Source organism: Notechis scutatus, chromosome 5 (assembly GCF_049901735.1).
Source record: "Notechis scutatus isolate UNSWTSFEM ecotype Mainland chromosome 5, rNotScu1.2, whole genome shotgun sequence".
In the NCBI taxonomy this organism is placed as follows: domain Eukaryota; kingdom Metazoa; phylum Chordata; class Lepidosauria; order Squamata; family Elapidae; genus Notechis; species Notechis scutatus.
Window position 1 is genome coordinate 34564692 of NC_142013.1, and position 133386 is coordinate 34698077.

Consider the following 133386-nt stretch of genomic DNA (forward strand, 5'->3'; position numbering starts at 1 on the left):
TTAAATTATTCTGTTCTAGTTTTCTCCTCTTGCCTTTTGTTGGTTGATATGATAGGAGATGAAGTTATTTCAATTTCATTAACCTTTACATACAATTTTCTTTTTGATTGTGATCTATCTTTGAAACATCTAAATTTTATAGGCTTTGACTAGGAATATATACACACTATGCATTTGTGCATTCATTATGGATTTGTTTTGTTTGTTCTTTGCCTATCCATATTATGAATCATGAATCTTTAAAATTAATCCAACATGTTAATCCTCCACTAGGTGTGCCTTCTGTCACTTCATCTCCCAAATATCTTCTGTAAGATTTGTAAGGAAAGATAGGCCAGTTACAAATAGTTCCTTCTAATCGCCTCATGATTTGCAAATTCAGAGGGAGGAAGTGGGGGGAGGGGGAGAGAAAGAACTTTATAATCTGATCATGCCATAAAAATTTTAATCATTAATTTGCCTAAATAAACTAAGTGGAAATAAAATATGCATTCCTTTTAAAATGTCTAATAATAATTTTCATATTTATATTATACATAATATATTGTTATTATATACAATTATTAGAATTAGTATTCTTTTTTTAGAATTCTTTTATTGGCCAAGTGTGATTGGACACATAAGGAATTTGTCTTGGTGCAAATGCTCTCAATATACATAAAAAAAAGATACATTCATCAAGAGTCAAGAATCATAAGGTACAACACTTAATAATAGTCATAGGGTACAATAAGCAATCAAATCATACTAGGAAACAGTCCATATAGATCGTAAGGATACAAGCAGCAAAGTTACAGTCATACAGTCACAAGTGGGAGGGGAAGGGCGATAAGGAGTGATAAGAAGATTAATAGTAATAGTAGTGCAGACTTTGTAAATAGTTGGACAGTGTTGAGGGAATTATTTATTTAGCAGAGTGATGGCATTCGGGGAAAAACTGTTCTTGTGTCTAGTTGTTCTGGTGTGCAGTGCTCTATAGCGTTGTTTTGAGGGAAGGAGTTGAAACAGTTTATGTGAGGGGTCTGTAAATATTTTCACAGCCCTCTTTTTGATTCGTGCAGTATACAGGTCCTCGATGGAAGGCAGGTGGGTAGTAATTGTTTTTCCTGCAGTCCTAATTATCCTCTGAAGTCTGTGTCTGTCCTGTTGGGTTGCCGAACCAAACCAGACAGTTATAGATGTGTAGATGATAGACTCAATAATTCCTCTGTAGAACTGTATCAGCAGCTCCTTGGGCAGTTTGAGCTTTCTGAGTTGGCACAGAAAGAACATTCTTTGTTGGGCTTTTTTTATGTTAGGTGTCCATTTTAGGCCATGTGATATAATAGAACCTAGAAATTTGAACCTACTGTTGATACTGTGTTGTACATAAATGTACAATAATTGTATATAATATTATATGTATTTAATACAATTAATGTATTATACAATTTGTGGTATAAACATATGCTAATGAAGATATTTTTCCAAGAATAATTATTTCCAGAGAATGTATGCAATAAACCAAACCATTTTTTACACATCTCCATAGAAACCTTATTACAAATGGCACTGACTTCTTTCAAAACATTATAGCAGAGCTGTGTTAGCCTATAGTGGCAAAAAGCAGGCATGTCATATTAAGCTGTGGGTGATAATATTAATTATTTAGGTTTCAAACCTTCAAAATGTCTGAAATATTATTATAATAAATATATCTTGCTTCGTGGATTTTTCTAAAACAGACAAATTACTTCAGGTCAATTGATGCTACAAACAGAAACTAGATTAAATTTATTCAGAAAGCTGCATGATTTTGGTGTTAAATTATCTAAGCTTTTCTCTAGTAAAATGAAATCTAAAATATGTAAAAATGCTGTTCATAATCTACCAAATTCAGCTAGCCTTAAAATTTCAGATCTGAACCTAACATGAAATTATAAAGAAATATTATGACACAGTATACTTTAGTATATTCTGTATATGTATGAGTATCTCCATATTCACATACACAATGATTAAGGGGTTAATGTTGCTAAAACCTTTAAATATATCTATATATATAAAAGTGAAATACCACTCACGCATCATCACAAAATCTCCAGAACCGTAAAGCCTACAAACTTGAAATTTGGCACATATGTTCCTCTTGGCTTCTAGGTGCTCACTAAGAAAGGATTTTTTTCAAAATGACCATCAGAGCATTAATATTTTATATATTATTATTAACACGCTCTGATGCTAAGGAGTTGTTCTTCTCCCCACCTGAAAAGAAATCTGTTTCAAATGCAAAACACAAGCAGAAGAGAGGAGTTTCTATTTCAGTTTCAGTTTAACAGCAACAACCAGCTTTAGTACAGAACAGTTGAGCTCAAGCCACGCCCAGGCTCCTTGCTGTCTCCTTCTTGCTCACACAGCAAATATTGTTTCAGTTTCCATGTTTCAGTTTCCAAACAGCCCTCAACTCTCTCACACACTGATAGGATGCCAGTCAGATGAATACCGATGGATGCTGGTAGGCAGAGGCACAATTTCCCCCCTTAGTTTCCCCCAAAACTAAGCTTGATCACATAGTTTCATAGTGAAGCAAGGGTATAGAGCTAGTTTTATATAATTATAAATCACTGTGATATTCAATTTAAAGCCTCTTATTGAGATGGCAGAAAACTGACTTACTAAAACTTGATTCTTGTTTGAAAATGTTAGTTTATTCAAAGAAGGTTAAAACATCAAAATATTTTTTTAGAAACAAAAAATAAATACAACAAAAATGACATTAACATGAAAAATGTGTCTTTAAAAAAATCTGACATATATACACATAATATCGTATCTAGTTGAATGCTGATTAGTATAATACAACAACATTGGTTTCCCACTCCTTGCGAAGCAGGTCAAAAGACTTTAAAATGATTAAACTACTAAATCTACTTGGAATTGTTAGCTTGTCATCTATAAACTATATTTATAACAAAATGATTAACAGAAAAAACATAATAATGGATATATTATATAAAAGTATAAATGTAATAAAAATTGTGAAGAGTAATAAGACAAAAACAAGATTGAAATTCAAAAGCTCTCTGTAAACAAACTGTTATTGTAATAAATTCATAGAAAATTTACCATAGCTACAATCCCCAATCACCCCAAATATTAACCTTAATTGGTCTTGGATCAAATATCCATATTTTTCTTTTATACCATTTCTTATCAATTGCAGATTGATTGAGCACAATAAGTCCAGTCTCCAAAGCCAAGCTACCTTTCCCCCAAAAAACAGATCAAATTTTTCCTCAATTAGATATATTAAGTCCATTTCCCGTTCTCCTTAAAACCCCTTACAAAAAACTATTTGGACTTCCAGCTGACATCGCAGCAAGATCAGACGTGAGGAGTGGGTCTCTGCACTCCTGCACCATGTTCTCCCTGTTCTCTCTGAAAGGAGCTAAAGCCATCCTGTAGGGGTGGTGAAGAAAAGGGGGGGTGCCCTGTAGGTTGCAGAGAGCCGCAACTCTTCCACTCAACCCAAGGCTTCTTCCCTCTCATCCATGACAAGGAGAAGAGGAAGCCATCATGGCTACCAGGAAGCTCAGACAGCCGAGGCGACAAAAAACGTGCAGGAGCAGTGTAGATGAACAGTGAACTGGAACTCGGTGAGATTATTCCTTTTTTACATAGAACCTAACCCTAAAAGATAAAAAAAGAAAATCCAGGAAAAGAGATTCTTATAACTATTTGTTGAAGCGGCGAATAATTATACAGAGAAAAATTCTAGACCCAAAAGAAAGGAACTAAGGGGAGAAAAGTTTTTAAAAGTTTAAAACATAGAAAATTGAACTTTCAAACTGGGTAGGCATTGTTTTGGAAATGCATTTTAAAATGCTGGAACTATCTAATTGAATAACTGACTTTGCCTCCATAAATTGAATTAAAATTGGATGAAATAACTTTCAAATTTGAAACAATCCTGAAACCTAAGCTAAGAGTGCCACCTACTGATAAATGGAAAATGTATCATACCCCTACAAGCCTGGAAATGTTTCTGATAAGAGAAATAAACAACATTCATCTGGAAGACTGTGGTGATACCTACTGTTCCATAATTATCTACTTTATGATTACTGGAGACTCAATTGTAAGAATAAGGAAGACTCTTAAGTAAAGTAAAGTGACTTTTGACATTTGGAAAGCTTCCTGGACTACCTAAATGGAACTGATTGAATAATCCTGGGATATAAAGAACTATGATTACTGTACTTTCTGAGGAGCAGCATTTGGCTTGAATATATTGTTTTTGGAATATTGAGTAAGAGCGTGACTTACTAAAATAAGACAAGATGCTCCACCAAGGGGAAATGAGTGAAATTTCAAAAGAAATGGTGTTGATCTTCCAAATCATTAAGGATACTATGACAAAGAATCACAGGGAGATAAAGAACCTACCGCAAGGCATAAATGGGAAAATAGAAAATACCCTACAGCTGATAATGAATGAAGGTCAAAAAGTCCAGGAAAGAGAGGGAACAACAGAAAGAATGGAGAAAAGAAAACAGACAAATCAACAAATAAAGCAAGAAGATGGAAAGGAGAAGACAATAAAGATAATGACTGATGAAATAAACCAAGGGGAAAGTACTTTAAGAGATTTAAAAATGGAATCAGATAAACAGGAAGGTACTTTTGAAAGGAAGATAGGGCTTGGGCAGACACTCTGGAAACCTAGCATATGAGGATAGAGATGGAAGAAATATTTAGACTGAATAGTGAAGACACATTTGTAGATAGAGGCAAAGATCCAAGAGAGAAGTATGGGACGCAAGCTAAAAAAATGAATAAGAATTGAAGTATTAAAATGAACAAGAGATGATGGATAGAAAGGAATTTTTTTTTCTAATATAATGATGACCTGATTAAAAATTAGAATAGAGGAAGAAATAAGAATACATACTTTTATATAAAACAATAGCTGGATGAAAAGATTAGAGGTTGAAAGATGGTATTATTATGTATGTTTAAACAATATGGTGATTGGCACCAGAATGGTGCATTGAAACATTTAATAACTAAATAATGAAGGACTATATCTTAATATAAACATGTGTATTAACACTAGGATTAGTAATGATGGCCTGACTAGAAGCTAGACTAGAGGTAGAAATGACAAATAGGGGGGAACTTCCGGTTTGTCGGCTTCGCGAGCGGCAGGGATTTGCGAAGCTGCGCGATCCCTGCCGCGCTAGCCGTTTTTGGGGCTCCGATCCGGACGGGTGCGAGCTAGGCCTGCCTGCAGGGGCAGCTGAAGGTAGGGGGATCCGGAGAGGGGTTTGGGGTGTTGCAGACCCCTCCCGGCCGGCAGAACCCCTTTTCCCAAGACGGTGCAGCGGCGGTCCGTAATGGCCGCCACAAAGAAGCTGGCAGCCGGGTAAGAATGCGCAGGAGGAAGTGGAGAAAGTTTTTTAAAGGAGAAAGTTTTTCTTGGTTCCTAGGACTCTAAGGCATATTTAACAAAATTCCTGAAAAGTATGATTTTCTGAATGATACCTTCTAGAAGAGGAAAAAAGCGGCAGTTTGGTGGTGCTGAAAGGAAAGCTTACCCTCTTTTCCTACGGAATAAATAAGTGGATATTAAGAAACCTATTTCTTTTGGGTGAAAACTGGCTTTAAGCGATGAGTGGGAAGAGAGAGGACTAAAAAAAAATATTTGTATGCTAAGACTTTGTTGGAGGAGATGCCTTAAGGATTTGAAGACTAAAATATATTGCAATAAGATTTTAGGAAACAGATTTGGACTTTCTTTTTCTTTGATTGATACTACCCCAGGAGGAGAAAGTGAGAACTCTGCCTTGGTTTGGACTGATTGATAACTTTGGGACTGTTTTATTTTTTCTTTGGAATATTCCGGTTGTTGTAAGAAGAAAGAAGGGGAAAAGAAAAGATTTATAATGGCTCTTTCTATTGAGGAACTGAGAAAAGATTATGAACAAGCAAAAAAAAATGGTAAAGCTGGTTTGAAAGAAGCCTTCCTTTTTTTAGAAATGGCGCTTATTAACTATCAACAAACATTACAACAGATGAAGACAGTGGAACAAGAAGAAGGAGAGGAAGCCATTTTTAATAAATTTCAGAACTCGACTAAGAAAGAAGGAAGAGTGAAAGGAAGAGAAATAAAGGACTTAAGATTTAAAAAAACACTTAAGAAAGGGAAAAATAAGGTGCAAAATCAATATAATGATAGTAAACAAAAGGGAAAAGGAACACGACAGAGAAGGGAAGCCAGTAAGGCAGAAGCTAGAAGAAGGGGGGGTAGAAAGGTTTGTTGGGAGAAGAAAGAAAGGGAAAAAGTGGAGAAAAGCTACAAAGTTTTGAAATTAAATGGGAAAAAAGGAATCTTTTTTAGGGATAAAGGATAAAGTATAATTTCTTCAAAAAGATTTTGCAAGATACATAAGATGATATTGTAGTATTGTATTAGAAATAGAAAACTTAAATGGTTTAAGAGTTGATAAGAGATTAAAATGTTGAAATGTTTAATAATGATTGGTTTTAAAATTTAATAATATGAGGGGAGGTTTAGAATATTGAGTTTTAATTAAAGAGTTTAATAAGACTATGGTATTGATGTTATTATAAAATTTCTATTATAGTATTTGTTTTTAATATTTAGATTTATTGTTTAACTATGTATTTAATTACTCTGGATGTACTATTTAGATAGAATGTACCAAGCAAAATCGGATTGGGTATTGGGCGTTATTTTAAAGGTTAATTTGATTAATTTAGGGGGGAGATAGAAAGGCATCATACTCTGATTAGTGATTTCAGGAGAAACTTTTTTTATAAGGAACAAGACAAAGGGACAATAAAGAATGGACAAAAGATACAAATATAATGACTCAAATTAAGATGATTAATTAAGATAGAATTAAGAAGAGTGAAATATGTGGAGAAGTTAATATAGAAGGCTTAGAATGGTAAATAAAATAAGCAATGATATGTAAGATGAGCATGAATATAATTGAAGTCCATGAAGAGAGAGATACCTGGGTCCAAGTTACTTTCCAAAAAGATTTTTTTTTATGTTTTATGTGTTGTGTGTATATGTTTTTTTTTGGGGGGGGGGGGGAGAGAATTAATAAAACCTTGCAGAAGTATAGAATGAGAATAATGGTAACTAAGTCAGAAAGAAATAGATGAAATAATAATAATGAAATTGAATAAGAGTAAAGAGAAGTAAAGAGAAATTGGATAAGAGGTTTTTGTATGTTTATATGGAAATGGTTTAAAACAGAATTATAGTTTATCTGACTTGTTAAATGTATAATGGAAAAAGGTTTAAACATGTAATGGATAATGATGATTTGTGTGTTTTGAAAATTAATAGAACTTGTTTTTTAAAAAAAGAAAAAAAAAAGAAATGAGAAATAGGGGGAATATTAGCATACATATTTTTATATAATAGAATAAAAGCAATAACTAGATAGAAAGATTAGAAGTTGAAAGATGCCATTACTATATATGCTAAAATAATATTGTGATTGGCATTAAAATGAAACATTGAAATATTGAATAATTACTTTAAAACAAACACGTATATTAATACTAGGATTAAATAAGTTTGACTAATGTAACAAATATTATTAATATTATTATTGCTACTTGAATCAAAATGAATGATACCCAGGTGCCACACTGTTCATGTATTGATGTTGACATATATTTAAAAATAAAAATAAAAATAAATGGCGGGGGGGAACTATTTGCTATTTATCCACCCAGAGCTCTCTGCTGTTATATAAAAGCACAATGTTAAGCTTCCTGACGGTGTATGGAGTCGACTCTATGATTTCTGAGTCTATATTTCTTCCTGGCCAATTCACAACTGGGAAATCACATTTCTTCTCAATGTTCTCCACCATCTGTGATATTTCTGTATCTATGTCTCTTCCCAACAAATCTGCTGCTTGAAAAATCAGCCAAATATTGAGACTAGTTTGGCATTTTTGGCTACCTATCAAGTCCTTTCCGAAGACCTGGGATAAGCAGATCTTGATTATTGTTGTTATTGTTGTTGTTGTTTGTTGTTGTTGTTTGTCACACAGATGTTTACACTAGATTTTGCTTTTTTTACCCACTTATCATATAATATGTATTACACTAGATTTTGCTTTTTTTATCCACTTATCAACTCCTCCCCAAGGACCTGGGATAGACAGATGTTATTGTTTGATGATATCATTGCAGAATGTAAGCTGTCCAAGTAAAGCTGTCTTTTGCAGTTAACTGATAGTGATTTTGTCAGTGCTGAAAGTGTTCAAGTGGTACTCCAGTTGTTTTGGGATTGCACCCAAGTTGCCTATTACTATTGGTACCATTGTTGCTTTCTTTTGCCCCAGCTGTTCTGTTTCTATTTGCACTCATTGTATTTTGTGAATAATAATAATAATAATAATAATAATAATAATAATAATAATAATAATAATAATAATAATAATAATAATAATAATAATAATAATAATTATTATTATTATTATTATTATTATTATTATTATTATATTACAATAATTAAACTTTAGACAATGTAATATGAAAAACAAATAGAAGAACCTCTCATTGGTGTTTATAATACATATATAGAAGGTTTTTTTTTTTAGAGATATCTGGGAGCTGGAATGCCAAATCAAAATTGAAATAAAAACTTGGCTTTCCATTTTGGTAACTGTTTTCATTTATATCTGTCTCCTGCAATGTTAAACAAATTGCTTTAAAAAGGTTCATTGGAAGGATAATGTGACAAATAAACTGTTATATGTTCACAAATTGTTTATGAATTATTTCAGTATATGAATTATGACAGTTGTTGGAGAAGCTGTCAAGGGCATGAACATTCATGTGGAGTGGTTTTATAAAGAAGTGTCCCTTTGGGGGAATAACTTTTTTTCAGATTTTAAATATTAGTAATTAACATTCCCAACACTGATTGTCTGGATTTCTACAAATATATGATCAGACAAATAAGAATTTGGACAAGATATTTAAAACCACCAATTTATAGTTGCTCGTGTGGTTATTTCTAGACTGTATAGGAAAACAGAGATAAAGTTAGTGAAAGTAAGCAAGAATTTCTGCTTAGTATTTACAAACTATAGAATAATTTTTCCTTTATGTGAATTGTGATAAATAGTATTACAGATACTTTCTTTTTAAATATTCTAAGCAGAACTATTCCTGACAACACATTCATGCTGGTTCTCACATTTTCAGAACATTTTGCTGCCGAGATATTTTTTCACGTGGCATTTGTCACAGGATCAAGAATCCATCTTAACGCTGTTTTCTCTTAACTAGTTTGTGGAATGCAGATATTGGTGTGGTCATAAGTAAAAAGAGATTACTTACCAAAATATTATTCTCAACTACAGTTCTAGATGCTTTAAGAAATGCAATAAGAATTCAGTATGGACTTTCTTTGATCCAGCAACAGTTTTTGATGTCAGTTTTGGGGAACCTTTCCTTGAAGCAGAAGAAAACCAAACCTTTCAGTCAGTAATCTTTCAATACCATAACCAGAAGAATTAGTTTGTTTTCTCTCTTCATTATCATCCTCTGCTTACAGATAACAATATTAGCATTGGCTGATTCTTACAGTCTTTAAATTCCCCTAAGTCTTTATCGCACAAAACAAAAATAAAGCACTGTGCCATGGCCATTGAAAATTCTAGCCCTTGAGATTCTTGAGATGGAGTTGACAGAATCAGGTAATACAGTTGTAAGTCACAAATTGCACTGCTCTCTTGAAATGTAATCAAACCTGCTTTTTTGTTGTCTTGGTTTGGTTTGTTTCCAGAAAGTTGCTTTAAAATAACAGCTGGGATATAAATATAGTGATTGAGTTTTAAAATGATAGTTATTTTTCATTTGCCCACTATACATGGACCTGTAAGATCTCCTCTTGGCACAAACTCTGTTCAAAAGCTGCAAATCTGAGGATATGTTCTTTTTCAACAGAGTCCTCAATCTTTTTGTCAACTAGATCTTTCCTCCTCCTCTCTTTCCTCCTCTGTCTCTGCATGCTAGTGTGATAATGTCCAAATATAGATGAACTCTACCCAAAGAAAAAGCCTTTCACAAACATTTTGAGCATTCAGAGTGTAGCTGGGCCACAGCAAAAATATGAAAGAAAATAGTTTTTGTTTTATAAATTTTAAAATGCTTAATACAAAAGCATAGGTAATGCACATTTTAAAAAGTATTTGGTAAAATAATAGATTATGAGACACATCCAAAAACTACCTTTTATTTTATTTATTTATTTTATTTATTTTATTTATTTGATTTGCCAATTGTTTACAAGATAATAAGTATAAGTGTATACATACATAGTTGTGAATACATGAAATGGGTACATATAAGAAAAATAAAAGAAGAATAAGAGAAACAATAGGACAGGGATGGTAGGCACGTTGGTGCGCTTATGCACGCCCCCTACAGACCTCTTAGGAAAGGGGTGAGGTCAATAGTAGACAGTCTAAGGTTAAAGTTTTTGGGGTTTGAGGAAGAAACTACAGAGTCGGGTAGAGTATTCCAGACATTGACCACTCTATTGCTGAAGTCGTATTTCCTGCAATCAAGTTTGGTGCGGTTAACTTTGAGTTTGTATCTATTGTGTGCTCTTGTGTTGTTATGGTTGAAGCTGAAGTATTCATTGACAGGTAGGACATTGCAATGTATGGTTTTATATACCATGCTTAAATCAGACTGAAGAAGGCGTAATTCAAGGTTTTCTAGTTCTAGAATTTCAAGTCTGGTGGCATAAGGTATTCTACAACGAGTAGAGGAGTGGAGAACTCTTCTTGTGAAATATTTCTGGACTTTCTCAATTGTGCTAATATCAGATACGTAATGTGGGTTCCAGACTGATGAACTGTATTCGAGTATTGGTCTAGCAAATGTTTTGTATGCTCTGGTTAGTAGTGTGATATTACCAGAGAAAAAGCTACGTAGGATTAGGTTAACAACTCTTAATGCCTTTTTGGCTATGTAGTTGCAGTGGGCTCTAGCACTTAGATCATTAGAGGTGAGTATTCCAAGGTCCTTTACAGAGCTTGGGTCATCAACAAGATCTTGACTATTCAGCTTGTATTTTATTTTCTGATTTTTTTTGCCAATATGTAAGACAGAGCATTTATTTGTTGAGATTTGAAGTTGCCATTTGTTTGACCATTCTGATACATAGTCAAGATCTTTTTGTAGGGTAGCAGTATTGTCTGTGGTATTGAACAGCTTTACATCATCAGCGAAAAGAACGCAATTGCTCTTAATATGATCACAGAGGTCATTTATGTAGAGTATGAAGAGAGTTGGTCCTAGAACACTGCCTTGGGGGACACCACTATTGACAGGTACAGAATTTGATAGGACGCTCTCAATTTTGACCATTTGTTGTCTGTTTGCCAGGAATGCTTCTATCCAGTTATTCAGTTGTCCAGAGATACCATAGGATTTTATTTTTAGGAGTAGTTTGTCATGTACCACTGAATCAAAGGCTTTACAGAAGTCTATGTAGATTGCGTCTATTGCTTTGCCCTGGTCGAGTTGTGTCGTCCATATGTTTTTGCAGTGTAAGAGTTGCAGATTACAGGATAGTTTTTTTCTGAAACCAAATTGTTTATTGGAGAGTAGGTTGTTTGTCTCTAAGTGGAGGATGATGGATTGGTTAATAATTCATTCCATGACTTTACAGGTGACGCAGCATAAGGAGATTGGTCTGTAATTTTCAACTAGGCTTGGGTCTCCCTTTTTGAAGATGGGGATGACTGTGGCTTGTGACCATAGGTTAGGCAAGGAGCTGGTCCTGAAAGATTTTTCAAAGATTATGCTTAGAGGTTTGGCTATGGCAGTGGATAGCTTTTTTAAGAAGTAGGCACATATTCCATCAGGTCCAATAGATAGAGAGAGTTTTAGATTGCGTAGTGCTTTTTCAACATTGTCTTCTGTAAAATCGATATGTATTAGATCATTGTTGTTATCTGTGGTACGGCTAGGAAATACTGGGCATGATCCATTGCTGTTTACAAATACTGAGCTGAAGAATGTGTTAAAGATGTTGGCTTTAGTGGTGTCATCGTTGCAGTCTTTACCATCAGGTCCTATCAAGGGTGGGATAGACCTTGAGTCTTTTAGTTTGTTGTTTACAAAATTGTAAAAAGCACAGGTGGAATTGGTGCTTAGAAGGTTTTACTCTTGCTTAATGTGATAATTGATGCATTCGGTCTTTATCTGGTGGCATAAATTTTTGTATCGGCTTTTGAAATTGGCAACGTGACCAGATTTGTTTTTCCGCCAGAGTGATCTCTTTTTGGATTGAAGTTTCCTTATTGTTATGGGTAATCTGCTTTTTTGTTTTGTTTTGGGAGTTGTTGTTGGTACATATAGTTTGATGACTCTTTTGACTTCAAGTAAAAATATGTTGTAATGGTCTTCAACAGTATTGCATCCAGTGAATAGAGATTGCCAATCAAGGGATGAGAGATCGTTGTCTATAAGATCATAGTTGCCTTTTTTGAAGTTACAATTGGGGATTACATCATTGTGGTGATTTTTGTGTGGGCGTATGTTGAGACAAAAGTCAATCATATTGTGGTCACTGCTGGAAAAGGGTTCTTTAGTTTGTATTCCTTAAATTAAATTCAAACTATTGCAGAAGATGAGATCGAGGCAGTTGTTTAGTCTAGTGTTGTTGGTTACTAGTTGTTCCAGTCCCAGATTTGTAATAGCATTGTAGAAGGTTGTGTGTATGATTTCAGTTGTACATTCATTTAAGGTCCAGTCAATATGAGGTAGATTGAAATCACCAAGAAAGATAAAAGGGTATGGGCAGGATGCAGCCCATGTTAGTAATGTATTTAGCTTGTTTACATGTTCGATGTCATAATCAGGTGCTCTGTAACATAGTATTTGGTGACATTAGACTTTTATTTGGGGTATGGCTGGGCGTTAATTGGAAATGCTGTAGTAATGAATTCTGATAGATAACTGGCTGACTTTTGATGTAAATTTAGTGGATGGCTAACCCATGATCTTATAGCCAACAAGAGGTTCCAAATCTCTTTTTGCAGGTGCCATACCTCTTGAAATTCTTGTGATACAGCAGCAAATTGCCAAACCCTTCCCAAAAGTCCATTTATACTTATTTTCAGTGGGAAAAAAACAGGTGTGAAAACAGTAGGAAAAAGTTTAATACACTCACAAGAGAAAATATAATTACAAAAAAAAAAAAAACCAACATCTCTAAGAAGGCCTGGTCAGTCCCATTGTAATCCTCAGGTACAAAATTTTCCCACCATGGAAATTTTGTCTGCCATGTTGAAAAAGCTCAAAGCACTCTTATGCAGCATTATGAGGCATCTCTACTGTTGATTTCAAGGTGACATAAAGAAATAAATTAGCTGGATATCAAGGTTGTCCAACACAAGAGGAGCTAGAAAAGAATACCATCTGCCCTAATTAAGTGCTTAATTCATGCGGTAGAGATTCATGAATTAGCCAACATTTTATTTGAATTTCAATTGCAATGCAACAAGATTTAATTCAAAGTGATCAGATATAACAGAGTCAAGCGTAAGCCGTAATGTGATAGCATTAAAATGTTTCTAAGCGCTTTAAATTTGGGCAGAATGGTATAAAAACAGCTTTTACATGACCTTTTGATGACATTAAGAATAATCGAATCTGGAAATATGGAAATGGAAGGAGTCATTTAGACATAAAATCCAACTTTTTTTAAAAAAAAAATTTTTATTGGTTTTTAAAAACAAACATAAACAAACAAAACATAAAAACATCAAGCTATCTTCCATAGGTGTACATATAGTGTGCCGGTTGGTTTACAAATTGTTTTGTGCTTCCATTTTGTAGTCTTCAATTACAATTACATTGCATATAATCTCATATTGTCAATGAAAAATTAAATACCTTAGTATCATTATTAATCAATCATTTGACTATACTTTTATTCATTCATGTTTTACAAGATAATCATAATTCACTTAGTTTATTATATAACAGTTCATATTATCATCCCAAATCTATCCTAAAATCATTTTGTAGATATAATAAGAAAGAAGTACATCTTTATATATTTATTAGTTTCTAAAAGTCTACATATTTCATTACTGTATTTTATTGTCTAACCATTGATAGAAAAGATCCCAAATTTTATAAAATTGTTTATCCTCTTGTTCTCTAATTTCAAATGTCAATCTACTCATTTCAGCACGACTTCCGGTTGCAAGGCTTCGGCGGCGGCAGGAATCTGCTCTTCTGCAGGTCCCTGCTGCGCTCGCCGCTGAGGTACGCCCGATCCAACTGGATTTGGGGGTTGTCGCTACCCCAGAGGGGCAGCAGAAGATAGAGGAGATCCGGGCAGGGGTCTGGGGATATCGCACCCCCTTTCCCCAGCCGGCTAGACTCCTTTTTCCTGAGGCGGTGGAGCGGCTGTCAAAAATGGCAGCCACAAAGGAATCTTCAACCGGATAAGATTTGTGCAGGAGGAAGAATCAGAAGGAGAAGTTTTCTTGGCTGAACCGGGACATTAAGATACTTTTAAACACCCTGGAAACCTGACTTTTGGATTGATACATTTGTTTCCAAAAGAAGTTGTTAAAATGGCGAAAGTGCTGAAAGGAAAGCTCACTCCCCTTCCCTACGGAGAAAGCAAATGAGCACTGAGAAACCTGCTTCTTTAAGGTAAAAATAAGCTCTTTGTTATAAGTGGGAAGGAGAGGACTAAAAAAACCTTTAAAAATTTGTTGGAGGAGACGCCTTGAAGATTATAAGATCAGCAATTAACTGTAATACGGCTTTAAAATATATTTTGGGATTTTGCCCCAGGAGGAAAAGCTGCAAAGAGAAGAAGAGGAAATATTTTGTGTCTGTTTGGATTGTTTGATAACCTTGACACTTGGAAATTACACTTGGAAAGATTAAAAACATCTGGGTTGTTCTTAAAAATTTACAATGGCACTATCTGTGGATGAATTAAAAATGGAATATGAAAAATTAAAGGAAAGAGAACAAGATGGCAAGGATTCTTTGGGAGCTGTCTTCCACTTTTTAGAAATGGTGGTTTCTACATATCAGCAAATACGTGAGGAAGAAGGAGAAGAAGAAGAAGAACAAGAAGAAGCCATTTTTAATGGACAAAAAAGTTCAATTAAGAAAGAAAATAGGAAGAGATGAAGGAAAAATGAGAATTTAAGATTTAATAAAACAACCAAGAAAAAGAAAAATAAGGTGAAAAAAGGTACAATGTTAGAAAGCAACAGAAAAGAGAAATACAACAGAGAGGGGAAAGGGGAAAAAAAGCCACAAAGGTCTGAAACAAGATGCAAAAAAGCAGATTTTTTTCAGAGATAAAGGATAGATATAATTAAAGAAAGATTCTGCAAGAGTACATAAGATAGTATTGTAGTATTTGCATTTGAAATAGCCTATTGGAATATTATAAGATTTAACAAAATATTAAAATATTAAAATGTTTAATAATGATTGATCTCAATATTTAATAAAATATTAAAGAGAATGTGTAAAATGATTAATGTTTAGTTATAGCTTAATTCGTTATTGTTTTAATGTTATTATAAATTTACTATTTCATTTTCTTACTTTAAAATAATGTATTAAGTAGAATTAGAATTAGAATGGAAATTATATATTTAACTATATTATAAATTTATTATTATTTTTATTTTAAAATGCAACATGTAGAATGTACTAAGCAGAATCAGAACAGAAATTATGTATTACTTTAAGTGTTACTTTAGGGGAAAGATAGAAAGGCGTCACACTTTAAAAGCGATTACAGGGGAAATTTTTTTTGTTAAAGAGAAGAGATAAATAGATAATTGGAAAAGAACGGACAAAAGATACAAGTATAATGATTTTAAAATAAGATGAAATAAACGAAATATAATTAAGAGAGTGAAAAGAAGAGAGAAGCTATATAGAAAATATAGAATGGTAAATAAGATAAGAATGGTATATAAGGTGAGCATGAATTTGATGTAGGTCTGTAAAAAAAGATGTAACCCGGGGCTAAGCCACTTTTCAAAAGAAGTTTTATGTTTTGTGTTTTGGTTAGCTATGTTTGATTGAGAATTAATAAAACCTTGGAGGAATAAAACTAAAGGGAGAAATAATGAGAAATTTGGAAAAGACATGTACAAATGATAATTAAGAAGGTTTTATGTTTTTATGTCTTGTTTTATGTTTTGTATTTTGTGTGTTCATGTCTGATTGAGAATTAATAAAACCTTGATAGAAAGAAATATAATTGAATAAAAGTGAACGGAGAAACAATGAGAAATTCGGAAAAGATATATAGGTGTTTAAATGGAAATGTGATAATTTGGAACTATGCTGTATAAATGTTTATATTTGATTGAGAATTAATAAAACCTTGATAGAAACAAATATAAATGAATAAAAGTGAAGGGAGAAATAATGAGAAATTTGGAAAAGATATATATGTGCTTAAATGGAAATGTGATAATGTGGAACTATGCTTTAAAAAATAATGTTTTATTTGCCTTGTTAAAACTTATAAGTAATTTTTTTAGAAAGGAGGTTTTATGCCTTTATGTCTTATGTTTTGTTTGTCTTTAAAAAATCAATAAAATTTGTTTATAAAAAAAAATCTACTCATTTCAGCACATTCCAATATTTTCTTAATGATTTCTTCCTGTGATGGTATTTTCTCATTTTTCCAGTTTTTAGCAAATACAATCCTAGCCGCTGTTAATACATTTACTATCAGGTATTTCAAGTCTTTACTATATATTTCAGGTAAAATTCCCAATAAAAATATCTCTGATTTCAAGTCTATATGTTTTTTGTCATTTTTTCCAACCACATGTGGATTTTAGTCCAGTATTTTTTAGCATCCGCACAAGTCCACCACATATGGTAATATAAGCCAGGTGTCTGATGACATTTCCAACATTTTTCAGATTTATTCTTGAACATTCTTGCTATTCTTGTCAGGGGAAAATGCCACCTGTAAAACATCTTATACAAATTTTCTTTATATGCTGTTGACATTGTCATTTTATAATTTTGAGACCACAATTTTTGCCATTTCTCTAAATCGATCCCATATCCAAAATTCTTCCCCCAAGCAATCATAGTTTCTTTAACTTGTTCTTCTTCTAGTTTAATTTCTAATAAATATCCATACAATTTTTTAATCACCTTTTCATCAGTACCTGTCAAAATCTTATCTAAGTCAGTCAGTTTATCATAGAAACCTTCTGTTTTAGAATCTTTATCATACCTTGAGTTATTTGCGCATATGAAAACCAATTCATCTTTATACCTTGTTCCTCTAGTTTTTGCATAGATTTAAGTTCACCCTCTTCATTCAATATTTCACCATATCTAACTGTTTGTTCCTTTTTGTATATTATAGGATACGAAAATGATTCAATAGTCGATAGCCAGACTGGAATTTTCAAATAACATTGTCTTTTAATCTTCTCCCAGTTTAACCACAGAGACTCCCGTATATAATGTCTTCTAAAATACCCCTGTGTTTTAGTTCCTTTATACTATAAAAAAGCATGCCACCCCAACAACAAATCATGTTCTTCTAATGTCAACAATCTAGTATTTCTTAGTGTTATCCATTCCTTAACCCACATCAGATTTGTAGCTTGGTAGTACAACTCCCAATTAGGCAAACCAAATCCTCCTCTAATTCTAGCATCTTGCAAAAGTTTTAACTTTATTCTCGCTTTCTTACCTTGCCATATATATTTCAACAGTTTTATTTAAATCTTCAAAGTAGTCTTTTCCAAGCCTAATTGGAATTGTTTAAACAAGTATAAAATTCAGGGTAATATATTCATCTTGATTGTTGAAATTCTCCCTATTAGTGACAGTTGTAAATTTTCCCATTTTGCCAAATCTAGCGCTATCTGCTGTTTAAGTTTAATATAATTATTCTCTTTTAATGTACTACATCTTGCTGTCAAATATATCCCCAAGTACTTAATCTTATTCGTGACCTGAATTTTCAATAGGTCTGCCAGTTCTTCCTTTTGTCTTAATAGTATATTCTTTGTCAAAATCTTTGTCTTATCTTTATTTATTTTCAAACCAGCCACCTTTCCATATGTCTCTATCTTTTCTATCAATTTAGATGCTGTTTCTGAAGGGTCTTCTAAGATAAAAACCAGATCATCCACAAAGGCTTGCAGCTTAAATTTTTCCTTTTTGATTTTCATTCCTTTTATATTCTTTTCATCTCTAATATTTCTGTTTAGCACTTCCAAAGTTAACACAAACAACAAAGGTGATAGTGGGCACCCTTGTCTTGTTCCTTTTCTTATATTGATAGAGTCTGTCACTTCTCCCTCTATCATTACCTTTGCCGTTTGCTTATAGTATATAGCTTCTATTGCTTGAATAAATTTTCTAGCAAAACCCATCTGTTCCAACAATAATAACATGAATCGCCAATTCACATTATCACATGCCTTCTGTGCATCTAGAAATATCAGAGCCATTTGTTTTTCAGGATGTGCTTCGTAGTATTCCAAGGTCTCCAAGATTACTCTCATATTGTCTTTAATTTGTCTCTTTGGAAGAAATCCATTTTGATCAGGATGGATAAAATTATTTAAATATTTTTTAAGTCTTTCTGCCAATATTGAAGCAAAGATTTTATAATCTGCATTTAGTAGAGAAATGGGTCTATAGTTCTTAATTTGTAATGGGCCGGCTTCCTCTTTTGGAATAAGTGTAATATAGGCTTCTGACCATGATTTAGGTATCTTCTTCTTTAACATAACTTCATTCATAACTTCTGGAAGATTCAACGATTCTTGTAATGTTTTGTAAAATTCTGCCGGAAGTCCATCTGGGCCAGGTGCCTTTCCATTATTTTGCTTCTTAAGTGCTTTAGTTAACTCCATCATCGTTATATTGCGGAGCTGGCGTCGCGACAATACGGCATGCGATCTTGGAGGTCTGAGGTAGCTGCCAATATCTTTGCTCCTGGATGGTCCTATCGGATCTAAACCGTCCCGAAGAAATGGTGAAAGTGAAGAGCGCATCCTGTCGATCCCAGGGATACCGCAAAGTCCCTGGTAGATCTAGGAGAAGCTCTTCTTGCCAGCGGCAAAGAGGCAGCCATTAAAGCTGCTGAAGTTGGGACAACTCCGAAACGGAAGAGAGCAGAAAGAGTGAGTGTGCCGGTTTGGTGAGAACTTTTTTTTTTAATTCTAAGATCTGAAAGGACACCCTAAGGAAAAGAAAGAATCTGTAAAAGTTTTGACAGAAGTGATTAAGCGGCGATTTTAAACAGGAATGTCAAAGTAATGTTTTTCCTCATTGCTGGATTTTCTATATATGACCTTGTATTTTGAAACTGGACTGGTTTTTTCGTTTATATCTTTTTTTTTTCTTCTCCTTTTTGATTTTGTAATATTTTAGGCTAGAGGCTCCCTTTAGTTATTTCATCTTTTAAAAATATCTTTTTCTTTTTTTTATTAATTCTTATTATATCCTGCTCGGAAAAGGAGGGGGAAAGTGAGAGCAAAGAAACTTTGTAACACTGCCAACTAGAGGCTTGAAAATATTCTATTTCCCTGTGACCAGACAAAGCTGAGAAAGAAAGAACTGGGACTCTTTTTCAAGGACATTGCTATTTGATAAGATAGAGGGAAGAGCATGGGAGAGTATTATTGCAGGTGCTCTTCTGGGTTTCTATCAACAGCTGGAGTCTGGTGTTGAAACGTAGGGGGGAAAAGTTGATAAGTTTTTGGAGAAGAGAGCTATAATAAGAGCCTTGGATAATTAAACAAAGTGCAGTGTGCCTTTTTTACTTTTTCTAAGTTGTGCTATCCCTCCTCACCAGCTTTATTGTATTTCTTTTTATCTTTTTCTTTTTTGTAATAACTATATGGGTTTTTGGCTTTGTTGGAGCTTGTCTTTGTTTTTCTTTTTTTCTTTGGAAGTCCAATCTCTACGTTTGCTTTTTATTTTAAAGGGAAAGCCTTAAACCCCCCCTTTTTTTCTTCCTTTCCTGGTACTTTTGTTTTTTCATCTACCTTTCTGGTTTATTCTTATGCACTTTTTTCTATTTGAGACCTTTCATTTGGATTAAGGTGTTGAAGAACCTGAAGAATTTTTCCTTTTCCTTTTTTTTCTTTTTCTTTTTTCTTAAGTCTTTTTCTTCATCGAACTATTGATTGGATTAAGGTATACAAGAACCGGAAGAAATTTTGTCCTCCCCTTTTTTTTCTTTTTTTTAATTATTATTAAAACTCTTCCCACAACTACTACTAACAGCCAAAAAAACACTACTGTCTCTCACATTGATAATGTTATCGGTAGGCCTCAACTTATGACTGTAATGGAGACTCTCTCTTATGGTCATAAGTTGTGACAGTTGCAAAATATGTCATGTGATTGATTTGATTTTGCAATTTTTTGGTGGCCATTGTTGAGCAAATCGCCATGATTGTTAAGTGAATCTGCAGTTGTTAAGTGAACACAGTGGTCATTAAGCAAACCTGCTGTTCTCTATGAGGTTGTTTTTGTCAAAGAAACAGAAGTAAATGCCATTTTTCAGCAAAAAAGGGTTGCAAATTGCAGTCATGTGACCATAGAACACTGCAAATTGCCATAAATGCAGACCAGTTACTAAGTGCCCATAATGTGGTCACATGTCTGTCAGAACTTCAAAACTAGATTTTAAGTATCTTTTAGGCAGTTTGTTGTAATTTTGAATAATTGGTCACTAAGTGATTGGTCATTTTTTTGAGGATTTGGCTCTAAAGCAGTTCACCATAGACTGAACTATTACATGACAAAAACTAAAGTACCACAGAGATTGCCTAAGGTACTATAAATGGGCACCAGTCAATAATGATATCAGTTTTAGATAAAAAGTCATAAAAAGTTTACAGCAATAAATTAAAGTAGAATAAAATTGATAGACGATGAAGAGTCGCAAAAGTAAAAGTAAGGAATTTGTATTGAGTATGGAATAAAGAATGGGAATTATGGACACAATTGACTAATGAAAAAGGTGGCTATCTTTTCTGTTACACTTCTGGATGAAGAACTGGGAAGGGGAGAAATGAATGAAATTAGCAGCAGCACCAAAAATAAGTTGTAGCAGTGAAGATCATAGTTGTCTATAGGATAAACAGGAATTTCAGTCAAAAGATGAAGAAGTAAGGGATTGTTTCTTGCAATCCTGAATAATAAAAAAACTATTTGATTGTAATAATAAAATTTAGATTTTCATAATTACTATTTATTATTGAAATTATTTCATGCATTACCCAGGCATTATTTTGCATTGAGCACAGTGGTTAAGTGCAGTATTGCAGGCTGACTCTGCCCACTGCCAGGAGTTCAATTCTGAGCAGCTCAAGGTTAATTCAGCCTTCCATCCTTCCAAAATCTGTAAAATGAGGATCCAGATTGTTGCGTTTAATATACTGACTCTGTAAACTGCTTAGAGCCATGATGGCAAACCTATGGCATGATTGCCACAGGTGACATGCAGAACCCTCTCTGCGGGTATACGAGCCGTTGCCCCAGCTCAGCTTCACTGCGCATGCGTGCGTTCCTCCTGCCGGCCAGCTGATTTTTGGGTCTCTGCTGTGCATGTGTGGGGGCAGGAGGCATGCGGAAGATGCATGCACATGTGTGGAGGCGGGAGAGCATGGGGGTTTGCATGTGCATGATCCCCCCACAGCCCATTTTTGTTCCCAGGAGGTTGGAAGAAGGCCCACTAGGCCCAAAACGGGGAGTAGGGGGATCGCTCACATATGCGTGGGGCATGGAGGGAGCACAGGGGGCTCGTGTCCATATACGCGGGAGGTGGGAGATGCATTCACATTACATTATGGGTCTGGGCACGTGCGCACACTGTCGCATGCGCGCACATGCACTTTCGGCACACTATGACACAAAGATTAGCCATCACTGGCTTAGAGAGCGCTTTAAAGCTCTATGAAGCAGTATAAGTCTAAGTGCTATTACTATTATTTCACCAATTTGATTTACAAATTAAGCAAATAAAGGAAAAGGAAGTATCTGAAATAGGTAAGGATAAGAGCATACGAGCAGATCCAAAAACTTTAGAAGAGGAAAAACGTTTGGAAGGTAGGAAAGAAGCATTACAAATTTGGCATAATTTATGGTGTGACATGCAGTCGAAATATAATTTTAGGGTTATTCAGTTAAAATATCTCGTATACACTTCCTGAAGACTTTCAATTATCTCCCACTTCCAACCCCTGTCAGCACTTGGAAATAATTGCACAATCTGATGAAATTTAATTGAATTTAACTGGAGCAGCTTTCATGAAAGTATCTATAGGGTTACAGTTCAATGTGGTGTACACTATAGATATGGTAAGGTATAAGTGGAAAAGGGAGGCAGATTGGCAGAATAAAAATATAGATTTGAACTGCAGATCTTGATCTAAGTGTTAGAGCTTTCAGCAAAGCTGTGGGCTAAGGTCACCATCTCCAGAGAAAAGTTGACACCTGTGATACACAGTAATAGCTGTTATTTTGCAATACATGAAAGGATGAAACCTTTGGTCATGCAGAGGCAAAGATGTTTTTAAAACCTAAGTGACAGAGAGAAATCTAAGCTTTCCTCCAACAAGGTCTATCTATCTTGATACTAGAAAATGTTCTTGAATATTAGCTGGTTTTGTAGTCATTGAAGTACACTTACACTGAGATCCTCGAAGAAGAGTTTTTTAAACAGGAGGTTTTGTTCAGAATTTAATGCAGGTTTTTCTGTGTCAGGTTAGAACAGAGGGAAGAGTGTAATTCACAGGAAGATTTCCCCCACTCCCTGTTTTCACAGTGAATATTTTAACATTTTTCTAGCTGTCGCTTTTATAGTAACGTACTTTGGCTAGCAATTCACATCATCTTTAATGTATGTACTTCAATATGAGTTTTACACAAATGGGGTTCTCAGTTTGACATGAAAACTTGTCATGAAGGCAACATTATGACTGAACTTGAAGAAATACTTTCTAAAGTAAGAGGCCTCAAAAATTGATTCATAGATAAACATTTCAAATTAAATGTAGCCAAGTTTACTTCTAGAGCAGAGAGTTTGAATAGTTTTTCTCATATAATAAGGCCGGGTCTTATTTTTTTTTGAGCCCCGAAAAAATGGCTAGGCTGTCTTTTCGGGGGTGACTTAATTCCCCCCCCCCTTGCATCTTTGGGCGGGCGGGCAGCGATGGCTTGGATGTTGACCTCGGCGTTGGTGGGGCACTTCATATTGGGTCAATGCAGGCAGCACAATATCCAGGTGTGCAACAAAAGTACTTCCTGACGGCAAGCCCCCCCACCATTCCCCCCCATTTCGCATGTTTTAATATAGGCCTTAATTTGGGGGAGGGGCTTAATTTCATTTCATGCCTATAAAACATGCTGGGACTTCCTATTGGGGGAGGCCATATTGTTGGAGAAACGGTATATTTTGATAAGGAGAGAGCTAGTCCTAGAATGGAATGGAATGGAATGGAATAGAATAGAATAGAATAGAATAGAATAGAATAGAATAGAATAGAATAGAATAGAAGGGAAGGGACCTTGGAGGTCTTCTAGTCCAACCCCTTGCTTAGGCAGGAAACTCTACACCACTTCAGACAAATGGTTATCCAATCTCTTCTTTAAAAACTTCCAGTGTTGGAGCATTCACAACTTGTGGAGGCAAGTGGTTCCACTGATTAATTGTTCTGTCAGGAAATTTCTCCTTAGTTCTAAGTTGCTTCTCTCCTTGATTAGTTTCCATCCATTGCTTCTTGTCCTGTCCTCAGGTGCTTTAGAGAATAGCTTGACTCCCTCTTCTTTGTGGAAACCCCTGAGATATTGGAACACTGCTATCATCTCTCCCCTATTCCTTCTTTTCATTAAACTAGACATACCCAGTTCCTGCAACCGTTCTTCATATATTTTAGCCTCCAGTGCCCTGCTTTATGAATGTCACAGTTTAAGATTAAGGCTGCATTAGAATCCTGTATCAAAAACTACCTGTGTCCAATACCTCCAGGAGGTCCTCCTAAGACGCCTTATCTTAGTTGACCTCCTCCAGTTTCTCACTATCCTTTGTAAAATGCTAGGGACAGAACTAGATTATACTATATGTTATAAGTACAGTATGAACAACCCTGAACCAAAAGAACTAGTCCTTCCTTCTCTTGAGTTTGATACAGGTAATCCTGAACTCCGTTGAGGCCAGCATTTTTGTTGCTAAATGAGACATCTCAAGTCAGTTTTGCCCCATGTTATGTTGTTTCTTGCCACCGTTGTTAAGTGAATCATTGTAGTTGTTAAGTTAGTAACATGGTTCTTAAGTGAATCCAGCTTCCCCATTGACTTTCCTTGTCAGAAGGTTGTGAGGGAAGACCCCCTCTCCTATAAGAATGAAATATTTTGAGAAATATTAAAAAGGCAGAATATTTCCTGGATGAGAAATGGAAAGTAGCCCCCACCTTTCTTAATAGCCCTTGGTAGATGTCAGCACTTAAGAGATAACAGATAACAGATAATCAGAGTTGGAAGGGACCTTATAGGTCATCTAGCCCAACCCCCCGCCCAAGCGGGACACCGTACACCATTTCTGATAAATGGCAGTCCAATCTCTTCTTGAAAGTCTCAAGTGGCACTCCCACAACTTCCAAGGGCAAGCTGTTCCATTGGTTGATTGTTCTCACTGTCAGAAAGTTTCTCCTTATTTCCAGGTTGAATCTCTCCTTGTTCAGTTTCCATCCATTATTCCTTGTCTGGCCTACAGGCTCTTTAGAAAATAGCTTGACCCCTCAAATATTGGAAGACTGCTATCATGTCTCCCTTGGTCCTTCTCTTCACTAGACTAGCCATGCCCAGTTCCTGTAACCGTTCTTCATATGTTTTAGTCTCCAGTCCCCTAATCATCCTGGTTGCTCTTCTCTGTATTTTTTCTAGAGTCTCAACATCTTTTTTACAATATGGTGTCCAAAACTGGATGCAGTACTCTAGGTGTGGTCTTACTAAGGCTTTATAGAATGGTATTAGTACCTCACTTGATCTTGATTGTATCCCTCTGTTAATGCAACTTAGAATTGCATTCGATTTTTTTTGGCTGCTGCTGCACACTGCTGGCTCATATTTAGCTGGTTGTCCACTGAGACTACAAGATCCCTCTCACAGTTACTGCTATTAAGCCTGGTTTCACCCAGTCTATATGTGCACTTTTGTATTTTCTTGCCTAAGTGTAGGACTTTACTTTTCTCTACATTGAATTTCATTTTGTTAGATACGGCCCAGTGTTCTAGTCTGTCAAGATCCATCTGGATCTTGAGCCTATCTTCTTGGGTCTTAGCTATTCCTGCCAGCTTAGTATCATCTGCAAATTTGGTAAGTTCCCCTTCTATTCCCTCATCTAAATTGTTAATGAAGATATTGAAGAGTACTGGGCCTAAGACGGAACCTTGTGGCACCCCACTGCTTACTTCCCTCCATGTAGACTTAGACCTATTAAGGACTACTCGTTGAGTACGGTTTGTCAGCCAGTTGCGAGTCCATCTAATGGTGGTGCTATCTATTCTACTTTTTTCTAGATTACTAAGAAGTAGGTTGTGATCTACTTTGTTAAATGCCTTGCTGAAATCTAAATATACTATGTCCACAGTATTTCGCTGGTCTACTAATTTAGTCACTATGTTGAAGAATGAAATAAGATTGGTTTGGCATGATATGTTTTTAACAAACCCGTGCTGACTGTTAGTTATTACTTTACTTGTTTCTAGATGCTGGCAGATCTGGTTTTTTATTATCTTTTCCAATATCTTCCTGGGTATTGATGTTAGGCTGATTGGCCTATAGTTTCCTGGGTCTGTTTTTTTTCCCCTTTTTTGAAGATGGGAACCACATCAGCTCTTTTCCAATTCTCTGTTAGTTTCCCGGTGCTCCAGGATTTTTGAGAGATATGGTGCAGTGGTTCTGAGATGACCTCTGCAAGCTCCTTTAAAACTCTGGGATGTAATGCATCAGGCTCCGGTGATTTGTATTCATCAAGATCAGACAGGTGTTAGGGTTAGGGTTAGGGTTAGGGTTAATCTCAGTAGCTTCTTGCTCAGTCTTAGTGATTAATGCTATGTCATCAGTGAACAATAGCAACAATGAAATTACACCATCACTTTCCTTTTTGGTCACTCAGTGTTAGTCCAATTATACAAAGAGCTCATTCGTTGTTCCGTTTAAAGTCAGCTAACTTTTTGGCATCGTCCTCATTATCTGGATCCCAAGCATTTACATCCAGTGGATCCTGAACTGCAGCCCATAACCCTTCCTTATGCAGAAGCATAAGACTTAGTAGAAACAAATATTAAAAAGTAGCTTCCTATTTGCATCCAAAATACAAACTTAATAACTCACCATCCCATGTAATATTACATGCAAGTATGTTTTCTTCCCATAACCCATCCCTTATCCATATGCAAATCCACAAATCATTAACATTGCAGTCCTAGTTTCAGCAAAAAGTCATTATAGGGACCCCAGATTTATACAAACATATCATTTGAATCTTCATCAAACAAGCCAATGTTGTACTTTGCAAATGTTGCAGGGTTTTATTTCCCTTCCATTTTTCTTTTCTTTTTTTTCTATCTTGAAGCTTTCTTCAAGACTTTAGCCAACTTCTTTTCTAAATCTTGTAAAAAAATCCTTATCCAGGTAAAAAAATAGTTCTATCTCTTATCCAGGTCATTTTCTTGACTCGTCATTTGTACCTCCACTTTAGTTATTTTGTCTGTCTTCTAGTGCTTTTTATACAAAAAATGCAGTATGTTCCATTAATGTTCTGGTATTTCTGCATCAGGAGAAATTTGCTTCATCTCTTCATATTCTATATCTTCCAAGATGTTCTCTTTCACATCAGTAATTTCTTCCTTAATGTTTTTAGGGCATAGTATATCCACAGAAGCATGAGAATACTATTTTTTGACCCCACTCTTCAAAAATCTCATGAAGTATTTCAAATGTAAAAGCATTTCTGATATTTTACAAATTCCAATGCTGATCAAAAACATAAGACAGACTCTTATTTTCTCTTTATGCCTGGAATCATCTCTAGTTCTGTTTCTATAATATCAACTCTCAAAATACTGTTTTGACTGAAGATAATAAATCAGTTGGTTTCACAGATCTACTGTTCATTTATGTAATTATTTCCAAAATTTTGTAGAAAAAGTTCTAATGTTTCATTATTCAAAGTTTGTCTGATCCCTTAATTTATTTATAACTTTTCTTAAATCAGATTCTTATTTAGCTTTTTCCCACTTATTTCTAATTCTCTACATTCTTAAGCATATAGTTGATTTTTATTTTATTCAGGAACAAAGGAAAACTTACCAGATAGTGCTTGAAACAAATTGTTTTGAAGATCTCTGATGTCCTTATGGTAGTTGAATAGGTAATTTTCAAAAATGATCATAAAAGGGGTGAGCTCAGTGTTCTTTTAAACAGCAGTACCCAACCTTGGTTATGGGTTGGTGGCCTAGCAGTGGAGGAAGAGGAGGACTGGCCTGTATAAGTCGAGCTGCACAGGCATGTGCACCAATCTCCAATCATACAAGTTGAACTGCAAGCATATGCACACCGGCCCACCAATCATGCAAGTTGAGCTGTGCATGCATGCATGCCAGCCCACTGATCACACAAGTCAAGCTGTGTACATGTGCACCAGCCCCCCACTTGCACATCAAGGTGCGTGCATGTGTGCTGGCCCCCCACTCACACAAGTTGAGCTGCATACACACATGCAAGTCAAGCTATGCGTATGCGTACACTAGCCCACCACTCACATAATTTGAGCTGTGCGCACGCAGGCACTGGCCAATCTTAGTTCCAAACAGATAGTGGGCCGTGGGCTGGGAGTTGGGGGGGCTGATTTTAAAAGGCTTTGATGTACTTGAAAGCATGATGGTTCCTTTCATCTTAGGGTTCTCAAACCTACAGGAAACTGCTATCCTAGTGTCCTGAGAAGAAGCCATCTGGAATACAACTGGGTGACTTCCCTTCCTCTCCTTATTTGGAGATTTTTCATAAGACCAGTCTGGTCACTGGTCCTTCGGTCTTAGTCATGGTCATCATCTCTGCTCATTCAGAGATGTTTCAGCTCAATATTCCTTACCCTGAAACTCACTACTTCTTGCACGTATATACTTCTTTTCCTGATGTCTCTGGCATCCAGGCAAAAGTCAAAAACCTGAATTTGCGCAGACAAATAATATGTATTTCTAGTCTGTGCAAGCTAACAGATACTCTTTGAAGTTTCAGACAGGATTGCTTTCAATATCTGTATAATCAGAAATTATACTCAATGCTTTTTACATACAGATATTTGAGCTGCAACTGAATTATGACTTTCCTCATTGTTGATTCTTGCAGATCCCTGTTGTTACATCTTCATTTGTTCTCTCTTAGTAAGGAGAAAGAAAAGAATAACATAACTACTAGTTTTGTCCTCCTTTTCTGACAATAGAGCTACAATGTCTTAATGAGACGGAAAACAAATGTGCAAAATTGATAATATCGATAATAAGATCACTCAGTGAAATGTGTAATAGCCAGTAGTTCCACATCAAAATATGCATACTATCCATTCAGTACAGGTCATTTGTATATTTTTTTATAACAATAAGGGGGAAATGCTTGTTTCTCATAGGAGCAGCAGGGTGGAGGAGAGGAGAGGAGGTCCAAGTAAAATTATACACAAAAGTTCTAAAGCCATGCATTAAATACTATATTAAACATTTGTTGAGCTCTATACCAATGTTCATTCTATCTCTAAAAAGTTAAGTAAAGCAATGAAGAAACTTGGTATTTTTCAATACCAGAAGATATTTTAATTGCAACATGTGTGTGGCTTTTTTTTTTTTTTTTGCTTGTAGGATATTTAGGATATCTAGTTATTCTGGGGATGTTATTTTAGTTGTTTTGGCAGCTGCAAAATATTATCCAAAACTAGCCTGTTTTTCCTCCCTTTCTAACACTAAAGCTGCAATGTTACTGCATATTCAGTATCTGATGAGGATGATAGGTTTTAAATTCAAAAAGGTTGATACCTAAGTGGGACCATTTCCCAGTACAGTCCATTGATAAAGAAAGAGATAATTATTAAATCTCCCTGATTTAGATGATTTTAAAAACTTCTTGTTGCCTAATCAGTACAAATTCATGTCCCACCCCATAGATTAATATAGTATAGTTTAGGCTATACGTATGTTACAAGCAATAACAAATGACATATCCACAGAGCAAAAAAGTTCAGATAATGGAAGCAGATGGTGAAAGCCACAGGCTATAGAGTAAGTCAAACACCTGATGCACACATATGTGGTATCATACTTATGCCCTTTAGAAAACATTCATCCCTTGACAGCTGGGAAATACCAAACTTGAGACAAAGTCCTGGGCAGTTGGTGAATCTGTGACACAAAATTAAGCATAAAAAGAAATAACCACCCCCTGGGCAGTAAAACTGCTGCCAAACTAAAGTGAAGTTAACAGCTTCTTTGCACCAAAGTTATTTTAAAAATGCCAATAGTATCAGCTGGAAAGAAGTGTTTGATAAATATCAGGAATTCAGCAGGAATGGGGAGGAAATGTAGTTCTTTTACTTTCACAAGAAAAAAAATTAATCCCCTGGCCAGAAAAGTGCCAGAAGAGTGATCTTGGGAAAAGATAGGCCCTTTGGACACACGACTTGGGCTCTTTAATCTTATTTGCCATTCTTTATCCTAGAATGAAAGCTATAATCTGGGGATCCAGGACTATATGCAGCCCCAAACCTCACAGCTCAATCAAAAGCTGCTAGTGAATCATAATTCTTGATGCAACAAAACTGTCCAGTGATGATACTAATTTTAGGTTGATTTTTTTTCTATAGCGGGATGACAACCAGTAGGCTTCCAAAATTCACTAAATAATACATCCAAGAAAAACCAGCATGGCCAATGATGAGAAATGCTAGCAACTGTAGTTTCATTTAGAAAATTGTAGATTCCCTGCCCATGTTTTGACAGGATGTATTAAAACTTTACCTGTTGATTTTCAATTAAAAATGATGTTGCATTGCATTTTCTCCAAGATATTCCAAATAGTATTTTAGCTTTGTAATAAACCTGTGATACAGTTAAGTTGACATGGTCTGTCCACTACTCTAAGTATTGTATTAGGTCACCAGTCCTGGATGTCTTTTTGGAAGCAGTTTAGCCATTTGCTAAACAAAGAGCATATCTTCTCCATATATTTTAATTTAACCATTTCTTCTTATTATAATTTAGAAAAATGGCAACAAACCCTCCCAAATGTTTGGACAAGGTTGGAACAAATGAAACGTTATATGTTAGAAACACCTGTTAAACGATCTCATGTGGAAAGACGAAAGAAACTCTTATTTTTTTCATTGCAATTTCATTCTCTTTTCTATTTTTGTTCATCATGACAACCAGAATTTTCAGGGAAGCAAAGCAAAGTCAAGTGCTTATTTCTTATTTTCAGACAAGTTAGTTGGGGCAAAGATAAAGAATAGAGACATTTTCTGAAGCTATCCAGTACCCAGTTCAACCTCTGGTTAAATGGTCCAAGACTGGATGATTTCAGCAAAGATTCTGGAAGCAATCTAGTCCGGAAATGCTTTGTCCAATACTGGGTTGAGGATTCTTCTCTTTTCTCCCCCAGCACTGGCTGAAATGCTTCTAGGCTGGCTAGTATCAGGAATTCTCAATAATGGCTGGGAAGGATGAAAGAAGACCAGGACCACTGATAGTCTAAGTGGGAAAGAGGTGATAGGGTATGCAGTATCAACTTCTTTCCCTCATGACTGGTCAGGAATATTGATCTGCTGGAAGAAGGTATAGGGCATGCCCAATCAACTCACCTACATGAGCTGGTGAGAACTATTGATGATTCTGAAGGAGACTACATTGTTGCCTTCTTCCAAATGCCAATACTTCCATGTTCTGTCCCACCTGTATCCACAGATGAAACTTCAAGTTATATAGTTCAAATACTTTACAAAACCAGAGACAGAAGATTCAATTGCTCTGTTATCACAGTCCTTTGGCAATCCTCCTAGAATCTCTCTGGCAATTCTGTATAGTTCGTAAATCACCACACAGTAATCAGACGCAAAACTTTCCAAGGCAAAACTCACTTTGTTTCCAGCAAATATTACAAAGTCATGCGCTCTCTTATATCCTCTAAGAGAGGGCGTGTCAGTCTCATTAATTAATCCTTTGCTGGACGTCTCTTTTCTAATTGAGATTGACGTCTCAATCTTCTCCTAGTTCTGGCATCCAGCCAGCATCCGGCAGTTTCATCTCCGCTTGAAACCTCCGACACACTTTCCTGATTAACAGTTAACACCTGAGGTTTAATTAGGGAAGTAGGTTCAGGGGAGAGAGTGGCCTCTGAATCTTCCAATAAATCAGGTTCATCTCTCAAATCCAACTCCTCTTCCTCTACTTGACTCCCCTCTAAGTCACTTAATAATGCAGGCTCGAATCTCAGTGCCAGATCTTCTTCCTCGCTCGAACCCACATCTGCTGATTGATCAGGTTCAAGTCTCGGAGTCACAACACTTCCAGCTTGCCTAAGGGAGGGAAAGCAGTTGTGGAGCATGCATTGCCTTCTTCTTGCTCAGGCCATTAGCGCATAAACCCAAACACAACATAACTCCTCTTAGGGTCATTCCTGTACCTTCTACAGGGATGGTTTCTGTACTTTCTACTTTTTTGGCTTGGATGCCAGAACTGCAGCATAAAACTGGAAATCAACTTAGACATATGGGAACACTAAAGGAAATGAAGGTAGACAGGTGGACCAAGCATTTTAAGTATTAACATGCACATAGTTTCTTCCACAGAAGTGAATGGAAAACTGCTTTCTTGTTTCTGGTTGGAAACTTGCCTTTAAATTTTGATCAGAGAACAGCAGTTGCTATTGCAGGATATGAATAATCTACATAGCAGTTCAATGACTTCAGCTTCTTTATCACTGCCTGAAAGTTATATTGGAATATGGTGGCTGCACTCCAGTACATTAGACTCAGTTCTACAGGCAGACAGAACGTCTTCCCTGTGCTGCTGCCATTTTCCCTTCAGTCCGCCTATTTTCATGTCATTATTTCTGCTAGCTCTAAAGAAATACGTTTTGAAATGTGTCTAATAGTCATTATAATTCTTGGCCAGTTCAAACATTAAAACAGAGACATCTTTTCTACAGTATGAGTTGGCATCTAAATGCAGATTAACCAAAAAAATGCAAATGAACATATTTAACGAGCATCACTCATTCTCAGAAAAGGAAAATTGCCTAAACAGATGTAAAAAAAATGATGTGGGAGGAGACGGTAAATTACAGCTGGCAGAAAATATCGGAAAATAGATTATTTTAATTGTACCATGTAACTAACCAATACAAAGCAGCAAAAGTTAATTTGGGTGGGTGGGTGTTGTGTTTTATTAATACAGAGCATTGGGTATTCAGAGGAAGACAGTAAAACAATAAAGCTGCCTGCCAGATAGATTTTTCTATACAATCTGTGGGATGCTGGTGGGTATTTAGAATTTATCATGTTTAGTCTCCCTTTATTTCTACATGAAATGTATAGTTACCTTTTGCTTTTGTAATACAGATGTTGAAGTTTCAATATTAGATATATGTTGTTAGCATCTACCAAGCATACAATCATGTTGATGATAACCTCACTTAGGTTGGCTGGAAGCAGAAGGATTCTGGTAAAAATACAGAATAATTGTGAAATATATGAAGATACAGGCAGAGCAATTGATATGTTATTTCCCCCATATCTTTACTTACATGGGGTATTCTCCATTTTTCCCAACCTGTATGAATAATTATCTAGGAACAATGGAGATTGAAAGATAGGGGAAAGCTAGTTAAGACTGGAAGGCTGGAAAATCAATCTTCCTGTAAGCCTTTTTGCTAAAGTGGTTATTGGGGGTGTGGGGAGAGGATCCATTTCTGAACATTACAAAGAATGTACATTATAAAATTACAAATTATTATACATTACAAAAAAAGTTTTGGAGTTACAAGTTTTTAAAAAATCCTCCTCTTTTTAAATTAAAAACCAAATCTTTACATACTTTCCACTAGCTGTAATTGAAATAGGAAGGGGAAAACTTGAGGGGTTTGAGTTTCCCTCAAAAGAGCAATTATTTATTTATTTATACGCCACTTTTATTATTTTTAAAAACAACTCAAGGCCGCAAACAGATTCAGTTCACCTTCCCCCTCCTATTTTCCCGACATCAACAACTCTGTGTGGTGAGTTGGTCTTTCATCTACCTTCCTTTTATGGCTAAGAAATACTACAACTCTCAGTCTCCTGCTTTCTAAGCTGATGCCTTAACCAGATCTAGCATTTTCTTTTCCAATTAATCTCTGAGCTTAGCTTTTCTCTACAAACCCTCCTCATTTCTGGCTCATTTGAAATATTACTGAAATCTCAGCAACCTCAGCCAACATGATCAATGGTGAAGGATTCTGGGATTTGTGGTGGAAAAAAATGGAGGGGTACAAGGTCTTTATATATACTTCAACAACAAAATCCAGTGGTACATAATCATCTTTGGAAGACTGAAATTATGCCCCAAAACTGACTGGAATATATTATGGAAGGAAACTCGTTGGTTTCTGTTTATTGTGCTTTTGCAGTGCTCTTTTAGCAAAATGTGACCTGGAGATACTTGGCTGAAACAGTAAACATGAACCATTAGAAATAAATATAAGAATATTATGACCTGTTCTTTTGAGGTCATTTGGGGTCATTTCTTATTTCTCATGAATGTTAGAAGAGGAGGGAATAAGAAGTAACAAATAAAGAATATCAATTACTAGAATATGAAAGAATAGAAGGGGAATATAATTACAACAATTCTGATTTTGACCTCTCTGATAGTTAGCTAATAATATCTGTAAATTCTTAGAATACAACGATTCATATAAGCAGCAAAAACATTTCAGGTAAAAAAAAAAGATAATTTTCATGAACATTCTTTCAGAAAAGCAACAGAAGCCACTAAGGCAGGGCTGTCAAATTCACAGCCCGTAGGCCGGATGTGTCATGCACTGGCCACACTGATGCCCAGTTTAGCGAAGACGATGCTGTGACATGATGATGCTGTGACAAAAACATTTTACTAGCCTACCTCAGATTAGTCTGTAGCCACAATAGTGTTGAATGCTTTTTCAAATGCTGTTAGAAAGTATTCATTTCTTGATATAATGCTGTGAACTCAGTAATAGTAGTCAATATTAAGTTAGTGATTCTCAGCTTTTCCTTTCCACTTTTTCTTTTTCTTTTTTTATAAAGTTTTATTGTTTTTTAAGACAAACATAGACAAACAAAACATAAAAACATCAAGCCATCTTCCATATATATATATACATACAGTGTGTCGGTTGGTTTACAAATTGTTTTGTGCTTCCACTTCATAGTCTTCAATTACAATTACATTGTATATATTCTTACATACATATTGTCAATCAAATATTCCTAAATACATTAATATCATTATTAATCAATCATTTGACTATACTATTATTCATTCATGTTTTACAAGATAATCCATATTTTATTTAATTTGTTTTGTGACAGTTCATATTATCATCTCAGATCTATCCTACAATCATTTTGTAGATATAATAAAAAGTACATTTTTATATATTCATTATGTTCTAAAAATCTACATATTTCATTACCATGTTTTATTGTCTAACCATTGATAGAATAGATCCCAAATTTTATAAAATTGCGTATCATCTTGTTCTCTGATTTCAAATGTCAATCTACTCATTTCAGCACATTCCAATATTTTCTTAATAATTTCCTCCTGTGATGGTATTTTCTCATTTTTCCAGTTTTTGGCAAATACAATCCTGGCCGCTGTTAATACATTTACAATCAGGTATTTCAATTCTTTGCTATATATTTCAGGTAAAATTCCCAGTAAAAATATCTCTGGTTTCAAGTCTATATGCTTTTTTGTCATTTTTTCCAACCATGTGTGGATTTTAGTCCAATATTTTTTGGCATCTGCACAAGTCCACCACATATGGTAATATGAGCCAGGTACCTGATGACATTTCCAACATTTTTTGGATTTATTCTTGAACATTCTTGCTATTCTTGTTTGGGGGAAATGCCACCTGTAAAACATCTTACACAAATTTTCTTTATATGCTGTTGACAATGTCATTTTATAATTTTGAGACCACAATTTTTGCCATTTCTCTAAATCAATCCCATATCCAAAATTCTTCCCCTAAGCAATCATTGTTTCTTTAACTTGTTCTTCTTCTAGTTTAATTTCTAATAGATATCCATACAATTTTTAAATCACCTTTTCATCAGTACCTGTTAAAATCTTATCTAAATCAGCCAATTTATCATAGAAACCTTCTGTTTTAGCATCTTTATCATACCTTGAATGTATTTGCGCATATGAAAACCAATTCATCTTTATACCTTGTTCTTCTAATTTTTGCATAGATTTAAGATCACCCTTTTCATTCAGTATTTCACCATATCTAACTGTTTGTTCCTTTTTGTATATTATAGGATAAGAAAAAGCTTCAATAGTCGATAGCCAGACTGGAATTTTCAAATAACATTGCCTTTTAGTCTTCTCCCAATTTAACCACAGACTCCCGTATATAATATCTTCTAAAGTACCCCTTTTCACTTTTTTCTAGCTTAAAATTAATTCAAATATATTTCATTGTGCATTTGTAACATTTCAGAACTTAATGGTCCTTATAATTATAAATATATTTTTTTATATTTTATAAAAAATATTATAAAAATATTTCAATCAAAATAATATTAAAAATATAATTATTTCTGTAATAACGTTGTCAAAGTCTGGAACGCTCTGCTCTATCTGATTCAGTGGTTTCAGCTGCAAATTTTCAGTTTCAGTCACAAATGGACTTTTGTGGACCTTACATCATACTTAAATGGTTAGTAGAGGAAGCATGCATAAGTGCACTAACATGCCTATCGTCCCTGTCATTGTATTTTTATTCTTTTATTTTTGTTCTCATTTTTGTTTGACAAACTCTAATAAATAAATAAATAAATAAATCAAAGTATTATTATAACAATAGAATAGTACATTGCAAAACTACAATTAAGTATTTCTATTGCTTGTTCAAATGAAATATGATTTAATTTGCAATTTGTTTTCCTATCACCAATTCCTTCTGGTGCCAATTCAAGACTCATGTAATATTTTTTCCAGGGCATTCTGCTATTTCATTTTTTTAAAGAAGTTAGTATATTCAAGGATATATGGTTAAATTCAGGAAATCTGCAGCTAGTCATTGCTAATTCTTTCAACCCTACATCTGAGCACAAAGTACTGTCAATGTCAGTGATCAGTTGCTGCTTAGATACAGGCTGCGTTGTCCTGTTTCCCCTCTTGAAAGAAATAAAAGGGAAAATGAAGAAAATTGGAGCATTGCTTCTTGTTATCTTGTGTTCTTCTATAATAGGACTCTTGACCAGTCAGAGAAAGTAGTCAGTTCCATTGGACTTACCTCAGACAATATTTGATCAATTGAGAAACATATTTCAATCACTTGAGGCTAAATTTATATCTTTTGAAAAGAAAATAATTGGCACATTTGGAAAAAAATTAAGGCAAATATCTGGATATGTAAAACAAGTTAATTACAAGAGGGCAAACTTGGAAGAGTAAAACAGGTCATTGGTACACACAATTGGAAAGAGAATTGGATAATTTGGCTCTACTGGAATTGAGAAAGAAAGAATTTTGTTTGAGATTTAGAATTATTTCAGAAAGCTCTGATGAAAGTATTAGAGAATTAATTATACAAGCTTGATTCGTGTTTTGACTAGTGTTTTAGATTTGAAGGAAAATGATACTGAGGCAGATAATTGATAAATTACACAATAAATTCACACTATGCAAGAACAAAGAATGTTCCTAGAGATGTTTTGGTGCATTTCGTGAAGACAAGAGATCGAGTTCTGCAGTACCATTTTAATGCAAGATTGAAAGTGCAGATATAGTTAATCTAAAATAAATTCTTATCAGACCTCAGCTTAGAAGGGAATACAGGTAGTTCTCGACTTGCAACCACAACTAGGATCAGAATTTCCATTGTTAAGCAAGGTGGCTGGTAAATAATTCATGTCCAATTTTATGACCTTTTTGTCACAGCTGTTAAGTGAATCACTGAAGCTGTTGACTGAATCATGTAGTCATTAAGCAAACTTGGCTTTTTCCATTGATTTTGCTTGTCAAATGCCAGTTAGGGAGGTTGCAAATGGGTGATCAGATGACCTTGGGATTCTGCAACCATTGTAAATACTTGTCACTTGCCAAATGTCTGAATTTTGATCATGTGACTGTGAGGGGAAGGATACTGTGATGGTTGTAAGTGCAAAGACCAGCTGAAAGTCACTTTTACAACATCATTGTAACTTTGAATACTTGCTAAATTATTAGTTGTAAGTCAAGGACTACCATTTTTGATTGAAAAATTAAATCAGAGAGAGATTGTTTTGCTGGGATACATTAGAAGTGATGATATTTACTTTTAAACAGTAGAATTTTGCCCTTTCAAAGGGCAATTTTTTTGAAAAAATATAAAAGAGAATTGGAAGAAGAGCAAACACAGCTTTCAGTGGAGATTTCAGAATAATTACAGCAGATGTGAAAGGACACACAAAAAGATGGCATTGAATGGAACAACTAATACTGATTTTCTAAACTCTTGGTTTGACTATAGATTATAAATATCTTATATGGAATATAAATAGAGCAAATACTCCCCCAAAAAGAAAAAAAATCCTATTACTTAAAAAAATTGAAACAAGATATAAAATTTTTGCCTACAGGAGACTCATATTAGGAAGAAAGATATAAAATATTTGATTCATAAATATTTAGATGAATAATTTATTTCAACAGGATCTAAAAAATGAATGTTTTGTTTGGCTATTAATTCTCACCTAAAGTCAAAACATTTATTGACCGATAAAATGGTAGATTAGTTGTATGAAACCTGTGAGAAAAATATTTAAACCACTCAAGGTAAGCTGTCAAATGTCATCATTTTTATTTGACATATTAGGCTTATGGAGAGACTTTTCTTTTGGGACTGATCCTTGCTTATAAGAATTTATCCAGAATAAAGGATTGGATGTCAGGATGATTGAGATGGCTAAGTTGATGGCTTTAATTAAAAGACAAAAATTGACTAAGTTTAATGCTGATTGGAAAGTCTTTATTGATTTTTTGTATGAAATTGAAAAAAAATGGTATATGGTTTTGATTAGAGAAAAATAGGTTGTAAAAAAATATAAACAATCCTGTAACTATAAGAGATTAATTTACATTTATAATAAATAAAAATGTTAATTAACTTCTTACTTTAGTGCAGGAAAAGAAAATTGGAAGTTATTCTTTATATTTCCTTTATAAGGAAATATAAAATATAAAAATATAATTACTTTTACTGTTTTTCTCTTTTCTTCTTCCTTTTCTCTTCTTTTTTTATTATAAATAGTAATTCTGGTTAGTTTTAACCTTTCATCTTAAAATTTTAATAAATGCACATAAAAGAGAAAGAGGTGTTGTAATTTTAGAGAAGGGGGTAAATTTACAATTGTACTTCATGTACAATTATAAAGAAGATTGGAAGCCATTTCTTTATATCTTCTTTTGTTTCTATTTTTTCTTTTTCTTCTAGCTTTTTCTTTTATTTCCACTTTTTCTTTTTCCCTTTTTTAATTTCAGTTTGTATTACTTTACTATTGTTTTTAAAACTTTAAATAAAATTATATTGCACTGAGATATAAGTTCCAAAGTTATAATATAGACATCTTCCCTTTTAGGCATTTCAGCAATTAGGTCATCTTGGATCAATTTCAGTAGCAACAATAAATATCCTTTGGTTAAGTGTGTTAGTTCATGAGATACCTGGATTTTCTCACCTTTATCCAGCCTCAGCCAAAATAGCATGTTTTCATAAACTCTTAATTCAATTTCTTCATAACTAAATAAAAAGTACCCTAATTACTTCTAGTAGAGTGAACTTTTAGAAGACAGAAAGACCATAAATATAAGATTCTGCATTACCTCCTTTAAAAATGGAATATAAGCCTGTTTATACCAGCCTGGAAGTTCATGGTTCTGCTATTGTTAATGGATTCTCTGCTTTATGTCCTGCTGAACAGCACAGAATACCAAAACATCAATATACATACATTCTGACTTTGACTTGAATCTCAGGTCATTCCATTATCATCAGTACAATATTGTTGTCCTAATGGAAAAGACAAAGAAAGCAGGGTACATTGGCAGCTGAATTTCTCTAAAGAACTGATTTATTGTTACTGATGCAGCATGTGACACTGAAATATACCAGACTTTTGTTGTGATTATAACTAATAACTTCTTCATTCTTTATCCAAGGAAAGCTATGCCACTGACTCAAAAAAGAAGAAAAGTGAAAACTCAGCAGGCTTTCTTGAATACAAACAAATATCCAGTTTAACACAGAGAAATAAAACTTCATTCATTTTAGGTTGAGCTTAAGGAACACATCTATTGACTGAGTTCTCTGTATTCTCTATTCTACAGAACTATTTTCTGTACAGTATTTGTTCTTAGTTGAATATCTAGAGACAGATATCAATAGATAGAGACAGATACTATATTGTCTCATAGTAATATTGGGCGAAATTAATAGGGATTATATCCAAAACCAAAACAAATTAAAAACATGCAGCTCTTGAATATAACATTTTAAAGGTCTTACTGCTTTTGGCATTAGTTTCAAACATTTTTTTATTTTATTTAGAGAACTGCTGAAGTCAGTTTGGATTTGTCCTACTAAAATCAATTACCCAAACCAAACATATGTTTAGATTTAGGAAATTCTTACCACCTTGATAAAACCCTTCGTTAGGATTCAGTTCCCCAAAATGTGCCCCTAATGCAGTTTTAAGACGAAGCAAATGTTCCAAGCATTTTATCTCAGGCTTGACTCGGGGTCAGAACTCAGAATCAGGGACTGTTACCTCTGCTACTATCAGATAACTACAAGTGTCATTGACACCAAACTTGTATGAATGAATTATATAGTCTTGGCTTTTCTAATTTAGGACAATTAATTCTTGTGGAGGAGAAATTAATGGCAAAGGAATGAATTAGGATAATTTATTATCAGAATTACTTGAATATTAATCACTTGAATATTATCTGCAAATGTTAGACTGTCACAAGTCCTCTACTCTATATTTATACATTCTAATCTTCAGGGGTCCTAGTGGTTCAAGAGCGGTTGAAACTTCAGTATCCCTTATATCAGGGATCCCCAACCTTTTCGACGCGCGACCCGGTTCCGACATCAGCTGGGCGCCGCTGCCCGGCAGCGTCAACTGGGCGCCGCCATCTTTTATGACGAAACAGCGCTTCGGTGGCGTCACGGAGCGCTGTTCGTCATAAAAAGATGGCGGCGCCAGCTTCTGGTGAGCTTTTCGGGTAGAAATGGCTTTCTACCGGAAAAGCTCACCGAAGCGCAGCGCCGCCATCTTTTATGACGAAACAGCGCTTCCGGTGAGCTTTCAAAAAAGATGGCGGCGCCCAGCAACCAGCGGCCCGGTAAGGCTTGTTCCGCGGCCCGGTACCGGTCAGCGGACCGGCGGTTGGGGACCCCTGCCTTATATGATGTCTATTCTGCTCTATTCAATTACTTCCAAAGTTGAGAACCATATAGTTAAATGTTACACTCATTACTTTTTAAAAAATCTTAAGTCTTCATTCAGTCTTGGTTACCAAATACCTTTGCTGAGTCATACAACTGCACAAGGTATGTTCTTCAACTGTTTTGTGATTTTTTAAAAAAAAATAATGGGTTTGCTGTGGCCATTTTTTCTTTATTCGTAATATTGGTTAAAGAATATAATAAATACATTAAATTTTATACATATATTATAATAGTTTTATAATGAAAGACTAAAAGAAAAAAAATCTTTTCATATATAGATTCCCTTTTAACTAAGTGGCATTTCTTGATAATGAAAGGCTAGAAAATTTGAAGACATGTGGAAAAATAGCTTGAGTGTAAATGGTGAAATTATAAGTGTTTAGAAAATTTTTTTCATTTAACTTCCTCACATTTCTAATTTTGATGGTACATAGATCATGAAAATAATTTAAATTAAAAGACACCAGATGCAAGCTTAAAATTACTGGCCAGAGCCCTTAGTTAGAATTTCATGTATAATAGTTTTGTCCAGTGGTGGGATTCAAATTTTTTTTACTACCGGTTCTGTGGACGTGGCTTGGTGGGCATGGCAGGGGAAGGGTACTGTAAAATCTCCAATGAGAGGTGGTATTTGCTGGTTCTCTGAACTACTCAAAATTTCCACTACCAGTTCTCCAGGACTGGTCAGAACCTGCTGAATACCACCTCTGGTTTTGTCCCCAGACTGACATTGAATTGATTAGGTATATAGTAGGTGCATACTATATGTATACAATTTAGTTACGATTTATTCAACCATAAACTGCAATTGCACACATCTAGTTTTATTAAGAAGAAATCAATAAAAGTTAAATTATTCATTATATGCTTAAGTCCTTTTATTTTCAAACTAAACTATAAATACCTATTTTTTTATGCTCTGCCTGGGCAAACTATCTAAAAAGTCACGCATATGTTCCTGTTAAGCCTGGGCCTTTACATGTGTAAGCCCAATTATTATTAGATACACTTTAGGCTTTCCTTCCCTGGCAGGCAGAGCAGAAAAATATGAAAGTTTGGTTTAGCCATAATATATACAAAAATTTAACATCCAGTTCTCATGAATCAGACTGAATTAGACAACACTCCTTTTTTATTATTTACACACACACACATTTTTTCCAGTTTGGGTTGTTTTTAGCGTCCCTTATTAGTTTAAGTTCGTTTTGAGCTTTAGTTATTATAGCTGATTAAACCCATTTTTCATTTCCTGCACATATGTTCTACCCTGTTTCTCCAACAATACAGCCTCCCCCAATAGGAAGTCCCAGCATGTTTTATAGGCATGAAATGAAATTAAGCCCCTCCCCCAAATTAAGGCCTATATTAAAACATGCAAAATGGGGGGGAAATGGTGGGGGGGGCTTGCTGTTAGGAAGTACTTTTGTTGCACACCCGGATATGGTGCTGCCTGCGTTGACCCTGATACAAAGTGCCCCACCAACGCCGAGGTCAACATCCAAGGCGTCGCTGCCCGCCCTAAAATGCAAGGGGGGGGGGGGAATTAAGTCACCCCCGAAAAGACAGCCTAGCCGTTTTTTCAGGGCTCAAAAAAAAAATAAGACCCGGCCTTATTATATGAGAAACATGGTATTTTATAAGTAACAGTTTCCAAACTGCTTTCCATTCTTCATTTCCGAGTGTATGAAGACGTATCTTTGGTATCCTATTTAAAAATACTGCCAACAGTACTGCACATCTTATTCCTGAGAATTTCTATCCATGGGATTCTCTCTAGTGTTTCTCTATGCTTGTTGGAATGACCTTTTTTGAAATCTAGTGTGCATACACATCAATTCTCTAATTTCTCTTTCAGTAGTATTTTGAATTCCAAAATTACAGGGTTACTCCTTCCAAAGCTTCTTCTACTTTTTCCTCTTGAATCAGCTCTTCTCTACTATTTAGATCAAATGTAGGAAAACCAATCCTTCCTGTTTCACCTTTCTGAAAACGAAACAGTAAGGCCATTACAGAACTTTAGGAAAGTTGGCTGAATTGGTCTGAGGAGTTGAAGTCCCACATTATCACCATATTTCTCCACTCTGCATTTATAATTTGATTGATGGGAAACCTATCCATCTCTTATGATTAGGTTGGTTATCTCTAGCATATTAAATTGGTCTACCTCTGGTGACTAACAGACCCAAATGGGATCCAGAGGGAGCTGGAAGATTTTTTTTAAAGAATCTGCTGCATGGTCCAATAGAGGCTTTGGTTGTTGTTTGGAATGCAGATGAGGCTTGGATTGGATTGCACCTTGCATCCTCACCCTTCCCATGGACCCCATCATTCTCTGTTTTATGGAAGAACTGAAGGAAATGAAATGGGAGATGTCTAGAGTGTTGCTTATGTTGATGAAGGATAAACTCAACCAAAAATAAATATGAACTATTAGGACCTACTTGTGGTGGTAAGAGTGGCAAAGTGACATTATCTCTCCATCCTTATTGCATCCAGCCAGCCATTCAATGGCCGTGTTTCAAACCCTTCTAGGCAGGGGGACCTTCTAGATTGAGCAACATAGCTGTGCAACGTATGAATGTTCAAATTCATTTCCAGTTATATGACAGGCTTGATTCAGGTTCTGTGTAGTTGCCTGAGGCAGTCTTACTCTGTTATCTGGGAATGGTTTGAGCCTGTTGGGCCTGAGGAAGTGGATAGGTTTTTATGATTGTGAGATCAGCCCCCCGCCCATTAGATCCAGGCCTGTCCTGGTTGGCTGAGACTTTGTGCATGTATGTGTCTGTGTAACATATAGTTGGGCTTTAATTCTCCTCCTCTTAAGGAGGCGTCGGTTCACTCTTCCTCAAGAAGCCATTTCTGGATCTCACCATACTGAGCAATTTTTATCCAGACCCAACCCTTTTAGGGATGGTTGTGGAGAAATTAATTCCACAAGCTATTTCAATGGACTCTGGGTTATGTGGATGACTTTCAGTTGGTATTCTGGCTTGGACATGGGACAGAAAAGGCACTGGTCATGGGGGTAGTGCATCACTCCTGGCTCTGGCTGATTTCTTCCAAATGTATGTTTCAAATACATTCATCCTAGCACATCACATTTTGTGCAGCACATCTCAACTTGGAAATACACACACCATTATCCAAAAATCCAATGTGATTTCTTTGATATGATCTGTGTAATCAATTGTTTATTTCCAGTAGTTTTTCTTTCAACAGAAAGGGATGGGGAAAAAAATCACCTGTGATCCAGCATCTTCACCCTTCTTCCCATCACTTCACATCCCCTTGCAGTTTTTTTAAGGTTAAGTGTTCTTGTTTTCTTGTTCATGTAAAACAGTATTTTTGATGATTTTGGAATGCCAAGACTGGTGCATTATTTTCAATGCCATGTTAAAATGTTTCTGTTTGCAGTCAAATTGTAAGAATTTGAAAATGAAAATGAATGTATAATCATCCTTGATTTTAGTTGCTTTGGAATATAATTTTTTAATGGTGATTGTGTGAGATTTCATTTTACAGATGTTCTGTTTTGTAGTTTTCATCTGGACTATTAGGGGACAATTTGAAGAACATATATACAAATTGTAATGCAAAATAATCCTATGCGCTTTCTGTAAACATGAAGAATACCAAAGTAATACTTTTTGATTCCTTGAAAACTGAAACTAGTCAGTAATCAAAGATCGGCACAACACTGTTCGTAAATCTTCACAAAGTTCCTTTTTGTGGCTTCAAGCACTTCCTCTGAGTAAGTAGTTTCATTGCATTACAAAAGGATTTGTCTATTCACAATATGAATATTTTGTTTTTTGTTTTTGATTTTTAAAAAAACCACCACAGACATTTGATGAGAAGGAACTCCTCCTTTCCAGCATGTAGATTTTCCAATTTAATATGGTTAATAGAAAAATTAAAAATGAAATCAGCCAAACAGAGAAGGGAGATGATAGCATAAAGGTCCTGGACACAACATGACAAAGTTATACAGACTGTTGTACAAATAAGTTATCACATCCTTAGTGACTGATGGGTGTTTTTTTTATGTCCATTTGCTTATGTAATTCTACATTTAAAAGCTGTTGTAAAAGATCTCTATTTACTGTTTTAGAGTGTTTTTAAAATAATTAATGCATGAGAAACTTAGCATTATAAAGATCTGCATTAAAGGGCTCAATCTGACAAGCATCACATCAAATAAATTTATTCCTTTCATAAACTCCACATTGGACATATAAGTAAAACCAATTTTTTAAAATAAAAAAGTTTCATAACATGAGTTGAAACATTAATATACATGGCATTAGAAAGCTTTCAATGACTTAAAACACATAATAGCATTCTCCTCACGATGTGGCAAACAGGATATCGTACCTCACATTTGGAATAATTCATTTTCATGATCTCTGTAATGCCAAGGAATTTACTTCTTATGCATGATTTGAAATAAATTCAAACAGGTAATGTTATACAATATTTTACAATAGTACTAAATTATTTTAGTTTTAAACAAGGAATTAATCATCACATTAATGACTATGTATTTTAAAAATTTTGAATTAAAAAATATGGACTGTTCTGTATGCCAACTTTCAAGAAGTTTTTGTTTTAATTGCTATACTGAGTAGTTAATCCAGATGAGGTAGGAGATACATGGTATGATAGGAAATACAATAGCTTTAACTATTTAGGTTTTATACGCTCTGCCATCTTTTTCGTCTTCCATTTGTAGTACAAGGATGAAAGGAGGAATGCTGAATATATTACGAAAATATCCAACTAAATTAAAATAAAACAGACACTATACCTTTCTTGTATGAAACATAATTTATTGATAAGGGGGAAAAGTAGCAAGAGTCTGTTCTGAAAACCTATAAGGAAGTAGAGCAAATTTACACGAAACATTAAAACAAATAGAAGTAGATTTACTATACTGATTTGGATTTACATAAGGGAGGTAATGGAAAACTAAGTGCAGGTAGTCCTCACAATCACAACTGAGCCCAGAATTTATGTTGCTAAGTGAGAAATTTGTTAAGCGAGTTTTGCTCCTTTTTATGACTTTTCTTGCTACATTTGTTAAGCGAATCACTGCAGTTGTTAAGTTAGTAACACCGTTATTAAGTAAATCGGGCTCCCCCGTTGACTTTGTCGGAAGGTCACAAAAGGTGAATCACAGTGACCCTGGGACACTGCAACCATCATAAATATGAGCCAGTTGTCAAGTATCTGAATAGAAATCACATGATCAGAGGGATGCTGCAACGGTCATAAGGGTGAAAATGGTCTTAAGTCACTTTTTTCAGTGCCATTGTAATTTTGAATGGTCACTAAATGAACTGTTGTAAGCCGAGGATTACCTGTACTTAGTAAAATAGAATGTTTATTGTTTATAGTGAATTTATGGTAGGTGAATTCTTAGTGAGAGCGAGAGACAGAGGGCTAGAAAAAGCCTTTTTATGCACCATGTAGTAGAATGAATTTATTACAGAACACTTTGAAGTGCATGAAGACTAGAGATACCCAGTTCCCTGAATCCTCTTGCATAAAAAGCCTTTGCAAAATCACATAAATCATGAGTTTATGAATTTGCAGTCTAATCTGGAATGTTTGGCAACCTGTAGTAAAAATGAGAACACTACATATTTCAAACCATACGTTTGGATGACCACAGGCTATAAAAAATGGAGGGGAGGGAAGGATGATTTATCAAAACTGTTATAGGTTGATTTCTAGCTTTATGAATATTAAAGGACTACATTCAACAGTATAGAAGTTGGGACTTATGCAAATAATATTCACCTTGGCCCTTGCATTTAAAAGTATTTTAAAGAAGAGGAAAAGAGAAAAAGATACGTGGACCACAATACTGATCAGCAAAGAACATAAAGAATTACAATATATACAGCAGATTACTAACAGCAAGTAGATCAATGGGACTTTTGTGACCATCTGAATTTGTTGAAAATGAACTTTCTATTTAGGAATAAAAACTAATTTCTATTTTTAAAAAAACCAGAATGTTATACTAAGAGTATTTGTTCACTTAAGACCACATCCACTCAAATTTATACTATATAGGCATAAATAAAGCTTATACAAATTGTTCCTTTTAATATATTTCTTTGTGTATTTATCATAAAAAATCTCAAAATAGTCATGCAAAAAGTAAGTACACCCTATTTATTTATTTTTAACTTTTTCAACAGATTTCCATATACATTTTCACTTCAACAATATTGATAAAGGGGATATCCTACCACAAATATCAAACCTCATTTACATTTTGTAGTTCAATGCATAAGTTAAATCAATATAAATTCAAATTTTACATGTAGAGAAAGTAAGAGTTAAAAATGGCAAATGGTTAGAAAATAATTGGAGAGGACAGGGAGGAGGCTCTCCTATTTAAACCCCAGAGATTCTGTTTGATTTGCTCTTCATTACTGAAGTATACGGTATCATCACATTTATAACATAAAGAAGGTTATAGATGCTTATGTGTCTGGAAAGGGATTTTAAAAGATCACCAAACGATTTTACTGTCCAGAAGATCTGTAGGTGGAACAGCTTTTAAATAACTGCTATATAATTTACTATATAAGCTATTATATTTAGAATTATACTTAATTTATTAAAAGGATTAAATGATTAGAAAATTAAGAGGGTTACAGACTATCACAGATTACAAAAAATATTTAGTTTTACATTGTTGTACAAATACATACATACATATATATATATATATATATATGTATATATATATATATATGTATATATATTATATATATATATATATATATATATATATATATATATATATATATATATATATATACTACAATACTGGAAAATACCAACCAAGCAACACCATACATGAAACCGGAAAACAAATATATATATATATATATATAAAATGTGCATAAAATTAACGGGAGACATTATTAAGTATATAAGACCTTGTAGTGATAAACTGAAGGGATTAGAATAAGATAAATAACTGCCAACTTAGCCAGACCAGGCTGTTTCCACAAGTTCAGCCAGAAACAGAATTCAAGATGCTGAAAGAAGTTTCGAAGAACCCCAGAATTTAATTGTATGACATAGAGCCTCTTGGTGTGATTGATGTCAAAGTACATGAGTGTACTTGTTAGTGTTTGGGGATAAACCCCTAGCAGAGTATGCAGCAGCAGTCAAGCCAGGCAGCCAAATGAGAGAGGAAGGGTTTTAGAGTATACACACACTGAACACAAACACTGTTTGTAGTTTAAATAGTTTTTAATCCAGCTAGAGTTTAAGCATTGTCAATCAGTCCGTATGTCATCCACAATATATCCATTCAGTAAGACTCACTAACTCAGTCCAGATAATAGTCCTTACTATATCTTTATCAGCCGATAAAGATATCTTCTCCTCCTCCGATGCCTTTCTCCAGAGGATAACGCTGGATATTCAGTAGGACGATCAAACAGTAGACAGTGGCAGTAAAACAGTAAGCAGTAAGACAGTAAGAAGCAGGCTTTCCAGCTTTCTCCTGCTTCCTCTTATTGCAGTTTCTAACCGCACCCTTAATTGGCTAATTACATGCAGTGTGGTGCTTAAAGTTACAAACACTTAAACTATGATACCTTAGTTTATATATTTATCCACCCAAACCTTGTTGGGTATCAATGTTATACCTAACATTACTATTATTTATTAAATTTGTTTGCTGACCATTGCACTATGAGGCTTACAAGGTTAAAAAGAATAAAACTATACAAAAACATGTATATAGCAAAGAATAAAATACTATAAAAATAAAAATTAAAAGACATGGAGGAAAGTAGTAGTATAAGCAAGGGGGGAGGTGGGATATTTTGTTCATCTATCAACCACCTCCAGTATGAAGTTCCCATATTGGAGCCCCAGGTGAACTGGCAGAACCATATCTTCAAGCACTTATGGAAAGACAGGACGGTGAAAGCTGACCTCACTATGGGCCACACAATGTTCCAAAGGGCAGAAGTGACAGCAGCATACGGTATGATTGAGGGCCTATGATCTGTATTATTTTTGCGGACATCCATAGGGTGTGCATGCCTTATCCCTTGGATTGCCAGAAATATCTCAAATTGATTGCCGGTGAACTGGGGACCATTATCTGACACAACCGCATCTGGCAACCTGTGTGTTGCAAATAATTTTCTCAATACTCTGATGATCGTTTCTGTCATGGTCGATGTCATAATGTTGACCTTTAACCATTTGGAATAGGCATCTACTATGATAAGGAAGGTGTGCCCCTGACATGGTCCTGCAAAGTCGATATGAATTCGGGACCAGGGTGTCTTTGGGCTTTTCCACTCATGTATCGGTGCAATGCGTGGAGCTGGCCGGGATTCTTGGCAGGGTGTGCACGTTGTGACCCATATCTCTATTTCCTTATCCATTCCCAGCCACCACACATAACTTCTAGCCAATGCGTTCATCTTGATTATCCCTGGGTGTCCCTCATGTAATATTTCTAGAATGTCCTTCAGTAACGTTTTAGGGATTATTACTCTATCACCCCACAACAGGCACCCCTTCAGTCCCGACGGTTCAAGTTGGCACGTTTTGGTCTTCTACTATAGCCTCAGGCAATCCCTTCCATACCCAGTTTAAAATTTGCACCAGCGTCTTTTGCGGTAGCTCTCACAATCTCTGCTGCCGTGACTGATCCACTCGTGAGGGTTTCTATGAGAAGTGTGGATGTCACCGGTGCTGGGTCCTCTACTGGCTCTAGTAATGGGCATCTGCTGAGTACATCCGCATGGTCGATGTTTTTCCCTGGTCTGTAGCTCAGTTGGTAATTGTATGCGGCTAGGCATTCTGTCCATCTCATCAATCTTGGGGACAGTATGTGCAGTGCGGATTGGTTTCCCGCAATGTGATTAGTGATTAGTTCAAAGCTCCTGCTGTATACATATTCATGGAATCGTTTGATTCCAGCAACTGCAGCCAGTGCTTCCTTATCAAGCTGACTGTAGTTCCTTTCTGCTTTGGATAATGTTTTGGAATAAAATGCAATGGTGGCTTCCTTTCCGTTCAGCATGCAATGGCTAAGGATGGCCCCTACTCCAAAAAGTGAAGCATCACATTGTTAGTCTTAGGGGTAGTTTTTCATTATATTGAACAAGCATGCTGTCTCATGTCAAAAGTGTTTTTATTTCTTTGAATGCACTTCTTTTTGTCCCCATTTCCATTCTGCTTTTTTGTCAAAGAACTGGTTCATAGGTTCAGCAGTCATCACCTTCTGTGGCAAGAAAATGTTGTAGAAATTTAGTAACCCCGGGAACGCTTGTAGCTCTGTCTTATCATTGGGGATTGGGGCTTCCAGGATTGACTTCAGCTTGCTGTCAGTGGGGTGTATGCCAAAGCTATCAATCAAATACATCAAAAACTCAACTTTCTCAACAGCCGATTGGCATTTGTCCTTCTGTATTTTTAACCCCACTTCTTAAAACTGGCTCAATACTATTCTTAAATGTTGTTGTAACTGCTCTTTGTCTCTCACTGATATGAGGACATCGTAAAAGTAAGGCACTATGCCTTCGGTGCCCTGTAGGAGGCCCTCCATCAGACTCTGAAACAGCCATGGGGCCACGCTCCCCAAACTGTAACCGTCAGCATTTGAATGCCCCCTGTGGGTGACAATAGTCTGGGCTTCTGCTGTGGCATCATCAATGGGCAACTGTTGGTATGCCTGAGCCAGATCAACCTTTGAAAAGATTTTTCCTCACCCCAGGGAGTGCAATAGGTGTTGCACAACTGGCACGGGGTATGCACTCTGCTGTAACGCTTTATTGAGTGTACATTTGTAATCAGCGCACAGGTGCACTGACCCATCTGGTTTCGGGGGGGGGGTGTAACTATGAGTGTTTCCCACTTGGCATGATCCATTGGCTCCAAAATCCCATGAGCAATAAGTTTATCCATTTGCTTGTCTATTTTGGGCCGCAGAGCAAATGGGACCCTCCTGGGTTTCATCCAGGCAGGGGCAACCTTGGGTCAGTCACTGACGCATGCTTGTTTTTCCCACTTTGAGTACAGGGCCAATGATTGGTCCCTACATCATCCCATTCAATATCTAACACTGGGAGTCCCAAAAGCTGCACCACTACATTATACACCAGATGTAGCTTCAGAATACTCTTTATGGGTAGTTCCATGTAGAGCAGGTTGTAATAGCCCAAATGTGAGATGACTAGGGCTTGAATGATTGAGCACAGGGACTTGAATGATTGAGCATCCAGGAAAGACTGCAATATTTGCACAACCTGAAGTTGTGCTAAGCCTCTTCTAGCTATGACTGCCACCTGCTCTTTGAGCAGGAGTCATGAGTCCAAGAGAACTGGAAAGTTGCAGATCAGATCTGTCCAGGATAGTGCTACCCCAACCAGAACTAAGGATGTCAAATCTCAGATCTTGGGGCTCCAGGCACCCAAAATAATTCAGTCTTGCCAGGGTTCAGCCGAAGCCTGTTGTCTCGCAGCCCAGACCCCAAAGTCTCCAGGTACTGCAAGAGAGCAGCAATAGCATCACTTGGGTCACTAGGGTTGGAGACAATCATCAGCGTACTGATGCTACCTCAACCCATGGTGACGGATGATCTCACCCAGCAACTTCACGTGAATGTTAAAAAGGAGTGGAAAGACTACTGAGCCCTGAGCCATACCCCAAGAGAGCAGTCATGGGCTGGGTCTCTTAATCCCCAGTATCACTGATTGTGACTGGCTTTGAGAAAGGAGCCAAATCAGTGCAAGATTTTGCTGTCCAGCTGCAGCCCAAAAAGATAGCATAGTGAATGATATCAAATGCTGCTGAGAAGTCAAGGAGAGCAAGGATGGTTGCACTACTATTAGAAAGAAGCAAATTAGATCTACATGTGAGATGTGCTATAGAGGAAATCATTACTGTCCAGAAAGAACATTAGGTCAGGACTAAAGTTTGCTCACAAACACTTAGTAGGCAAAGACCAGGATTTATGGAACAATGTGCTCTGGACACATACAAGACAAAGATAGTTATTTGGTTATCATAACAAAAGACACATGTGGTGAGAACCAAAGATAGCTTTTTCACCAGAAGAACCTAATAACAAACTATAAAGGATGTTTGAGGCTGCAGGCAGGACCTGGGCAGCTCATCATCACAAAATCCACTATGAATTCTTCATTTTAACAGAAAGTATTTGAGAATAATGTAATACTATCTTGCAGAAGATTGAAAGTCAAGCAGAAAGAAAGGAAGGAAAGGGAAGAGAGGGGGGGGAGGAGAGAGGGGGGGAGAGAGAATGAACACTGGAATGGCCAAGTCAAAGTATAGATCTAAATCCCACTGAGATGCTATCACGTGATTTGAAATTTGAAACAGCCCAAACATTGCACAGATGAAAAAAATCTGCAAAAAGTAGTGGGGAAAAAATTCTCCCAGGCAATGTCAGACACTAGTAAATGATTGAAAAAAGGTTAATTTGAGGTTGTTTCTGGCAAAGGGTCACTACCAGATATTAGAGCCACAGATGTACTTAATCTTTTTCAAAGAAGAAAATGGCATGTCTATTAATTTTCTAGTGAAATAATTGATTGCAAAGTCATTTTTCTTTTCAAAGTTCATTTAAGACACCTTTATATATTATTTAAATTAAGAAAAAATATTGATATTTCTATATATATCTTAGCGAAAACTTTACATGGGGTGTACTTACTTTTTTCACATGACAGTATAGATTGGGAATGCAGTTGTTTTTAGAGAATGGTGAATAAAAATTCAAGAAAGAAAACCATACAATCTATCATGCAGTACAAATATTTGTATAAGTGGCCCCCTAGAAATCTCTTCTGTGACCTTGAGATACTTTCAAACATCCCAGTGCTGGCTTAGCTAAACTTTTTTTTTTAAAGTGAGAACTGGAGCTCAGCAATTTTTAAGGTGTGGGTGAGAGGATCGGCAAATACATACATACATAGTTCTGGAAGGAAAGGAGAACCTTTGAGCAATCCCTGCCTCAGACTTTTCAGCACTGCAGCTTTTTCTAAAATATAAGGATTGCTGTTCCATATAAGTGGTTGCTGCTTAGTGATACCAAACCCGAAAGCAAAACGAAAAACAAACAAAAACCTGGCCCAGAGGTGATGAGATCAAGATTGTGATGTCCAAAAGAAGTCCCTCGTGATGTTTGGTCTCTATGCAAAACAGCATTTTCAAGATCCTCTGAGAAGTTCAGCACTAAAGAGAAAGTGGACCAAGAGCATCATGGTTTTTGCTCTCATCCATCTGTAAGGAAGGGAAAGGGGGAAACCTCACGTGCATACACTTACTTCTCTTTTAAAATTACTACAGCTGCTGTGACTATAAAGTTACATCAGGTGAGCCATTACAGCACTTTTCCAAACATGCAAAACAACTAATTTCCTGATTTTATTTCTCTTTGAATAGTGCATCTTCAAGGCCACGGTGTATCAACAAAAGTCTCTCTCCACTTGTTTCCATGTCCATAATTGGATTCAATTACCTCATATCCAGTGCTGGAAAATAAAAAAAACAAAATTCTTATTCAAGATATGAGATTTCTTTTTTTTTTTTTTTTACAACTGCATTGAGCACCTTGCTCATGAATTACTTTTATATTTCCAGAATGAAAGGAAAGGCGAAAGGACAACTGTTAACATCATCATTTCATAGGAAACTCTCTATGTAAAATTGCACAAAATTTTCACAATGATTTTCAGTTTCCCCAGCATTTATTTAAATACATTCCTCATGTGTGACAGATAAAAACATATTGGATCATCTTGAATGATAAAAGGAAGAAAGGCTATTTGTTTACATTTAGGGAAGGTTTTTGCATCTGATGATGAGTCACGAGGCTCCTTTTTCTACCAGATTAAATGTTTGTCAACCTCCAGGAAAGCATTCAGCAACCTCAATAGATTATTATAGGAATTGAAAACCCACTGTGCAATGTTTGGAATACTCTACCTGACTCTGTGGTTTCTTTCCCAAACCCCAAAAACTTTAACCTTAAACTGTCTACTATTGACCTCATCCCCTTCCTAAGAGGCCTGTAGAGGGCGTGCATAAGCGCACCAATGTGCCTACCGTCCCTGTCCTATTGTTTTTTATTTTTCTTATAAGTATCTATCTCATGTATTCAAAACTATATTTATTCTTATACCTGTATCTTGTAAGTGGTTGACAAATCAAATAAATACTAAAAAAAATACTAAATATGTTATTGCGTGACTGATACAGATACAGATAATCAGAGTTGGAAAGGACCTTGTAGGTCATCTAGTCCAACCCCCCCGCCCAAGTCGGAGACCCTACACCATTTCTGACAAATGGCAGTCCAATCTCTTCTTGAAAGTCTCAACTGATGGCGCTCCCACAACTTCCAAGGGCAAGCTGTTCCATTGGTTGATTGTTCTGTCAGAAAGTTTCTCCTTGTTTCCAGGTTAAATCTATCCTTGTTCAGTTTCCATCCATTATTCCTTGTCTGGCCTACAGGAGCTTTAGAAAATAGCTTGACCCCTTTCTCCCTGTGGCAACCCCTCAAGTATTGGAAGACCACTATCATGTCTCCCCTGGTCCTTCTCTTTACTAGACTAGCCAAGCCCAGTTCCTGCAACCGTTCATTGTATGTTTTAGCCTCCAGTCCCCTAATCATCCTGGTTGCTCTTCTCTGTACTTTTTCTAGAGTCTCAACATCTTTTTTATAATGTAGTGACCAAAACTGGATGCAGTACTCTAGGTGTGGTCTTACTAAGGCTTTATAGAGTGGTATTAGTACCTCCCTTGATCTTGACTGTATCCCTCTGTTAATGCAACTTAGTATTGCATTAGCTTTTTTGGTGGCTGCTACACACTGCTGGCTCATATTTAGTTGGTTGTCCACTAAGACTCCAAGATCCCTCTCACAGTTACTGCTATTGAGCCTGGTTTCACCCAGTCTGTATGTGTACTTTTGGTTTTTCTTGCCTAAGTGTAGGACTTTACTTTTCTCTATATTGAATTTCATTTTATTAGATACGGCCCAGTGTTCTAGTCTGTCAAGATCCATCTGGATCTTGAGCCTATCTTCTTAGGTGTTGGCTATTCCTGCCAGCTTAGTATCATCTGCAAATTTGGTAAGTTCCCCTTCTATTACCTCATCTAAGTCGTTAATGAAGATATTGAAGAGTACTGGGCCTAAGACGGAACCTTGTGGCACCCCACTGCTTACTTCCCTCCATGTAGACTTAGACCCATTAAGGACTACTCGTTGAGTACGGTTTGCCAGCCAGTTGCGAATCCATCTAGTGTTGGTGCTATCTATTCCACTTTTTTCTAGCTTACTAAGAAGTAGGTTGTGGTCTACTTTATGGAATGCCTTGCTGAAATCTAAATATATTATGTCCACAGTATTTTGCTGGTCTACTAATTTAGTCACTGTGTTGAAGAATGAAATAAGATTGGTTTGGCATGATCTGTTTTTAACAAGCTCATGCTGACTGCTAGTTATTACTTTACTTGTTTCTAGATGTTGGCAGATTGTTTTTTTATTATCTTTTCCAGTGTCTTCCTGGGTATTTATGTTAGGCTGATTGGTCTATAGTTTCCTGGGACTTTTTTGTTTTTCCTTTTTTGAAGATGGGAACCACATCAGCTCTTTTCCAGTCCTCTGGTAGTTCCCCGGTGCTCCAGGATTTTTGAAAGATATGGTGCAGTGGTTCTGAGATGACCTCTGCCAGCTCCTTTAAAACTCTGGGATGTAATCCATCAGGCCCCGGTGATTCGTTTTCATCAAGATCAGACAGGTGTCTGACCAGACTCTTTAGACTTACCAAATATATTTAAATTAATTATAAAATTAGATAAGGACTGTGTTACCAAGTTTGAGTAAATAATTTTATTTGACTAAATCTAAAATAAAAATTTGCATGTGGAACAAACTGATGAAACACTCATCATTATCCCACCAATTAACTGCTTGATTGCAAGACCTAATTACCTACTAGTTAGGCCGCAGTGAAAGATTAATTAATCTCGATCCCCGTGTAATAGCTTTAGTATAAAATAAAAATAAATGAAGTCTGAAGTAAATAGCAAGTCAGAGTGGAATGCTGCACACACAATATGAACATTTGTTCAATTATTTTTCCTTTTAGCTGATTGATGGCAAATATGGCATTCTCTATTTCTATTAAGCCAGTAAAGAAAAATACATTTTACAGATTGCGTGCTTGAGTCATTGCTTCATAGCTATAAATTAGTGAAATGGATCTATGTTACACAGATCTTACATACATAAAAAATAAAGATGGATACAGTCATTTTGATTTATATATCTTTGTTTCTTAGGTCTGCGTATTTCCATAGTACACAGGCTTGTCTCAAAAACATGACTGTTTATGTTACTGAATTTAATAATGAAAATGGCAAGTTATACCAAGCAGAACCCACAAATTAATGTTAAAATGTAAAAAGCTCCTATTCCATATGCAACCACACAGTCAGGCTCTTTGGCCTATGATATTCCTTCCACCCCTGTACATTCAATCCTTATTATGTGTTGGAAATCCCTGTTCTCCCAAACCCTACAAGTTTTCATACTTCTTCAAAAGTTGGAGTAAGTCTATGGACATTTACCCCTTTAAATACAGGCAGCTCAGTTTTGGCCTTGAAAGGAATAATATTCAGAGAGTTAGCGTCTTCTAACAAAAAATAACCTTATTTGCTGTAGACAGTGTTCCTCATCCTTTGCAACTTTAAGAAGGCCAGACATCTTAAAGTTGTTAAAGTTCAGAAACATTGCTATAAGACATCAGAGTTGATTTTCAAGTTTTAAAAATGTAATAAAAATATTGCAGAAGAGAGATTATTAATGTTTTACTTTATACATATAACTGTATTATTCTCAATAATTTTGAGGACTATGACAAGAAGTAACAATCAGCTTGCACTAAGATCAGCTAGCATGAAAAACCCTAAGAGTAAATAAACTTCACACAAATAATTATACAGTTTAAGTTTTGCCCAGTGCAGAATTTCCCCAGATAGCAACTTCACAATTTTTCTATTGATTAAAATATACTAAATTTTAGGAAATTGCAAAATCTCTGAGATTGTGATGTTCTGACTAAAATCCCTTCAATCCTTTTGAGGGGAAAACCCAAAATTTTGCAACATTTGGTATTATATTGAGATCTTAACTATTTTAAAATTACTTTATTTTATTTTGGTGCCCCTCTCAGAGGCCACTTATGGTAGCCACATGGACCATTAATGGCTTGACCACAGATAGAAGTAGCATTCTGAACCACACATTAATGTGATAATAGCTTGGTATACTTCACATATATCTAAGAATTTACATTAAACCTAAGAACATAAATTTTTTTTCTGCTCAAAATGGCAGTAAACAACCCATCAAATTGAACCATTGCTTCAGATTTCCTATATATTCCAAAGTCTTGGGAAATTTTCTCTACACTAGTTTAGGAACAGACAGAAGCCATACAGCATTATTTTCATGTGGAGTTTTGAAGTTCAACAATTACATTTTTGGGAGATAATTATGTCTTCTTGATATGCCAGAGGGATAACAGGGACACTTAGCGTAACAAACATATTTCTGGAGTAATTGTGACAAAAATAACACTGAACAACAAAGATTTTGCTTCCTGAACACTTTGGGCATACTTAATATTGTTGGTGGCTAATCATGAAAACGATTTCACCTATCAGGTACTGTTTATAGGAATCTTCTGTTTTTGCAATTTCTTCTTATATATATTTTAAGTTTACTAATTTTCACTTGTGTTATAAAATGCTTTGTGTATTTCATGCATGTCCAGGCATGCACTTGACATATTGTATAACATTGCACTACAAGAGCTATGGTGATGCAGTAATTACCATGCAGTGCTGCAGGCTAACTCTGCTGACTGCCAGGAGTTTGATACTGACCAGCTCAAGATTGAATCAGCCTTCCATTCTTCTGATATCAGTAAAATGATTGTTGGGGGCAATATGCTGACTCTGTAAACCACTTAGAGAGGGCTGTAAAGCACTGCGAAGTGGTATATAAGTCTAAGTGCTATTTCTGGATCAGGTACAGTTTGGGCATACCTAGGCATATTTAGGCTGGCTGGATGCTGCTTGGAAAGTAGGTTGCATGCACAGATGCTACTCATTTCATTGATATCAATTTCTATGTATTTTGATGTGATTGTTTCAAGACATAAGATAGTCTAGGCACATGTAATTTACATAACAAGTAAGCCAGTTGTAGACTTGTTATGGGACAGCTAATGATAGCAGAAAAGTCTCACTCATGTTGGAACAGTTGTGATATGGTTTACACTTGTGGCAAGTACAGCTTAGGCCTCAAAGATAGCAATAGCATTTAGACTTATATACCACTTTATAGTGTGTTACAGCTCTCTCTAAGCGGTTTACAGAGTCAGTATATTACCCACAACAATTTGGGTCCTCATTTTACCCATCTCGGAAGTATGGAAGGCTGAGTCAACCTTGAGCCTGGTGGGATTTGAACTGCCAAATTGTAGGCAGCTGGCTGCAGAAGAAGTAGCTTGCAGTACTGCACTCTAACCACTGCGCCACAGAGGCCCTATGCACCACGACTGGACTTGCTAAGGAAGCATATGAATTTATTCTGGTTATGCGATTGATGATCAAGACAACCGAGTTCCTTACATTTGTTGTGCAAGATGTGCTGTTCATCTTAGACCTTGACTCAGATGAACTTGGAAGTCAATGTAATTTGTTATCCCAATGATATAGCCAGAACAGAATGATTACATGAAAGTCTGTTAGTTCTGTCTGATTAATGTCACTGGCTCCTCTGCTAAAACTAAGAAATAAATTAAATACCTCAATCTGCCTTTAGCCATATGACCAGTGCCACATGATAACAATCTGCCAGTACTGAAGCTATCAAAGACATGAAGCTTAGACAAAATAGACAAAGATGCTGCAACGCACCAGCCAGGAAGGAACAGTGACAATGATCTGAATTTTGAAGTGTGTTGGTCTGGTGAACTCATCTCATACAAAATCAAAATTAAATGATCAAAAGCAGAACTACTGGGTTCAAAACTGCTAGAATGGTGTTTGCTATCACCAGTACGAAGCTTTCTGTTTTTCAAAGCTGCCAAGATGATTTAACAAATTTCTTGGCACAGGTTGAAACCTCATTTTTTTGTACTGACATTGATGATTTGTTCACAGTTTTGGATTGTGAGTATGACCCACTAGAATGGCATCTCTTTATTGATTCATCAGTGTTAAGCCTCAAGGCTGTCTTGTTACACAATGGCAATATACATCCTTCAGTTCCTATTGGCTATGCTGCACAAATGAAAGAAACGTATGAAAACAAGGAACTGTTGTTGAAGCATATCCAGTACACCAAGTGTAACCGGAATATCTGTGGATATCTAAAAGTACTCACTCTGCTGCTTGCGATGCAGCTTGGATATACCAAGTACTGTTGTTACAAAAGAATGTGCAAAAGAATCACATTACATGAAAAAGAAATGGCTACTCCAAAAGAATTTGGTTCCAAGCCAGAAAAACATGGTGTATGAACCACTTGTTGACCTGACAAATATATTTTTGCCTCCCCTTCACATAAAACTTGAAGGAAAAAAATGTGAAAGCAATGAAAAAGGAAGGCGAATGTTTTCATTATTTGAAACAGAAGGTTCCATGAATAACTGATGCTAAGATTAAGGAAAACATTTTTGTTGGTTCACAGATTTCCAATGAAAAGCGGTTTGAAGATCTATCAGTAGCATGAGACAAAATCACCTGGAAATCATTTAAGGGTGTTGAGAATTTTCTTGGCAAATGCAGAGCACCAAACTATATTCAGTTCGTTGACAAGTTTCTTACAGCATACAAGATTGTGAAATGCAACATGTCACTGAAGATTCATTTTCTGCATTGACACTTGGACTTCTTTCCCAAAAATCTAGGTGCAATAGGTGATGAACATGGTGAAAGCTTTCATAAGAACATTGGCACAATAGAAAATCAGTATCAGGGCAACTGGAATTCATCAATTCTGGCTGACAATTGTTGGACACTACAGTGAAATGCATCAGACACTGAGTACAAGTGAAAATCAGCAGCAAAACACTTTTAGGCTGTTGAACTCATGCAGTATGTTGGAAGCATTATGCAATTAAATAAATTACAGTCAAGAAAAGTTAATTTGATATTTCTCAAGAATACTATGATTTTGAAATCATATTTGTGTTCAGTCTGAAGGGGTCTATCATAATCATCCAAATATTTTCAGGAAGCAAAATTTTTGAAAATAACAACAATGTGCAGTGTAATATGTGCCAAGATTCTGAAAAATAAGAACAATGGTTTGCTGTATGTTGCTACTGCACATTAGAAAAGAAATAAGCCCTATGGTTGTGAAATATAGGAGCATGTCATAATGTAAAGTCTATATCATAACCAAGCTGAGAGCTATTCATGTCTTATTGGAATAAGACTATAATACTAAATCATGTGTTTCAAATTCTATTTTAGAAATATGTAGAAAAGAAAATCTTTGTCATGTTGACAAACATGCACCCAAAATACAGATAATGGCTACTCACCATCATCATTCTAACATTACTCCTTTTGCATCTTTTGAAAAAGCAAGCAAAGGGTTAGTAATTAGTCAAACAAACAAGAATAGAATAATTCAGGCATGCCATAGTTCCATGTAACGTGAAAGAAATGAGAGCACCAACATTAACAAAAATACCTCTGGATAATCCAAAAACAATTAACATTCCTCTTGATTTTTATATCACCAGAAGTGCTTTCAAATCAGCTGGATCAAATAAGAAATTGGATATGCAACAGCAAAACAAAACAAAGCAAAAAAAAAAAAAAAAGAGCACAGCATAATCCCAGAAATTCATGCACCCCATGCAAAAGGCAGGGTAACATCTACCTTTAAGAAGAAATCTGCTTTCACATTAAGAGATTGATTCTTTTGGCCAAGCAATTTATATGGTCATTATCCCATTTATCCTAAAAAATACCATCCAGTAGACATACCAAAAACTACTGTACCACAAAGCATTAGTAATCCTTGAAATGACCAGAAGATCACCAGTGATTTGATGCCATGATTCATGTTACATTATCTTGCATACATGTCTATTTCTAAGTGGCATCAACAGTCATTCTCTGATGTCAACCAAAACACCAATATCAAATCTCCCAAACTAAACAAAATTACCACCTACCATTAAGTGATTCTTCAACAGCTTTCTGTAAAATATTTAAAATACATAAAGCTTTCAAGTCTAGTTTGGAGGTCCAAAATTTAAACAACTCTAATCGATATATATAATAAATAGTGATTCTATAAAAGAAATAAAAAGAGGCAGCAAAACATTAGAAAGATTAGTGACAGGTTTGGTTATTTCCAGGCTATAAAAGATGACGACGTGCCTGCTTCAGAAGTACTTCAGTGGCAATAGCTTCTCTTTGCAATTTAGCAGTAATGCAGAAAACAAACATTACAAAGAACAAGTAGCTGTATTCAGCAAGATCGCGTCTGCAATGACAACTGTAGAACACATTTCATTTAACTGGTAGCAAACTACAAATCACAGAAATAAGCTGAAGAACCAAATCTTTCAAACATATCATCAAAACTTTAACAAAGACAGTATCAGTTATATTTTTGTCAAAATATTGGAGTACAACAGCATAACTGCTTTAATGGTGGTAACTTTCCCCCCCTTAAAAGTACAGTTAAGCAAAGGGATGTGATGACCACACCAGGAATATACAAATGTTTCTTTATATTTCAATACGTTCATTATTTTGAAATATCACTAAAATGCCCCCCAAAAAAAACTTGGTACCAAAATGATCATCTTGTGAATGCTTTATTTCCCCATTTTGGCCATTTCCCATTTTGGGGAAATAATAATTTGCTTTATTTCCCCATTTTGGCCACTATTTAAAGTGTACTAAAGTTTGTCCATGTATGTTGTATACAGTGATCCCCAACCTTTTTTACGCCGCGGCCCGGTACTGGTATCAGCTGGGCGCCGCGACCCGGTACCGGCATCAGCTGGTCGCCGCCATCTTTTTTTGATGAAAACGTGCTTCTGGTGAGCTTTCTACCCAGAAAAGCTCACCGGAAGCGCTGGCGCCGCCATCTTTTTTTGATGAAAACGTGCTTCCAGTGAGCTTTCTACCCAGAAAAACTCACCGGAAGCACTTTTTCATCAAAAAAAGATGGCGGCGCCCAGCAAGCCAGCGGCCCGGTAGGACCTGTTCCGCGGACCGGTACCGGTCCACGGACCAGTGGTTGGGGACCCCTGTTGTATGAGACTTTGGCTTAGTCACAAAGCATAGATCTCAGTGCCTAATTTCTATTTGTATTTTTTTTTCCAGCCTGAATCAATCCACTCACTGGCCTGTTTGTTTGTCTAGTCCAGTAAAAGTTGGTAGGTATGTGTTTTCTACTTTCTAATCTAAAGCTGAGAGTGAGTGACTGGTTCAAAATCACTCAATTGGTTTATCTGGCTAAGGGAAGACTAGAACTTGGGTTTCCCTAATCTTAATCCAGCACATTCACCACTTTACCACACTGGCTCTCAGAGAGATAGTAGGTTATGTTGGTATATTGATAGACAAGACTTGCACAAACACACATGTTTTACATACAGAGAGAAAAACTGAAAGTCTTTACCAGTAAATGATTGTATTTAAATGTTTCTTGTTTTCTTGATTACTGAATTATACAGATAATTTAAGGACTTTCAAGAAAAGGGTATAAAATAGAATAAGATATAAATGATTTAAGAAAAGAATACAGCTGGTTACCCTAGTCCAGGATGCCCACAAATACTGTATTAAAAGGATTTGTATTGCAGATCATTTTTTCATATATTGTTAGAAAATTAGTAACAATAGATTAGAAATCAGGTTTAGGAATTATCTCAAACTTAATGAATCTAATCACAAAGATTTAGCTAATGCCATTGCAGACGCAATACATGCTATGGTTAAAGCAAGCCAGAAGAGACAGATTCACAAATAAGAAGACATGGACAGGTGTAAGAAATATGTGACCCAAATTCTGTTCTGCTACTTTAAGTTAATCTTTCCACTATGTCTGAGTACAGAACTTGACATACCCACAGTAGTGCACTGCACATTACGCACCTGCTTTAAAGGGCTAGAAAATTCATTTGTTCTCAGATGAATAAAAAAACCAAGCCAAAGAGTGCTTGAAGTTTGTCCTTGGCTTACAACCATCATGAACTCTGCCCATTCATATTTATAAGTTGTGAAGTTGTAAACCCATGTGACCAATCCAATTTTGCATATATATGTGTGTGTGTGTGTGTGTGTGTGTGTGTGTGTATGTGTATGTGTATATGTATATATGTATATATGTATATATGTATATATGTATATATGTATATATGTATATATGTATATATGTATATATGTATATATGTATATATGTATATAAGTATATAAGTATATAAGTATATGCATATGTATTTGCAGTGCTCTTAAAGTAGATTTTGAAGTTACAAACCAACTGCCAGGGTTGTTAAGCAAACACCACAGTTGTTAAGCAAACCAATGATTTATTACAGGTTGGTTTTGGTGGAAACCAGAAGTAAATGCTGTTTTTCAGTCAATATGTAAAACCCAGTTTATATGACTGCAGGATGCTGCAACTGGCTATATAAATACAGGCTGGTTGCTAAGTGCCTGACATGCGGTCATATCAGGGATGGGATCTGACTGGTATAACTACCGGTTCTGTCTATTAGCATCACGCACGCATGCACAAGTCGCGCGAGTGCAATTTACAACCTGCTGAGCTGCCCGGACAGCTGAGCAGCGCCGTGTGCAAGTGCACAGTGGTTGGAAAAGCCCTTGTTTCCTGCTTTTTCAACTGCAGCTGTGTCGCGCAAAGCAGCTGCAGTTGAAAAAGCAGGAAATAAAGGTCAGATAAGAGCCCGGGGGGATTGGTGGGCCACAACAGCAGCAGACATAGAACCGGTTCTATGTCTGCTGCTCTTCAGAGCAACTGGTTCTACAGAGGTGGACAGAACTGAAACCCACCCCTGGGTCACATGTCCATGGGAGAGGCTAGTGGTCATCAGAATTTTGGAGTCATAAATATCTGAGGAAATTCACTGTAACTTCAAATGGTTGTTAACTGACCAGTGTACACAGGTTCAACAATCTTCCTACTTTCCATGCATCTCAAAGGGAAAGGAGCACAATAAAGGCAGCATAGATGAAAGACAATAGAGATGGCATCAGTAATCATCTCAGGCAGCAGCTTCTCTTGGGAAATTTTGTATTGTAATTAATTAATTGATTTCTATAGCCACCCATTTCAATCAATGACTCTAGATGGTTTACAATTCCAAATCTTGTGATTTCATGAGGTCTTAAACAATGTTGTAATATTTCAGATGTATTTGTTTGTTTCTGGATGGCCAGTTTAGCACACCCTCTGAGGCTGTCCATAGATTTGCATTACCTATCACTATTGTGCAGTCATGCTGTCTCCTATAAATACTTTGTCTAGGTTGAAGTTTTCCATGTAGCAGAATATGCACATCTAAAGTTATAGTTCATAAAGATCTTGAAGTACAGAGAAAGCAAGAAGCAAGGCTTGAGAATACTATGGACATGCACACAATTATTTTTAATCACTTCATAGTAGGATACTGTCTTTCTTCAACCATCCCAGAATTTATAGGGTATTATGCAAGACAATAATTCACATATAACATATTTGCATTGCCTGTACCAGTTATCCAAAACTTAGCAAAATGTCTCTATCTCAAAAATGCAAATGTTCATCCAAATCAATATAGCAATGAATCTTTGAAATCTGTTCAATAAATAAATGATGAAGTAGAGACAGAAGAAAAATAAATACAGGGAATTAACACAGAAATTGATGTAATTTGTTAAATTTTATTTTAGTCAGATGCACATTTAACTAGGCTTTTATTTTGCCCAATTTCTTTGTATTAATTTAGCTACTTTTTTGATTTGGCCACTGACATGCCACCCAAAATTGGCCTCTAGTTAGTCTGGGATGTAGTGGGGGATAAAAGTAGGCAGCACTCTTAAAGAATATACATTGATTTAGCTATTCTTTAATAACTAAGCATGAACAAGTCAACTGTGATTTCAGGGTTCAAATGTGATATGTGAGACTGTTTAATGACACACAGAGGAAAAAAGGAGAAAGAAACCAACACAAATGAATCCACTGGAGTTGCATAGCTTATAGATTCAAATAAAATTAAATGAATGGGTGGATGTATTTAATATGTAAATAATATATTACATACAGACAATAATTCAACCTAATTTTAAATATCTCATTAAATCTTCACCATATGGAATAATGCAATAATACTGATCACCCATTGAAAGAACATCCTGATTCCAGTGGATAACTGATCAAGCTGCAAGTCAAGTTTACATTTTGCAATTTCAATATGAAATAGGGTAAGAAAAGATATTGCCAGAAAGACTTCTTAGAGTAGAATGAAAAATGTGGAAACCCAGGTTCAATGAGTTCCAAGAGAGTTGGTACTGACTTGATGGCACAGTAAAGATCCTTGAAGAAAGTATAGATAGCCAGTTGAATGCAACACACATTCTTGCCATGTTTTCTGTGGGTTTTGCTTGCTACCAATCTGCAATTATGAAAGCTCAGCATTTCATTACAAATTCTCTGAGCCATGTAGACACCCCAAATACATTAATGGTAAGCTTACCCTTGGAGGCTGATGATCTTTCAAGTTGGAACCTAGGTTAAAAATATAAAACACATTTTCTGTTTAGATAACTAAAACTAATCTAATCTAATCACATTACATGGGTGATATTATCAGTGCCCCATTAATTATTTTTCAATGCGGGTTTATTTCTATCTTTCAGTTATTACAATATTACAGCGTTCATAAGCTGAATTAAGGGGGAAAAGTAAGAAGCAAGCCACTGCAATGTTAGGGAAACTCTAAATAGTTTAATTGCCTAAGAAAGGAATGAAGACTTAACTGAAAACTAACAAACTCTCCTTTTACAATCATTTTTCTAAAACAGAGTTAATCTATCAGATATCTGACGATTCCAAAAAGGGTTTTAAATCCAGGGTTAATCTATCAGAAATCTGATGATTCCAAAAAGAGATTTAAATACTTAGCCTTTAAATGTTAACATATATTTCTCAGATATGATTTGCTACGGATTCATTTTATTGTATCTGGAGCATATACACTTGAGACCCCACCTTCCAGAAGACATAGGAAGAAAATTGGACAACTGAAACAATGGATTCTTATAATGGAAGAAGTGATACTGAGGATGATCCTGGAATTACTATCTAATCTGACCACATGAAACAATTATTTCTGGTATAGACTATAGTAAATCTTTAATGTCCTTTACTTCTGATCTGCTAGGATTCTAAGCATGCAGGTAGAAAATTAATGTTGTGTTAAAATAGTCTCAACGTTCTATGATCACCCCACATTTTTTGTTCCTTTTTGATGTCAGATGCATGGGGGGGAGAATTTTGGAACAAAAGATATAGTTCTTTGGATATGTGAAATTTACTCATACAGTATATACTAGTTACAGACATTGTATAATAGAACTGCATATGTGAACCGGCTTTCAGGAATACACCAAACAATAATTATTGTAGACTGTCATCCTTGATTTTTCATCTCTGTTGATTGAAGTTTGTTTTCTCATACTATAATTTAATCATTTGATTTATATTTTCCATTAGATGCAGCTATTTGTAACAAAACATTCCAGCTGGCATTACATATAAGGGCAATAACTCTCTACATCAAAGCTGGCTCAAATCATTTATTATTTAATGCAGTTTTACTGCTTTATTTGTTATTTCAAAGCAGCCTTTTATCAGCACCTTCCTTCCTACACTAAAATCTTGCTGTTTAAATCAAGATATAATAATGGGACATCAAAATTAATTCTACTATAGACAATTTGAGGCTTCCAGTTTGGGCTTCTTTCAGCGACAGACTGAAATCCGTGATCGTGCGCGGTTTTGATCCATGCTGGCAGCTGGAGCGCCCTGAGCCGCCCGGATTCGGGGCTGAAGCCACCCCATAGAGGTGGTGAAGAAGGGGGAGCTGTCAGCAGGGTTGAGGAAAGCCGCATCTCTCCTCCTCAGCTGACCATTACTCCCAAAAGCAGTTGGAGCAGTGGTCAGAAATGGCCACCTCAAAGAAGAACCTGACTGGACAAGATTGTGTGAGAGGAAGTTTAAAGGAGAAAGTTTGACTGACTGGGTTGAATGGAGAACATCTATTTAAGGTACCTGGAACCTGAATTTTAAAGACTAATACTATTCCTAAAAAACATCTTAAGTGGTGAAAGAGAAAGGGAAAGGAAACGGAACTGGCTTTTTTCCCTCTCATATTGACAGTTTTAATTGACTTGGAATGTTAAGAAGAAGAGATTCGAATAAGGAATTGATACTAATCCACTTTGACATTAATAGGCTATTTCTAGCTGAAAATCAAGTGTCAAAGGGATAAAGATTCTTGGATAATTTAAAAATTTTCTTTAAAAAAGAAAGAAAGCAGAGGAGGGAAAAAGGAAACAAGAGGGTGGAATCTGGAAAATCTACAAGATAACAAAGCCCCTGGAAAGAGAAAGTGAGAAAAAAGCAAGAAACAGTTTTGGATTATTGGATGATTCCTAGAATTTTGGATGGTGGATCCTAATGAAACAAAATAAAATCAATTGGGGATTGTTTAAATTTTTTTTAAATGGCATCACTCCTTGAAGAGTTAAAAATGAGACTTAAAGAACAAAAAGAAGAAGCAGAAGAGGGAAGAGGATCTTTTGGCTTCATATTTCAATTTTTAGAAATGGAGATTTTGAATTATGAAAAACAACAAGAAACACTGGCAGAACAAGAAGGGCGAGATAAAGAAGAAGCCATCTTTAATGACCAAGCAATTTTAAGCGGGATAAAAAAGGGAAAGGGGGGAAGGGGGTTAAAAACTTAAGCATTGAAGCAACATCCAAAAAAATCAGTAATTTGAAAAGCAATCATAATATCAGGACGAAGCAGAAGGGAGGATCACAAAAGGGAGAATCAGATAGAAAAGGGAATAAAAAGGGGAGGGAGAAGAAGAGAAGGAAGAGGGAAAGGAAAAGAAGCTACATAGGATAGAAACAAGATATAAAGGTATAGGAAAAGCATACAAGAATTAAAGGTATAAAACTATTTAAAAGACACAGAGACAATGGTTAAAATTTAACTTAAGGAGAGGATTCTGCAAGGGTGCATGGGATAGCATTGTTATCTTAGAAATAGAAAAGGGTTAGAAAATATGTTTAGATGATTAAAGTGATAGAAAAAATTTATATTGATGTGTAATGAAATATTACTTTGTAAAGAGAATAAGGCTCTCAATGATTTTTGAATTTGAATAAGAATAATAATTTTATTGACTACTGTTAATAACTATTGTTTGGTTTTTTTATTTAAAGACAGTAATAAGTAAAATATGAAATATAGATGATTAAAGTGAAAGACAACTGATATTACTATGTAATGTTTGTCAAAAGAAATAGAAATGTAAAAGATTGTTACAGAATTCGATTCAAAACAGGTATGTGTTATAAAATAGAGGTTAAAAAATGAATGTTATAACTGTAAAGGTGTGACTTAAATTTTTAAACAAGATTTGAAAAAAGATACAAAGGTGTTACACTTCAGTCTAGTAATTACAGGGGAAAATTTGTTTTATGAGAAAAGATAATATGAAATTGTAAACAGGACAGATGAAAGTATAAAAACATTTATTAGAAAGATCTTAAAAATTAGAAAAAAATATGTAATTGAATTAAGAAAGAAATGAGATTATTTAAAATAAGGCTATAGGAAGTAAAGAAAGGGAAAAGGTATTGGAAAAATTGTGAAAATAGTTATAAGATATGGATTAGAATGTATGATAAATATGTATTGAGTTGTATGGAGAAGTGATAACCCGAGGTCACACTGTTCTCCAAAAAAGATATTTTATTTGTATTTATATGTTTTGTGAAAACTTAAATAAAACTTTTATTAAAAAAATAAATTCTACTGTAGAACAAAGGGTCACATAAAGTGAAGCTCTGGGAATTTGGAAAGAATTTGTCTGCAAGATAATCAGATGTGAGCCATCAATTTGAGTTCTCTGAAGCTCCCTTAAACTGTGCCACTGAAATTCAATAGCAAAATGACAATTTTATTGGATTTTTAACTAACTGCATTTACTTTAAACTGTTTTAAACTAAAATAGAGTTTATTTATTTATTGGACGTCTATGCTGCCCATCTCAATACTACAGAGACTCTAGCCAATGTACAATATAATTAAAATTAAAAAGTGCAAAAGGCAATTAAAAAAGTAAAAAATTAATAAAAATTAAAACCAAAATTAAACACAGCCTCGGGGAAAGAATCTTCTCTATCCTATCAGGCACCCCTCAATGTAGAGGGCCCCTATAGGGCCACAGGCCAAGCAGCAGAGCTAAGTTTTTAGGTTCTTCTGGAAGGCCAGGAGCATGGGAGCAGATCTCACCTTTGACAGGGGAATATTCCAGAGGACAATTATATAATGGATTATATCATGGGTAAAGTTATTTCATGTATGAGCAATCTTGCCCTACATCTAATTTTAAGGCTCCAGAGTACCTATAGATTACACTATAGAAATTTCCTGATAACGCTGCCAATATTATTTGGTGCAATTTTCTCATTTTGCCCCAGAAAAACGGCAAAACAGGTTTTGTATCTTAAGCCATTCAACCTTGCACATTGAGTACGGTCTCCTTCTAGAAAAAAAAAATGTTTGGATTTCTTTTGATTGTTCTTCTAGTTTAATACTATACTCTAAATACCACACTGTCCTTCTGGTCTCTATCCTATTCCCTCTAGCCTTAGGAGGCCAATATGATGGAAACTGATCATCACTGCAACAGAGAATACTAAACTAGACAGTTCAAGTGGTTTGAACAAAAATAAAGCAAGTTGCAGTACTTCTGTCTGCTGACTGAACAAATGTATTATAATTATAATTAAGTTCTTAATGGGAAATATATAACTTATAGATTGTAGGGTTACCATTAACCCAATATAGTACACCTTTTTCTCTTTGTACTATAATAGAAATAAAATTAGGTATCTGATACACCTTTGGAAAATTGTAGCATGCAAACCAATCATTTATGATGAGATATGCCTGTCACTGAAAAACATGCGTAACAACGCAATGCACGAAAAAAAAAAGGGAAACATATACTAAAAAGGAACTCTAAATTAACACTTGAGTAGACAATTCTGGACTCAAGTATTTCTTTGTATTTGATATAACTCAGGATTAAACAGCCACTACTGAATAGTACTTATTTGACTTTTACTTGTTTAAATAGTCATGGTTGTGCCTTTGCTTATATTTCTACCTAGCATGATCAGTTCTCTAGCCATGCAGCAAGAGAGGATTTATGCACAAAGAAAATCATCATTGTCTGAAGTAACTATTGAGAGTGAAAACTCCAGTCGCAGCAGGTTCTTCATCACACATATTACAAATATTTTCTATAGGCACAAATTTAAATATTCTATGAACGGAAACAGAATGGTTGAAATTCACACACTAATCCAATACTTCAGATATAATTTGTTAAACAAGCCAGAGTGTCCCGGTCTACACAAAATACTATGAAATGATGTCATCTCATGACAAAACATAAACTAATAGAACATTATGCTTAGCACTGTATCTGAATCAATTAAAAAGAGCAAAGTAACAAAAGAGTTTATGGCATTGCATGCAACAATAATACAGCAGTCATCTTCAATTTTTTTAAGATACTGAATGTTAGACCATCGGTTAAATGTCCACAATCAGCTGATCATCTGTACTCCTCTTAATGATGTTGAACATACCTTTAATTTTGACAGCTTTTAATTAATTTATGTCATAAATTAATACCATAAATGTCATAATTTTTACTCTTTCACTCTAATCTATTATAAAGTTTTCTAATTTTCCCTCTAATTGCTTGAGGCTTCAAATATTAAATCATATTCCAGTTGTGGATCATATGATATATAAATATATATATCATACAACTGTTAATTCAGCTAAAGGTCTTAAGTGCTGTTGTGGTGGTGTTATTGTGTCTATAACCAACCACACAGTGCTATACTAGATTTCCCAATAACCAAGGCTACATTTTCTAACTGCATGTTCATTAAGTAATATTTTTTTGTCAGAAGAAACTTGGCTAAATAGAACAACATATCTTAAGTGAGATTCATTCAGATATTTATATATCTAAGCATAGATATATAATAATTATTTAAACTGTGGGTAAAAAAAACCATGTAACCCCAGATGATTGACTGGATTTAATTGCTATATATGTGAATTGTATACAGGAGGAAAAAAGTATGGTCTGTAGACACTGATTAAAAACAATAACCTTGTAAAGATAATGTATGACGAACGTGCCATAATAGGGAAGGACACACATTGTATTAACTTTCTTCATGCAGAAACAATGCTATGATCCAAATATTTCTTTTATAAAAAAAAGAAAAAAACTGATTGATCAAGAATTTCTAAAAAAAATCAATAATTTTCTGAACTTAATACTTATATCTCATATAAGCTTAATTTGAAATATATATATATAAATTATATTTAAATATACTTTAAGCAGCAACTATGACCAAGAGGGCTTTCACACAGATTTAACACTTTGTTGGTTGTGCCTGTACCTGACTGTTCAGACAATCACTCGCATCTTAGTCACTTCATAAATGGGTAACTACAATGTACTCCATCCACATCAGGCTGTCTGTAAAAGCCACACAGAAGCTACAGCTGTCGCAGACTGCAAGAGCACCCACAGTGATGAGCATGCTATATTATGCCTACCTGATGGCAGTACTCAAGTGCAGTTCCAGGTGAGTTATTATATAAAAAGTCTATTATGACATACAGACTGGATATTGATGCACTGCCTATATCTGAATGTTTCTGCTCATTCAGCGTGACTGGGCAGAGTGGGATGCCTTCAACTAAACAATGTCATCTATTAAGTGCGTTCCTAACAACACCTGCCTTCTGGAATAGCATCCCACCAGAGAGCCATACAGCTGTCACCCTGGTGACATTCAGAAAATCTTTGAAAATTTGGCTATGCATCCAAGTCTTGGGGTACAGATATAATTGAGTTGGATATTGTGTCATTACAATCTGGATGCTGATCATATGTTTCTTTTTCTTTCATAATTCATAATTGTTTTTTTAAGAAAAGTAACCTACCGAAATCATCTGGGGTCAAACAATCTTTGTATGAAATAAATAATTAAACATTTTCTACAGAAATTACTTACCAATAATAATAATAATGTAAATTAAGCCAATTGCTGCTACAGTTCCAATAATTGCTAAGCCTGCAATCAAAACAGATCCATGTTTCGGCTCACATACTGTTGAGAGAAAAAGGTGGGCATTTAAGTTAGTGGTGAAAGATTATGAAAGGGGGGGCTGGTCCTTTCACCAGCTCTGAACAATATTGTATAGATATTTGAGTGGTCATATACCTTACATTTTTCAGACATGATAGTAGAACATGCAAGGACATCTTGAAATTATATACATAAATGAGGCTTGATTTTTTCATGGCTTTACTATATAAAAGTTAGGACTAACATAATTTATTTTTATGGCACTTTATAATTTATTTTTATGGCATTTTTATGTTTGTGCATGAGTCTGCTTAATCTGTATAGGGAAGGTTGTATCAGTTAAAACAGTTACATAACAAACATTTCCAGATGTAAGAAGCAACCCACAACCCAGAGGCCTGACAGGCATATCTGGAATTTTAAGAGAACTCAAACTCTTAAAAATATATGCCATGAAGGAAGCCTGACATGCATGACAAAACGTCTGTCATGGAAACATAACTGTTCCCACAGACCCTGATTCATCAGATAGCAGGATACAATAGTTCACAATAATGAATAAAACTGTAAGCTCAAAAATGATGCCATTTAAATTGTATCAGAATGCTTCACAATTTATATTATAGAGAACTTCCATACCTTGGCTTCAAAAAAGTGCAATAATCACTAGGTGGCAGCAAAGAGAGTTTTATCTAATATTTGGAATTTTACAGCTCTGATATGGTAGCCCCATATTAAGGCAGTATCTTTATTTATAACTTTATTTGTTATATTTGTATCCCACCTGTCACACAGGCAACTCAAGGTGAGAAACATGAAAGCAATGCGAAAGATATAAAATACTAATCTTGGTCAAAAGAAACAAATCACCAAATGTAATATTTTTGTCCTCTTTGGAAGCTCTTTAAGCATCCATGTTTTTTCCCAGAGTTGAGTATCAACTGCAAACAACTGCTGCAGCAAACCCCAGGAAAATCTATGCTTGGCTTTAGGAGATGCTGATGGATGCTTACATGCAGGCCACTGTGCAAAGTGCCTTTTCCCTCTTGAAATTGAAGCCATGCACAACCATAGCACATAGCAACTAGAAGGAAGGGAAAAATGGAGTGACGGAAGGACCACATTGAAATGGGTTAAGAAGGTTAGGAAGGAAAGCAAAAGGGAGGAGTAAAATGAATAAATAGAAGGGGGGGACCATTGGGCAAGGAAGGAAAAAAACAAAGACAGCATCACAAAGGCAAGCCCAAATTAAGCTACAGCTGAGCTAATCTTCAAAGGTATTCATTCTTTTCAGCAGTGATGCTTGCGATAATTTGCACTTTTGGTTTATTACCTTCTTTTCAAGACCATGTAAGATGATGCTGAGCTGCAAGGGCCAGCATTCTTTCCCATGCTAACTAGGACACTGGAAGTCCAGAAGCATTTGATATGGGTTGATAATATCTGAAAAGTATTGAATTTGATATAGACATATAGCTATGCTTTGTTGTAATTTTGTTTTAGTTTGAGACAGCCACAGTATAAAAGTTAAGTAACGTCTTCAGGATCAAACTGTAACACATATTACTTTGATAAAGTACATAGTTTACCTGTCACACACAAAGCAAATCCAGCCACAGCAATTACATATCCAAGTGCTTTCAGAGCTAGCAAAATAACTGCAAAAAGTGGTTGCTTCTCAAAAACTAGGGAAAGAACAATAATGTTACTGAGAAAAGAACATATTCAGAAACAAAGGAGAAACAGAACAAGTCAGGATCTTTTAAAAAGTAATTTAAACTTGTACAAACATGTCTCTGGCATGAGATAAAGTTATCAGGATGGATGGATGAAATAATCCCAGGGTAACTTGTTTTATGTGTAATTCTCAATTATTTTTTCTTATGTTCAATTGTGTCTGTTTATTGAAGGGTCCCTGGACAAGTCCCTAAGTTTTCTTGGCAAGGTTTTTCAGAAGAGCCATTGCTTTCTTCCTAGAGCTGAGAGAAAGTGACTTGCCCAAGATCACTCAGGTAGTTCTGTGCCTAAAGCAGGACTACCAGACTTCCGATCTCCTGGTTTCCACCCTGATTCAATCACTACACCAAGGAAGCTCTCAGTATAGTGTAGTAGAGCAGAATTTGGATACTAAAGGCCAACAAACAATGCTGGTTGGTACAAGAGTATGTGGAACTCCTAGGCCACACTGACTTATGGCTCCATCTCCAAAGATTTCCATATTTAGAACGATTGGTATTGGTGCCTTCTAAGCTTTGGTGCTCTAAGCTAGTGCCTACTTGGCCAACCCTGACAAGTACAGCCCATAAACAGCCCATCAGTTATTGTGCACATAAACAAAGGTTTGTACATGTATCCCTAGTGGGTATTTTTAGCTCAAATTCTTCTCTCACAAAGGATAGTAAAAGATCATTTCTTCATTTGAAGAAAAGTGATACTTTGATACATCAAAGGAATCTCTAATTGATGCTTTGACATATCAATGAAAAAAATCTCATTGGCAATGTCACAATTTGGTACTCTGGTACCAATTCAAAATTCTGAATCCTTTCCTCCTTCTCCCCAAATGTTGTCTAAAACTCAATGAGAATACTGTTGTTCAGTGCCAATAGTTTGCCAATAATTTTATGATTTCTTTCCCTTCTGCATTCCCACTGCACCTTCAGAGTAACATTTAACTTTTAGACTCTAAAAAGAAATATAGCGATGAAATAAATTAGAAGATTCTCACCTGTTGTAAACAGGAAGTACAAAAGAGGCACTACGATGACTGCAGGGATGACTATGAGACCAATACCAGTTCTAACAGATGTTGTATATTCACCTGGAGAAGGTCAATTCTTTTAAAAAAACCAATCTTTAGCATCAAGCTATTATGTAAGAATACTATGCATATTAAAAATAACTGCAATGGAAATCACAATAAATAGACCATCAAGTTTAAGCCAAATGATATTTCTACTTTTTCCAAGTTGTCTTTTTTATTTTATTCCAGTACAAATGGGCTGGTGGATTTCAAGATATTGTAGAATCATCATCATTCCCCAGGATTAGCCATACTGGCTAGGAATAAAATTGCTACATCTGATGAAATAGATTGCCCTTCAGCTTTAAAATTTGCAACTAACAAAGCTACAGTTGGAAAGTAAGAGAGGGAACATATTTAAGTTGTAACTAGATATATACTTTCATCAATTCATATTTAATCCATATAATTTTTTGATGTGTGACTAATTATTAGTTCTTAGCTAGGAAGCAATAACAACATTGGAAGAGAACATGTAAAATAGCTTATTATGAGAATTTTATCCTTGGAAATAATTGTGATGATTGTATTCTATAATCAGCAGAAAATTATGAAGGCGACCTATTTAAGTGCCTCCTGAGGGGAAGAACAGCACCAGAGAAATATCATTTCCTGTTAAATGTTTACCGAATAGTAAGGGAAATTTATCCTACTAACATAGGATGAAAATATTAGTGCAAATATTTTTAAATGACAAGAATTAATACTGGATATGCTTCATCTATATGAACCATTCTATATTTTAATGAAGGATTTCTACTCTTTCTGGTCTCAATTTTGGCTGTTTATGACTGCAAATTAACTGAACAAAAAACAATGCATTCAAGAGTCCTTTTATATTTGCAGTGATTTATTAAACAAGAAAAATAAAAATGCATGTTTTGTATAGTAAAGTTAAAAATCAGCAAGGACAATTAGAGGGAACCATGACCAATTATTTCATGACCTCAGAGATATCTGCTTTTATAATATTAGTAATAAATAAATATTTAATATGTAGCAAAAATAATAAATACCAAGTGTATTCAAAAGATATGCTGAACATATAAAACTAGGACAGCTACACTAATAGAAATAGGAGTAGTAATTTAATCAGAGTTAGGAATAATTCAATTGGTGACATTTTGAATCTTTCATACATTAATTTGCCTGTTTTTATGTAAAAACTATTATCAGTCACATACTGGCTATTATCAAATTCAGTCTTGCTGTATGTAGCTTAAGGCCCAATTTAGCTTGATAGAGTATATTTATTTATTACAATTCTTACCTTTGGCATAAAGAATGGTACCAATCACAGCAAAAATTGATATTAATAGTCCTGTAACAGTAAAGCCAATTTTCTTTTCGAATGTCATGTCAAACTTTTGAACTAAAAGAAAAATAATAGATGAAAACAACAATTAGAGACTAAACACTTAAATACATGGCTTTCAAATTATGCTTTTGAACAGGAAAAACTGAATATGAATGTTGTATGTATGTAAGTATATAGAATTTTGTTTAGATTACATTCCCATATTATTCATTTGTTTAGGCCCACTGGTTTTACAATTTTACAAACTATAGAAAAAACATGAAAGCTCAGACAAAAATGAACACACACTTCTATATTTTCTATTTATTTTCTTCTAAGGAAATTATTTTAATCTAGTACACATTATGCTTTGATTTAAAAATTAAGTCCATTTAGAAATATAGCTAATCCAGAGGTGTGGGGGAGGAGGGGTCTTTCTTTTCTTGGAAATGCTCTAATAATAGCAGCTGGACAGCCATCTGATGGGGCTGCTGTGACCTGAATTTCTGCACTGAGCAAGGGCTTTGGACTCAATGGCATGTAGTGTATGGCCTCTTCCAACTTTATTTTTCATCCGCTTTGCAAAATTCTGAAAAGCATGGATTTAAATTTAATCCAGGTCACACGTAGGGTTGGGAGGTGCAAATTGTGTATCTCTAGCCTTTAGAGAGGGGGGGGAGGGAGGGAGGGAGGGAGAGAGAGAGAGGGGAGAGAGAGAGAGAGAGAGAGAGAGAGAGAGAGAGAGAGAGAGAGAGAGAGAATATTCTATATGATCCCAATGTTGCTATCTTTTGGGAGAGTACTTACTCCCAAACTAAAGCTCTCACAGGTTCTTATATAACATTAATCACTGAGCAATTGCTATGTAACTATTTAATTTTTGTACATTTTATCTCTCTTTTTCCTGAGGTGGTTATCTTTTATACTATTCTTTCCACAGATCTTTTTTAATTCTTTGGCAGAAGTCTTGCCAAGTGGGAAAACCTTAGAAATTGATTAAAATCAATAAAATAAATACATTCAGTTTCCCCATTTATTATCTAAAGCATAACATTTCCAACTGAAATCATCATATAAACTAGGTAGCAGTCATGGAAAAACTTAAACAAAATACAATTAAAAGCCAACTATCTTAGAAAAATAGGAGAATCGTGGAAAATAGAAAGGTCTTGAACCAGCACTGAATAATGCCAATGTGCATGCTAATGAAATCTTTCTGTAGTGGGAATTCCACCAATGAGGTATCACCTCAAAAAAAAAAAAATCCTAGGTTCTATAGACTGTTAGAGTTACATAAGATTCCAATACCACTGTACTTGTCATTAAATTGTACCCTTCTTGTCTAAATGCAGACATCCTCCATCCCTTTTTACATTCCCTTCCATCAGTGATGGACAGCCGTATCTAGGTAAGGCTTATCTACTAGGTTGGGCTTATCTACTAGGTAACACTTGCTTTAGTTCTTATAATCCAGCAAGATGTAGTGTTTCAAAGCTTGAACGAAAGACATGAAGAGCCAGTCTCAATGTAGGCATCAAGCTGCTAAGTATGTTAAACTTTAAAAAAAAACTAAACAAGTTTACAAACAATTTGTTGAGAAATTAATGCAAATCTGCAAGGAAATGTAATGATTTTGTTTATTATTTGTATGGAATGATAGCAATTGCAGTAAATATAATGAGCAGCTATGACTAATGATATAATGAAAAGATAAAAATATAGAATGATTAATTTATAACCATTATGAATAATCATAATAAATCTATAGACTCATTCATGATCTGTGACTGATACAGCTGGAAAGGCTGTAACTCTTTAAGTAGTTTATAACTCTTGTACTTTAAGTAGTTTATTAGCCATTGTGCAGGAGCTGAGATCTAGGCTGGGAGTAGAGGATCCCTTCGCCCACCTTCATTCTAGTCCAAGCTGCAGATCCTGGGATATTATAGAAACAAGTTTATTGGTTTGATCTGGGATTTGGATCTTCCACCTAAAAGCCTTGGGAGAACTGGAATCACTACAATAAAGCTGCCAAAAATATAAAGGCATAGGTGCTTACAATTTTTAAACAGTATTTTGTTGTTGTTGTTGCTCACTACAGCTTTATTTTTGCTTCCTTTACTTGTCTTTCTGTTTAATTGCCTGATCTGTTTAACAGTTAAAAGATTTCTAGGTCAAAATACAATATATAATAAAGTTCCTCTAGATGTATCCATGGTGGAGCTTGTTTCATCACTGGTGTTTACTTAATTTCCTGTAAACTGCTTATGGTAGGTGAGTCACTTGCTCTTCCCAGGCAAGTCTGGATTTTTTTATGTTGTCATGGTTATGATTACAGGATCAAAGCCACAATACCTTGTACTTCCTTCAAATAAAGGCAGCTGGAGTTACAAGAGGCTAATATTGCAAAATTTACTTTCAACTAAATTTAGTTGGAACTGTTAATGTTAATACTTCAGACTAATTTACACTGGTTTGAATGAAACATTGTGTAAGGCGTCTGCCTTACACAATGTTTCATTCAAACCAGTGTAAATTAGTCTGAAGTATTAACATTAACAGTTCCAACTAAATACATACAGTAGCACAGGTTAATTTAAAACAGTTCCAACTAAATACATACAGTAGCACAGGTTAATTTAAAATATTTACTTTCTAAAATAAACAAAGATTAAATAAATATTTTAATTTGAAAGAAAGACATAGACAGATCAATATTGCCACTACATAGCATTCATGATTTTTTTTGCAATGTACTTCAAATTATTTTAAAAAAAGTCCTATATTTTATACTACCAAATATTGCTTACTAGAGATAACCTATCCAAACTTTAATAATTCCCTTGACTATCAGGATTTCCCCAATAGATATGCAAGTCTGCCTGTTACCAGCAAAAGCAAGGCTTTTTAAATGGACTATTCCAACTACTGGTTGGTAAGGTCATGCAGCTTCTAAACATAGGCATTTGGAAGTACCGAACTCTGTTACTAACCATTCTTATTTTTGCCAGAGACTCTTTTAACAAACTGGCGGATACATTTCTATTCTAAACACAACAGTTTTAGATATTGCATGAACCAGGAGACTCAGCATGATTTTTAATATGTAGGAGAAAATACACCTTATAAATCAATATTATCGCTGTAGCTGTTGCACAAGGCAGAAAAAACATAGTATGGTTTTTGATATATAGAAAGCACTAAAGAAGTTCTAAAGAACAACTTTTAACAAATGAAAAGCTACTAATAACAACCTATTTTTAGATGTTTTTCTTGCCTTTATAAATTCTTATAAATAACTCAAGGTGGCAAACTATCTAATACTCTTTCCTCTTCCTATTTTCTTCACAACAGCCCAGTGAGGTGAGATGGAGTGAGTGACTGGCCCAGAATCATCTTTTATGTCTATGGCAGATTAGAACTCACTGTCTCCTGGTTTCTAGCCTGGCATCTTAACCATTGGAACTGGTTTTTATTTAAAGAAATGTTTGAAAACATTCAGTTTTGTTTTGATTCTGTTTACATAATCAGTGTGCCATGAAGTAAGGCCAGTAGGTATTGAGTTAGCATCTTCAAGAAAGAGTACACCACAGATATAAGTCAAATATAAAGCAATTAAGATATTATACCGTTAACATCTTAATTAATAAACCTAACAATAAATATTATAGTACAATAATTTGCTACCACCTTGGATATGAAGATTTGTGACTCATATTTTAAATTCCTTTAATGTCTACAAATACTACTTGACTGTATTAATGTGTAAAGATATTTTAAATGATTTTTAAAAAAGTATTATATAGTAGCTTTTTCAAGAGCTCCACTTATGAAACAAAAGCAAAACGTATCTTTTTATTTTAGATTTATGTTTTATAATATTCTTAACATACTAAATTTTGTATACTATTTTTGTGTTCCTACTGCAGTACAATGTACCTAGTACAGTGCAAATAAAATTAGTAAAATAGCCAGCATGGTTATTATTTAATTTGTGTGCCACCCATCTCACCACAAAGTTTACAAATATTTCTAAATAAATTGGAGAAGAATATTACTTAATAAGTAAAATAAGAAACTTGTTATTTCTCATATATGCTACCAATTGGGTACAAATATGATTCAGTACAGAATGAGAAATATATTAAGATTGGCCATAAAATTTTCACTCAGAGAAATGATCCAACAACTGGGATTGAAGATTAGCTTCATTTTTTTTAATCACCAACCTGATTTAAATGATACCTTTCATTTAGATATTTGGAGTTAGTGCCAAACCATTCTACTTAATCCCTATTGATTCCATATGGATATGAATGATTACTATAATTTTTGCTATCAAATCAGATTTGACTCATAGCGACTACATAGTGACTAGAGGGTTTTTAGACAACATTTTTGGAAGTGCCATTACCATCTTTCTAAGGCTGAGAGAGGGTGACTGGCCAAAGTTAACCAGTTTCTAGTTTCTGTGCCTATGACAGGACTAGAACTCTGGCTTCTTCACTCCTACGCCCCTTTAACTGCTAAACCAACCTAGCTCTCATGAACATGGTTATTCCATCTTTAATAAAAATTACCACAGGATTTAAAAATATAAATCTGTTTACAAAACAAGCAAGATTATATTAAGGGAGACATTCTTACTTAATGTTGATAAAATTATAACATAAACATAAAAATAAAAATGTACCTAAGATAAAAATGAAAGAGATTCAAATTAAGTTCTCTTAAAGAAAGCATTACACATTAGACTGGCCCCCACTCTGACACTCTTTTGGAAGGCACTGAAGACGTGGTTCTATCAGCAGGCCTAGGGAACCCAGAGCAGGATGGAGCCCATTAAATAGTTTGTATGAATGTGTGTTGTTGCCAGGTGGGGGGGGTTATTAGTTTACTAATTTATTATTATTCTTTTTATTTCTTTCATGTTTTTTATTTCTGTGTAATCTGCCTTGAGTCGCCATGTGCAAGTAGGCAGCAATATAAATTTTCTCAAATAAATAAATAAATAAACCTTATCAGTGACTGAGAGGTCCTTCCCCGATATGATATGGCGATGGAATGCTGTCGATTATACTTATTCTGTTTTAATAAAAAATTTTGGTGAACCACCTAGATTTAGTATGTATAGACAGGCAGCTAAATAAATAAATAATCATTCAGCTTGTTTATACCATCAAATATATATCTTATGGTACAAAAAGACTGAAACACATTAATCTAATCTAATAAGAGAGCTCTCATATTCACCAAAACAATAGACAGAACAGGAAAATCCTCAGATCATGAACCTTCATTTAACTGTAAATGAACAGCTCTCCTTCAATCCCTACCAATTCAAAATAACTATGATGACTTTGTGATCATTATTTACTGGCTAAACTCTATTTCTTTCCCACAGAAAGATATTAATATGGTATTTACTTAAACTAGAGGAAAATATACAGTAAATAAAGCAAAATCCATGTTTGGATGATATCATTTTATAAGCATATCATGAAAATATAAACTAAATGGCATAGTAACCTCATGGAATAGATTTTTATCCAATATCAAAAAAAATTAAAAAATAAATGAATCATCTCCTCACACTATGTTTGGAAGTTACCATATAGAGGAAAGGACTAAAAATGAAACAATTTCTCCAGTTCTCAATCTAAGGAAACAAGCCATATCATCAATGACATTAAAAGCCATTAAGATATGAAGCTGAAGCAAGGGAATTACATTCGGTCCTTCCTTCTTGCCTACCTACCTGCCTGCCTACTGAAGTAGTACCTGATCAAAGTCCTAGCAAACATCTTAGTTTCATGCATAAATCCTTATAAATGTATATCATAGTAGACTTTGTAGCATCTAAGTAAGTTATATTAGCATCAGATAATAATAGTACATTGCTTTCAGAGAAACATTAGCTACTTATTAGATCTTCATGATCACACTCTTTTGTATGTTATCAGAAGCCAGAAAAATCAGGATTGTAAAAGAATAGATCCATCTGGATGCATCAAAATGGATGGATTGCAAATTTATAATAATATTGTATAAAATACTAACCTGTGCTTTGCTACGAAACTATGTGGTCGGGCTTAGTTTTTAGGGAGAAAAAAAGGGGAAAAATTCTGCCTCTGCCTATCAGCATCCATCGGTATTTGTCTGGCTAGCATCCTGTCAGTGTGTGAGAGAGTTGAGGGCTATTTGGAACTGAGGCAGTATTTTCCGTGTGAGCAAGGAAACAGCAAGGAGTCTGGGCGAGGCTTAGCTCAACAGTTCTGTACTAAAGCTGGTTGCTGCTGTGAAACTAAAACTGAAACTGAAAATCCTCTCCTCTGCTTGTGTTTTGCATTTGGAACAGATTTCTTTTCAGGTGGGGAGGGGGTGGAGAACTCCTTAGCATCAGAGTATGTTAATAATAATAATAATATACGAAATACTAATGCTCTGATGGTCATTTTGAAAAACCCTTTCTTAGTGAGCACCTAGAAGCCAAGAGGAACATACATGCCAAATTTCAAGTTTGTAGGCTTTACAGTTCCGGAGATTTTGTGATGATGCGTGAATTATTTCGCTTTTATATACATACATACATACATACATACATACTATAAAAATAACTAATTGTAAAATATAAAATTTGACCAGACTATGGGTAAATATTGTCATATTAAAAATATGAAGCTTATTTTGAATTATATTCCAAAATATGCCATGTTTTATGGGGATTTTAAAAACTCAGGAAAATAGATGCAATCCATATCTGGGTGGGATCTGGTCCAGAAGGTAGGAGCTGTGACAGAGAAGTCACCATACTTCCTGGGTCCCACACAATAGTAACTTTTAGGAGCATCTGTGGCGCAGTGGTTAGAGTGCAGTATTGCAAGCTACTTCTACAGCCAGCTGCCTACAATTTGGCAGTTCAAATTCCACAGGGATTCAAGGTTGACTCAGCTTTCCATCTTTCCGAGGAGGGTAAAATGAGGACTCCCAAATTGTTGGGAGCAATATGTTGCCTCTGTAAACTGCTTAGAGAGGGCTATAAAGCACTATAAAGCGGTATATAAGTCTAAGTGCTATTGTTATTGCTATTTAATAGAAGAGACTGGAGAGAAGGGATGGTAGGAGTAACCATATTAGGCAGACAGAAACAATGGGAGACAATGGCAGTACCGAGGTGGTCTACAGTTTTCTCAGACATGGGGCATAGCAAGAAGAATTATATTAAGAAACTAACAAGACTCCTAGAGTGCACTAGACTGTCTGTGACAAATGATCAATTCTGTCTTTGAAGAACTCTACTAAGTTCTTCACTTCAGGTGGCAACCTGCTCACATAGTTCATACAGTTAGGCAATTCCTACTGAACACAGCCTGAGCACTTTTCATTGGTTCTGGTTCTGCCTTGTGCACAAAATAAGTCTACTCTCTTTTCAATATGACAACTTTTCAGTTCTTCAAACAGAAGTAGAACCATTCATCAGCATTATTTGGGCATGATCATTCAACCAATTGTAAGTATTTTTAACAATAGGACCAACTTGTCCACATTTTATCATTTTATTAAGGAAAATTTCATTCAAGCCTGTTGAAGAACAAGTACTGAGGGTCCAAGTACTCTCTACAGCAGTGGTCGCCAACCAGTGGGCCAGGGACCACTGGTGGTCCGCGAGAAAATTTTGGTGGTCCGCAGAGAAATGTCACCCCCAAAGCAATTAATCCAGGCTGCACAGGAACACAAGGATGTGCCGCCCACGTGGCCTGTGGGAACACAAGGCTTGCATTGCTTGCATTGCAAGCAACATGAGGTAGTGAGGGGAGAGGGGGGAGGGGGGGAACTTGCCCCATGCGTCTCGCCTGGCCACTGGGCTGCTTCTTTCTGCTTCTTTCTTCTTCTGCTTTTGGCTGCACACAAGGAAAGCAGCAAAAGTCTTTCTCTTCCCCAAATTCCACCAGAAATGAGTCTTTGGGACCCTGCAAGGCACCCTGCTCCAAGAGGCTGCGCCAGCAAAGACTCATTTTTGGAGGAGTTTGCTGCTTTCCTGGCATAAAGCCAAAAGTCTCTCTCTCTCCCCCTGAGAACAGAGCTGGAGATGGTATAAAGAATGATTGATTGGTAACAAAAAGGGGTGGGGAATTTTCCTGCAGACTTTTTTTTGGGATTTTCCAAGGGTCTCTGGTCCGCAGGATTTAAAATTCTGAGTTTGGTGGTCCCTGAGGTTCAAAAGGTTGGCGACCCCTGCTCTACAGCATTCTCCTAATCTACTAAGGTAATAATTCTATAAAGAAAATGGAGTTGCTCTGGCATTGCAGAAGACACATACTGGTTCCTTCTTATTGTAGCTAATCTATCAATGTTCAGAAACATAATGATTTTATATTATTATTAATATAAAACTTAATTTATAGAAATAATGACATTAAAAGAAAGAACATTTTCTACAGAATGATAGTTGTATTCAATTTGTGTCATTTTATGGCCAAATGCTGAACACCTAGAGGCAAGTACAAACTTTTTTTCAGTACAGACTGTTATAGAAGGTATTAATAAATACTCATAGATGTCACAAATGAAAGGTAGCAGATTTTAATTAATTGCAGTGTCACCTTTTATTCTGTTATTTCCGCAATCAAGAAAACATTAGTAAGCAATTACATAAACTGCTCAAAATGAAGATGCTTACACAAGTTTTTAATCATGTAAAGCACAAACTTATTTTGCATTATTCCACACATTACACACACACACACATATTAACAAACTTTATTGATATCAGTATTAATAATGAAAAAGGAATTTAGTACTTACCTACAGTAATGAACTGGCACCAGTACAAAACAACAATCAATACTATGATGGAAATGATAGAGAACCGTTCCACTGGCTGAAACCAAGGTACTATAAACAAAACAAATACAGTACAACTTCAGGAAAGCGTGCACATTTATAATATATTTCACATATTTCTGTGCTGACCTTTCGGACATTTCTTTATCATTACAGCAGAAAAAGTCAAATTATTTACAGGACAATTGTTCTAGGTTTCCAGATTAAAAGCATAGTAGGATTGCATATTTCTTGATATCTTAAATAGCTTATGTTAGCAGATTCTCCATCTAACTAAGAATGCCCTATATTTAGGGGGAAAGGTTTCTTCAAATCATCCATCCTCAAAAGTGCCACTCCTCCACTAGTGTCTGCCTATCCACAACACATAATCTAATAAACACACTTAATCTAATAAACTTGTGTTTATTACATTCAATTTACAACTTTTAGTGATTACTCACATAATGTAAGTAAGAGCAGTTACTAAAAAAAGAAGCAATATTGAAGGACTGCAGCACTTAACAATACTATGGCATCTGCAAGTGGCCTTTGAAAAATATTCTCAAAATAGGTCATAACAAAACGAAGATGAGTATCTTACAAAGCAAAGTGGACCTTTGTCCTAACTATTGCAGACAAAAGCAAAGCTTAAGAAAACAACTCGTCATTTCTACTGCCTTAGTTCAAACCATGGAAAAACTCAAGTATTTCAGTTTTGTTTCAAGTTATCGTCCTAGCACTATCATCCTGAAGTTTCTGGAAATCTGTCCCTGATGTTCTTGCACATTTTTATTTCCTTCACCTTCCTGCACAGTCAGAGACTTCTCTTCTGAGAATTAGCATTCTACATTCTATCAACTTCAACTTTTGCATCATAGAGGCTTTGTAATTTTCCACTTGTGACCTTAAGCTGTAACTTTGTCATGGCATTAAAAAGCACTTTCACTAAATAGTTGGATGTAAATGTAAAAACACCAGCCATTGGAGACATTGGATATATTTTTGGCTGCAAACTGTAGTCTGCACAAAGGGCTGCCTTCTTAAATTCTTATGTAAAATCTAAAAATTATTGGGGTACCCAAGAGTGTTACTTTTTTCTATCTTCCATAGCCTTAGTAAGACTGCACTCTTTATTTCAAAGGCTGTTCCGAAGACTGTAGAGATAAAACTTACTATAAGAATGCTCTAATTTTTATGTATTTGTATATTAGTTTTATACAGGTGATATGGTCAAATGACTTAATCATTAAAAACTCCATTCCCTTCTGCAATTTTACCCGGGAAGGAAAAAAGGGTAGATTCTTTGGACCTCCTTTCCAAACATGGTGCTACATCCTTCCACAGAACATAGCTAAATCTACTGTGCTGCTTAAGGGCTGGCAAAGTAAGCCTTACCAATTCTCTGCTGGCACAGGGATCAGGGGATACCAGGCACTTCCTGCAGGAACCAAATAGGGTTTCTGCATTTCCTCAATTGCAGATTTTGACCTAGTTAATGTGGTAGTATATGCTATTCATACCACAAACTATGATTGGGTCAAATATGCTTTTTGAATTAAAGAAGTAATTATGTTGGTCAACCAATTCTGCTATGACAATATTGAGTGCATTATGATCCCATTCTTAATTTCTTTTTAGCAGCAGCTGTGAAATCTCAAGAAGAAAGGCTGATGCAGTTGCCAGGCTGACTGAAGTGGGAGGACTAATTCAGGAAAACTGCCAGAAAGAGTGAACAAGCCTTTTATGCAGCTTCATTTTCCAGATATTCTTCTTACCGCTTTCTGATGAATAATTTAGGCAGGCTGTAAGGGGGAAAAAAACAAAACAGGGACAACTCTAATTTCTATGTTTGCATATATTATGCCATGGTTAACATAAGGTACAATTCATTAGCCCACTGAGCTTCCCATCGCACTTTGTTGCTAGAAAAACATGGCCTGTCTTAGGCTCAGATAAATTTACAATCTTCAACTTATTGAACTATAGCTTTAACTTCAAATCTACCATTTTCTTTTGAAAAAAGGAAAATGATATCTGAAAATGGCTACTGTTACATTAATTGAAGCTACCTCCATTTAAATCCTTTCAGAAAGTCACTTTTTCATTTTACTTATCTTGTTTGTTGATCAAAACCTACCAGCAAATTATATCTGTGCATAATCCTGGATCAATGTATAAATTCAGGCCCCAATTTTCTGCAACATTCTAAAATCATCTCAAATACTTACAGAATTGATGTTACCACAGTTTTCTTACCATCTGATTCTTTTTCTATAATATCACATATTCCATGAAAAAAGCAAGACTCTTAAATAAACTACAACAATAGATGAAAGATATGATATATTTAAGAGCAAGGAAAGTGGAAGAGGGGACCAGCTTCTGTCTATTTATTCTGATATAGGAAGAAAATACCGCATAGAACCTAATGATAATTCAGAAAATTCCACATGATATTACTTCTAACTGTTTGGGGGAGGGGGTGTAGTTTTTTGTATTGAAGTTTTGTCCTTGTAAGCTTCCTGGAGTCACGAAGAGCAAGTTGGATGGGCATAGTTTTTTTCCTTTTGACAACCCTAAATCCCTTGCATTGGGGTGGAGTTGGGGAAACTGAATGGAACATTTAAATGGCTAAAAGCCCTTCCTGATGTCTACGTGGAGCTCACAGCAGATATATTCTCATTACACCCAGAGAGAAATATCTGCAGTATCTGGAATCAAACTCACAGCCTACTGATTGTGAGGTGAGAGCTTCACCTCTATGGGGTGGCCATATAAATGTTCTTAAATAAAATAAAATGCCAGCAAATAACTCTAGCGTGCAAATAAGCAGGATGGAATGTGGATACCTCCAGACAAGACTTCAACTGAACTGTCAATGTATTTTCCTACTACAATATCACAAAGTTTTTTTGTTTGTTTGTTTGAACTGAAAGTGTACTGTTTTTCAGGGACACAACTGACCAGAAAAAAACAGGACAATGGAGGCTTTTATGCTTTTTTACTGTATAGGAGTTCTCACTTAACAGCTGCTTCAAACAATGACCCTTCATAATTATGATGGTGATGAAGAAATAACTTCACCACCAATGCCTATGAGCTTCGCAGGTCTGTAGAGGAAAGATGAGTAAGATCATAAGCACAGTTGAAGTCACATGATATCTCACTTAGTGACTGCACTGCTTAATGAACAAGTTGCCAGTCCCAACTATGGTAGCTAAACAAAGAGTACCTGCATACAACTGAATTATTTACAGCAGGCATTTACAAAATATATATACTATACAATATTGATGTTCACCTGGTGTCAGTTTCCCTCTACTCTACCTCGTAGAGTTTTAACCTGGAACCTCCTAATCAAGGCACAAAGTTATAGCGCTAGATTGAGTTTGAGTAAACATTCCCCCTCCCAATTTTTCAGGGAACTTCATTAGGTTTTCACAGGTCCCTAGGATTCCACAAAACAGAGTTTGAAAATCCCCAGCACAGGGGAAGGAGTTGATTTTTGCATAAAACTGTAAGAAACAAGTTCATATGAAGCCTAATATTCGATTCTAGATCTGTTAGTTAATCATGGCAAAAGCACTATGCTTTTTTAAAGGAGGACAATTGTTTAGTACGTAGAGGACAACTGCTGGAGTTACTGTTTTCTATGACACATCTTTTCATCATTCAGAAGCACAGATGGCTGGCCACGCTTCTCAGTGTGAAAGAAGCTCAATGGGAGATACTCCTTCATGGTGGTGTTTAAATCAAGTGTGGGAAGACAGAGAGACTGTACACCTTGGTCAATGGAGCAAGACATTTTCAACTCACCCTACTATCTCCTACATGTTAAATAAAAATACAACACATTAAACTCTTAACACTCAATATTTCACTGAAATGTTTTTATTTATTTAATCCTAAAATACCCATGCTGCTCCATTGCAGAGCAGCCATTTCTACTTCAGAAACTATTTAACTTGTTTACACCAGAACTGATTTTTTTAAAAAGGGTTTTTTCCCTGCAGAATACCAGGTTTTGTATTACTAAAACAAAAACTAATGCAAACAATCAGAAGACTCAATAAAGGACCTAATCTCTTGCTTCTCTCAAGATTAGCAAGTATCAGATCTAGACAGGTGGTCTCTGATTTGAATGAATCAGGAAAACCACAGAGGAATAAAAAAAAGAAACCCTATCCACATGAAAAAGTTATTTCTGGGATAATACTATGTTACACTACTATATGATTGCAGAAAAGCAGTTTAAGAACAGTCATCTGAGTTTGCTTTCTTGCTTTCCTTTCCCTTTTAAGCCTTTTCCCTCTTTTCTCCCTCATCTTTACATTGCAAGCCTTCAGGCAGAGAATGTCTTCTTTCATTTTTTTTTTAACCTGACTTTATGTAAGCTCTCCTGGAGCCTCTTGAGCTGAAGAAGATATAAATACTTTAAACCAGTGGTAAATGCAATCTGTGCTCTTAATCTAATTTCACATTTCTGGCCTATTGCACAGAATGCGGAGAATGTATTAGGAAAAGAGAAAGAGGGACAAAAAGCAAGATGGGAATGGTGTGTTGAGCTGAGCTTCTTAAAGTCTGTTCAGTAAACAACTATCAGTAAAATATATCTATACTGATATAATATATATACTGATATATTTTACTGATCGGTATGTGGTTTATTTGCAAGCCCAGAAGGGGACTGTGAATATTGTTGTTCTTTAAACTACCAATTTTATTTTTGCGATATTACATCTCACTTGAAAGTCTTTGCAACAATAGGGTGAATTCCAGATGCCCGCCATTTTAACATTTCATGTCTTGCTTGTCTGAACCACAGACTATATACGAAGCAAGAAAGGACTTTGGGAAGAGTTAGCTTTGAAATCCCTAGATATTTCTAAATATCTGAGGCATCCTGTGGCCAACCTCCTTCTTACCTTTTCAAATGCTGGAAGAAGAGGCCAAAGACTGAAGCAGAGACACAAGTAACATGGATGAAGTTTTATAAATGGAAACTTATTTGCATTGGGCCCAGAGAGAGCACAGCTGATCTGCTCCATCAGCCCATTCACTAGCAGGAAGGCCATAAAACAAAGGTATTCTGACAACTGCCAAAGGAGAGGGAGAAGCTAAGAATCTGCACTGTTTCCATAATTGTTCAAAATCATGTACAACCTCAATCGCAGATCTAGCATCAGTATATATATTGACCCTGCAACCTTTAGCAATTTCACAAGCCCTTTCAAAAGCAAAAATGTCTGCAAATTATGTAGAACAGCCAGGCTGGCTACATCAAAGTTCTCCCCGTGCTTTAAAAATTACTGGAAAGTGATTAGCTGCGCCCTTTAACTCAGGCAATAAAAAAACAATAGATCCTCAGCAAAAACTCTCACCTTACTGAGATAAAAGCCTTTTAGAAACTTGCCTTTTCTTGTTTCATTTCTCCAGTCTTTTTTCCTTTCCTGATAAATCAAACTGTTGGGTAAACATTCAAAGAGTGTGTGTTTGTGTTTTATACACTGTCTGCCTTGAGTGGTAAAAGAGAATGGGTGAAAAGGAGCAGGAAGAAGGAAAGAAAAGAGTGGTTGTATAAAAGAAGCTGAATTGATTTTGGAGGTTTGACTTAACCAACTCTTCTTTGTCAATGTATTGTAGTTTTAAATTAGTAAGTTTGCCTGTTGTTTTTCAATCAGCAATGGCCTTTTTGCTTGCTAGACTATAGATTTTTTTTAGATAAATAAGTTTTTGAACCATTTTTCTCCTTTGTGCACCTTTCATTTAATAAATTAAGAATCAATATAAGCGCCTTCCAGGTATGAATTGTATAGATTCATGTTTCAATGTTTCTATCACTTGGTTGACTATTCTATTTCAGTTGTTTACACTGTATCATAAAACAAAGTTTAATAATTAATAAAGTTGATGTGGCAAGAAACTTTAAACTTTAGCCTTGATAACTGGAAATTTGCATATGCTCAGCTATTATAATGGGGATTTTCTAATTGTTTTCCCCCCAAAAAAACCATTAAACCTTTTAAACCTGCGAAACCTCCTAAGAGGGATTTACTGCATACAATTGAAGTTAATTTTGTTTTATTCTTGTGGGAAATTTATTTCTTTAATTTTTTAAATTCATGCTCTCACTAAGAAAAAGCAATGGATTCTCCTAGTGGCCATAGGGAGATTTCTTTCTGACCCCACATTTGTGGAGATCCTCTCTTTTTCATATGGTACTCATGAGATTCCAACAAAGAGCAAGAGAATACAAGAGATTTAATTTCAGGAAACATTTTTCAATGTGCTCTTTCTCCCTTTAAGGTGGTTTATGCTTCTGGCACAGAGAAATCTTAATATTTACTGTTTTACCTTGTAATATATTCCTTCCTTCCCCAGCCTAGATGGGTAGAAAAGAGGAACACAATTTCAGGTTTGTATTTATTCATGGGATAAAATTATTTTAAAGTGGGTTTTAATGATTTTATTTGGGCTTTGAGATTTTAATAATTATTGAGAAAAACATGTTAACAACCTTTCTTTGCATCTATTATATATGCTTTCCACTCAACTGATTCTAACTCATAAGGTTTAGGCTAGGATGGGATTCTTGCTCTATTCAAAATTATATTTTATTTCATTACGAAGATTTACCCCAAATATTGTGTGTGTGTGTGTGTGTGTGTGTGTGTGTGTGGTATTCAGCTTTGTCCGGGTATTTTCCCACATCATTATAGTTGTGCTTTTAAAGCTGTAGCGATGTTTCGGCAGAATCTCATCTGCCATCATCAGGCGAACACAATACACAGCCTGATGATGGCAGATGAGATTCTGCCGAAACGTCGCTACAACTTTAAAAGCACAACTATAATGACATGGGAAAATACCCGAACAAAGCTGAATACCATACATATAGATACCTGCGAAAACTTTATATATTATATATATAAAATAGTAATATATATAACTTTAACATGTAACATATAATAGTAATATATATAACTTTAACATGTATTTTCCCCGGAACAGTATGTCTGTTCTATATGAATGTGTTTCTGCTCCCCTTTTCTTTTGCTTCCTCTATGTATGCCTATGGATAGGCAAACATGAGTTGGATTGCACATGTCCACTTCTGAGTCAAAGGGCCAGAGAGGGAGAGAAAAAAAGGATTACAATGGAGAGAGTCAATTGTGGCCAACTGCCTTTAGAATAGAGAGTAAATTGCAGCCAATTGCTTTTTCCATAGAAATACATTGGACTGCTAATCATTCCCAAAGTTAATATTTAGTTGGGCTCTCCCACCACAGTGCCTCTGTTTTCAGGGAGTAATCCTGCTGATAGGCAGTGACCCAAGCTCTTTAAACTTCTAACATTCGACTCTGGCTTCAGTGATTGTTTTACTTAAATCCTACTGGTAAGTTGTGCTGGAAATAGATAACAATGAATTGCTGATTTTGGAATTTATTTATTGATTTAAAAGGTTTGTTTATGGCGAACTATGATATGCAGTATGGGAGGCTGGAAAAGGTAACAGTTATGTCTGTAACTACTACAAAGAAGTTTGAAAATCACTTCTTTACATTTCTTTTTCTTCTTTTTTCTTATTCAACTTTTACCTTTCACTTTTTTCCCCTATTTTTCTTCTATGTTTCAGTAGTTTTTTTTAATCTTTGCAAAATATTTTAATAAAATTGTTAAAAATGTTATTTTTTTAAGAACAATTCCCAAGTTAATAAGACCTTCAACACAAAAATATTGTTCACTCCTATTTTAGATAAATAAATGTATTTCTCAGTCATACAATTATCACTTCTCTTTTACGAACCATAAAATGTACTTTGTTTCCTTTGTGAGCACATTTTAAAAAGCTAAACCTTTTCAGGAAAAAGGGTAGATGTTAAAATTTAAATCAATTTGCTTTATATATTATAGGAGTATGGTGGTTTCCATTACCACTACAAACATGTTAAAATATACACATTACTCCTTTCTAATTATCGGAATTCCTAATCTTTAACTTTAAATTGAATCATCTGTGATTAATATATATTGCATTCATTAATGCAAACGCCCACTGAAATAACTTTTGAGTCAAAAACGTACTTGTTACTATTTGAACATATTATTTTCCATCTGATTATTGGAGTGGCAAGAATTTAAAAGTTTCAAATTATGAAACTTAAATTAAGTGTTAGAAATTATTTTTAACAATATTTTTATTGAAATTTTAAAACGCAAAGGTAAAAAATCTAATACAAATTAAAAGAAATATAAAAAAGAAAAATTACAAAGTGCAGAAAGGAAAAATGTGGAAAGATCCACATTCTCTAATATTTCAACCCAAAATCTCTTTATCCCATATTTTATCTTTTGTCTTTAGCAAATAATAGGGCCTGGACATATAAATTTAGCAAAAGTCCATTAAGAACTACCACAATTTTAAAAAGTAAAACAAACGAATTTCTTTCCTTTACGTAACACTCTGTCATTTTCTCTAACTATACCAAGGGGGAAAAAAAACTGTCATCCTCATGCCTTGTCTATAAACAGATATTTTAAAACTCATCATTCAAACTTAACAAAAATTCCATTAGGAAAGATCAGAAACAACAGCGTATTTAAAAGTATAATATTTAATCCCTTCAAATGATGTCTCAAATTAATTTCTTATCATTTTGTCTTCATATTCTCTCAATTTTAATACCAGAACATCATTTTTGCTAAAAATGTAACAAAAACTATTTTCTTCCCGTTACTTATCTATAAACAAATCTTTAAAGCCTCAACATTCAATCCTAGTCAGAAAACCAATTAAAATTGTTAGGAAAAAAATTCTATACATTTTCACTTTGATTGAATAAGCCAACTTTGCAAACCTATATTTTTCTTTGAAAGATCTTGATGCTTAGTTCTTTTAAGAAATGTCCCAAAAGCTGATTTCCCGTCTATCTCTCTTTAATTCTTTTCACAAGAATTCTTTTATAAGTATAACACCTCTCTTTTGTAAATTCAAAGTAAGAAACTTGTCCAAGTCACTTTCCTGAGTTAAAATCCATATATCCAAATCACTCTTCTGGCTTATTACTTGTATGTCCCTTTTAATTATTAAAACCTTGGTTTTCAATTGTCAATATCATTGTTGTATCCTATCAATTTTAAACCATATCCCAAACAGTTTGATTTTCAACATTTTCTTCTGTCTCTTCTTTTAAGACCATTTTTATGATGTAGTCTAAAATAGAAAGTTCTGGGTACATTGTTGCCAAATATCGTTGAATTCTTCCAGAGTTAAATTAGTTTTCTCCATTCTATATTAGTGAGTCTTCTTTGATTATAATCTTTCTAGTAGCCTCTAGTAACCAGCTTTTAAAGCCTCCTCTTATCGCATTTTTCTATCATCCGACACATTTTCCCAGAGAAATTTCTTAACACATTCAAAATCTTCATATATATATATATATTAATAAGATATGAATAAGATTATAGGAAGTTTTTCTTTACTCTTTAAACTTACATAAAGCTTTTTTTTTTGCTGGAGGTTGAAGGAAAAATGCCCAGGGAAATAAAACTTGCCCTTCTGAAGGTTCTTAATATCAATCTATAAAGCAATTGACAAGCCATTTCCAGTAAGGATGGTTAAGAGAGGAAGCAAGAGGAACCCAATATTTTTTAAAGGCTTGGGCTAAACTGACTCCTTGCTCCCAGAGTACAACCAGCTGGAGACAGTTTCATCAAGGAAATGTCTGTTGGGAACTCTCAAGTCCTGCCCTTTATCGTTAAAGGGTTCAAGGAGCCAACTCTTTCAATGACTCCACTTTCTGCTACCATCATTGGGTCCACTAAAAGCAAAGTTGTCTTCAGTCTGCCCTTGCTTCCCTGGAAGTCATGTCAGAAAGTATTTCTTGACTTTCACTGAAAGAAAGTCAAGAATCTTAAGTTTTGCTCTTATCAATTTATTCATCCATAAAACTTATTTTTCTGTGTCCTGATTTTCAGATAGGCAAAAGGAGGCGACACAGCGTGCATTAAAATCTCAAAAGACTTGGGGAAGTTCAAGCTTTGCAGAAATATAAAAGGCCTTTTAAAATAAACTGGAATAAACAGCCAGCAGCTGCTGAAATACTTGCTTTATTGCTTCAAACTCCATCAAATCATATTTTTCAGTTTTAGAAAAAGTGAGAGGGGAGAGAGAGATATATAATTAAGGAATTTAAAGTTCACTTAAATATCTCTAAAAACCAAAGATTTATACTCTAAGTTGCTCCTGGCTGCAAGATAATTACCTGCTTCCTTTTCCAATGAAGGTAAAGGTAGAGGCTGGTTTGATTTAAAATTGACTCTTAGTGACAACATGGAACTATTCGTGCATATTTTTTTTACAAATATTCTGAAGTACTGTAGTTTTTGGCTGCTTTCAATAGGATGTTTTATAATCTTAAGATTCTGTCCTATAGCCCAAGAATTAATGGTAATCCTTCATCTAAATAATAACCAGGTTTGACCCTATTAAAATTCTGGAAATTAAGTCATCTAGGTGCTGAAACCTGCTTTAAGCCTCAAATTCCAACTAGAGTTGGTTAATTAAAAAAATAATATAATGAAAATAGACGGGAAAAATCTTGTTGGCTGTTATCTGAAAAAGAACTGGAAGAGGAACTGAGAAAAGGAAGTTTTGCTTTCTTGAACCCCTTATATTGTAATCTGCAGTCACCATCCTTAAGAGAATTGTTGTATCTTAGAAGTGGAGGAATATAATATTACTTCAACACAGTACCATTTGTGTTTTTATTGCTAACCTTCAGCCTATTCTCCAAAAAGACAAAGAAAACCTGATGCCTGAATCTTCTCAAGAATACATGCAGTTTATTAACCTCAAAAAGGCTTATCATTTGCCTAATATGTGGTTTTACTTTAAGGAACTTTTCAATTTTGCTTACTAACTACAGTTCTTTGCAGTATCCAAATTAATTGCAACAGGATATTTGTGGAATGGCATTATAGTTCTTTAAAAAGATATTCAGTTGGCACATGTCAATATCTACAAAGATCAAAACACAGGTAGTCCTTGACATACGACCATAATTGAGTCCAAAATTTATGTTGCTAAGCGAGACATTTGTTAAGCGAATTCTGCCCCATTTTAAACCTTTCTTGCTACAGTTGTTAAGTGAATCTGGTTTTTGCATTGGCTTTGCTCAGAAGGTCGTAAAAGGTGATCACATGAAGCCCAGGACACTGCAGCTATCATAAATATAAGTCAGTTGCCAACTGTCTGAATTTTGATTATGTGACCATGGAGATGCTGCAAATGGTCATAAGTGTGAAAAATAGTCATAAGTCACTTTTTTCAGTGACGTAACTTTAGAGAGTTACTAAATTAATTGTTGTAAGTCGAGGACTACCTGTCGTGCAAACAATAGTACTCCTTGTGACATTCTATGGAAGACAAAGTTGGACTTTAAAGAACCAAAATGGGAAGAATAGTGATGTTTGGAACATTGATGTTGCAAAATAAAATCCTTAAGAATTACATAGACAGCTAAGGAAAAACAGAAATAATCATCATATAAATTAACCACTTGGGACACAAATGACCAGACTCAAATTATCCTACTTTGGACACATTATGCAAGGACTTAATTCTCTGCTGAATGCTGAGAAAGAATGGAAGAAAGAAAAAGAGGCTGATCAGCAGCAAGCTGGATAGACTCAATTACAATACTATTAGGCACATCATGGTTTGAAAACTTGAAAGACCAGATTAGGGAAAGATCATTCAGTATTGCACAATTATAATCTGAAAAACTGGCTAACATTTTATGTGTTGTACTTGTATTTCTATAATATGAAATTAACTTGTACTAAGCAAGCTTGTGGCTCTATCTAGTCCAGGGGTGTCAAACTCACATTGTCACAGCATTGTCACGTGACGTATCACTTTTTTCCTTCACTAAATTGGGCATGGGCGTAGCCAGCATATGACACATTTGGCTCACAGGCCATGAGTTTGACAAACCTGCTCTAGTTGAAGTACAGTCAGAGGAATGGTAGGAGTACAGGATTTCACACAGACAGAAAATCACCAGCAGCCTTTGATCCAAATGCACTAGGAAACACCTTTCTGGTATATTATTACAAGAAACATTTGTCTTTTTACAGGTTTTCCTTCCTTGGACATGGACACAGATATATCACAAGTGCACTCAAAAATATTAGAAATGGTTTTAAGAAACATTTAGCTGTAGGTCATTTATTTTTGGTGTTATATAGAGTTAGGATTAGATTCTAACATCAAGAATCATTTAAGGTGTTCCTTAACACAGATTGTACCACATGTAAATTAGATAATACTCCAACAACATTATGCTAAAATCATATAATGACGAAGAGTCAAGTTATTGAAAAGATGGAAAGACTAAATGGAGCAAATGGATGATTATATAAAGAAACAAATTTATGAACAAAGAGCTTTTAATTTCTTATGATTATTAATCATAATTGGTGGACTGGTTCTCTCAAAAGTTAGCCTATCCATTTTCATAACTATTCCAATGATAATTACACTATTGTGCAGAACTGCATTTGATCACATAATTAAATATCATTAGTTACCATCTCCCTTCATTCTGATCCTTCTCTACTCATTCAATATATTCCAATCTTTTAAGAAAAATACATGTCTCTTCATCTTTTCTTCATATAGTCATACTTATTTTTAAAACACCTGATTTTATTACTCTCAAAAATATTGATTTGCTTGGGCAATATATTGAAAATAGTGTTCAGTTTAAAACCTGCAAAATTTTTCATTCAATTCAGTTCTTCTCCTTTCGGTCTTAAGCTACACATTCATCCTGTATGTCCAACTTACTATGTCCAATACAATACCTCCTACGGTAGTATCATTTCATTTTACCTTTATCATGAAAAAACTGAACCTCATTCATTCTTTCAATTTATGTGTATCCATCCATCTTCTACAATAATTTCACCTTCAGGCTCAGAATAACTGAAAACAATATCTGGAGAATATTGTGTCTGTGATGGGCTTGATCTTCAGCTCCCTAATCCTGGTTGAATATTTTTATCAGAGTTTTCTACATAGAAGAATTTGTTTTTGCTGGGCATTTTAATTGGCTTTTCTTTGCATTTCTGCAGTGTGGCTGCAAAATTATATGGCTGAGAATTTACCCACAACGTTTTCCCCATCCAACAGATTTACTTCAACATTTACCAGAAAGTTTTCTTCCTAAGTAAATAAAGAAATAATCCTATTGACTTGTGGGGGAAATGTTTTTTTAATCTTATTGAAAAAATGGCATGGGATAGTCTTAGCTAATAATCAAATTTTACCTCTATTTTCACGCCCTCGTGGCATGAAATGAAATGCCTTCACAATACCCATTGTTCAGTGAAAGTTTTCATGGTTCTTTACAGTAACAAAGGGACTCGGGACAGCTAAAGTTTGGTAAGCCAAATACTTAAAGATGAAGAAGTTGAAAAACCTTATATGAGAGCACTTTGGCATCAACTATTTTTCTGTATGATTTGCTAATAATTCATTTCCAGTCAATTTTCCACTCTGATCAAATTTCCAAGGAGAGAATATCATTTCAGAACCAACCAATCTATATTTTTGGGTTAGAGTTTTTGCCCACCACTGTTTATACTGAATGCAAGTCTTCGTTCCATTGATCTATTATTAGACATCATGACTCAGGGTGGGGAAAGTAGCATATTAAGTCTGCAAAGTCAGACTTTTCAAGCAGAATGTAATGACATCCTCTGAAAGGACAGGATAAAGACAGTGCATATGCACAAAACAGTCTGCATGCCCTTCCTTTACAGCAAAAAGCTAGAAGTCCTTCCTGTGGCAACATTATTTGGCACTACAAGAAAGACAAGAAGTTTGACTCTTAACATTTCAACAGCTTCTCAAGCCCCCTTCTCCTTGCCCTCTCTCACAGCCTTAGGAACACATACAGGAGGGCTATGAAAACTATTTCTCAATTACCACCTGAGAAGTAAATTCCATTCCTGTCAGCTGGTGCTCCATTCAAAATCCAAGAAAGAAATACTTAGACTCTTTTAATTAGAGAAAAGATATCTTTTACTGGAAATCAAGTGGTAGCAACAAAAGAATTCTGAATCTGAGAAAATGGGCGCGCAAATCACATATACAAAGTAATGGCAACGTTCCCACCCCCAATAGTTCAAATGGTTCTTCCAATTAAAAGTTGTGAATATCATCATGTGGGCCTCTCCAGGTGGTGATGAGGCTTCTGTCTGTTGACCTTGGCATAGTTTGATAAAGTTTGCAGCTGCGCATAGCATAGGAGAGAAAGCTAAGCAAGGAATAGAAACCTAAGCAAGAATGTACTCCCCCCCCCCCAGTTTATACAGTTCTGGTTTGTAACACCTCCAGCTCACTTCCCATAATTTTCCCCCCTCCTCCCCCCATTACTTATGACAGCCAAAAGATGCAAAGCAAAGGGAGAAAATCTTGAAGGCTGACATTCGGCCCTCCTAGAAAAGAGACCTTAGTCCTATAAAAGAAGAAAACATAGAAGGTAATAGTCAATATACAGGTAACATCAAAATACTCCCATTTTTAGGGTTTATCAGGATATTTAGTACGAAGTGTAGGAGCTCTAACATTCTTTTCATTGACCCACTGAGCTTGGGAAGAAGGAAAATGTTTCCAAGCAACCAAATATTGGAGTCGACCCCTCCGTTTCCGAGAATCCAAAATTTCTTTAACTTCAAAATGTTGTTCGCCTTCAATTAGCAATGGCACAGGAGAATCAATCTGGGTCGGTCTCAAATTGGAAGTATGTTCAAGTTTTAACAGACTAACGTGGAAAACGGTGGATTCGTCGAAGAGTTTTTTGTAATTTCAGTTGGACTGCCACAGGGTTTACAATTTGTTCTATTGAGAAAGAGCCAACATACTTAGGGGCAAGCTTTTTTGACTTTTGGGTGGTTTGCAAATATCTGGTGGATAAAAAGACTTTGTCGCCCACCTGATATGGTCTTTGTGGAGTTTTTTTTTTTGTCTGCAAATTTCTTATGAGCTTGATGTGCATCATCTAATGCTTTACGAGTAACCTGCCAGGTAAGCTGGAGTTGTGTTATCCATTCATCTAATGACTGAATGTTAGGCTTCTCACGTGGAAGTTCAGGCATGGGTACGAAGTCTTGCCCCGATGCTACTTTAAACAGAGTAAACCCAGTGCTACTATGTACGGAATTGTTATATGCCACCTCAGCAAATGGCAATAGGTCAGCCCAATTATCTTGCTGATAATTTATGTAACATCTAAGATATTGTTCCAATACCACGCTAGTCCTCTCACAAGCCCCATTAGTTTGTGGATGGTGGGCGGAGCTTAATCCCTGGGCGGAGCCCAATAACTTCAGGAACGCCTTCCAAAAGTTCGAGGTGAATTGGACACCCCTGTCTGAGATTATGCATTCAGGAACCCCATGTAACCTGTAGATATGTAAAATAAACAGTTTAGCCAACGTTTTTGCAGATGGGATCTTCGAACAAGGTATGAAATGTACCTGTTTGGAAAACAAATCAGTTACCACCCAAATAACTGTGTTTCCCCCACTTTCAGGTAATTCCACTATAAAATCCATAGAGATTTCTTTCCATGCAGTTGTTGGTCTAGCCACATTTTGTAGCAAGCCTGCTGGCTTACCAGGGGGCCGTTTGGCTGAGGCACAGATAGAACAACTAGCTACATAAGTTTCAATGTCCTTCTTCAAAGTAGGCCACCAAAATTGCCATTTAACCAAGTGTAAGGTTTTCACAAATCCAAAATGACCAGCCGCTTTAGAATCATGAGCTTGGTTCCTCAGTTTCTCTGGCACATATAATTTGGCTCCCACCCAATGCCAATCCATCTCTAACCGTACAGTTATTTGAGTGAGCAAGGAACCAGTCATCAAGTTTTAGAGTATCTCTTAATTGTGCAGTCAAATCATTCGATAAATCCACCTCCTTCTTCTTTTGGGCTCTGGTAACCACTGGAGCTGCCAACTGTTTGGATGGGACAATTGGCCGTATCACTTCCTGGCGAGCACTATTATATTGAGGTAGTCTAGATAGAGCATCCGCCATGAAGTTCCTTCCCCCTGGAATGTACTTCAATGAAAAATTAAAGTGTTTAAAGTACTGTGCCCAGCCGGTTTGCGATTTCCGGTTTGTCGGCTTTGCGAGCGGTAGGGATTCGCGAAGCTGCGCGATCCCTGCCGCGCTAGCCGTTTTGGGGCTCCGATCCGAAAGGGTGCGGAGCAAGGCTGCCCTGCAGGGGCAGCTGAAGGTAGGGGATCCGGGAAAGGGTTTGGGGGTGCTGCAGACCCCCTCCCTAGCCGGCAGAACCTCCTTTTACCAAGATGGTGCAGCGGCGGTCCGTAATGGCCGCCACAAAGAAGCCGGCAGCTGGGCAAGTATGCGCTGGAGGAAGAGGAGAAAGTTTTTAAAAGTGAAAGTCTTCTTGGTCGACCCAGGACTCTAAGATATATTTAATTTAATTCCTGAAAATGATGGCTTTTTGGGTGATTCTTTCCACAAGAGAAAATAAGCGGCAATTCTGAGGTGCTGAAAGGAAAGTTTACTCTCCCCCCCGACGGAATTAATAAATGGATATTGAGAAACCTGTTTTTTTTCAGGTAAAACTAGCTTTTTGGGATAAGTCGGAAGGGAGAGGACAAAAAATATATTTATCTGGTTGGACTTTGTTGGAGGAGATGCCTTAAGGATTTGAAAACAGAAATAAAATCTTAATAAGGCTTCAGAACACAGATTTGAATTTTCTTTTTTTCTTTGTCTGATACTACCCCTGGAAGAGAAAGGGGGAATTTTGGCTTGGCTTGGATTGATTGAGGATTGTGGACTTTGGGATTGTCTTATTTTTCTTTTGGAATATTTTGGTTGGTGTGAGAAGAAAGAGGGAAAAAAAGAAAAGAAAAGATCTACAATGGCTTTTTCCTTTGAGGAACTGAGAGATGAATATGAGCAAACAAAAGCAGCCTGTAAAGATGGTATGGAAAAAGCTTTTCTTTTTTTAGAAATGGCGTTGGTTAACTACGAACAGACAATACAGATGGAAGTAGAAGAACAACAAGAAGAAGATGAAGACGCCATCTTCAATGAATCCCAAAATTCATCTAAGAAAGAAGGAAGGAAGAAAGCGAGGAAAATGAAGGACTTAAGATCTAAAAAAACATTTAAGAAAGAGAAAAATATGATGCAAAATAAATACAATGATAGCAAACAAGAGAAAAAGGGAATACAACAGAGAAGGGATGCCGGCAAGACAGAGGTTAGAAGAAGGGGGTAGGAAGATTTGGTGGGGAAGAAAGAAAGGGGAAAGGCGGAGAAAAGCCACAAAGTTTTAAAATTAGATGGGAAAAGAGGAATCTTTTTTAGGGATAATGGGTAAAGCATAAATTTTCTTTAAAAAGATTCTGCAAGGTACACAAGATGGTATTGTAACATTTGTATTAGAAATAGAAAATTAGAATGGCTTAAGAGTTAATAAGAAATTAAAATGTTGAAGTGTTTAATAATGATTGATTTTTAAAATGTAATAAAATATTGAAGGGAAAGGCAATGAGAATGCTATAAGATTTATTATTTAGATTTATTATTTAACTACGTATTTAGGAGGATATTATGTATTTAAACATTTTTGATTTTTACTCTGTTTTTATTGTTACTAAAAGTAAAAATTAGTAGATAGAATGTACCAAGCAGAATCAAATTGGGTATTAGGTGTTTATAAATGTTAATCTAATTAATTTAGGAGAGGATAGAAAGGCATCATGCTCTGAGACTTCCGCTCGCTCGAGCGGCAGCTGCGATCCCTCGCGCTAGCGTTTTGGGGCTCCGACCCAGACGGGTGCGGAAGGCCCCTGCAGGGGCAGCTGAAGGTAGGGGATCCGGAGAAGGGTTTGGGGTGCTGCAGACTCCTCCTGGCCGGCAGAACCCCTTTTCCCAGGACGGTGCAGTGGCGGTCTGTAATGGCGCCACAAAGAAGCTGGCAGCCGGGTAAGAATGCGCAGGAGGAAGTGGAGAAAGTGATTGAGAGGAGAAAGTTTTCTTGGCTCCTAGGACTCTAAGACATATCTAATAAAATTCCTGAAAAGTATGACTTTCTGAATAATACCTGCCAGAAGAGGAAAAAAGCGGCTGTTTGAAGGTGCTGAAAGGATAGCTTTCCCTCTTTTCCTACGGAATAAATAACTGGATATTAAGAAACCTATTTCTTTTAGGTGAAAATTGGTTTTAAGCGATGAGTGGGAAGAGAGAGGATTAAAAGAAAACATTTGTATGCTAAGATTTGTTGGAGCAGATGCCTTAAGGATTTGAAGACTAGAATATATTGCAATAAGATTTTAAACAGATTTGGACTTTCTTTCTTTTGGATTGATATTGCCCCAGAAGGAGAAAGTGAGAATTCTGCCTTGGTTTGGACTGACTGATAACTTTGGGACTGTTTTATTTTTTTTTTTTTCTTTTGAATATTCTGGTTGTTGTAAGAAGAAAGAAGGGAAAAGAAAAGAAAAGATTTATAATGGCTCTTTCTGTTGAGGAACTAAGAAAAGAATATGAACAAGCAAAAAAAAAATGGTAAAGATGGTGTGGAAGAAGCTTTCCTTTTCTTAGAAATGGCGCTTATTAATTATCAACAAACATTACAACAGATGAAGACAGCAGAGGAACAAGAAAGAAAGAAAGGAGCCATCTTTAATGAATCTCAGAACTTGATCCAGAAAGAAGGAAGAGAGAAAGAAAAGAAAAGAAGAGAAAAGAAGAAAATTAAAGGACTTAAGGACTTAAGATCTAAAAAACATTTAAGAAAGGGAAAAACAAGGTGCAAAACCAATATGATGATAGTAAACAAAAGGGAAAAGGAATACGACAGAGAAGGGAAGCTGGCAAGGCAGAGGCTAGAAGAAGGGGGTAGAAAGGTTTGTTGGGAGAAGAAAGAAAGGGAAAAGGTGGAGAAAAGCTACAATGTTTTGAAATTAAATGAAAAAAAGAAACTTTTTTTGGATAATGGATAAAGTATAATTTTTAAAAAAAAAAAAAAAAAAAAAGATTTTGCAAGGTACATAAGATGAGATGGTAGTATTGTAATGATTTAAGAGTTGATAAGAGATTAAAATGTTAAAATGTTTAAAAATGATTGGATTTAAAACTTAATAATAGGGGAGGTTTAGAATATTGTTTTAATTAAAGAGTTTAATAAGACTATGGTATTGATGTTATTATAAAATTTTTATTATAGTATCTTTTTAATATTTGGATTTATTGTCTAATTATGTACTTAATTATGTTGGATGTATTAGTTAGATAGAATGTACCAAGCAAAATCGGATTGGGTATTAGATATTATTTTAAAGATTAATTTGATTAACTTAGGGGAGATAGAAAGGCATCATACTCTGATTAATGATTTCAGGAGAAACTTATTTTCTTTTTTTTTTATAAGGAATGAGACAAAGGGATGATAAAAAATGGACAAAAGATATAAATATAATGATTCAAATTAAGATGATTAATTAAGATAGAAGTAAGAAGTGTGAAATATGTGGGGAAGTTAATATAGAAGGCTTAGAATGGTAAATAAAATAAGTAATGATATGTAAGATGAGTATGAATATAATTGAAGTCCATGAAGAGAGAGACACCTGGGTCCAAGTTACTTTCAAAAAGATTTCCTTTTTATGTGTTGTGTGTTGTGTGTATATGTTTTTTTGGGGGAGAATTAGTTAAAATTTTAGAAATATAGATTGAGAATAATGGTAACTAAGTCAGAAAGAAACAGATGAAATAATAATAATGATATTGAATAAGAGTAAAGAGAAGTAAAGAGAAATTGAATAAGAGGTTTTGGTATGTTGTATGGAAATGGTTTAAAACAGAATTATAATTTATCTGACTTGTTAAATTGACAATGAAAAAAGGTTTAAACATGTAATGAATAATGACAATTTGTGTGTTTTAAAAATTAATAAAACTTGTTTTATAAAAAAAAAAAAAAAGAAAGGCATCATGCTCTGATTAGTGATTTCAGGAGAAATTCTTTTTTTTTTTCATTATAAGGAATGAGATAGAGGGATAATAAAGGATGGGCAAAAGATACAAATATAATGATTTAAATTAAGATGGATTGAATAAGATAGAATTATGAAGAGTGAAATGTGTGGAGAAGTTTATATAGAAGATACAGAATGGTAAATAAAAAAGGTAATGATCTGTAAGATGAGCATGAATATAATTAAAGCCCATATAAAGAGAGGTACCTGGGGCCAAGTTACTTTACTAAAAGATTTTTTATATGTATGTTTGTGTCTGTTTATGTCTTTGAGAGTATTGGTGAAACCTTGTAGAAACATAGAAAGAGAGTGACGATAATCAAGTCAGAAAGAAATAGATGAAATAATACAGAAATGTATTGTATAAGATAAGGTTTTATCTGACTTGTTAAATCCATAATGGAAAAAGGTTCAAATGTGTAATGGTTGATGATGATTTGTTTGTTTTTGAAATTAATAAAACTTGCTTAAAAAAAAAAAAGTACTGTGCCCAGCAAATTTGTTTGGGGGAGAGCTTCCGGGGCATTTTCAAGGCCTCCAAATTTTTATGATCAGTCCACACCTCAAATGGGTGTTTTGCTCCTTCCAAGAAATGTCTCCAAGTTAACAGGGCCCAGCAAACTGCAAAAGCTTCTTTTTCCCAGACGGCCCATCTCCTTTCGGTTTCAGATAATTTACGGGAAGTATATGCACATGGTTGTAAAGTCCCCGTCTCATTTGCTTGCAGTAACACCGCTCCAACTGCTACGTCACTCGCATTGGCTTGGATCACAAAAGGAGCATCCATCTCCGGGTGCTTGAGTACTGGTTCAGCAGCGAACAGTCATTTCAGCTTTTCAAAGGCAGCTTGACATTCCATGGACCACTCCAGTGGCTTACTAGGCTTTGGTTTCACCTCCCCTTTGGTTTTTAGGAGGTTTGTGATAGGCAGTGCTATCTTCGCAAAAGCCGGGATAAATTGTCGGTAAAAATTGGCGAATCCCAAGAAACTCTGAAGTTGTTTCCTGGTGCGTGGAGGGGCCCATTCCAACACGGCACGAACCTTCCCCGGATCCATTTCTATGCTTTCATGTGAGATGCGATAACCCAAATAGTCAATTTTCTCCTGATGGAATTCACATTTGGACAATTTTGCATACAGCTTAGCGGCTCGGAGTTTTTCCAAAACTGACCGCACTAGTTTCACATGTTCATCACGAGTCTCTGTGTAGATAAGGATATCATCAAGGTAAACCAAAACTCCTTTGTATAAATGTTCATGTAACACTTGATTGATCATTTGCATGAATACTGCTGGGGCCCCCTGTAGGCCAAATGGAAGAACGTTGAATTGGAAACAACCCATCGGGCAGTTGAAAGCGGTTTTCCATTCATCCCCTTCCTTAATTTGAACCCGGTAGTACGCTTCTCTCAAGTCGAGCTTCGTAAAAATTTTCCCCTTGGCCAGGTGGGTCAACATGTCCTTCATCAAGGGGATGGGGTACACGTTTTCCACGGAAATAGCATTCAGGTTTCTATAATCAACACATAAGCAAAGGGAGCCATCTTTCTTTTCACGGAACAACACTGGGGCCGCTACCCGAGGTCTAGCGGGTTGGATGAAACCACGTTCCAAATTCTTATTGATAAATGACCGCAGCTCTTCTAGCTCCCGCAGTGTCGAGTACAGCTTCAGTTTTGGGAGTTTCACCCCAGGAAAAATTTCAATACTACAATCTGTTGAACGATGGGGCGGAAGCTCATCCAAGGCCTTTTCACTGAATACTTCAAGTATTCAGGGAATACTTCCCAATATTCCTCTGGAATTTTCTCCTCCCCCTTCAGTTTCTCAGTACCCGTGGAGGCCAATTCAGTGGGATTCTTGAGTTTCGGTTGAGATCGCCCCTCCTCTTCCGGGCGCTGGTCAGTACGTTTGCACAATGACCCCCTCCTCCAATCGACATAGGGGTTCCATTTCCGGAGCCAGGGCAATCCCAGTATTAGCGGCCGTTCCATTCCAGGGGCCACAATAAAACACAAAATCTCTCTATGCTTCCCCATTGTCATTTCTATGGGTTCCGTTATGAAATGTGCAGGGCCGCCCCCAGCTACCGATCCATCCAATTGGCAAAAGGCTATGGGCGTTTTTAAGGTCTTTAGGCTTAAGCCCATTTTCTCCACTACTTCCAAGCTGACTACGCACCTTGTGCACCCAGAGTCTAACAAGGCCAGCATTTTCCCTTTGGCTCCCGATGTGGGTACCCTTAACTTCACTGGAATGGTCATAGGGCCCTTGTTTGGACTTACCAGTGAGTCATCTTCCAATTCAAATTCACTCTCTTCAGAAGAGGTTGGAGTTCCCAGCTCCTCTCCTTTCGGAGGGGCGACCTCTACAACCTCGTCCACTTTAAGCGCCGTTTCACGAGGCTTCGCTAGGGGTTTTTTCAGGTCTTTTTCCTCCTCCTGGCACCCCCTTTGGTTCCAACTTGGCCCGGCAATCTGCAGCCGGTGACCTTCCTTCCCACATCGGAAGCAAGCAGTGGTCTTGGGTTTCACCGCCATCCCTCCCTTTTGGGTTTTTAAGGCTTCTCGAGGATGGGTGGGGGAGGACTTGCTCCAACTGGAACCCCCCCCCCCAGCATCTGTTTCGGGTTAGATCAATTTCCACTTCTGCTGCCAGCACGTACCACTTCTGCAGCTCATTGGGGTCTCTTTTGGCAATGCAGCTTTGGTATACATCTTCATTTAACCCATCTTTGAATGCTTCTATCAGGGCTCCCTGGGACCAGCCTCGAATATGACACACCAGCTCTCTAAATTTCTCAGTGTAATCGGCCACTGATCTCCGCCCCTGATTTATGGTCTTCATCCTAATTCTGGCCTTACGTTCAGCAAGTGGGTCTTCAAACCTGGCCTGCAGCGCAGTCATGAACAGGTCATAATTCATCAGCTGAGGGGCATTATCATTATGCAAAGTCACCATCCACTTTGCAGCTGTTCCCTCCAGAGCCCTGGTAACACATCTAACTTTGGCTGCTTCTGAGGAAAAATCCCCTCCGTATTCCTCCATATGGCTCCAGACTTGTGCTAGGAAAAATCCTAACTCCTTGGGATCCCCCCCATATTTCACTTCCAATGGAGGCACCTTTGGAGTTCTCCATCTTCTGGCAATTACTCCTCCTGCTGGGGGCCCCTGGGCTGCTGCTGCGTGTTGCCCTAGCCCGGGTTGATTTATGGGGGTGGCTGCTCTGCTTCTTCTGGCTGGGGCTGCCTCCCCCTCCTCTCCCTCATACCTTTGTTCAGTTTGAGGATCTCCGATACCTTCATTTAGAAGATGCCTGGCTTGAGTTAGCAAAAAATTCTTCCTTTCCTTCTCTTGCCATGGCTCCTCTCTTCCATGCCGACGGGTAGTGGTCACTCCTGGAGGAGGCTTTTCCTCAGGATCCTTCCAGCCGACTCCCAGGGACCACTTGGGTTTTACAGCTGGTTTTTCTCCAAGATTTAGTTCTGCTAACAAGTCAGCTTCCCTTGCTTCCTCTAGCAGCAGAGAATCTTGTCCTCTAGTTGCTCCCAGATCTTCTTGGTCGCTGGCTGGACTTGACATGATGTTCAGACCCCCTCGGAAGAAAATGTATTATCTCTCCGGGTGGGCTGGTAATGGGAGATTCAGAATGTCAGCTGGTGCTCCATTCAAAATCCAAGAAAGAAATACTTAGACTCTTTTAATTAGAGAAAAGATATCTTTTACTGGAAATCAAGTGGTAGCAACAAAAGAATCCTGAATCTGAGAAAATGGGCGTGTAAATCACATATACAAAGTAATGGCAACGTTCCCACCCCCAATAGTTCAAATGGTTCTTCCAATTAAAAGTTGTGAATATCATCATGTGGGCCTCTCCAGGTGGTGATGAGGCTTCTGTCCATTGACCTTGGCATAGTTTGATAAAGGTTTGCAGCTGCGCATAGCATAGAAGAGAAAGCTAAGCAAGGAATAGAAACCTAAGCAAGAATGTACTCCCCCCACCCCTCCAGCTTATACAGTTCTGGTTTGTAACACCTCCAGCTCACTTCCCATAATTTCCCCCCCTCCTCCCCCCATTACTTAGGACAGCCGAAAGATGCAAAGCAAAGGGAGAAAATCTTGAAGGCTGACAATTCCCCTCTGAAATTACCAAATTTGCCCTAAGTGGAAAATTTTAAATTCTCTTATTCACACTTCTTTATTTCTCTTTATTTCTCTGTCATGGATATGGAGTGGTAGAAATTGTGAGAATTGTGAGGGGGGAATCACTTTACTCTGCCTATTTTATATACTTCTTATATTATTTGATACAAACAGGGAAAGGGATATTACGATTGATAAACCCAAATTATGACCAGCTATATTAAGCCAAGCCTAACATCTGTATTCTTCTGATGATTGCATGATCTTCTCCAACATCTATATAGTTCATGGGTAGATTTCACAGAACATCTAAACAAGTAACTTACCTGAACTCGCTCTCAGTTCAAATCTTGTTTTTCCTTCTCTATTTCCTTCTGTTACTTCACAAGTATAATTTCCAAGATCAGCCTGCTTTGTTGATATAACAAGTGAAGCAATGCCGTAAGGTAGCATCGAGTGGTTCAGAAATTTTGCAGTTTCAAAACTATTGTTTTTGGTAATGTTACCAGAAACTCCATCATAAATGAAAAATGGGTTTCCTTGAAATTGCCATGACACAAACATTGTTACGCTGTTATTCTCTTCCAAATTAGTTACCACACAAGGGAGGACGAATTGAGGTCCATTACAGTAGTTTATTTCAAGAAATGGGACATTCTGAAAGGACAGCTGGGCTGAACCTAAAAGAGAGAGAAATAAAAATATGAATGTTTGTATTTTAAGAAGGAAATGTGGCTAACGCAAGACTACATGCATTTTATCTCAGCCAAAGATGAGCCAAAAAGTCTTTTGCTGGAAGAGGCCACTCTCAAAGCTTGAATCTTTGCTTTATTTCAGCATAGTTTTTGAGAGCTCAAAGATCCACCCACTCCCACTTTGGTGAAGGAACCAATTAGAAGGCGAAATGGTCAAATAGAAAATGAATTGCAGGTTAAGAGTTTTAAAAGGAAGGGAAGATGCTGCAAATGGACAGGAGAGTTTTCTTCTCTTTCATCTAACCCTACCTTTGAACACATCAACTACAAGCCATAGGAGACATTTGCTTCCAGTTTGACTAAAGAAGCTTCCCTTTCTCTTAAGGGAAGCTTCCCTTAAACTTCCTTCTTAAGCTTTTTTTAAAGGAGGAATTTCTTGACAGTGAGAACAATTAATCAATGAAACAGCTTACCTCCCAGAATTATGGGTGTTCCATTGCTGGAGGTTTTCAAAGAAAGATGGGACAACCATTTGCCTAGAATGGAATAAAGATCCCTCCCTCCAAAGTCCCTTCCAGCCCTATAAGTCGATGATTCCCCCACCCCACCCTTTTGCCTTTCTTCTCCCTTTCCTATGCTGTCTTCTCTTTCCTATCCTTTCCCATTGATAGGTATAGAACAATTAATAACCATTAGCTGACCTTTAGACAAGATAGTAATGATGATTCACTGTATGAAAAATATTTTTGAGCTTCAGAAAAGACAAAAAAAGATTAATCCTGGTTTGGTTCTTAAAAAAGAACAAAGGAAAATAAATCTAGATGTATACAAATTGGATGTCCAGAGTGATAAAATGTAGCATGTTTATGTAGAGTTGTGTCCATGTCTGAATAAGTCATTGTCCCCAAAGGGAAGGAAATGTTAGCTCCATGCAACAGGCAGAAGATGACCGGTACCTCACTGTGACAATACTAACCAAATGCGAGAAACTGACAATTTCCAGTTAGAGGGTAGAAGACTGTCAGTCCCTTGGTGGCAGAGACTTATTCAGAGGGCTGGAAAGTGACAGTTCGCAATCAGAGTACAGAACATCATTATTTCCTTGAGAGTAGAAAGCTGGTAATCAGCACTTCTTGGCACTTCTTTAAAAATTGAGTGATTGGAGTGGGGGGGGGAGTGCCCACATATAACCTGAGCCTAAGTTGAGCCCAAAAACGGTTCCACTTTTTCGGGATTGTATTGGGCACAGCAATGTTACAAAATCTGAATGTTTTTAAAATATTTTTTTCTTAAAATCCTAAAGCAAAAATGTAAGGCACCTGGCATACCTGTTCTCAATCTGTTTTATTAAAAAAAATAAAAAATAAAATCAGCCCATCAAATTTTAATAGTGCAGTTCTAGACCTTTGGTTACATGCAAACTACCCCTTACCCTTTCCTGATGAAGTGTCTGTAACATAAAAAGACTATACAAATGTATTAAACACGATTTAAGAATAAATCAGATCATGTTATGCTATTTATTTTATCAAACATGCTTAAGTAAATTATTTACAGGTCAGGCAATGGCAGACTAAGACATTTCTGAAGGGTAGTGACAATTCTGCAGTGGAGATCAATGTCTGGATGAGAAGCCCAGGCGAAAAGAGCCTCTCGGCATAAGGTAAAAATAAGACACCATCCACTTATGCTTCAGACAGTTTTTCCTTGGAAGCCTGAGAGATGGTCATGTGATCAAAATTCAGACACTTGGCAACTGACTGTTTATGACAGTGTCCTGGGGTCATGTGATCACCTTTTGTCAAAGCAAAGTCAATTAGGAAGCCACATTCTTTTAACAACCATGTTTCCAACTTAACAACTGCAGACAGTCACTTAACAACTGTGGTAAGAAAGGTCATAAAATGGAGCAAAACTCACTTAACAAATGTCTCACTTAGCAACAGAAATTTTGGCCTCAATTGTGGTTGTAAGTTGAGGACTACCTATATTTGAACTTTGGGAGGCTTCATAAGATTAAGCATTCAATTACTCTATTCAGGTTCCAAATTGAGTAGATTGGTATAAAGTGGGATAGGTGTCAAATGGTTGTTATATACAGCTGCTAACAAGCTAATGTCATATTCTTCCACATGAAAAACGGGGAGAGTATTTCATAAAAGAAAAGTATTGGGAGTTTGAACAAGGAAGTGTCCTTTGAATGGAAGAGCCAAGGAAAAAGAGAACAAGAGTAATTCTGCCTAAAGATGGATTGAGTAAAATGCCCTCAGGGACACCTAGATTTGTCAAAATAGGGACTATTCAACAGCATGACTGTCAGGCTTACAGTTAGATGCAAAAGTTTAGGCACCCCTGGTCAAACTGTATACTTCAATGAATGCTTAAATGAATAGAAGCTGACACAACCCCTACATAATACAAAATGAAGATAATTCACTCTTACAAAGCAGGATTAGGGTATAAACAATTTTCTAAAGACTTCCAGCTAGCAGTTTCAGCCGTGACAAACAGAGTTAAGAAATGGAAGTTATAATGAACTGTTGAAATCAGGACAAGGCCTGGAAGATCAAGAGAAATCTTTGCTAAAGCTACCTGAAATCTAGTAAGACCTACAAAGCAGAATCCATAGATCACTTCAACAATTTGCTGAAAAGTGTAGTGGCATTGTAGTATATGTCTGTAGATCTATACTAAAACACTGCCTATACACAATGATCTGCGTGAGAGAATCTCTCGCTTTCTCTTTCTTTCTCTCTCTCTTTTTCTCTCTTTTTCTTTACAGAAGTTGTTCAAAATGTGCAAAAGAAAACTTCAATAAGTCTGACATGATTTGATCTGTTAAATTCAAATGGAAATGTTTGGCCACAATCAAGTAAGTTTGAAGAAAAGACCATCTTGCCATTTAAAGAACTTCCAAGGAGAACTGCATCAACACTGGCAGGCCAAGCTACTGTATATAAATAGGAAGCAAACCCTACCCTCATTAGTACTGATGGTATTACCTAGTTAGATAGTCTGCAAGCATACAACCGAGCTCAGAAAGCATCAAGAACTCAACAAAAGTTCTATTATGCTTTGGGGTTGTGTGACATCTAGTGTCAAGGAAATGTGCTGGTTAAAGGAAGAATACATTCATCTAGGTATCAACATATCCCTAGAAGTCCTGAAGGCAGAGAAGATACTGAAAAAAGGATGACTATTTCAACAAGATAAAAATGTGAAACATATCTCCGAATCAATTGTGAAATACGAAGGAGAGATAAAAGATTTTTGGATGCCCTTCGCAGTTCTCACAGTTGAATACTATTGAAAAATCTGAAGAGAAATATCAAATGTATAGCATAATCAAATAGAAGAACATTTCTGAACTAGAAAGTTCTCCAAGGAAGAATGGAGGAAAAACCCTAAAGTAAGAATAGAAGGATTCTTCTTTCACTACATACATTGTTTGAAATCTATTCATTGTGCCAATGAAGAGTTAGAATTTAGTAAGTGAAAAAATGTCCAGTATTCTGCACCTGCCATTTTACTCTTTCTAATCTGCAAACAACTGCACATATAGGAAGTACATATTCATATTTGCATAGAGACGTCATGTTTAACCTTACACCATATAGAGGTTATGTCAGTTAGGAATTGACTGGAATAAGCATTTCAATGAGAGATATCTAACTTTTGCATACAACTATATCTTTGGTTTGTTTGAGCTGAATTGGAATGATACTTCTTTTAATTTTCTTGTTGCCTGTTTTTTCCCCTTAATATTCATAGATCTGTGTTTAGGTAGGAAGCAGATTCTTCTTTAAATATCCAGATCACCTTCCTCATCCATCCTTTTCCTAATACTTTCTTTCACTGGGATTCTTATATTGTGGTAAAGTGGTTTTATATGTTGTTATTGGCTAAGAGTCATAGTGAGTATGCTCACTCATAATAAGTTTTAAACCATTAGTTCCAAACTGAATTGCTGGATGTACATTGTTAGTCATAAACTAACAAAAAAAAGATCAATTTGGCAGAATGTTGAAATTCAGTTTTTGTCTGTATTATATAGTACACAACTAAACTGTCAGCCCAACAACTGTCCTCTTTGTTAATCTTCTGCCATATTGTTCTGGATATTTTCAGTGATGAGAGACAGTTTGTGAATGTTTGTGGCCTGCAAAATTCAATATTGTATTGAATGCCTAGGGCAAGTTTGCTAGACAAACAATCCTGGAAAGAGTAACAGTGGTGCCACGTTTCTCCATTTGTACACACTATATTAGCTGATAGAGCATTTTATTTGGCAATGATTTTGTAGATCTTTTCAGCAAATTGAGCATCGGGAACTTTTTTCTGAGCTCCACAGAAATATTTTTGATTGGGGCATGAATTATTTTTGATAGAAGTATATATCAAGAAAATTAATATGTTTTATTTAAAAAGAGAGGGTTCTCCAAACCACAGATATGCCAAAACATCTCTAAGTAGTCCTCAACTTATGACTATAGTAACATTTGAACAATTATAATTGTAAGTGGTGATGGTTGTTAACAGGATCATCACATAACTGATTTTACCTTTTTGCGACATTCATTAAGAAAACAGCTGTTACTCAGCAAATGCGGGTGTTGTAAAACAAACCCATAGTTTTCTATGGGGCATTTTTTGCCAGAAGCCAAAAATAAATTCCAGTTTCCAACAAAAAACATTACAAATCATGGTCACATGATTGCAGGATGCTGCAAAGAGCTATAAACATGGATCAGTTAACAAATGCCCAAAATGCAGTATATGACTGCAGGGGATGGAGTGGGCAGGTCAGTTTATGGAACCTCAAATCTGGATTGTAACTTTTTCAGGATCCATCATAACTTCAAAAGGCCACTAAGCAACCAGTCATAAGTTGAGGACTACCTGTATCTCAACTGATCTGCTGATCAGTTAGACCTTTTCTAATAATAACATAGTGAAACACCATCAGTTAGACCTTTTCTAATAACAACATAGTGAAAGTGGGCTCAGTTTCAATACAGAGATGGCATAGTATATTGCTTGGGACATTGTTTGCTTTAACCAGAATATCTTTATGCATTAATAAGACTTTGATGACGTTTGCATCACATCGCAGGTCACACTACTACACAACTACAGATAGTTTTAAGGGTTTTACCATTTTTTTCCTCCATGCTATATTAACTTGCTCTTTAGGGCTAATTTCTTAACAACCTTCTCCCAAGTACTGCTTGGGTTTTATCAAAAGTATCAGAGGAAAACTATATTTTTAATTCAATGTAGTTTTAAAAGGCAGGTAAATATGGGTATGTGATCAAGAGTGTTCATGTCACACTCATACCAAAAAATAATTTCACTTTCTAGGGATTTTATACCAGTTCTTCACTTCAAGGAATCACCAAATCAGCAGATTTTCAATTCAGACACAAAAGCTCATCAATATAATAATTAACTTTTCAAGCTACTATGTTGTAATTATGTCCTGGTACTGTACACATTTAGAATTCACGTCCCAAACTTCCTTCAGCTATGCATTTACAGCATACATTGTCATGGCCCAGAATCAGATTCTGACTATGAAAAAGCTGTTCCAGCTGAACCAGTGGAATGTCAGCCCCAGGAGACACCAAGCCAGGAATCACCTTTGGCTGTTTAAACACAGGGACCATCAGAAAAGCTGGATCAGTGGGATGATGAGGCGTGTTCTCCACTCCCTTGGACTCAGCAAGCAGAACAAAGATGCTCAATGAGACCTCTTGACACACAAAAGAATAATTGTATGGCAATTATTCTTTAATTCTATCTTTAATTATAGCTGGCAGCAGTCTGATTTAGGAACAATCTGACCCATGTTTCTTTGCTGAAACAACTGACTGATCTATTTTGGTATCTCGTTCTTATAAAAAGTTCCTGAAACCTTTGGACTGGCTGATAAATTGACTCGGCTGTCGAAACCTTAGCTTGGATTTTGATTTTTCGTGTGTTAAAAACAAAACCTTTCAGGCAAGCTTTCTTTCCAAAAGACCCTGTTTCAATATAAATTCCTTTACTTAGTTGTAGAGTTGTAATTGCAGGAATGTTCCAATCTCGGAATGGCAAACCTCAGATAAAGAATGTTTCCAAGCAAATACAACTCAGGTAAACAAAGTCACTAATCTAAAGGAGGATTAGAGAGAGGAAGTAAACATATGTTAAACTTTAACTAGAGATAATTAATTGTATGGATTACTGTGCTAAACAATAACAAAAGTTAAGCAGTAACCAAAGTTAACCAGTGATGGAGGATAACTAAAAATGTGTATAAATGCAAGACTAGACTCCAATAAAGATCATCATGATTCAGTTGTTCATGATCAAACAACTCGACTTCCTCGTCATTACAACACTTAGTAATGTTTATCTACCCAGCCTGAGTAAATTGCTATTATCACTAACCACAGTGTCTGAGAGTTTAAAACCTAAAACAGGACACGCATCCACACTGGAATCCATTCAACTAAAATACAAGAGAACCATGTCTCATGTTTCCCCATAATGACTAATACATTTGTCACTAATACATACAGCTGCAGTTAAATTGTGCCTCAGTAAAGGCAGAATGAGAAATTATTGGCTGAAATAAGTCTACAAGCATGTTTTTAGCTCAGTTTATCCTAGCTGAGAAATTCATCTGCTCTTGGAAGAGGCAAATAATCACTGACTTGGCTAACTATGGACTCTCACCTCAACCTCTGCTTATGATAGCAGTAGAGAAAGAATGGCTGAAGTCAAGCAAAGAGTATTTGACTCAGATCTCTTAGCTGACAGAACCAGTTCCTCACATTGCTGCTACTTTACTTTCATTGACACGCCATACGCCATTCCAAAATACCTCTTCAATGTCCTCCCTGCCTAACAAGGAAGGACTTCATTCACCCTGGCCTCAGGATCTTTGATATCCTTCACAAATAATAGAGATACCATTTCATAATGTCCCTTTTCAAAAATGCATTTGCATCTATTCACATTGCATCTTTCTTTCTAAGCTACCTCATATCATTGTTGGCAATTAGAGTTAATCACCCCATACATTAGCTGATGCTTCAAATGACTTCCCTCTGAAACTCTGCTCTTTTGACTAAGGGATCAGTCCAGGGTAATCACCACAAAGATCGTTAAATCAGCACTGTTGCAATTAGAAGGCAATAGGTTTAACATGGAGCCCAACTGTAGCTATTTGACTGACCCTTCACACTTAAAGGTAGTCCTAGACTTATGGCCATAATTGAGCCTCACAATTTTATTGTTAAGTGGGATATCTGTTGTGAATTTTGCCCCATTTACCACTTTTGCATAGTGAAACACTGCAGTTGTTAATAACCCAATTTAAGTGAATCTGGTTTCCCACTGGCTTTTCTTGTCAGGAGGTCACAAAAAGTGATCATATGACCCCAGGACACAACAATCGTCATAAATATGAGCAAATTGCCAAGCATCTGAATTATGATCACATGACCATGGGGATACTGCAAAAGTTGTAACTGTGAAAAATGGTCATAAGTCACTTTTTTCAGTGCTGTTGTAACTTTGAACAGTCACTAAAACAAACTGTTGTATGTTGTAAGTTGAGGACTACCTTTATGAAGTCAAGCTGGGATGAAGTATGGTATATAGGTAGTCCTCAGCTTACGATTGGTCGCTCAGTGACTTTTTGAAATTATGATGGACTTCCCCAGGAGAACTAACAACCCAGTTCTGAAGTTCTAAGGTCTGCCCCCCCAAGGTCATATGACCACATCTTAGACACTTGGCAATCAGCCCACACTTACAGCTGTTTGCAGCATCCCATGATCATGTGATTGCATTTTATATTTTTGCTGAAAGTGGCATTTACTACCGGTTTTTTTGGCAAAACTGCCCCATAGAAAACAATTGGTTTGCTTAACAACTGTGGCATTCACTTAACCACCACCACAAAAAGGTCATTAATTAAGTCAGTTATATGACTTAATGTGTCACACTTTATGATCTCAGGACTTACAGCCATAATGGGCAGCCTTCATATATCATAGGACTTGACTTAATATACGTATAAATGACATGAGTGGCCAGAAAACATGATTTTCAAATTTGCAGGTAATAGCTTAAAGCAGGGGTGTCAAACTCAACCACTGTGGGCAGTATAAGGATTTTGTTTGCCCTTGGGGGCTGGGGTGGACATGGCTGGTTGCTGCATCTGACTGGGTAGACGGGACTGGGGTGGGCTGGGGCCAGGGTGTCACGGCCCCGCAGGACAACTCTGGGCCTATCACGGGCCAGATCTGGGCCATCACCATGTGTTTGACACATCTGCCTTCACAGACACTAACAAGATTAAAGAATAGTTTGACAATCTGGAAAATTAGGCCCCAAAATAGCAGAATGAATATCAGTTCAACAATATCCTAAATTTGTATAGGAAAAATCAAAGACATAGGAAAAGAATGAGAGAGATGTAATACATGGCCATGCAAAAAGATTCTGGATATCTTATTGCATAATATGAGCCAATAGTTTAATGCAGCTGCATAACTAATCATATGTGATCCTGGCTGAACCTGCAATTCAGGAAGAACAGGCAAAACATGTCCAGAGGAAAAGTCTAAATGAAAAGAGGCTCCAGAAAAAACTAATTATATGAATTATCTAATTATCTTAATATCTACAAGAACTTGAGGAGGCATCATGCAGCACCTGGTGCTCTCCAGTTGTACCAGACTATAATCCCACTATCACAATTAGTTTTGTTTGGAGACTTTGGAAACTGTAAAGTTATAGAATTAGTACGGGTAGTCCTTGATTTACAACCATTTGTTTAGTGACCATTCAGCACTAAGTGACTTACAACCATTTTCACCCTTATGACCATTGTTGCTTCATACCCACAGTCACGTGATCAAAATTTGGATGCTTGGCAACTGACATGCATTTTTGACAGTTGCAGTGTCCTGGGGTCATGTGATCACTTTTTGCTACTTCTGAGAAGCAAAGTCAATGGGAGGCCCTAGATTCACTTAAGAACTGTGTTACTAACTTAACTGAGGCCAGAAAGGTAATAAAATGGGGGGAAACTCACTTTACCCCTGTCTGGCTTAGCAGTGGAAATTTTGGGCTCAATTGTGGCCATAAGTCAGTGAAAACAAGGTGTGTACTACCCGTATACCCATTTCAGCAGCAAGTCCAATCCCCTTTTCAGACCAGAAACTCAAATTAAGGCAACCCAGAGAAATAGCTCAGTAGGCACTGCTTGAATATATCTAGTAGGGATCACCCTACTGGTTTACTGGTTCCATAGTCAAACTAGTCTTAGTTGTGTTCAACAAATCAGACAGAAGTACCAGGCTCAGGAGATTCCGAAAATGACAATCTGGTGGTAACCTTTCATTAGAAAAAAAAAAAAAAGCTCATAGGCATTTTCAAATGATAGAAATATTTTTTTTTGAGTTTGCTTTGGGAATCTGAAACCTATTTGTCCAATAAATGAAGCCAAGTTGTCAATAAATCAATAAATCTTTGAAGATAAATGTTAAAATTATCCCAGAATGCTTCCCAATTTTAGTTATTCTCAAAAAGTTGGAAGGTGTCAAAGATAATTTATGACCTCCATTTCTACAGAAGAGCTGTGTGAAATGCATAACCTGAGCTTTCATAATCCCTGTACAACTCAACAATCTGCTTGCAACAAAATTCTTCATTACCAATCTGATTAAAAGTATGCTAGCACAATGTTGTCACTCTGTATGATTCATTTAATCTCAAAATCTGTCCATGACAAGGTTTGGGGATTACATGAGGCGCATCCTGTGTTGCTGGGAAATGTGTTTCGTACATGCAATACTGCAAGCCTGAACCAGATTATTCAGTCTGCTCTTTCCCAGGAAGATATATGGCAGTGGCCCAGGTGAAATACAATACTGGTTGGTTTCACCCACCAGGTTACTCTCGTATAAATCGGAGAGAGTGGGAAGTTGCTCCGAAGTTTTAACGTCAAAAAGAAGAGGTGGCTTCTACACTGTCACAATCCTTTAGCTGGGTTCTCCCAAGGACAGCAGCCATGAACAGTAACTATTAACCGGAAGGGGGGGGGACCCCAGAACTGTCTCGCAAACCAAACCAACCAGAAGGTGAGAAAGCGGCAGCCAGAATATTCCGAAGCAGGGCGAACGCCGGAGTCACATTCAATAACAGCCCCCCCCCCACACACACACACACACATATACACCCGCCAGCCTGCTGCCACTTCTGCCACCACACATTCGGAGCAGCAGGACTCCTGAAGCGAAGCGTATGGGAAGCATCAGGCGTTAAAAGAGGTAGCCAATCCCAGAGCTCAGCACCCTACGCCTGTCGAAATAATTGGGTTCGCTCGGGGGAAGAGAGAGGGAAGGAGGGAGGGCAGAGGACGTGTGGTGCAAGGCAGCGGTACACTCCAGCCAAACAAACCCAAAAGCCTCAGCTTCATGGCGCAGTCAGCGGATAGGACGGAAAGCTAAAGTCTCAACAATCCCGGCGAAGGGGGGGGGGGGCAGCTTCTCTCCCTTTCCGCTTCTATTAAAAAAAAAAAATATTAAAAGAGCCGTACTCTACCGTCCTTGGAGCCCGAAAAACAACCCAGCTCCCTCCGGGGGCTTCAGGCCACGGCCAAGCAGAAACGGGGATAGGAACCGCGCAGCTTACTCCAAAACCGCCGCGGAGCAAAAAGCGCGGGGTATCTGCTGGTTTTTTTTTTTTTGGGGGGGTTGGTTACACGGAGGAAGGCGAAAGGCCGAGAGAGAAAAGCGAGGGGTACAGCAATTGGAGCGGGAATAACGCCGCCGAGGGCGAGAACAGCAAAAGAAGAAGACAACCGACACTCACCGGCGCCCAGAGTGCCCAGCAGCACCCACCACACGCACAGCATCCACATGTCCAGGCTGGCGCAAGGGAGGGCAATCCGCTTTCTTGCCGCGACAATTCTCTCACAGGCCAAGGGAAAGACCTCTGGGGGGGAGTAAGGAGATCCGTAACTCGGACCCGGAGCCGCCCAGCCCGCAGCCTGTCAAGCTTCGACGGTTCCCTCTAGCCGCAGCAAGCGGGGCGGAGCCACACCCGGCTTTCGCTTTCGCTCTCCGCCGCAGGAGGGGAGACGAAGGCGTAGGTGGAAGAACAGCCCCCTCCGTAGCCGGCTGCCGGACTGATGCTGCGCGCTACGACTTGAGAGCAGGTGGGTTTTCTCTCGTGAAGAGCCGGCGAAGACCTCCAGGTTCTCGCCCTTTTCCAGCTTGTGCCTCCGTAAACCCAGGGAGGAGCTACGGTAGTCCTCGACAATCGCCGCACCCCTTCAGAAGACCTTGAAATCGTCCACCGAAAGTTTCCAACCTGGCGAGACGGCGTTTACGGCTGCTCCCGGCTCTTCTAGCGCAAGCAGGAATTGCGCAGACTTGGAAATGAACGCTGGGCTCTTGGCGTGACAAAGGAGGAACTCTGCGTCATACTGAAGCTTGCGATCGTCAGGGAAAGCCGACGCCGCCAAAGAGAAGTCTTCGCCCATCTTATGTTCAGTATGTGCAAGTCTGAGATGGCGCAGCAGACTGGACCTGAGGCTCCGGCTAAGCCCGAAGCAAAAACTCCCAGTGAAATCTTTACAGCGCTCTTCCATGAGTGTTTCCCGTCAGTCTTATAATAAGACGGCTTTATGAAGTAAGGTTTCTGGAGCCTTGAAACACGCACAGTTGCAGGAAAAGCATTAGCTATAAATAAGAGATGAGTTTCCTGGTTTCATCTGAGGTTTCTACAGCGGGGGATTTAGATTGGAGTTGGTTTTTTTTGTTTTTGGTTTTCTTGCTGGTGTCTCCAGTTCCCCTGCTCTCGTTGTGCTGGTGCCTATTATTTTTCATAAAGTATAAATGCATCATGCTTTAGGAACACTTGAAGTTAAACCCACATAATCATTATAGGAGCTGGCGTTTTAAATTCAACTATAAATCACACTAGATAGCATCTCAAGTAAATTAATTTAGAATAACTGAGATAAATATGGCTTTTCTACAGCCTTTTCAATATGCTGCTATATAATAAATACCATGCTGTCAACATATTAGGACTTACACTCAGACATGTGGGGAGAATTGGCCATCTTTCAGACAATCATTCTTGATGTTTCCTTCATCAAGAGCAAATGTTAGTGGCAATGTTAATAATAAGCCAAAGGGGTTTTTCAGCAACTGCACGTTGAAATCATAGCATATAAATAAAGACAAATTAAGTAATCCAGTTTCAACAGAATCTAGGGGTAATCTTATCTTCTTTTTAACCCAGAATATCCTGGATTTCTAAAATATATTTTTTGTTTGAAGAACACCAAGTAATATATTGGAAATCATTTCTTCTCTAAATGCTCTTGACCGGAATATTTTTGGTTGGCTTTGGAGAAATTCAGGATTAATAAGCAAGATCGCAGAGATGTACCAAATTGTATCTTTGTTTAAACAATGACTGTGATAGGTGCATATTGTTATATAAATATCCCAATAAAGAACAGGAAACAGCAATACAAAAAAACAATTCTTTCTTTAAAATTCAGAGACATCATAATACAACTTATATCAATAACTCATTGCAATGAGGTCCAATGACATAGCTGAGTCCGGCAAGGAGTAGCCATGGCCAGTGGCCCTGAACACATCCTAAGACATTTTTCTTATATTTTTCTGCATGCATTTCACAACTTCTCTGTCCTGTCTTACTGACAGTCAGTCTCCACATATACCTGTGTACATCTCAAACCTCTATCCAGTGGCTAATTTCAGTTCATTATTTCTTGCAGTTTTCAAAACTACATAATTTGCAAAATCACATTTCACAGCAACAGCTCAGCAGGATTACAAATAGTTCTGGTACATTTGAAATCATCCTATCTAAAACTTTGGTTCATGTCTCTTTATCCTAGGGCTTGCTATCATTCAAAGGCCTTGTTGAATCTGATAAATCGTGATGGTGAACCTATGGCACGCATACCACAGGTGGCACACACAGCCATTTGCGTCAGCACGTGAGCTGCACTTACCTCACTGTGCATGGTGCGCCTCACAGCTGATTTTCAGCTGGCTTGAGGCCTTTTTTGGCCTCCCAGAGGCTCCCAGTATTATAGGAAGTGATGAAACGGGCCTATTATTTGGCCTGCAGAGGCTTTTTTCAAGCCTCTGGGAGGCCGAAAAAGGCCTCAAACTGGCTGAAAATCAGCTGTGAGGTGCAGTGCAGGTAAGGGAGCAGGAGGGGATTGCACACACATGCGCAGGGGGCATGGGGGCCCTGCACATTGCCTTCTAGGTGCTGGCACATGACTGCGCACACAATTTTTGCCACAAGAACCCCAAAAGGTTAGCTACTACTGTGATAGATCAGTAGCCTATATTTTTCTTCCCACAATATGTTTGGATATCATTTCAGTCATGACTTAGTAATAACTCCTTTCCCAAAAAAAAAAACATCTTCTGAGCATTCCTGTAGGCATTCCTGACAGCCTATTTTTGCTTTAAAAATTTTCCCCTCTACTCTTCCTTGCAAAAGTCATCTAGCTTGGAAATATTCTTAGGTCTCTTTGCATAAACTTTATGTTTCACAACTCCACACAGATTTTCACACTATCCAAGTCTGGGGATTGTGAATGTCATTCCAAGACTTCATAGTTCCTTCATGAAATTACTTCATGGTTAAATTGGAGATATGTTTCAGATCATTGTTTTGCTGAAATATCCATTTTCTTCCACTTTTACATTCTCAAAAAGTAATATGAAACTAATTTGTAAATGAACTAAACCTACTTTTATGTTCAAATAATGCCACATTGCCTTGTAAATAGTTTCCTTATACTAGATGGATATTTTTTTACAATCTATTCATGCAGTTTAGCTATTGCCTTAATCCTTATGGACTCTGGGCAGTTTGAGATATTAAAATAGTAACAATAAAATACATTTAAAATTTTCAATAATAAATTATAACAAGAAATAATAAACATTCGTGCATGCATGCGTCCATTCACATACAAAAGAATAAATTGTGGCTTTATTGTCGGTTCCCAAAGGCCTTCTGGAAAAGCCAGGGTTTTACTAGCTGCCAGAATGCCATAAGGATGGGGGTTGATAGTCACCTACTGAGGCAAGCTGTTCCATAGGAAGAAATCTGCCCTTGAGAACACCTGATGTTGTCATCTTCTCTTGCCTTATCTCCTAATAGATGGAAACTCTTAGTAGAAGCTATTGGGCCATCTGGTTGGATAGTTCTGAAATTATTTTAGAAAGGCAATCTCTTAGATACCTGGTCCCAAGCCATATAGGCCTTTAAAAGTAGCAACCAGCACCTTCAACTGCACTCATAAACATGCTATCAAGTAATGCAGCTCCTGAAGCAGTAATATGACAATACAGGTGCTATACTAGCTTGTGAGTATGTGGAGCAGAATGTTCTGGCCAGCTGAAGGTTCTGATTGATCTCAAGGACAGCCCCACATAGAGCAATTTACCGTAATCTAAACCAGAGATAACAAAGACATGAATGGCTGTGTTCAGAGCCTTGGTGTTTTTTTTTTTTTTATTATTATTATCTCACAAAATGCTTCTGCATCAAAGAATATACAGCGTTACATGAGGCAGAGCAAGGTCAGTTGAAAATGATAGAAGTAAGGTATGTACACTGATAAGACAGAACATAATATAATTAAGGATAGTATCAAATTGAGGAACCACTGTGTTCCTATCCATTAGCAATTTGCTGATTTCTAATTAAAATAAGAAAGTTTGTTAAAACACCTGACCAAAATATTGACTTAATTTTCTTCCCGAATAAGTTAGGCTGGGTAAATTTTGTGTAAATAAATCTGTAGCTTCAGACAAAAATCTTCTGACTTCTTTTGTCATTTTTTTTTATAGTCCAAGCTTTTTTGACCAGTAGTCTATTGTAATTAAATTCACAAAGAGCAGTTTTCTCTAGCTAAGGATAATCATGCATTTGTTGAAGTTGCAGTATTTACAAAAGCATATGTGACAAAATATTTTCTATCTATAAGCTGTCATTTTTTTCCTTATTGCCAAAACAAACCATTGCATTTGAAAATAAAAATAAAGTACTGTTTCATTGTTTTTCTGCTTGAAGAAGGTTAAGTGGGAATATTCACGTAAGTGTTTGAGTTCTGCTGGTAGCCTGGCACATTGGCAAAAGTGGGCAATGTGTTGTGACTGAAAATTAAGTCCAGTGGGTCTTTCTGATACCTAACTGAGATAAATGTAAATATATTCCAGCAAAGATGTGCATAAAGGAATGTATTAAAATACAATAAAACTATAGCTGTTAGTTTGTAAAAATCTTTCTAAAAGCAACAATTAATTGGTAAGGATGGAAGCAAGATTGACTCTGTTCATAGAGAATATAATATTTTATCTACTTGAAAGGATTTCTTTGTTCTAGAAATAAAGTCTAGTTTCAGGACTGAGCCCAGCCTGATGTGTTAGAACTCATTTTCAATATAACAGGGCTAACTCTTAGCATACAATTTGATGGTGTAAAGTGTGTGTTTGTGTCGGCCTGTGAATGAATATTCTATTCTCTGTACCCATCTAGTAGATGCTTGAATCCTTCTGCACCTTGACCCTAGACAAAATATACTTTCTACCTGAAAAGCCATAACACAGTCAGAAATCTGCCAGTAATCAGGATTTCCTATAGCATTTCAATCCAGCTGCTGGTGGAAAAGAAATCAAATAGAAAGGGTAAAGCTTTGGGGGGAGGCAGATACAATACCCAGCTAGTTTCCTCTCTGCAGAGGGAGTCAAAAGGCACTCATTTATAGCCAACAGAAACTAACTGAAGTTCAGGGAATATACAAAGGGAGAAATTCTTGATTCAGTTCTCTAAATAATAACTGAATAGGCCGAAACACAGGCTGGCTTCTTTTCTGGCAATACTGGCCTTGCATTCAGGTGCACTGTGTCTGAATGTGCAATGACTGTGCAATGCTACCTCTGCGCTGCTGAGTCCAGATCGCTGCAGCTGCAGCACACCCACTCATCTTTTGGCTGCCAAGGCAGCTCTCTGAGCACACCCACTCCCGGCTGCCTAGTACACCCACACTCTGCTAGAAGCAGCCATGGCACGTACACACAACCAGTTACTGATGCTGCCTCTCAAGAGGGTGTGCTGCGTAGGAAAGCAGATGTGTAACAAACATGCCGAGTTCTCTGCAAAAGGAGGAGGGAGGGTGAAGTTGTATTGTGACAGCTACTATTGAAAGATGGTATTAGCAGCAGAATTTGTTCTGTATAATACTGAAGTTGGTTACTGATTTCCATCTGGTTGTTGCTGTGAAACTCTAAAACACAGCTCAGTCAATCCAGCAAATATAGATTTAAGTTTAAAATGAATGTGTAATCACAGCATCTGCTAATTACACTCAGAATTTTGAAAGTGAAGAACCTATTACTACCCTGTTTCTCCAACAATACGGCCTCCCCCAATAGGAAATCCCAGCATGTTTTATAGGCATGAAATGAAATTAAGCCCCTCCCCCCCAAATTAAGGCCTATATTAAAACATGCGAAATGGGGGGGAATGGCGGGGGAAGGCTTGCCGTTAGGAAGTACTTTTGTTGCACACCCGGATATGGTGCTGCCTGCGTTGACCCCGATACGAAGTGCCCCACCAACGCCGAGGTCAACATCCAAGCTGTCACCACCCGCCCGCCCGAAGATGCAAGGGGGGGGAATTAAGTCACCCCCGAAAAGACGGCCTAGCCATTTTTGGGGGGCTCAAAAAAAAAAATAAGACCCGGCCTTATTATATGAGAAACACGGTAGCTTTGGACAATTGTACATACATGTCTAAAATCTCCTTTACACATAGAGCAATATCAATGTGATATTGTTGGCAAAGATAACTGGAAAAAAATAAGGAATCTCTGCACCATGGTGAGTGATGGGTCATGGTAGATATACCTACATATCCAGCAATCAGCTTTTAACACCATAGAACTAAAACATGTCAAAAGCTTTGCATATATAAGGCACCATCAAATATATCATGACAAACCTATTTCCTCTGCATGTACTATTGCAGATTATATGTTCACATATCCATGAGAATATTGGTAGTGTGCTCAGAAGTAGAAAAATTCAACACTATCCACCATAAAACAACAGTTGAACGATGAAACTTGCAGAGATGACTAAACTGACTTTCTTGATTAGAGAAAAAACAGTATCTACATTTATGGCTGATTAGAAATTCCGTATTGCATAAACTTTGCATGAAACAGGAAAAAATGCACATATGATTTGCACTTTTGATGATGGAGGAAAAAGGGCTAGCAGAAGATAGTGAGCTTTTTTGTTGTCATAAAGTTAAGTCATAACTTTGTAGCTATATTTGCTGCAAAGGAAATTAGAAGTTTCATCTATGTTTATCTTTTCTGTAGTTTTGTCTTTTTCATTTCTTTGTTTTATTTTGTATTAGATTATGCTAGTTTTCATGTTCTGGTATATAGTTAACCGTTTATCCATTTTTTCATACTAAATTGGAACAAGCATGCAGATCTAGTAGTTTTATCCATTGCTGAATTATGAACGCTCTTTCACTACCAATTAGTAGTGAAAGTCTTCACAATTCAGGAATAAGTAAACCTTGTAGATCTATCTGCATGCTTGTTCCCACCTGGTATCAGAAAATGGATAAAGAAGGTTCCCTCTATTTCTCTATTTCTCTCTCTCCCCCTCACATATACAGAGATTATTACAATCCAGAATCATCCAGTGATACTAATGTATAGAAGAATACCTCTTCACCTAACACATAATTAACATTTGAATTTTGCAACTGCAAAGTATATACTACCCATCAGGTTGGATGGCTTCAAAAGGAAATTAGTCAAATTCAAGGAAGAAAATACTAACAACTACTAATTATGATGACTAAATACTGCTTCTGATATAGAAGACTGGATCTCAATACTATTTATTAGGGAATATGAGTGTGAGCATGCTATTTTAACATAGTTTTGAACTTCCCACTGGTTTGGCCCCTGTGATAAAACAATACTGGGCTAGAAAAGCTCAAGATGTAGGCCAGCAAGTCTTCTTAAATATAATTATTCAAGGAAGAAAGTAAATGATATTTATAGTTCATTCAACTGTAGGTGAAGAACTGTAGATGACTGCATTTTAAACAATAACCCCGAAGGCTCAGAAACTAAGGTAATACCATAAAAAGGAAGTGAGAAGTGAAAGGTGATGGAACAGATCTATGTTATACAAGATTTTCTCTTGAGGAGGACATAAATCGATGAAAAGGTATCATACATGCTCATGAAATCAAGACATACTTTACAACATAAAAGCACCTGAGAATGGACCTTAGCAATTGACAGACAGCTGCTTGACTTAAAAAAAATACTGAAAGTGGCCTTAGTCACTCAGGTAGAATTGAACATTAGATTAGCAGTTTTAGTAGGTGAAGAAAAAAATTACATTTTTAAAATATTGTTCAGGTAGAAGAAAAGGGCATTAGTTATTAAGAAGACAGCAAAGATACAGCAAAGATACACACAAATTCCACCCGTGCTTTCTACAATTTTGTAAACAACAAACTAAAAGACTCAAGGTCCATCCCACCCCTGAAAGGACCTAATGGTAAAGACTGCAATGATGACACTATTAAAGCCAACCTCTTTAACACATTCTTTGCCTCAGTATTTGTAAACAGCAATGGATCAAGCCCAGTACTTCCTAGTCGAACCACAGACAACTACAATGATCTAATACATATCGATTTTACAGAAGACATTGTTGAAAAAGCACTGCTCAATCCCTATCTATTGGACCAGATGGAATATGTGCCTACTTCTTAAAAAAGCTATCCACTGCCATAGCCGAACCTCTAAGCATAATCTTTGAAAAATCTTTCAGGACCAGCTCCTTGCCAAAACTATGGTCACAAGCCACGGTCATCCCCATCTTCAAAAAGGGAGAGCCCAGCCTAGTTGACAATTACAGACCAATCTCCTTATGCTGTGTCACCTGTAAAGTCATGGAATCAATTATTAATCAATCCATTATCCTCCACTTAGAGACAAACAACCTACTGTCTAATAAACAATTTGGTTTCAGAAAAAAACGATCCTGTAATCTGCAACTCTTACACTGCAAAAACATATGGACTACACAACTCGATCAGGGCAAAGCAATAGACGCAATCTACATAGACTTCTGTAAAGCCTTTGATTCAGTGGTACACAACAAACTACTCCTAAAACTAAAATCTTATGGTATCTCTGGACACCTACATAACTATCCAGAAGCATTCCTGTCAAACAGGCAATAAATGGTCAAAATTGGGAGCGTCCTATCAAATCCTGTACCTGTCAACAGTGGTGTCCCCCAAGGCAGTGTTTTAGGACCAACTCTCTTCATACTCTACATAAATGACCTCTGTGAACATATTAAGAGCAACTGCGTTCTCTTTGCTGATTATATAAAGCTATTCAACACCACAGACAATACTACTACCCTCCAAAAAGATCTTGACTATGTATCAGAATGGTCAATCAAATGGCAACTTCAAATCTCAACAAATAAATGCTCTGTCTTACATATTGGCAAAAAAATCAGAAAATAAAATACAGGCTGAATAGTCAAGACCTTGTTGATGATCCAAACCCTGTCAAGGATCTTGGAGTACTCATCTCTAATGATCTAAGTGCTAGAGCCCACTGTAACTACATAGCCAAAAAGGCATTAAGAGTTGTTAATCTAATCCTGCGTAGCTTCTTCTCTGGTAATATCACACTACTAACTAGAGCATACAAAACTTTTGCTAGACCTATTCTTGAATACAGCTCATCAGTCTGGAACCCATATCATGTATCTGATATGAACACAACTGAAAAAGTCCAGAAATATTTCACAAGAAGAGTTCTCCGCTTCTCTACTCATTGCAGAATACCTTATGCCACCAGACTTGAAACTCTAGACCTAGAAAATGAACTACACCACCTCCGGTCCGATCTAAATATAGTATATAAAATCATACATTGCAATGTCCTACCTGCAAATGAATACTTCAGCTTCAATCATAACAATACAAGAGCACACAATAGATACAAACTCAAGGTTAACCGAACCAAACTTGACTGCAGAAAATACGACTTCAGCAACAGAGTGGTCAATGTTTGGAATACTCTACCTGACTCTATGGTTTCTTCCCCAAACCCCAAAAACTTTAACCTTAGACTGTCTACTATTGACCTCACCACCTTCCTAAGAGGCCTGTAGCGGGTGTGCATAAGCACACCAACCGTGCCTATCCTATTGTTTCTTTTTATTTTTCTTATAAGTATCTATCTCATGTATTCAAAACTATGTTTATTCTTATACCTGTATCTTGTAAGCGATTGACAAATCAAATAAATACTAAAAAAAGACCTGCTGGATCAGGTCACCACACCATAGGTTCAGAGACCAGTTGATTAAGAGTTATTGATGTACTTTTCTTTTTAAGGTCATCTTGCCTGGATGAAGGGGAGAAATCACACTTTTTGGCAGTAGGCATCATCAATCAGAAAGCATTATATGATTTATATTCTCATTTCTTAATTTATTGCCAGCTTCACTGGATGACTGTAATCTGGTGATTACTTTTTTTTCCAGGTAAGCATTGTTTCCTAAAATTCACATTCCTATCATGGTATTTTTGGTTCTTTTGTACATAGTTTTGTTCCTTAGTAATTTCTCTCTGTCTTCCACTCTGCAATAATTTAAAGGCACATTCCTGTGTTTAGCCTGAAATTTCAAAGGAACAAAAATAGTTTGTTGTAGGAAAGTGTGATTTCAAAAATCTAAGGAATCAGCAGCCAAGCTCCAGCAAATTATAACAGTCTGAGATTGTTTTAATTGGGTTGTAGTCTGCTGAAAGAAAATGAGAGAAATAAATGTTCTACTGCTCTTGTCTTCTGCCAGTTTGCCTGCTTTGCAACTGCCTCACTGAAGAAGTGAGTCAAAAGACAGCTGCATTTTAGTGTTTTTTTTCCAGTTATTACTTCCCTATGTAGCTTCTGTCAAAAAGAAAATAAATATCTCACAATTTTAAACATTGCACTTCTTCCAATATCTTTCATGCTATTTCTGAACCACTTGTTTTTGAAACAGTTAGCTAAGTGTGTCACACAGTAGAGGTGAATAGTGTAATAAATAGTTTTGTATTCACACAATGTGAAGGCATTCTACAACAATTTAAGTACTAAGAACACTTATAGTTTAGAACAGTCAATCTTACCAACAGGATGACTCTCTTATATCTAGTATGTTGTATGTGATTGTCCATCTTCAGATCCCAGTTTTACAGAAAGATGCTGCACAGATAGCACCACTGAAGACTAGAGACATTCTGACATTCTAGATATAGAGCCTATATGAAACAGATGGAAGGATCAGGCTTGTGAAGGATGCATGTGAATTCATGTTTGCCTAGCTACAGCTAAGGGAAGATTTGCTGATTCAAATCTCTTTATTTTTCTCTTGATGAATGTTGGCATCCCTAACCACAAAATGTCCTCCAGCTGTTTTCTTCTCTGTGCAACATTTTGTAGTCATGCATGCAATTGTAAATGACTGCATGGATGAGTTTCTTAGTATACAGAGCTCCTAAGTATTCCATATACAACAAGAGGCATGCAGCTGCTTGTGAGATGTGTGTGTGAGAGGGAGAGAGAGAGAGAAAGTTTTACCATAATTTGTTTACCACTCCACCTCTTTTTGTCATGCTAACGTATGCATAATGTTAAAGAAGTATTTTAGATTGTATTTCCATGCTGTCTCTCTCTCACACACATTGAGCAAAGACATTCTCAGCTGGAAGAAGCATTTCAAATACTAGTAACATTTCTCTGCCATAGAGGTCATTGTAAAGCAAAACAATTTCCCCTTTATTTCCATTCAAAAATATCAGCACTCCAATAGTACTGCCCCTGCCCTGGGAAGCTTCTCCATCTGTAAAGAGGAGAGAAATCTTATCAGCCTGACAGGCCAAATGGGCCTTGAACAATGACAAAGCCTCCTTCATGTTAGCATGAGAAAGCTCTGAACAAAAATGTGCTAGGCAAAGAAAGACAAGAAATGCCAGTACAGTAATAAAAAGCAAAGGAAAATAAAACATTAAGCTGCTGCTATAAGGCTCAAAATAATTACGAGATTTACTTATCCTTGTCCATGCGATACTTTGTTATTTGGAATGATAGAAGATAGCCTGTGTGTGACAACTCTGTTTGATGGGAACAATTCTAGGATTAGCAGCAATAACAACAGCTGTGTGTGGCCCTTACTGCAAGCACATTGTTCTATGTTGCAGCACACACATCAGACAAAAGTTTTATCCAGAAGGTTTTCATGTAAGCTGTGTCAGGAACTGAAAGTAATATTCTTACAAATGTATTTGCCCTGATATGTTAATATGTGGCTTATTGAGCCATTTTTCCCTCAAAAATTAACCTAATTATCTAGCTTTGCACCATGTATTGAACGATAAATTAATTATACTGGCTAGGTTTTTACCACACACTGAGCCACAAACTACATTACCACATTTTAGTCTTCTGTGTTAAGCAAGCTCAGTCATAATGACACCAAGAACCATGTCTATGGTCCAATAAACACTTGCTGAACAGTGTGAAACATAAAATGTATGATTTTTGTGAGCCAAATAACGTTTTTTAACATTTAAATTCTATAATTCCAAGCTTCAACTGCTTTATTTTTTTAAAAAATTATTAAACAGAATGGTATACATTCAATTAAGATGTAATTAAATGATTATATTTCATTCAAAGTATTAGACAGCAGTGTCCTAGGTTCTCTGAATGTCTTATTTGATCGCCACAGCCTTTTGATATTATCTTACAAATCAAATAGTTCTTACTGAGTAAAAGAAAAAGTACTAAGATAGTTGGTACACATTCTAACTAGGCATTAGAGTCAGTTAAATATTCCAAATATCTGGGTTCGCATAACACATTATATTAAAATAAATTTGTAAGTTATGATTCAGTACACTCTGTGATCTAGACCATTATCTT

At 36.2% G+C, this 133386-nt stretch overlaps 1 protein-coding gene across 10 annotated transcripts; it reads right to left on the reverse strand.

The window, feature by feature from the left end:
• Positions 1-52471: 52471 nt before the first annotated feature.
• Positions 52472-121687, reverse strand: CD47 (CD47 molecule). Of its 10 annotated transcripts, none has more exons than XM_026663972.2 (12): positions 121152-121573; positions 109911-110264; positions 87119-87145; positions 85323-85412; positions 76491-76592; positions 75146-75238; positions 74007-74102; positions 72343-72438; positions 65682-65713; positions 61140-61164; positions 60498-60528; positions 53286-53402 (listed from the first exon to the last, which is right to left on the reverse strand). In XM_026663972.2, exons 1-11 carry the CDS (start codon positions 121198-121200, stop codon positions 60503-60505), a joined length of 990 nt encoding a protein of 329 aa, XP_026519757.1. In that variant the 5' UTR covers positions 121201-121573; the 3' UTR covers positions 53286-53402; positions 60498-60502. The 10 variants fall into 10 exon arrangements, with proteins under 10 accessions (XP_087822652.1, XP_087822654.1, XP_087822655.1 ...); XM_087966533.1 differs by lacking the exon at positions 121152-121573 and adding an exon at positions 120882-121053; XM_087966532.1 differs by lacking the exon at positions 121152-121573 and adding an exon at positions 120877-121012.
• Between the last annotated feature and the right edge of the window lie 11699 nt (positions 121688-133386).

What these genes read in the sequence shown, in the direction of transcription:
- CD47 (XM_026663972.2), bottom strand. Translation starts at nt 121,200, where the DNA reads ATGTGGATGCTGTGCGTGTGGTGGGTGCTGCTGGGCACTCTGGGCGCC. An exon ending in GTGCCAGTTCATTACTGTAG is followed by an intron (nt 76,593 to 85,322) that starts GTAAGTACTAAA and finishes TTTTTCTTTTAG; the next exon opens with TTCAAAAGTTTGACATGACA. An exon ending in AAGATCATCAGCCTCCAAGG is followed by an intron (nt 61,165 to 65,681) that starts GTAAGCTTACCA and finishes AATATTTTACAG; the next exon opens with AAAGCTGTTGAAGAATCACT.